The sequence below is a fragment of the Papaver somniferum genome, chromosome 5, assembly GCF_003573695.1.
Source record: "Papaver somniferum cultivar HN1 chromosome 5, ASM357369v1, whole genome shotgun sequence".
NCBI classification, from domain to species: Eukaryota; Viridiplantae; Streptophyta; class Magnoliopsida; order Ranunculales; family Papaveraceae; genus Papaver; species Papaver somniferum.
Window position 1 is genome coordinate 185,901,064 of NC_039362.1, and position 144,179 is coordinate 186,045,242.

Consider the following 144,179-nt stretch of genomic DNA (forward strand, 5'->3'; position numbering starts at 1 on the left):
TAGAGTTGTTTTCACCTACACCTAATGGTTAACGATTTTTGATGAACTGAACATGCAGATCAAAAATCGTTAAGAAATTTTTTTTTCGTGGTTAACGATTCTAAACAAGAAAAAAACTAATGCTAGGGTCGTTTTCTCCGCCACACTAATGATTAACGATTTCTCACAATTTCAACACGCAGATCAAAAATCGTTAAGCAAAAAACCTTGTGATTAACGACCCTAAGACTGTAACGACGATGAATCGGTTGAAGAAAAAAAAATTCTCCACAGTCGTTAATGGAGAAAATGGGGACGACAGAGAGATGGAAGAGAGGAGAAGAAGAAGAGTTTTGGGTTGAAAAGAAAATGAGGGCAGGTTAATATGATTTTTAGGTTAGTTATTAGAGAAGGATAAAAGGGATTTTCACCATCATTTTAGAAGTCCCATGTCTTTTATGGTGTGGGTATAAATTTGTAGGGGCCCTTAATTATTTTCCAAGGGCCCCAATTAAGCGGTGTTTTGGATCCGTGCCTGTTTCTAATTATGTTGTTTTTGCGGAACAACGTGCTCTCGGCCCTGTTTCTAGTTAAAACTATCCGATTAGTTGAACAAGTCCATTTCAGAATGGATCCTTTTTTCGGTTTAGAGGTTTAGTCGAGAAAGAACCATCACTGAGAATCATTGTAAAATTGGTGTCAAGGTTTGAGAATTTGTATCTGGACGCAACAAGCAAGGATGATCCCTCAGATGACATACTATGGTTGTTCTAGTTTCAATGGCTTGAGAAGATTAAGCATTGGTTTCTGACCTAGTGTCATGAGCATGGTAATGATGGGACTGGCAGGTTGTCCAGGTCTAAGAAGCCAATGCAATCCAAATTGTATGACATTCATTATTCAGCACAGTGTAACGAAAATTATTATCGTCTCGGCCGGGTTCATGACCGTATAAGTGGATAACTGGTCGGACAAATTCACGATCCAAACGGTGTGGACGCTGCTGGTGTAAATTGAGTGTAAGATAAAAAATTAAATATGGAGTCGTGTTTGTTTTTCTTTATTTCTTCTCTTCAAGGGTTTAAGTGAGTGGAATTGTGTTTGAACCCAGCTGTTTTCTCCGGAGATTTTTTTCTCTAGAGAAAATTGAAATCTTGGGCGATTCTTTACTCTAGAGATTTTTTTCTCTGTTTCCTCTTTGGTAAGTGATAATAAAATCATCCCTCTGCTTATTTTCAAAATCCTAGACTCAAAGTGGAAAAAAACTTCAAAATCAGGTAATAATGTTTCCTTCATTTAGTTTTTTATTATTTTTTTGTTGATTTAATTTTTCTTTTGGCAACTTGAATTGGGTTTTTTTCTATCAATATTTATGTTGGGTTTGGGAAGATTATATAAATTTCATCTGTTCTGAGTGTTTTTGTGAAAGTGCCCATCTGGTGTTTGTGAAATTGCCTAACCGTGTCATTTAGTGAAGCCAATGAATATACAGAACTATTCTTATTATTAACTTTTTCTTCCAGTTTGGGGTTTATGAGAATGACCTGAGTTGGTGAAACTGCTCAAAGGACCGGTAGCAATGGAAAAGGAGTTGTGTGAGCTTTGATTGCCCAAATGCTTGGTGGTTTTCTTTTGGGTCTGCTCCATTCTGGGTGGCACATTGTTTTACACTATCTTGGTCAAATTGTTGTTTCAATTTGTCGAAACATTGCTTAGTAGGTGTAATTTTGGATCAAGAATTCGAATAGGAAGTTTTCTGTGACTTCACTTTTCTATGCTTGTTTAACCATATAGTACGCACACTTACACTGATCATAGTGATAGAGTCTCACGAGGCATTGTGATGTGAAGTTGTCTATTTATTTTCTTGTAGGATGCTTGCAACAGGGTCCTTCTCGCTGTTCGAGTTTTTTTATATGCCAGCAATAACTATTAAAAGCTCATCTTGCAGGTATTACTGCTCCTGCTGTTCATTTCAAGATATGTTTTTGTTATTTCAAACACTCCGAACAAACTTTTGTTATGTTTTGAACTTTCACTTCATGTGTCTTAGTACTTCTTGAACTGGTACGTTGCTAATAATGAGTTGTTGCATTGCAACTTCTCATGATTATCTTTCATGGATCAAGAAGGCCATTGTTGATAGTAAACATGTACTCACTCCGTTTCAAAAAGATAGGCTTGTTTCTTGTACAAATTACACCGGAAACGAGCCTATCTTTTTGAAAAAGAGGGAATACATGCTTGGCTTATATGGGTAATGCTATCTGACTTGGAAGGTGAAGGAAAGTAATTAATCATGCCCACTTGGCTAATGAACTCTCTCCGTCTTACTCTTTACTCTCTATAATTTTTCATTGAAGCATAGGAAACGGATTATGCTTCTGTTAATAATATATTCCCTACTCTCTCAGTCTTACTCAGATCTCTCTCTATCAATCTTCAAGTTAATTGATCATAAGCAGGAAGGTCAATGATGGTGTTGCAAAAGTTATTGGACAAGAAGGTTATAATGATGGTGTTGCAGATGTTATTGGACAAGCCAATTACGCTGGTGGAACTGCTAGATGTTGATGAAGTGGGGCAGTTATTAGAGTTGCTGATGCTGATGACGTTTCTGCTGGCACTGCTTCTATTTCTACAGATTCTGTTGCCACTGGAGCTCTGGCATAGTGGTAAAGAATCCTTCTTCTTCTACTGGTCTCGTTGCTGCTGCTGCTCTAGCATAGTGGTGCTAGTTATGTTAGTGGTGGTTGTCTGGCGCTGGTAAAGGAAAGTAATTATTCTTAGGACTTACAGACAGCTGACATGATTAACAATTGAATACGTAAAGTTTGAGGATTCGAATGGGCCAAAACTAGTTGCTGTCCATGACTTCTACTATTATTATAGAATAGGAGAGTGCACAGTTTTGCAAACTCTAGTTTTTCACTTTTCTCTCCAAGTTTGTTGAACTTTTGGGGAAAAAAATGTATGTATATACGTAAATCAAAGAGTAAGAAATATGTTGAAAAGTAAAGATTTGGTACTTTTGTTTGTGCTCGCGTAGTTTGAAATATATAAGGTTTACCAAAATCGAACATATAGTTTGAAAGATATATGAATTTTCGTAAACTTTAGTTGCCATGTTTTAATGATTCTTTTTCAATCCGAATTCAGAAGGTGCTTCAAATCAGAAGTATATTTGACATTTTAGCCGTCTCCATGACTCTCATATGTGTGTTTCCGGGTACCTCAATATTCAAAATGACATGGCCAGACATGGCAAAGAAACATGGAAATAATGGGAATTCTAGCTCATAATATAATATCTCTTCATTTTCATAGATTAATTAAAGATAGGTGGCTAGCAGGATGACAATAACATGACCATGATCTGATATCCATTCTGATTACATGATATGCTAAACTCCACAGGAACCACTTCTACGCTACTAAAAGCAATAACAACATAGTAGGGGATGCTAGCTAATAAAGCTCGGCATAAAGACCTCCTTATGACTACTACTTCATTATCCAAACATACATCTTATTCTTCCTTCTCGCGATCCTACATTCATATTGATCCTCCAATGGTATTTCTTACTTTACCCTACAGCAACACACAATATATGGAAAAAGATTAGACCAAAATTAATGAATACTGGGGGTTGAAACAAATATAACTGCAAGTCTGCAAAAGGAAACTACAGAAAACAATACGTACGTGGCACAATCAGTGGCAGGGCTGATCTTGTAAGGGATGGTAACATCACATTTACCGGGGAGTGCGACAACATTAGCCATTTTGATACCAGTCACAGACTGAACGGCATACTTCAAGCAACGGCAAACAGCTTGACGGTCATCCTTGGTTTTAGCCATGGCAAGAAGACCCTTGACTCCTGGACAACAATCAGGATTAAGATCACCCCCCTTCAAGTAGCCAAGGCATGATCCTACCTTACCAGCCACCTGACCATATGTAAGTGTACCTTCAGCTGCATAAGGTGCAGCTACAACCATAAAAGCAAGAACCACATACGCCAACTTGATCACTGCTGCCATTTTCTTAGTTTGCACTCTCTGAAGAACCTCAAAGCAAGTTTCACTAAAGAAAGTACTGATCAAGTGATGAATAGAAAAGCTGATGAGTTTGAGTTTTGGTACAAGGCACAAGGGGGGTTTATATAGATGCATGAATGGATTAAAAATCATAAACAATAGTAGAATGCTAAATAAATTAATTATTACATGAGATCCACAATACTAATAAGATACATTCTCATTTGTTAATAATAATGCAAATTCAAATTCCCAGAGCACAGTACTGTAAGCGAATATATCGATTAAAGATTCAAATGGGATCCAATCAAATCAACCAAAATCGATATAAAATGGTAAATACCACATGGTCGAACTACGTGTGGTGTCGTTTCAATGGTACTTCATTTCCTCTTCCCAGGTGTTCTTTGGAGGCAATGAAGAAGTTTCCTTGGACCAGCCCCTAGAGAATCTTGGGCTGATTGCTCGGTCTAGATCTTGCATCAAAACTATCTTTTTTTTCATGAACAACTTAATTAATGCTAGTTGTTTTCTGATCATATTGAGGCTATGTCTTATGGTGATTGAAGTTCAAGCAAAAACTTGAATGATCCACGTCAATACGCGTCACCTTGAAATTGCTCCTAAATCTGAAACTAAAAGAAGTAGACAGTACCATAAGTATATCAGGTTAACAAATGTAATCCAAAACTTGTTATGTAAACTATCTAATGAGGACAAAGAGTTTTTTGCATGCGCTTGTTTCTTGCCCCTTCAAATTTGAGTGACACGAGATTAGGTGATTTAGTCCGTTATTCCACTATACTTCGTTTTCAATATCATATCTTGAGTGCCTTCTCCAATTTGAGTTGCTGAGTAAGCACACAATAAGTAATACAGTATATATGATTTTATCTATAAATAGACAACTTATATACTTGATGCTCATATACACCTAATTCACGATTATTTAGGAGTAGGCACACTCAGTGAGAGATTAATAATTGTTATGGGTTGGTTTTTGAAGAATGATGTTAGTGTTTTCGGTTTGATGTTTATTGCGATTATGATGTTGTTAGTCGGAAACATACAAGGACAAAATGCTGATGGTACAACAGTTGGAGTATCAGGAAGTGCCGGCACAGGTGATGTCCCCAATTTAAACGTTAGCACTGATGCTAGTGCATGTTGCAAGTTCTATTGCAAGTTCTATTGCTGCTACTGTAAATCCTATTGGTCAACCTGGTAACGGTGCAGGTACTGCTGCTCTTACTGGAGCTTTTTTTTAATTTAGGGGCTGGTTCTTCTGCTTCTGCTTATGCTAGTGCTATTGCTTCTGCTGTTCCTCCTGGTAGAGGAAAGTAATGATCACTTCGGATTTGTAGACACATGTGATGATTTCTATAGATAATGATCCGAAACTGCTCGCTGTCTAGTAATAGTTATTATCACCATGGAGAAGTTCTTGGTGAAAACTTTCCAATGTTCCACCCCTGTTGGTGCTTGTATCTCTTTTCTTGAAGTTTGTTTTTGGGTCTATCTGTTGTCTAAATATTTCTCCTACTTCTGGTAGGCTATCTATATATAAATATATTATCTTCGCCGATCCGAAGAAAAAAGAAAAAAACTCTGCAATGTTTAAATTTTATTGACGACTAGTATTAGTATTTGAGGAGCTTAGTGAGTATGTCTTAGTGAAACGCAAGCACAGTATGCAAGTAGAACTTAGTGTATCAAGACTCGCACAAACTCTATCTAGAAAATTAACTTGCTATATATAACTTCGTTTAACTGTTTTAAGATTCTACACATTAATCTCAACAATGAGATAATCAATAGAAAAATAACAAAGATTAGAGGATCTTTAGTAAGAAGTTGAAGCCTCTTTTTTCATCTTCCTAATGACAAATTCACAAATTTTAGGTCCCTTGTCACCGTACTCTTCTCGTGTGTACTTCCACTGTATATAAAATAAAACTTCATTAGTATTGGATAAGCCCAAGTATTTTAGATATTTATAAACAAGAAATTAAAATTTGACTCTACAAAGGAAAATACATCAAAATGGTGAAGCGATAGGGGCAAATGAATCTTAAGCCCAGATGAATCCCAGAACCTCAAGTCCTGAACGTCTAGGAAACAACGGTGTAATTAGGGTGTAAGATTAGAATACATCATTGGTGGTACATGACCCTTTTGGCCAGTTATTTGTGTGGATTAACTTGTCAGCTCACACAGTGGAGTAACACCGGAAACTTCACGGAATTGTGTTTGTTTTAGGAAATTGAAAGGAAGTAGATCTCTTGCTAACAGTTGATCATAAACATAAACCTAAACCGCCTGTGAGTATGTGACAGTATATATTGCCTAGGAACCTCCTTTTTATTTTATGTCAACCTCTTTTTGAAGTTTTGAACGGAGGTTCCTAGGCAATATATATTGTCACATGATTGAGACAAAGATCATTTTAAATATTTCAAATCACCAACAGTAAAAACAACTGAACTTTTTACCCTGGTTAGAGTTTTGACACACAAATATAAGTAGGTTGTTGAGCCATGAGTCGTTATACATCAATTAAGAGAAGTATTTTCTGACTTTAGTTTTGTTCTTTCATTAAAGTCTTTAATATCAGATTTTCTACATCTGGTATCAGAGCACTGGTATCAGATTCTTGGGCTGTGGGTATGAGTTGTTGAGTTGAAGATGACGAGTTTAAGTTCAATTAAGGTACCTGTGTTTGAAGGTAAAAACTTCGAGCACTGGAGGTTGCAGATGGTGAATATTTTCACATACCAAGAGGTATGGGATATTGTGAAAGATGGTTATGTAGAACCAGCAGAAGGAGTTGTAGTTGAAGGAGCTGCGCAAAGCCTATTAACTGAAAACCAAAAGAAGAATTCTAAAGCCACATATATTCTTCATCAAGGTGTTCATGAATCTCTCATGGATAGAGTGATTTATATTAAGCAAGCTAAAGCAGCATGGGATGGCTTGGTAAGCTACTACACAGGATCTGACAAAGTCAAGAAGGTTAGATTACAAACTCTGAAGAGAAAGTATGAATTGATTCAGATGGAAAGTACTGAAACAATATCAGATTTTTGCTTAAAGACTTTGAATCTTGTCAATGAGATGAAGGATAATGGTGATACTGTAGAAGATTCAACAGTTGTTGAGAAGATATTAAGAAGTTTGCCTGAGAAATAATCAAAGGTGACTGCTATAGAGGAATGCAACACAGATGCAACTATGACTCTTAATGAGTTATTGGGCTCATTACAAGCTTATGAACAAAGATTGCTAGAGAAAACAGAAGTTGCAAAACAAGTTGAAGAAGCACTTCAGAGTCAAGTTAGTTGGAGAAACAATCAAGGAAAATCTAATGCTGGAAATTCTCAAGGAGGATACAATAATGGAGGAAGATCAAACAATGGGAGTTATAGGAATCCATTTGATAGATCAAAGATACAATGTTATAATTGTGGAGATTTTGGACACATTGCTATTGAATGTCCGAAACCTAGAAAGACAGTTGCTAATAACTATAAAGCAAATTTCAAAGCTAATATTGCTGAAAGTCAAGAAGAAGAAGAAAACAGAAGAGCAGAAGACTGAAAACATGTTACTAGCATGTCATACAGCAGACGAGCAACCTCAACTTAAGTGGTACTTGGATACAGGTTGCATCAATCATATGTGTGGCAGAAAAGATTTGTTTGAAAGCTTGGATGAATCTGTAAGATCCACAGTGAAGTTTAGAAATAGATCAACTATTCTAGTTATGAGGAAATGAAGAATAGGAATTGTTCTCAAGAATGGTTCTAAAGCATATATCATGGATGTATTTTATGTTCCGGGTTTACATCAAAACTTGCTAAGTATGGGCCAATTGTCTGAAAGAGGATATTCTATGAATATTTATAATGGTTTAGGCTTCATGAGAGATAGAAGAAGAAGACTGATAGCAAGGGTGGAGATAACCTAAAACAAACTATTTCCTTTGAACAGTCAACATCAAGAGAAAAGATGTCACAGTAGCAGTGTTCATAATGATACTTGGTTATGGCACAAGAGAATGGGACATGTGAACTTTAACAGTTTGCAAACGTTAGCAAAGAAGGAGATGGTGTCGGGATTATCTTTCATTCAAATTCTAGAGTCAAGATGTGCGAATTGTATCTTTGGCAAACAACATATAGATCCATTTCCAGTTAACAAAGCAAGAAGAGATGAACAACATTTGGAGATCATTCATAGTGATTTGTGTGGTCCTATAAAAGTTACATCACATGGAGGTAATAACTATTTCATAACTTTCATTGATGACTTTAGAAGGAAAGCATGGGTATATTTACTTAAACAAAAGAGTGATGCTTTTCATGATTTTAGAAGTTTCAAAGCATATGCTGAGACACAAATTGGTAAAAACATCAAGATATTAAGAACTGATAGAGGGACAGAATATACTGTTGTTGATAGTTTCATGGAAGAACATGGTATTCTACATCAGCTAACAGCAAGATATACACCTCAACAAAATGGTGTATCTGAAATAAAGAATAGAACCATAATGGAGATGGCAAGAACTATAAGAAGAACAAAAGATTTACCAAAGAATTTCTGGGGTTATGCAGTTGATACATCAGTGTATCTATTTAACAGATATCCTGCAAATAGTTTGAATAACAAGACACCAGAAGAAGCACGGAGAGGAGTAAGACCAAGTGTAAGACATTTGAGAATTTTTCGGTGCATTGCATATGCACATGTGCCAAAATAATTGAGAAAGAAGCTGTATGATAAGAGTGAAAAATGTATTCTTGTTGGTTACAGTTCAGTAACAAAAGGATACAAGTTGTATAACCCAGAAACTGGAAAGATAATCATAAGTAGAGATGTGATATTTGATGAAGATTCACAATGGAATTTGAATAATGGATCAACAATGATTCATATAACAATGGGTCAACAAGGGATGTTGATCCATCGACTGCTGTCAGAACAATTCCAATTGTAGCTGAAGAGGAAGTGCAGATTCAAGACAATACTGAAGAACACCATGAAGAAGTAAGAACAAAAGCAATACCACAACAAGAAACTACAAGACCAAGAAGGAAATATATTATACCTGTTAGGTTGAATGACTATGTTCTATCAAGAGATGATGAAGACACTGATGAAGATATGGTGAATTTTGCACTATTTAGAGATTGTGATCTTGTAGATTATGAAGAATCTTCTAAAGAACAAGGTTGTATTCAATCCATGAATGGAGAATTGGAGTCAATTGAAAAGAATAATACTTGAGAACTGACATCACTCCCACCAAGAAAGAAACCTATTGGTGTTAAGTGGGTTTACAAAAAAAAAATATAAGTCAAATGGTGAAAAAGAAAGACTGAAAGCAAGATTAGTTGCCAAGGGATATAGACAGAGACAAGCAATTGATTATTCAGAAGTGTTTGTACTAGTTGCAAGACTTGATACAATAAGAGTGATTATTTCTTTAGATGCACAAAAGAATTGAAAGATTTTTCAGATGGATGTGAAGTCAGCATTCTTGAATAAAGTATTGGGAGAAGAAGTTTATGTTGAAAAACCAGCAGGTTACATTGTGGAGGGGAAGGATAATGAAGTGTACAAGCTAAAAAAAGCCTTGTATGGTTTGAAACAAGCACCAAGAGCTTGGTATAAAAGAATAGACTCTTATTTCATTAAGAAATGGTTTAAAAGATGTCCACATGAGCATACTCTATACTTGAAAGATGATGGTCTTGGCAATCATATTATAGTGTGTTTGTATGTAGATGATCTTATATTTACTTGAAATAGTTCGGAGATGATCAAGGAATTCAGGGAGGATATGGTGAAGGAATTTGAGATGACAGATCTTGGTTTGATGCCATATTTTCTTGGCATTGAAGTACAACAAACTGAAAGAGGAATTTTTATTAATCAACAAAGGTATGCTGAAGGAATTTTGAAGCGTTTCAAGATGGATTATTGTAATCCAATTCTAACACCAGTAGAGGAGAGATTAAAACTGACAAAAGAAGGATCAAGAGAACTTGTGAATTCAACAGACTTTAAAGGTCTTGTTGGATATCTGAGATATTTGACTGGTACAAGACCTGATATCATGTATGCAGTTGGATTGGTTAGTAGATTTATGAAAGAACCTAGACAATCACATATATAATCTGCAAAGCGTATTCTGAGATATGTTAGAGGAATAACTAGCTTGGGAATTCTCTATAATATTTCAGAAGATCCAAAGTTGGTTGGTTTTATTGATAGTGATTGGGCTGGAGATACAGAAGCAAGAAGAAGTACATCAGGTTATGGATTTCAGTTGGGAACTGGATTTTTCTCTTGGTCATCTAAGAAGCAACAAGTTGTTGCATTATCTACAACAGAAGATGAATATATAGCTGCCAGAAATTATGCTACACAAGCTGTATGGTTAAGAATGATGCTGAAGTCACAGTTTCAAAAACAAACAACACCAACAACAATAGTTTGTGATAATAAGTCAACAATTTCAATAACAAGAATCCAGTACTTCATGAAAGAAGTAAGCATATTGATATCAAATATCATTACAGCAGAGAACTTGTAAGCAATAAGGAGATAGCTATTGATTTTGTTGAGAGTGAAGATCAAGTGGCAGATATTTTCACCAAGTCTTTGAAGTCTAATACTTTCATTTACTTGCGTGGAAAGTTGGAAATGATTAGCAAAGAGTATCTTGGTTTAAGGGAGGATGTTGAAGAATAAACCAAGATACTATAAAGAAGGCAGAAGGGATCAACAAGAGTTGTTGATACAGTAGTATGTGTGTCAACATTGAGAGTTGACAGAGTATGGTCGGGTCAACTGGTACAGTTGATATGAACTGAATGGATCAACAAGAGTTGTTGACGCGTGGTACGGTATTTATAAGTTTACTTGGGTTGCAAGTATTACTGGTTTTAAGAGTTTGTTTACGTAAGAATTGTCTAGAAGTTTCTTGTTAGAGTTTGATTATGATTAGGAAAGTCTTTTTGCTTGAGAGTCAAGATTGTTAGTCATATAAATAGGCTGTTGAGCCGTTAGTCGTCATACATCAATTAAGAGAAGTATTTTATGAGTTTAGTTTTGTTCTTTCATTAAAGTCTTTGATATCATATTTTTTACAGCTTCACGTTGCTTTGCAAGTTCCGGATCAGAAACATTTGAGCTGAAAAATCTGGCCGACCTCCCCAATCTCTGACTCATCAATGTTGTCCATGTTGTTGCACCAGTTGTAGGCAGAGATCTGGTAGCTAACTCAGTAGATTTTAGAGGAGATCGAACTGATCTTAGAAGAATCCAATTCCCCATTAACAAATATATATGTAGATTTGAAAGAATTAATAGAATGTGAATAAGGTTTCTTTCAGGGCCGTCTCTGAAATTTCGAGGACCTTGTGCAAAAGAGATCAGAACGCCTTTTCATCCAATATTTTTTCACGCATAAATAAAATAAACTTTATAGCATTGAAACGAAGTAATTTATGCTGCACAACATAAAAAGAACGTACGGTAAAAAGTATTAGGAAGTTGGGAACCTTCCATCGGAAGTGGAGATAAAACTTGAGGACTAAACTACGTCGATTAACAGATTGAAACATAAATAAAATGGGCTTCTAAGATTTTCGTTAATTTTAAGAGAAGTTTATTCATCCAAAATGGTCTTTTTTTATTCAATTCTAACCAAAAAAAAGAAAGAAAATCAGTTGGCCCTCTACTGCATATAAATTCCAAGCGTAACTCAACCAAACTGCACGCCTTAACCAACTGCTACACCTTGTGCGGGAGCACACCTTTCCACCCTTCAGAACCGTCCCTGGTTTCTTTCACGAAAGAAAAGTGCGAGAGACTCTAGAGTTGGTGCATCAGTTTAGGAAATCATCTAGAGTCCACACGGTGGGGTGACCCAAATACTCACACGGTGGAGTGACCCAAAACCAGCACCGGAACCTTCACGGAATTGTGTTTGTTTTAGGAAGTTGAAAGGAAGTAAGTCTCTTGCTAACAATTCATTATAAACATAAACCTAAACCGCGTGTGAATATGTGACACTGACAATATATATTCTCTAGGAACCTCCTTTTTATTCATAAAACTCACTCTTTTGAATCTCAATCTTCGAGTTGTTTGAAGTTTTCAATCTGAAGGAAGTAAGGAAGGTCAATCATGGTGTTGCAACAGATGTTTTTGTCGAAGACGGTTTTGCTGGTGGAACTGCTAGGTGCTGATGAAGTGGTAGAGTTACTACAGTTGTTGTTTGTTGGTTAAACTTCAACATAGAAGTCACTAACAAGCTGGTTAGGACAAGATTAGGAAATTGATGTAATCCTAAGGGAATTAGAAGTCATCTAGTTCTAAGAAAAGGAAAGACATGTAATAAGGTAATATGACTAGGAAAAGGAATTCATAGTTCTATATATATATGATCACCAAAGTTGTGGTTGATCATATGAGCAAGATTAGAGCTTGTGTTTAGTATTGAGAGATTTTCTAGACATCAATAAAGAGAGTTGTCTTTATATAAGCTAAGTTTCATCTTGAAGTTGCCATTAATTGGTATCAGATCTTGTTTCCGAGCCATGAAAACGAAACCACCATTGTGGGTGCAAAACAGTTCACACCACCATCAATACAAGTTCCAATCCTCAACGCCACAAACTACACAGTATGGTCCATGAGAATGAAGGTACTGATGAAAATCTACAAAGTTTGGGAAACAATTGATCCTGGTACATTGGACCCAAACAAAAACAATGTTGCCATTGGATTACTCTTTCAAGAAATACCAGAATGTCTTGTTCTACAAGTTGGTGAACAGGAAACTTCAAAGAAAATTTGGGATGCAATAAAGTCACGTAATCTCGGAGCTGATCGAGTTAAAGAAGCCCGTATGCAAACCTTAATGTATGAATTTGAAAGAGTGAATATGAAAGACATTGATACTATTGATAGCTTTGCAGGAAAGCTATCAGAGATAGCCTCAAAATATGTGTCACTTGGACAATCTATTGATGAAGATAAACTGGTAAAGAAGTTTCTCAATAGTTTACCAAGATCCAAGTATATTCATATCATAGCTTCTCTGGAACAAGTCTTAGATTTAAAGAAGACTAGCTATGAAGATATAATTGGAAGATTAAAAGCATATGAAGAAAGAATCCTTGATGAAGAAAACAACGGAGAAACTCAAGGAAAAATCTTGTACACAAACTCTTACGAACAAAACTCTGCGACAAGAGGAAGAGGTCGTGGAAGAGGAAACAGAGGCCGAGGAAGGGGAGGAAGGTTTAACTCACAAGATAGAACAACAAGTCAGAATGATCAAAACCAAGGGAAAGAAAAGAAGGATAGATCAAACATTATTTGTTACAGATGTGATAAACCAGGACACTTCTCCTCTGTATGCCCTGAAAGAATACAAAAGATGGAAGAAACAAACAAGAATGAAACAAGGGAAGCAGATACAACTCTTTTCATGCACGAAGTTGTATTCTTAAACGAAGGGAAACTAATACCAAAGAACTACGAATCAAAGGATGGAGAAGAAGGAATCTGCTATTTAGATAATGGAGCCAACAATCACATGACTGGTAAGAGACACTCCTTTTCTGAACTCAATGAGAAAATCAAAGGAAAAGTGAAGTTTGGGGATGGATCTTCTGTAAAAATTGAAGGGAAACGATCAATTATATTTCAGAGCAAGACCGGAGAACAGAAGCTTGTCACAAACATCTACTTCATCCCAAACTTACAAAGCAACATTCTAAGTTTAGGACAAGCTACAGAAGTTGAATGTGATGTTAGAATGCGACAAGATTATCTAACAGTTCATGACCCAAGTGGAAGACTTTTAGTTAGAGTCTCACGCTCACAGAATAGACTCTACAAGATAAGTCTCATGATTGGAAGGCCATTGTGTCTGAATATGAGACTGGAAGATCAGACATGGAAGTGGCATGCAAGGTTAGGACACATAAGTTTCAGAACCTTAAAGGCAATGTCTCAGAACAAGATGGTTCGAGGACTACCACAGATAAATGATGAAGCAAAAATCTGTGAATCATGTTTAGTTGGGAAACAAACTCGTCAAGGTTTCCCAAAAGCAACAACATTCAGAGCCTCAAAGCCATTAGAGCTTCTTCATGCTTATTTATGTGGTCCTATTACACCACAAACCCTTGCAAATAACAAATACATATTTGTTATTATAGATGACTTCTCAAGATATATGTGGTCTATTCTTATGAAAGAAAAGAGTGAAGCATTTGACAGATTCAAAGCTTTCAGAAATCTGATAGAAAAAGAGTTAAAAGAGGAGGTCAAAATGCTTAGAACTGATACAGGAGGAGAGTTCACTTCCTTAGAGTTCAACAAGTTCGGTGAGTCAAATGGAATCAAAAGGAAACTCACAACACCATATACACCACAACAAAACGGAGTGGTGGAGAGGAGAAACAGGACTCTAATGGAGATGACAAGAAGTTCTTTAAAGGCTATACAGGTACCTAATTATCTATGGGGAGAAGCTGTACGACACTCCATATACCTAATAAACAGGATACCTACGAAAGCTCTGAAACACATGACTCCATATGAAAGCTTGCGAAAGAGAAAACCAAACATAGATCATTTAAGAGTGTTTGGTTGCAAAGCATACACAAAAGTTGATTCTGCAACTCTTAAGAAACTGGATGATCGATCTCAGAATCTTGTGAATCTAGGAATTGAGCCTGGATCCAGAGCTTACAGATTATTCAATCCAACAACGAAAAGAGTGATAGTGAGTCGAGATGTGGTATTCGATGAAAAAGCAAACTGGAACTGGAAAGAAACTAATGATGGACCAAGTAGGGATCCAGGAATGTTTCACATGAGATGGTGTCAAGTAATTGATGAAGGCGAAGGACCCATAATCATCAATACCAATGGAAACAATGATGTTAATCAAGAAGAAGAAGAGAATAATGAAACCACTGAGAATAACGAAGAAGCAGAAGAAGAAGAGATCGATGAAATAACTCAACCCATTTCACTGCGAAAATCAACAAGACAGATACAAAAGCCACAGTATCTGGAGGATTATGTTCTTCAAGCTGCAGAAGAATGTGAGATTATGCTACTTTCTGTTAATGATGAACCAAGGAATTTTCAGGAAGCAAAGGTCTCGACTAAATGGACACAAGCATGTAGAGAAGAAATTATTTCAATCAACAGAAACAAGACTTGGTTTCTAGTTGATAAGCCAGGTGGGGTAAAAGTGATTGGTCTTAAGTGGATTTTCAAAATAAAACGGAATGCTGATGGTACTGTCAACAAATATAAGGCAAGACTTGTAGCTAAGGGATACGTTCAAGAATCAGGCATAGACTTTGATGAAGTTTTCGCATCAGTTGCTAGACTAGAGACAATTCGTCTCTTAATAGCAGAAGCAGCATCAAACTCATGGGAAATTCACCACTTAGACGTTAAGACAGCATTCTTACATGGTGAATTGCGAGAAGATGTGTATGTTGAACAACCAGAAGGTTTTGAAGTAAAAGGACAAGAGCATAAGTTTTACAAGTTATCAAAATCTCTACATGGTCTAAGACAAGCTCCTCGAGCCTGGAATACAAAGTTAGATCAAATCTTAAGAGAAATCAGATTTGTTAAGTGCTCTAAAGAAACATCAGTATACAGAAGAGAAGAAAAGAGAACGCTTCTTGTGATTGCAGTCTATGTAGATGATCTATTTTTGACTGGAAACTCCCTTAAGGTGATCAATGAGTTCAAGAGAGAAATGTCATCAAAGTTTGAGATGTCAGACCTCGGAAAACTCACTTATTACCTTGGCATAGAAGTCCATCAAGGAGTAGATGAGATTCAGATTAAACAAGAAGCTTATGCAAGGAGAATTCTGAAAGAAGCAGGACTTGAAACTTGTAATCCAACTAAGATACCAATGGAGTTTGGACTTAAAGTTTCAAAGGCACAAGAAGAAGTTGAGATTGATCCAACGAGTTATAAAAGAAATGTTGGATGCCTTAGATACTTGTTACACACAAGACCAGACTTTGCTTTCTCTGTGGGAGTAGCAAGCCGTTATATGCAGAGTCCACGCAAGTCTCATGGTGATGTAATAAAGCAGATATTGAGATATCTAAGAGGAACAATCAGCTGTGGATTGAAGTATGGTCGAGGAGGAACAAAAGGAATTGTTGGGTATAGTGACAGCGGTCATAATATTGACCAAGATGATGGAAAAAGTACAACTGGTCATATATTTTATCTAGGAGAAGCACCTATTACATGGTGTTCACAGAAGCAAGACACTGTAGCCCTCTCATCCTGTGAAGCTGAGTTTATGGCTTCAACAGAAGCAGCTAAACAATCAATATGGCTTCAAGAACTGTTGGGTGAAATCAAAGGAAGAGAACCTGAAAAAGTTCTCATCAAGATTGATAATAAGTCTACAATTGAACTCACTAAAAATCCAGTGTTTCATGGGAAGACGAAACACATTCACAAAAGGTATCATTTCATACGAGAATGCATCGAGAAGGAGGTCATTAACGTAGAACACATACCTGGAACTGAGCAGAAAGCAGATATATTGACAAAGGCATTAGCTCGGATCAAGTTTGAAGAAATGAGACAACTGATTGGAGTACAAGATATGTCACGGGTAAGGTTGAAGCTTAACGGGGAGAATGTTGGTTAAACTTCAACATAGAAGTCACTAACAAGCTGGTTAGGACAAGATTAGGAAATTGATGTAATCCTAAGGGAATTAGAAGTCATCTAGTTCTAAGAAAAGGAAAGACATGTAATAAGGTAATAGGACTAGGAAAAGGAATTCATAGTTCTATATATATATGATCACCAAAGTTGTGGTTGATCATATGAGCAAGATTAGAGCTTGTGTTTAGTTTTGAGAGATTTTCTAAACATCAATAAGGAGAGTTGTCTTTATATAAGCTAAGTTTCATCTTGCAGTTGCCGTTACTGTTGATTATCCTGTTTGGTGCTGGCGGAGATTCTATCCATACAGCTTGTTGCCACTGCATCTCTTGTATATTAACAGGGGTAAAGAATCCTTGTTTTTCTACTGGTCTCGTTGCTGTTGCTTCTCTAGCATAGTGTTGGCGGTAACGGCTCTCTGCTGCTGGCGGTGCTGTGGTGGTAGTGAAGGAAAGTGATTAATAATTTTATGCAATTTAAGGATTTAAAAGTACCAAAATTTGTTGCTAGTTTTTATTTTTTTAATTATATTATAAAAAAGGAGAGTGCATCATGTATTGCATGTTGTTTTTTTTGACTTTAAAAAGTTGATGTATTAAGAAAATGGTAAAAAGCCCAGTAAACTGAGCCCCCAAAATATTTACACAGATGCAAATTATCTACTGTCCAAAACCACTTTCCAATGAGTGATTAAGTCCCAGAAAGTAAAAAATTTGAATATCTTTTGTTTATCTCCCCAAACATATATATGAGCTGTTTAATCTCTAAGATTATTTCTGATTCATTCTTGTGCCTTTGCCTTGTCATAACCCTGCTATTCCTTTCATTCCAAAGTGCCCAAGAGATTGCAAAAATGAACAAAGGCCATACCTTCCTTCATCCGTTTCTTCCTCTTCTATTTTTCCAAGCTTGTAGCTGCATTTTCAGAGTCCGAGATTGAACCCATTTGATGTTATAGCCTCCTAAGAAATAAATCCAGACTTTGTGTGAATACTCACAATGTAGTAGCAGGTGGTTTAATGTTTCAGAATGTGCATTACAGAGAGAGCACATTACATTCTGAATCTGGCATCCCCTCCTCATTAGATTATCTGTTATTGCAATGGAGTTTTGAGCAGCAGTTCACATAAAAAATTGCACTTTAGGTGGCACATACTGAATCCAAATGCAAGAGAAAGGAACGTCATTTGGTGTAGCAGGAAGTTGTTGTATGAGCCATGTATAACAAGTTTTGGTGCTGAAACCTCCGGATGCAGTGCATATCAGTTCATCTTCATCTTCTAGAATTGGTGGAGCCCCTAGAACCTCAAACATCTGGAGCATCTGAGACATTTCTGGTTGATGAAGATTTCTCCTAAGCTTTATATCCCATGTATTATTTTTGATCATATCCCTGACAAAAGCATTTTTTGCTGAAGCTAGTTTATATATGAGAGGGAATCTTGTTTTTAAATTTGAAATTCCAGCCCAAATATCTTCCCAAAAAGATATTGCATTTCCTTTATTGATTTTGATTATCGATAATTGCTCAATTACTTCTCTTTGTTTCTGAATATTCTTCCACATTCCTCTTCCTTGGTTTACTATTATGTTTAGCCCATATAGCTTCAGATTCAGTGTGCATTTTTTCCTGTATTATTCTTCTCCAAAGTTGTTTCTTCTCTTTTGAGAACCTCCAAGACCATTTAGCAAGCAGAGCTTTGTTGGTGAGTCTTAGATTTCTGATGCCCAGTCCTCCAGTTTCTTTAGGTATGCATGCTCTTTCCCAAGCAACCCAAATAATTTTCCTTTTATCTGAAGTTGCACCCCATAGAAAGTTCCTCATTATTTGGTTGAGCTTCTTTTCCACCTTCACGGGCAAATGAAATATGGACATATAATATAATGGCAGACTTGACAATGTAGCTTTAATGAGTACAATTCTTCCTGCTTTTGAAAAGAAGTTCCTTTTCCAAAGAGCTAACTTTTTTTTGGAACTTCTCAATGACAGCATCCCAAATGTCTGAGTTTCTAGACTTAGCTCCCACTGGCATTCCTAAGTATTTTAGAGGAAGAGTCTCCACTTTACACTTTAAGATTTCAGCCATTGCTTCTACCATGTTGTCTGCACCAATACTTATGACTGAACTTTTTTGAAAATTCACCTTAAGGCCAGTGATTGCTTCAAAAATTTGTAAAATGATCACTAGGTTGTCAGCTTCTTCTTCCGAGGCATTCAAGAAGATCAAAGTGTCATCAGCATATTGGAGATGTGAAATCTGAATTGAGTTTATTGAAAATTCAGAAATCATATTTAGTTGTACTGCATTCTTCATGATGTATTGCATGTTCGCAAACCCTAGTTTTTATTTTTCCCTTTAAATTTCACATTATTATTTATGCTCATTGTGTAGATAATTCTACCCACTTTTCGATTACATAAAGTTCACCAAAAACCCGAAATATAGTTTGCAAGATACGAATTCTTAAATTTTCATCCCAATGACAGAATTCTATTATTTTATAAACAAGGGTTTTATTTTATCTCTTTACTATTTAATTACATGTATATATATATATAGGAAAACTATTACAATACTAGCTGGCCTAATGTGATCGTCTGGAAAGGCGACGGGAAGTTCGGTCTACTACGAGCTGATGATAGCTCTGTGGATATTTCTTGCATAGTCGGCCGAGTTTGTGGATCCTTATGTACACACAAAAACGCAAACTTCACAATGTGCATAATTTCGTTCGCGATAACATCATCCTCTGGTGCTTCAAGACGTGGATCAAGTACATCTTTCAACAACATACTCTGGTCAATGAAAATTTCGGAAGGCGAAGATAATGATGATGCAGATGAAAGAGTAAATGATGATGAGATGAATTCGGTTGGATGTGCTCCAAATAGTACTTCCAATGTTACCACTCCAAAACTGTATACGTCACACTTCTCTGTTACCTTCATTGTATAGGCTAGCTCTGAACAGAAAATCATTAAAAAGTTAACAAACAAGCGAGAAAAATACGAAAGACGTCAAACATGAAAATGGAGAAATGAGATACTGCAACCAATTGTACCTGGAGCAACGTAACCATAAGTTCCTGCAAGTGAAGTCCAGTTAGATGAATCAGGTTTCAAAGTCCTAGCAATACCAAAGTCGGAGACACAAGCTTCGTAATCAGAATCCAAGAGGATGTTATTGCTTGATATATCTCTATGAACTATCGGGGGTGTGCAGTCATGGTGCATGTATGATAATGCGTTAGCCATACCCTTGATAAATTTCACCCTCTTGATCCAGTCAAAGCTCGCTACTTGTTCGCTGTCTCTTAAAATATTTGCCAAACTCCCCCTCTCTAAATACTCATATACAAGAAATGAAAGTTGTTTTTCTGTGTAAAAGCAATACCCGTAAAGCTTCACTATATTCCGGTGTCGAATTTTTGTTAATGCACGAATCTCACTTTCGAAAGACTTGACATCAGCTATTTCAGAATCAGCATCAGATGAATGAAGCTTCTTCACAGCAACAACCTGACCTGTTGACAACTCTGCTTTGTAAACACTCCCAGAACCGCCCGTCCCAACGCAATATTTAGCATCGAAATCCTTTGTTGCTTCAATGATGTCTTCGAACACTATTCTTCCATTGAAACTGCATATAGAGAATAAGTTTCTCCTTTCACTTTTCCCTTCTCTGTCAGTCACGCTATCTACATTTCTCACTACCTTTTTGCGAAAGTAGAAAACGATCCCAAGCAAGGCTAATAAAAGAAATAATGTGAGAAAAAAGCAAAGTACGATGATTACGGTCACACGTTTGTCAGACGATTTCCTTCTCTTGTTCACCACAGAACTGCATGGTTCTAAGGTTTTAAAGTTCTCACCGCATAGAGCTTTGTTGTTTTTCAGTGCATCAATAGGAGCTGCCTCAAAAGCTGCAATGTTTGGCACATAACCACTTAACTCATTGGACGAAACATCAACGGACGTCAAGCTAAGCATACTGTCGAATGACAATGGAATGGAACCCGAAAGCTTGTTGTGAGATAGATTTAACGATTCCAACTTGGTTAGCTTTCCGAGTTCTGGTGGTATCTCTCCGGTAATCTCATTTCCGCTCAGATCCAGTGCAACTGATAATGAATCTAAGTTTCCAATTTGAAAAGGAATGCTTCCACTCAAATTGTTACTGCTTAAATTCAAGTAGAGTAAACTTGTACATTCTCCAAATCGTTCCGGTATCGGTCCGACTAACTTATTGTTTGACAGGTCGAGAAACTGTAAGCTGAATAACTCTCCAACTGTCAGCGGCAGTTTCCCCGAAAGCTGGTTGTTACTCAAGTTTACGTTGATCAACGAAGACAATTGGAACAAACTGCTTGGAATTTCCCCTGATAAATGATTCGAGTCCAGATAAAGTAGATTCAACTTCTCCAGCTTGCCAAGTTCCGCAGGTATTCTACCCGTAATCTTGTTACCAGATAGATACAACCATTGCAAATTTTGACACTCACCCCAGTCTTTCGAAATTTCGCCATACAGCATATTGTTACCCACTCCAAACCTGAATAGTTCCGGATACACATGAAAAGCTTCCGATATGTTGTCGACTAATTTGTTGTTGTCCAGACGGAGTCTTCTTAAGCTGGTACAGTTCCTCAAGCTTCTCGGTATAGGACCAGTAAATTTGTTGCTAACTGCTGCAAATTCTTCTAGTTTACCACTTTGACATATATCTTGAGGTAAATAACCGGAAAGATTGTTAATGCAGAAATCAAGTTTCCGCAACCGGGTTAGATTGTTTATTTCAAGCGGTACCGAACCGGACAGTTGGTTTCTGAATAGGATCAAGGTAACTAAATTGCTCAAATTGCCCAAAGAAGCAGGGATGGAACCGGTGAGATTATTGGTGGATATATCTAAATCTGTAAGATTTGTTAACGCTCCTATATCTTGCGGAACGCTGCCAGAGAGGTGGTTTCTGTTGAGTGCTAAGCTAGTTAAGGTGGTCAAATTGGATATAGAAGTAGGGATTGAGCCAGAGAGGCTATTGTTGTTTAAGTGCAAGGTAGTAAGAGAATTTAGTTTTCCTATTTCTTGCGGAATGTATCCGTAAAACTGGTTGATGGAAAGATCAAGGTGAATAAGTTTTGAAAGATGACCAATTTGAGATGGAATGAATCCATAGAGTTCATTCTCTTTTAAGTCAAGACTAACAACGTTTGAGAAAGGTGTGAAGTTGAAATCATTGAGTGTACCTTGTAAACCATAACCGGATATATTTAACTTCGTTACGCTTCCTTTGCCGTTGCAAGTTATTCCATCCCACTTGCATGGGTTCATTCCAGTCTTCCAAGAAGGGAGGAGACATTGAGTTCCGTTAACGAGAGTTGTTTTCCATTTCAGCAAAGCTTCTACTTCTTCATTTAGTTGTTTTGCATCAGTGGAAGTATTCGAAAAACCAGAAGCGAAAAGAACGAAATTCGAAGAAAAAAAAAACAATATAGACAACACTAACACTGTATCAATGGCAACTTGTGGTGAAGACACCATTGTTGGTACTTTTTTGAGCAGGAAGAAGAGAAAAGAAGAATGAGTTGTTTAGTGTACCAGAAAGTAGGAGTTTTATATACACTTTAAGATTAGCATTACTTTCTTCCAACTTCCTCCACTTTTGAATAGTTTAGAATTTTGAAGAATAAAAAGTCTAAAAATCAACTATGTAGTCAACAAAAATCTCTTCAAAAGTCCTGACGAGGAATACTTTTTTTCACCTTTGAACTTAACACATACTATGTGGCTCTAGTTCATGAAATATCGTCCAAAAATTACCTACTTATTGTTGGAAGAGAATAGTCCCATTGCGTGGGCAAAAAAATGGTCTATGTTATCAATTTTTCAACAGGAGAGAAAAAACTGTCAGGAAAGTGAAAAGAATGGAAAGACAGAAGAAACAATTTTCATAGCCGCAGCTGGTTCATTCCAGAAGACTGGGTTTTGGTGACAAGATTTGAATTCACATTTTCTGGTCCGTACATATTCAACTATATATCTCTATTATTCATCAACATAAAAGCACCAAGCAGCAGCCACGGCCAGCCACCACCAAAACTAAGACCCCAATTTAGTTGGGAAAAATAAATGCATCACCTTAAGACTCAACCAACTTAAATTTTAGACCAAACAGTATCATGATTTTAAGTTGCGTTGCAATGGCAACAAGTGCAGCATTTATTAGGCATGGCCACCAAGGATTTCCAGATGAAGTTGGAAAGATAACAAGGAAACCATATCATGTGCATAGCACAGGGTTTCGATCTGTTTTATTTAATTTTCAAGTACATAGGTAAAAGAGCAAGAAAAAGAAAAGAACACACAGCAGTTACATGTCTCTGGCTAATACATTGTTTGCATACTTAACAAAGGCTATATGGTCTTTATCCGAAGAACCGATAAATTTAGTAAGGGTATTGAGTTGGTTGGTCAGCAAACACTTCGATGTATCCTTTCTGTAAAAGACAGCGGCACACTTGCAATCCATGCTGCATTTCTTCTTACAATCATCGATTTTCATTGGCCCTTCTCCTTCATTTGACATACTCAAGAAGTGATCAACACCCTCGATCTGATAGTAACTAGCATTTACAGTACTAGTTTTGCAGGAAGGTAAAGTTGGCGGCTTGCAATCTTCGCTCCAAATCGATAAGCCATTAGGGGTAGGGCAAGCAACACACTGGTTCTTTGAACAAATTCCAAATGACCCACACTTCTCAGGCAACCTACATTGATCACTCGCAAAATAGGTGAAGGTTTCATCCCATGCGTCATTCCAGTACCCTTTATCGTAATAAGTATGGACATGGAGGTTGCCATCAGAACCTAATTGAACGAGTGACAATGTACTATTGTACTTAGGCTGTGTGAACACATAAATCACGAAGCCATCCACGTGTTCACAAACAATACTCGCATACATCCTAATTCTAGAATTGTACGTCGTATGCGTAAAGGGGATGATTATATCGATTCATCGACTCGAAGCCTTCGGGCTTGTCATTGTCTAGTCGAATATTATCATAAATAATGTTCGTATAAATGAATAAACCAAGAATCAAGTATAAATGTAAAGCATATGAAGTTTAACGCTGAATGTAAGGTGTTGAAATGTAAATAAGACAGATTTACGTGGTTCGGCACTAAGGCCTACATCCACGGGGCTGGTGTTTCACTATGTATTGAATGGTTACAAAGATAGTCGAATGACTTTAGAGTATACATAGGTCTGCGGAAGTAGGGGGATTACTTACTCTTCCTATTTCTCTCTCCTATATTCTCCTATAATTGCTCTCAATTGGTCGACCCCTTCTCTCTGAGTGGAGAGGGGTATTTATAGGGTTGGAACGTGGGTCCCATTTCTGAGGCGCCGTTGTAATCTTATCTTCTTGTGCTTTGTGCCTATTACGCAGAGGTCTTCGGCATATGCTGCGGCCTGAGCTTGAATACGAAGGAGTATCCTCGCCTCCTCCGCGAGCCGATTGACACGTGTATATATCTTTGGTATTTAATGCGGGTAGATGGGTGTCTGCTCGTGTCAGACAAGTGTCTCTTTGTCTCGTCACATCTGTGTCAGCCAAACTTCCTCTCGGCCGTTGATCTGGGATCTTCCTCGGGATTGGGTGTGATAACACCCAAGGGGTATTATCTGGTGCTCCTCTGAGCCATCATACCTCTGTGATCCTCTGTCCCTGACCGTCAGATATGCTGACCGGTGGCATCTTCTGATTAGATGCTTGCTATCATGTTTTGATATCTTGTTTTGCATGCCTTCCACGTGTCTCTTTCTGTACACGTGGTGGATGATGAAAGGTGTACATACAATTTTCCCCTCTTCTTATGACTTGGGCGTATTTTGCAATTTTGAAGAAGAAAGGTCGGCCTACACGTTTCCCACTTTGCATTAACTTTCCCCGTAACCGCTCCTTGGTACGAGGAGCAGTTATTGTCTTCTCTAGCTTCATAAATAGGAAAGAGAATGTGAAAAAAAAAATTTTATCCTCTTCTTGTCAGTGTTCATCCTCTTCTTGTTTTCTATTCTTGTTCTTTAGTCATTTATTATCATCATTCTTGTGAGGAAGATAACAACATTCAATTTTCTGTTTCTTTTGCTCTCGATTGTTGTTGCCCCTGTATCTTTTGATATCTCCGATCCTCCTTTCTTCGACTGTGGTTGGTGCTCGTCGTCCTCTTCTATACAGGTATGGGGTTTTTCATTAGCTGTTCATCATTGATTTATCTATGTATCTACCCGTTTGTCTCCTGCTGCTGTATTCTTGGTTTTGTGATGAAGAACATACATGTCGAAGCATATATGCTTGCCCCTGTTCTTTGTTACAATGTCTGTGAGTCCGTATCTAAGTATTATCCCTGGAGTTGGATGGAGTATTTTTTAGTTCTTAGGGTTTTTAATGTCTATCTGGATGAACCATCAATTATGGGTTTTTCGATCTTTAGTGATCTCCTCCTATTATTCTCTAAACTGTTTTTGTGTTTCCTTGTAGATATGTCTGATCGTCCGCGGGCTCCTTACCAAACCCCGCCGTCTAGTCAGCCAAGATCCCCTCCGCGTCGAGATTCTGACAGATCTCCACTTGGGGAAGGTCCTTACAAGTCTTCGCAATCGGATCCTCGGGGTCATAGGGTTTCATCTTCCTCCGGTGCAAGGTTGTGCCTACTAAGAAAGGGGATGTGCCGAAGGGTCCTTCTGGATCTAGGTATGCTATTAACCGCGCCCCTTCTCGTTCTCGTGAAGATTCTAGGAGTACGCAGGCTCCTCTTAGTGATGACTCTAGGAGTACGCGGGCTTCTCCTCCTCGTACAGAAATAGTGGATGTTCCGCCCCTTCGTTCAATGGCTCCTCCTTCAATGTCTCCGCAAAAATCTTTGCCTCCTCCTCCCGCGGTTTCTTTCAAAGGGAAGTACTCCAAGGGTACTATGTCGAGAGATGATCCGTCTAAAAATCTCCCTTCTAAAAGGAAAACTTCGGAATTGAGTCCTACTTCTGATTCCGCAGACGAAGAAGAAAATGTCCCCGTGATACGCATCATTTCGGTTGGTAAGAAGAAGGTCACTTTCAAGCATATTGATCTTGAGATGTTCAAGGAAATACATGAACTTCAAGCTTTTGAGGTTCTCTTCTATGCCCCTGCCGATGATATCACTTACGAGCTCCTTGCTAAGTATCAGTTTGACAAGTTTCATATGTTGACTACGGTTGGAGCCTTCGAGGCGAGTCTCATGTTTCCCCTATATAAGTGGGGTGACTCCTTTTATTATGACGTGTTGGCTAGTCGCGAAGGATCTTCCACGAACACTCATAATCATTCCGTGTCACAACTATCTGGGAATTATCTTCGTTCACTGAAGGAATGTTACCTGCGAAGCAAGGGAGAGACTATAATGACCTGCTATGTTCCAAATCCTGCTGAGAGAGAGTGGTACACTCCTCAGAATTTTAACAGTTCTTTTGGGGATTATGTCAACAACAGAAACCGTAAGCCGTGGAGTGTTAGTCTTCGTAATATTGCTGCTCCCCGTGGTGAAATTCGTCTTTTGGGTGAGGTGAGTGATGCCAAGCTGAAGTATGTTCCTGGTACTGAGGGATCTGCTAAACGGAAACTCTTTCCTGCTCGTGAAAGGATTAAGCGTGACCATGATTATGAATGGCATGCTACTGTTATTGAGGTAGTTGGTCCTTGGGCTTATGGATGGATTCCGGGTCCACGCGGTTAGCGTCCTTCTGAAAATAGCAAGCCTCGTGAAACTCCTCCTGCTCGTTATGGAGATTTCTGTCCTTGGCGTCCGAATTTCGCGGGCATGAATTTTCCTTATGCTCTTGATTTCGTTGATGGAGATGAGGAGGAGGGTTCTGGTGCTACCCATCCAACGAAGGGTGCTGCTGCTGCCAAGGTATAGTTTCTTCTTATATTCTCTATTCTATTTGCCCCTTTTTCCTTGCTTGAAATAATTTTCATTTTTGAAGTGAGGGAAAAAATGAGCCTTTGTGGGATGTATACTGGTTTGTAGGTGTCGAAGAAGAAGAAACTTGGACCTAAACAATCTTCTACTACGGTTACCGGTGAGGCTGAGGTTTATGAGGAGGTTACGAGTCCCGTAAACGAAGGGTGTGGTGAGGATGAAGAAATGTCCGATGGAGAAGAGCGTACCGACGCTTCTCACCCTGATGACGAAGGTGGTAATGGTTAAGAAGAGGTTTCCGCGGGTGGTGATGGTGAGTCTGAGGGTAATATTACCGTTGGTGGTACTGGCGGGGGTGGATCTGCCCCTGTTGGCGATGATATTGTTGGTGTGGGTATTCTGCCCGTTATTTCCCCTGAATTTTCTTTCGGTAGGATATATTCCGCGGGGGAATCCTTTGATGTGAATGATGCCATGGGTCTTGCCGAAGACTTCTCATTGCTTTCCCCAAATGATGATTGGGATGTGCTTGGGAATCTTGGTAAAGAAAGTACCACTGACCAGCAAGCTGAGAACGCAGGTGGTCATGCTGAGGGTGGTAATGTCGAGACTTGTGCGGGTGAGGAGATAACCGCCAAGGGGAAGTCTGCGGTTGAGTCTCCTTCAGAGGATTTCCCTTACTCGCTAATGCCTGAAGGTGAAGATGCCATTTTAGCTTGGCTTAAGAAGAAGAACCTGATGTTCGTCCCTAACCCTTCTCTAGTGGTCGCTGGTGAGAAGAATTTCGATGCTTATACTCGTCGGATGATGCAATTGTCTTCTGAAGCCCGCGTTGCTGAGATGTGGGAGAAGAATCTGAGAGCTTCGGAAGCTAACCTAGTGGTTGACCCTCCCTCCTCTGTTGCTGATATGATGGCCATAGATGATGGGTACCAATACGGTTTTCCCCAACAGCGTGTCTTAGAGGTGAATCCTTGTACCTTTTTTTTTTCTTCATAATATCCGAACATTGTATTCTTCGTGATATCTGATCCCTTTGGTATAATAATGTTTGTTGTTTGTGACATAGATGATGAGGAGCGAACATTGTAACCATGTTCTATACCAATTCTTCAAATCAAAGTCTTTAAAGTTGGAGGCCAAGCTTCGTCATAGAGAAGAGGAACTGTCTGCGGCTGAATTGGAAATAAATGAACTGAGGGGCCGTCTGAAGGAAAAAGAACAGCTGAGTAACGCTGAGGAGAGTCTTCGTTCAGAACTTGCTATAGTCCGCAACGAATTGGAGCAGACTCGTAGAAATGTCTCGTCCTTCACAGGTTCGTATTTTACGGATCTTTCACTCCTCGTGATTCCCTATCTGTATTTTGGTGTTCTGTCTGAGTCTCCCCACCCTATCTTCAGTGGGTGGAGTCCCCGAGTTGATATGGCTTCGGAAATAAAGGGAACGACAGAAATCCCGTGTTGTAGAGTTGGTGGGTAAGTTGAAAAGCGAAGACGTAAAGTGGAATGCTCGTGCTGATGAGCACAACTCCTTAACAGCTGAGTGGCGTGAAAAGCGAACACTGATGGTTGATATGCAAAATAAGTACAATCATGACCGTTGTCTGTTTAATGGTACGCTGCTATGGACGCGTGACAACCTGCGTGATGCTCGAGAACATGCTTCGGACTTAGAGGCTAGAATGCGCTTTTTGGAAGGAGAGTTACAACAGGCTCTTTCTTTCTTAGGCCCCGGGGTTAGGGATAGTATGTTGCGTCTTTCCGAGGAAAGAGATAATGCTAGGGCCGAGGTTGGTGCTCTTAGTAAAGCCATTGTAGCGTCTCGAGCTGATGTTGCTCGCCAAGTGGAGTCTGAAAGAGATCTTGAAGTGAATGTGTATCGAATCCATAAAAGGATGGGGGAGATGAATGACGAAGTCAACCACCTTCGTCACTTGGATTCAATGAAGCAGGTATACTTAGACGTGAGTCAATTTTCCCTTACGAACCTTCAAACGGATTATAAGAAACTATCCAACGAATATGACTTTCTTGATGAGGCTCGGGACGCAGTTGTCAATGAGTATGAAGAGGCTTCGGCTAATGTCGAAGGTATAACCTCGTTTTATCAAGTGTGATTCTGTTATTTCTTCGTTTTAACCCCTTGGTATTTCTTGTTTTCAGCACTCGAGGGACAACTTCATGCAGCAAATGATGAGCTTAAAAAGACTCAATCTGCCTTAGTGCAACAGGAAGGACAAGCCAACTATTTCAAAGGGTTGACCGCGTCTCGTGAGGAAGCAGCGGAGATTTCCTCCAAAGAGGCGGAACGTCTATCTGCATTGCTGTCTCAGGCCAACCAGCGGACCGATGTTATCACTTATAAATCTCGATGTCAGTTGGCTGAAGAGACCAACAAAGTCCTAGATAAGATTGAACTTGATCTTAAAGTCGAACATGGTCTTGCCAAGAATTATCCGCGTCGTCCCCTTCCCGCGCCCTTGCCTGGTTCTTCTGGGCCCTCTTCAGGTGGTAGCGTACCTTCATCTCGCAGAGACAACCCTGTTGATGGAGTTGTATCGTCCAAGTAGATTTCTTTTATTAGTCATAGAAAGTTGATCCTTGTTGATTATATAATTTCGGATCATTTTTTGATGTGTTTCCTGCTTTATCTTATTTGCTGAATCTTGTAATCAACTCTTTATGAAATGGATCATCCTTTTGGCATACCTGCGTTATCAATTCATCTTTTTATTTTAAGTATTGTGAAGTGTTAAACTAGAAATAACTTGCTTTTTAACAAGTTGAGAGTGTTTGGGTGCGACACCGAAGGTAAATATCTTCGTGATCGTCTTGAGACCTGTCACCCCGCTGGCGAATCCTGGGCCAGAGGATTCCCAAACGGTGGGGGCCGAGGCAGCGTTCTAAGATTGGAATGTTTATTTCAAAATATTTACATGCACCCATTCCGTCGACCCGCTGCATTAAAATTGGTTGGGTATCTATTTCTGTTGGGTGCCTTCCCCCTGGTCTTACACTCATAGACACTGATACGGGAGCCCTGAGAGATTGTAGATTAACTACTTTCCCCAATATTGTTAATTTATCATGTAATGTACATGCATTCATCCAGCGGGACTTTTGACCATTTAGTTTGCTTGAAGATTTCCCAAAAAGTTTGTTTGATTGATAGGTTGAGGTCTGCTACTCCTCGCCCAGAGATAGAAACATGTAAAGCGGTTACGCTGCCTTCTTCTTCTGGTATTCTTCACGCAGATGCAAAGCTGCGCTGCTCCTATGGGTAGTACGATTTGAGCCATTTAGCATTCCAAGGGTGCCGGAGGACCTTTCCTTTCAGATTGCGAAGATAGTAGGAACCGTTTCCCATAATGTCGTGTATTATAAAAGGTCCTCCCCATGTAGGTGCTAGCTTTCCCCATTTCTTCTCTCGTTGATACCGCGCGATTGTTATTAGCACATACTGCCCTTCTACAAAATTTCGAAGCTTAACCTTTTTTTGTACTCTCTCGCTAGTCTCCGTTGATAATTTTCCATCTTTTGCAATGCTGCTTCCCTCCTTCCTTCCAGGTCGTCCAGTCTCTCTAACATTATGTCTGTTGTGAGATTTTTCTCCCATGCTTCGGTCTTTGTGGTTGGCATGAGGATCTCCGTTGGGATGACTGCTTCAGCTCCATAAGTGAGGAGAAATGGGGACTCCCCAGTGGAATATCTTTGTGTTGTCCTGTATTCCCATAATACATTGTGTAGTTGTTCACACCATCGCCCCTTGTGCTCGTCTAATTGCTTTTTGAGGATAAGGGTGAGGGTCTTGTTAGTATCTTCCGCTTGTCCGTTTCTTTGAGGGTATATGGGGGTGGACTTGTTTTTCCTTATTTTGAAAGTGTCGAAGAGCATGTCTATGTTTTTCCCCTGTAATTGTTTACCATTATCGGACACAATTTCCGCTGGTATGCCGAACCTGCAAATAATGTTTTGGAATATGAAAGTAAACACGTCCACGTCTCTGATCCTGGCTAAGGCTTTGGATTCCACCCATTTACTGAAGTAGTCCGTGGATATTATAAAAAATCGTCTTTTCCATGATCCTTCGATGAAAGGCCCAACGATATCTATGCCCCATTTTGCAAATGGCCACGGACTATCCACATAATTCAACGTTGTTGCTGGTGCGTGTATCTTTTTGGCGAAACGCTGACATTCTTCACATTGTCGGGACATTCTTGCAGCATCTTGTATTATTGTGGGTTAGTAATATCCTTGCATTTTTGCTTTGTCGGCTAAGGATCTCATGCCGCTATGATTCCCTGCGTCACCATAGTGGATGTCGTTTAAAATTGGATAAGCAACGTAGTAACGGTCCGAGGAAAGATTTCTTGTACAGGATCCCATCCCGAAGATCATATCTTCCTACTTTGGAGAGTATTTTCCTGGTTTGTTTGTGATCCGCAGGTAAGGTTCCATCCTTGAGAAACGCATGGATCATCATTCTCCAATCATCTTCGTTGTTGAAATCTTCGTCTTAATTTTCTCTTGACAGGATATCTTCTTCGTCAAAATCGTCACGGATGTCTTCTCCCACCTGATGTTCGATATTTTCTTCCACTACATCTTGATTTATAGCAAAGGAAAATTGTGATGCAATCGAAGGCTCGTATACCCTTGTTATTTTGATAGCTTCGATACTCTTGTCCTTCAGCATGGATGATATATATGCTAGGGCATCCACGTGCCTGAGATCCCTTCTGCATAAGTGCCGGAACTTGATGTTCAGAATTTGTGATGCCAATGGTTGGACCGAGGCCATGTAAGCTGAGAGGGTGTCGTCGTACACATTGTATTCGAGACTTATTTGCCGTATGAAAAGATGCGAATCACTTGTCAGTCTTACATCAGTTACCCCCATCTATATTATTAAGCGGAGGGCATGTACGACTGCCTCGTATTCGACGATGTTGTTAGTATGCACTTTGAATTCTAACCTGAGTGCCTGTACGATCCTTTCTCCAGTTGGGGTGGTGATGACAATGCCTATTCCTTCCCCTTCCTTATTTTTGGAACCATCAACGAAGATTTCCCATTGTCTTTGACTCGCGGGTTCGAGGACATCAATTGGATCCTTGCTTTCCTCGTCGGCTTCTGGCATTCCCCTAATCTCTTCATCGTTATCCAGGGGGAGGTCTGCTAAGAAATCCTCCAAAACTTGGGATTTTTGGGAATGTTGAATTTCATGAATGATGTTGAATTGGTCCAGGTGGGTGTTCCACTTGGCTATTCTACCTACTTTTCCTGCGCTTTTGAGGACTGCTTCCAGTGGTGCTTTGCATGGGACGCGGATGAAGTGAGTTAGGAAATAGGTTCTCAGCTTTTGAGTAGCCCATACCAATGCCAGGATGAGTTTTTCGATCTTCGTGTAATTCCTTTCCGCAGAATTGAGGGTCTTACTGACATAATAGATAGGCTGTTCTATCTTCGTATTGGTTTTGACCAACACTGCGCTAACTGCGTCTTCTGTCGCTGCTATGTACAATGCCAAAACCTTATCAGGATCAGGCTTCTGCAGGATCGGAATTGAATCCAGGTGTTCCTTGATTCTTTGGAAGGCTTATTCGCATTCTGCGGTCCATTCAAACTTACTCCCTTTTTTGAGAATATTGAAAAAATGTTTTCATTTGTCCGAGGATCGTGCAATAAATCTGCCCAAGGCTGCTAAGGACCCATTGAGCTTTTGCACTTCTTTTAAATTCTTCGGAGAAGGGATTTCCACTATGGCTTGAATCTTCGCGGGGTCTACCTCAATACCCCTTTTTGTTACCAGATATCCTAGGAATTTCCCTGAGGTGACACCGAAAGTGCATTTTTCTGGATTTACTTTCATGTGATGTTTCCTCATTGCTTCGAAAATATCTCTCAGGTCCTGGTGGTGATCTTTGCGCAGCCTACTTTTGACGAGCATGTCATCAACGTAGACTTCTAGGGTACTACCAATCCATGGCCTGAAGATAGCATCGACCATTCTTTGGTACGTTGCCCCTGCGTTTCGAAGTCCAAAGGGCATTCTAGTGTAGCAATAAAGGCCATGCGGGGCGTAGAATGTTGTGTGTAGTTGATCTTCTTCTGCCAGGGCTACTTGGTTGTAACCAGAATATCCGTCCATGAATGACATCTCTTCGTATCCTTCCACTGCTTCAACCATTTGATCTACGCTCGGCAGGGGATAGATGTCCTTTGGACATGCCTTGTTGAGGTTAGTAAAGTCGATGCATATCCTAACCCCTCCATTTTTATTAGGAACGACGACCATGTTGGAGATCCATGTAAGGTATTTGACTTCCTTGATGAAGCCTGCTTCTAGTAGTTTCCTAAGTTCTTTTTCTACCGCCTTATGATACTCTGGTGCAACTTTTCTTATTTTCTGCCTGAAAGGTGGCGTGCCTGGTTTGATGCGCAGCTCGTGTTGGATTATTTTCGGATCAATACCCGACATGTCTCCTAACTTCCAAGCGAATACATCTGCGTATTCTTTAAGTAATTTGTTTAAGGAATCTTCTCTTTTTTCGTCCATTATGATCCCTACTTTGATCATCTTCGGGTTTTCTTCCGTTCCTATGTTGATTTCTTTTACGGGCTCCACTGGTGTAAACACCGGCTTCGGGTCCCCAAGGGTTGGGACGTTCTTTAATTGCTATTTGGTATGTTTCTGTCCTTCGTTGGCTGCTGAAGTACTTGCCTCTGTGTTAAGGACATTATCATCCTTTGTCAAGCCCTTCCTTGTGGTTTCCTTGAGGAACAGGTCTATGGCCTTTTCTTTCGCAGCTTCTTTATTTTTGATCCTTTGGGTTTTTTGCTGCTCTTCTTGTTCGTTGTTGATACGATCCTGAGTGGTCTGGCACTCTTTTGCAGAGACCCGATCTCCCTTGATTTCCATCACTCCCTCGGGTGTAGGGAACCTGAGATATTGGTAGTAAGTTGCTTTCACTCCCTTGAGTTTATGTACCCACTTTCGTCCAATAATGGCGTTATAGGGGGATGGGGCGTCAACCACGTTGAATCGTGTTTCTACTTTCATGGGACCGGCGTTCACCTGCAACACAATGTCTCCCAATGGCTTTGTGGGCGCTCCGTTGAACCCGTAGATGGTGTAATAAGAGGTCATTAGATGTTCATCATGGAGCTTCATCCGTTTGAAGGCGTCGTAGAATAGAAAGTTCACTGAGCTTCCCCGTCGATGAGGATCTTTTTGAGGTTACATCCGGCCACTGGTAGTGTGAGGACCAAGGGATCGTTATGGTCTTCCATATCTTCTTCGATATCTTCAGTATCGAAGATGATAGGTGCGTCCATCCACTCTTCGTGCTCTTCCACCTCTACGCCATCAATCTTATATAATTCGCAGTGGTCTTCGAATTGCTTCCGTAGCCTCTTTCCTATCTACGCTGTAAGTGAGGGCCCTGCGGCTTCGGAACACGAGATGGTGTTGATTGTGCGGTTTCCCTCTGGAAGTTGGACTTGCTTGGTTCGTTTGGATCTGTCCTCGGTGACCTCCTTTCGTATGTATTGCTTGAGTTCGCCAGCATCAATCAATTTTTGGATCATTATTTTGAGGTTTTTGCATTTCTCGATCTGGTGTCCATTGAAGCAATGATACTCGCAGTAATCTTTAGACTTCTCGGTTCTTGGGGGCTGTTTTCCCTTAGACCACGGCCACTCCAAATTTTCCCTTCCTTTGATCTCTCGCAAGATCCGAGCGTAGCTAGCATTGAGCTTCGTGTAAACATGATCTTCGAATTTTCGATCGTCTTTTCGTCGTTCATCTCTTCGTTCCTTCCTATATTCGTGAGGCCGTTCCACTGAGCTATTTCTTTTGGCCCCGCTGGTTTGTGGTGGACCCGGGAAAGCGTATAAAATTGAAGCGAAATGAAAACGGGCCTACAGTAATACCGCAAGTGCACGGTCGTCGGTTGTAGCTCGTGCAAGTACGGGTCGATCCACAGAGACTGGGTGTGTTTTGGAGTTTTCTAGCTATTTTGGGCTCTAATTGGCTATTGGGCTTTAGGTTACCTTTGGGTTATAAGCTTGTTTGATAATGAAGTGAATTGAGCTTGGGCTCAGTTGGTCTTGAAGTGCACTAGGCTTGACCTTTGAAGTGCAATGGAATGGACTCAATTGATTTGGTCTTGGGATTTTGAGTTTAGGCTTTTGGATTAAGCCCACAGTTGACTGAATTGGGCTTCTAGATTAATCCAAGACTGAACTGGGCTTTGAGCCTTAACCTAAACTGTGGCTGGGCCTTGGGCAGCAGGACAGTGGCCAAGGAAAGAGCTGGAGAAACAGCAGACAGCAGGAGTGGAAGCAGACAGCTGCAGTAGCAAAGCTGGTTGAGGTAGCAGCAGCAGCAGCAGTGGAAGGGAAGCAATGCAGCTGTCAGACCAAGATAAGGCTCTAGGCCATGACACTGGCCAAGGCAGACTAGCACAAAGGCTAAGTCAAGATAGCTAGCTCTAGGACCAAGCTGAGACAGGGCAAAACAGGGTCAAGGTAGTGCAACAATGCAGTGAGTTAACATGGGAGAATAAGGCACCAAGCCAATACAATGACATAAACAAACCATGAAGCATAGGGCAAGGCTGCAGTGCTTATGTACAAAGTAAGGTTACAGTGACAGTGGCAATGGTGTTGCATATTTACAATGTGGTAATGGAAATGACAGTAGAGAAGTGACAATGCAGCTGGAGTATTTACAAAGGCCAAAAACAATTATGAAACTAAGGTGGCATTTACAATGAATGGTGACATAGTGCTAATGTGATAGTGCAAACCAAGTAATAACAAAACAGAGATAGTTGCAAACCAAGGCTACAAGCCAAGGGCAGTGGGAGAACAAGGCACAAAGGCAGCTAGCCTAAGGCAAAGAGTGAAGAAAGAACAAGATACAAAAAAATGAAAGGCAAAGTTGGGAGCCTAGGCATACAACTAGAGTGGGAAGAGAACTATTTTGCTCACAGTCACTAGTGAGCACTACTTTCTCCCCACTGCTCAATCAATCCAATGCTTCAAAGGCTTTAGCCTAACATTCACACAAAACAGTAAACATCACAACTAGGTTATGAATCCACCTTGTGACCTAGCCAGACAATGTAATTCTAGGTTGAATTCCTAATGGAACTAAGTGACAGCTAAGGTCAACTTATGATCCTAAGCATACAAATGGAATGGAAAGAGAATTAGCTTGCTATGAGCACTAATTTCTCCCATTGCTCAATCAAAACAATGTACATGAATTATAACCTAGCATTCCACCACTAACAGTGACTTAAGGCATCTTCTCATCCTAGCTATACACATACACATGAGAACTCACATAACAGCAACAACAACAAAACAATTACTAAACAGAGCATTGAACTGAACATAAACAAACACAGAAGACATAAAACAAAAATATGAACTGAATTGAAACACAAAAACAGCAACTGAATTGAAACTGAATAAGAGTAATGGAATAAACATAAAAATAGTTGAAAATTAAACACTAACCCTTGAGACACTGGCTATTCCAGTGCTCTTGGGTGACACACTGGCTAACCCAGGCATACCCTTCTCTCTACATATCAGTTGCCTTTAATAGTTTTACAAAATATCCCCAAATTTCGAAACCCTAACTTGCAAACCCTAATTTTTGAATTGAAAAGTCCACTCACCTAATCCCTGAATTGATGTCGACCCATGCCTATTCTCTCTTCTCTGCTCCTCTCCATGTCTTCAATTGCGTCTTATAGCCTCACCTAATTTATTGATTTATCACCTAGGGTTTCAGTGGTGAAAAATAAATGAGTTAGATGGCTATAGAGGTAGGGGAGGTAGCTACGGCGTTTAGGTGGTGTTTGGTGACAGTGGAGGAAGTGGCGATGGCAGGGTGGCAGTGGACATGGAAGAGAGGCAGGAGCAGAGCTCGAATGCAACTGTCGGGGGAAGAAGAGAGTTTTTGGGGAAAAAAGATTTGGGGAAGAAGAACTTGTTTGGGTGAAGTCGATGGTTTTGGATGCTAGGGTGTGAAGCGGGTGTAGCGAACTTTGATGAACAGCAAGTAAAGAGCGTTGGATGATCCCATATAGATTGAATCGAACGGCTACGATGGAGAGGTATGTAGCGACCGTTGGATTATGAGATACAACAAAACTGACGGCTTCAGATGGAGTTAGGTACTATGGTGTTTGACAGGAGCTTCGGATTTTGATGCACAATGATGAGGCGACCGTTGGATGACAAGATGGATCCAATCTGACGGCTCTCATGGAAATGGGTATGGATAATGGAAATGGATTTGGGTAAGGGTTTTGGGCCTTGGGTATGCCAAGCCCATATCTTCTTTAAGAACAATTCTTCCTCTTCAAGCCCACTTCTCGTTGATCCGGCTCTTGCAAACATCATTCTTCGCTTCCTCCTAGCGGGAGTCTTTGCCGTTCCTTTGCTCTTTTCGCTCCGTGAGATAACCATGCTTTATTTAGTACCTAAAAATGCAAAATTAATTAATAAAAAGATTTATTCTTGAAAACAATGAAAATACAGAATATGGGTTAAAAATGGAGAATTAGAGCACAAAAGATGAGTTAAATGCCAAGAAAAATATATATAAATATGCACTTTTTAGCACTCATCAAATACCCCCAAACCTGAATTTTACTTGTCCTCAAGTAAAACAAAACTAAGGAAATCCTACCTATACCACTGTCGCTGGTCTCTCGAATGCATTTAGCGTATGCACTAAGCCTTTTAAACCACTAAGTGTCCCTAGTGGACGAGTTGAAGTCTCGTGAAGGTTTGCTTAGAACGTACCTACAAAGTTCTAGGTCAAAATATAAGCTCAGATTCCATCAAATGTGACATGTGCAAGATAGTTTAAGCTCACAGCAAAATGGAGATGTCAATCTAGCTATCAAGGCACAATCCTAGCACTGATAACAAAAAAAAGACATGTGATAAGAGTGTAAAGTGTATCTACACATGTGTAAAGAAAGATCTGAAGTTATGACTACTAATCACCAAGAGATAGTTTCTCAGGCTAAGAACCAAGGTCGAAATCTAGCTAGCTGTCCGGACTTTACGAGAATTGTGAATGAGTAGGAGGAATTTCACAATTACTCGCGTTGTACATCAATGGCATACACCCTCCTTGCTTATTACAATGAAACAACAAAATGACTCTTTACATTGACTACTCTCTTTTATTTTTGGAACAAGAGAGGATGGAATTGATAAATACTTGGTTTTTTTTTTTTTTTTTGGAGCTAAAATTGAAATTGATTTTTACATATGGTAGCTCTTTTGATACATAACAAAAAGAAACAAAAAAATTACATGACACTTTGCAAGAGGTAGCCCTTTTTGATGCACCCAGTTAAATTCGATGGTTGTCTTTCTTAATGTAACCTCCACCTTCTATCCCAACCAACCAAAGAACAAGCTAGTCAAGTTTCGTTCAGTATTCTAAAGTGATTGGAAATCGTGACTTCCTATCAAACACCTTGAAGATCGAGGCTATACATGTATTGGTAGATCGTGCGCGTGCAAATTTCTTATCACTATGTGAATTGTGCTAGAATCAGAGTGCCTAAATATCTAGACTAAGACTCCTAAAAATTACATATTTGCACAAGAGTCAACATTTCAAGGTAAATGAGCTCCATTTTTTTTTTTTTAATTTTTTTTTTTTTAATTTTGATTTTTCAATTTTTTTGGAATTTTTCAATTTTTTTCAAAAAGATGGAGTTTGATTTCAATTATAGCATATTATCGTGGTATCTACTCTATACCCCCAAACCTAAACTAAACATTGTCCTCAATGTTTAAAAATATGGAAAGAATTAGAATGCAACATATGGAAAGGGACATGCTGAGTAGAGTAAAAGGAGAGAATACCCGATTTCGGCGAAAGCAGAATTAAAACTCCGTTATCCAAGGCAAAACTCCAACATATTCGGAGTCACAATGGATGAGCACAAAATATATACAAAAGGAATTTTAACTAACACATTATCTACAAGAAAATTTGGTTTTTAATGGGATTTGACTTTTTGGGAAAAATATTTGGTTTTAATGGGTTTGGATTTTTTGGGAAAAATTTGGTTTTGTTGGGAGACATTTGGCTTTGATGGGAAAAAGAAAAAATTTGGTTTTTTAGGGAAACATTTGGAAAACTTTGGTTTTTAAGGGAGAAATTTTTGGTTTTTGAAATTGGGAGCAAGCCCACTGTTGGTCATCTAATGGAATGGGAGGAAGGCTGCGGCCCACGAAACACTAAGTTTTAATTTTTGAAAGTTTAATTTGGCCCAGTTGGTTAAGGCCCGACGTTTGTTTTAAAACTTTGGTTTCGAGGTCCACTCTTGAGTGGAAACAAGCCCACAATCGGTTACAAGCTCACCTGGGTTTAAACCCAGAGTCCAAAATACAAGTCCAATGAAAGAATTTAAACAAGCCCACAAATTAAACAAACAAGCCCACAAAAATTAATTACAAACCCAACAGAAAATAAAAAGCCCAAAAATTGGCTTTAATATTACAAGCCCACAATTTGGGTTCTCTTAAATGGGTTTACCTTTTTAGCACAGCCCAGCTGCTCTGATATTGTTGCAAAAACCCAGTTGGGCTTTGGTTCTTTTCCTTGGTGGCGTCCCAGCAGAGGAAAAACAGGTTCAGAATAGCAGGTCCAACAGCAAATGAAGTGAAGCAGATGCAGATGCAAATGCTATGCAGTGAAATGCAAAATAGCTAATGAAACTACAAGAAAAACACAGCACCAATCCCCGGCAGCGGCGCCAAAAACTTGGTGGACCCGGGAAAGCGTATAAAATTGAAGCGAAATGAAAACGGGCCTACAGTAATACCGCAAGTGCACGGTCGTCGGTTGTAGCTCGTGCAAGTACGGGTCGATCCACAGAGACTGGGTGTGTTTTGGAGTTTTCTAGCTATTTTGGGCTCTAGTTGGCTATTGGGCTTTAGGTTACCTTTGGGTTATAAGCTTGTTTGATAATGAAGTGAACTGAGCTTGGTCTCAGTTGGTCTTGAAGTGCACTAGGCTTGACCTTTGAAGTGCAATGGAATGGACTCAATTGATTTGGTCTTGGGCTTTTGAGTTTAGGCTTTTGGATTAAGCCCACAGTTGACTGAATTGGGCTTCTAGATTAATCCAAGACTGAACTGGGCTTTGAGACTTAACCTAAACTGTGGATGGGCCTTGGGCAGCAGGACAGTGGCCAAGGCAAGAGCTGGAGAAACAGCAGACAGCAGGAGTGGAAGCAGACAGCTGCAGTAGCAAAGCTGGTTGAGGTAGCAGCAGCAGCAGCAGTGGAAGGGAAGCAATGCAGCTGTCAGACCAAGATAAGGCTCTAGGCCATGACACTGTCCAAGGCAGACTAGCACAAAAGCTAAGTCAAGATAGCTAGCTCTAGGACCAAGCTGAGACAGGCAAAACAGGGTCAAGGTAGTGCAACAATGCAGTGAGTTAACATGGGAGAATAAGGCACCAAGCCAAGACAATGACATAAAGAAACCATGAAGCATAGGGCAAGGCTGCAGTGCTTATGTACAAAGTAAGGTTACAGTGACAGTGGCAATGGTGTTGCATATTTACAATGTGGTAATGGCAATGACAGTAGAGAAGTGACAATGCAGCTGGAGTATTTACAAAGGCCAAAAACAATTATGAAACTAAGGTGGCATTTACAATGAATGGTGACATAGTGCTAATGTGATAGTGCAAACCAAGTAATAACAAAACAGAGATAGTTGCAAACCAAGGCTACAAGCCAAGGGCAGTGGGAGAACAAGGCACAAAGGCAGCTAGCCTAAGGCAAAGAGTGAAGAAAGAACAAGATACAAAAAAATGAAAGGCAAAGTTGGGAGCCTAGGCATACAACTAGAGTGGGAATAGAACTAGTTTGCTCACAGTCACTAGTGAGCACTAGTTTCTCCCCACTGCTCAATCAATCCAATGCTTCAAAGGCTTTAGCCTAACATTCACACAAAACAGTAAACATCACAACTAGGTTATGAATCCACCTTGTGACCTAGCCAGACAATGTAATTCTAGGTTGAATTCCTAATGGAACTAAGTGACAGCTAAGGTCAACTTATGATCCTAAGCATACAAATGGAATGGAAAGAGAATTAGCTTGCTATGAGCACTAATTTCTCCCATTGCTCAATCAAAACAATGTACATGAATTATAACCTAGCATTCCACCACTAACAGTGACTTAAGGCATCATCTCATCCTAGCTATACACATACACATGAGAACTCACATAACAGCAACAACAAAAAAACAATTACTAAACAGAGCATTGAACTGAACATAAACAAACACAGAAGACATAAAACAAAAACATGAACTGAATTGAAACACAAAAACAGCAACTGAATTGAAACTGAATAAGAGTAATGGAATAAACATAAAAATAGTTGAAAATTAAACACTAACCCTTGAGACACTGGCTATTCCAGTGCTCTTGGGTGACACACTGGCTAACCCAGGCATACCCTTCTCTCTACACATCAGTTGCCTTTTATAGTTTTACAAAATATCCCCAAATTTCGAAACCCTAACTTGCAAACCCTAATTTTTGAATTGAAAAGTCCACTCACCTAATCCCTGAATTGATGTCGACCCATGCCTATTCTCTCTTCTCTGCTCCTCTCCATGTCTTCAATTGCGTCTTATAGCCTCACCTAATTTATTGATTTATTACCTAGGGTTTCAGTGGTGAAAAATCAATGAGTTAGATGGCTATAGAGGTAGGGGAGGTAGCTACGGCGTTTAGGTGGTGTTTGGTGACAGTGGAGGAAGTGGCGATGGCAGGGTGGCAGTGGACATGGAAGAGAGGCAGGAGCAGAGCTCGACTGCAACTGTCGGGGGAAGAAGAGAGTTTTTGGGGAAAAAAGATTTTGGGAAGAAGAACTTGTTTGGGTGAAGTCGATGGTTTTGGATGCTAGGGTGTGAAGCGGGTGTAGCGAACTTTGATGAACAGCAAGTAAAGAGCGTTGGATGATCCCATATAGATTGAATCGAACGGCTACGATGGAGAGGTATGTAGAGACCGTTGGATTATGAGATACAACAAAACTGACGGCTTCAGATGGAGTTAGGTACTATGGTGTTTGACAGGAGCTTCGGATTTTGATGCACAATGATGAGGCGACCGTTGGATGACAAGATGGATCCAATCTGACGGCTCTCATGGAAATGGGTATGGATAATGGAAATGGATTTGGGTAAGGGTTTTGGGCCTTGGGTATGCCAAGCCCATATCTTCTTTAAGAACAATTCTTCCTCTTCAAGCCCACTTCTCGTTGATCCGGCTCTTGCAAACATCATTCTTCGCTTCCTCCTAGCGGGAGTCTTTGCCGTTCCTTTGCTCTTTTCGCTCCGTGAGATAACCATGCTTTATTTAGTACCTAAAAATGCAAAATTAATTAATAAAAAGATTTATTCTTGAAAACAATGAAAATACAGAATATGGGTTAAAAATGGAGAATTAGAGCACAAAAGATGAGTTAAATGCCAAGAAAAATATATATAAATATGCACTTTTTAGCACTCATCAGTTTGTTCTGCGGAATTGGTACGGTGAGACCTCTGCGTTTGTGCCCTCGGGTTCTCACGCTGGATTTCTTCAAGACGAGCGTACTTCTCAATAATTATTCGAAGATCTCCTTCTGTCTTAGGTACGCTTCCGTGGATCTCAACAAATAGTGGACTCATTCGGTCTAATCCCCACTTGTAGAAGTTGATACTTACTACGGGATCCACACTCCCTATGGCTTGGAAGATCTTGTGCCATCTGTTGGTGTATTCCCTCGTGTTCTCCTTGTAACCAAATGCCAGATACGATTATAATACCGGATATGTGCCGCGGGATCACTGGATCCGTCATAACATTCAAAAGTTGGGACATAGCACTTTAACGGAATGGGGTATTTGCCAGGCGATGAGTTAGGGGCGTGGATTTAGCTTCTTTCATCACCTCTTCAAGCCTTCCTCCGCCTTGTCTGGCTTTTAACTGCCTGATCTCAGCCATCATCTCATCACGCAGCTCCTCCATTGCGCGGTAATATCCCACGTTCTCATGCTCAGTTGAGCGTTTCTTTCTTCGAACTTCACTGTCATAATAGTCTAAGTCTTCGACGGCATATTCCGGATCGGATTTACTGCTTCCCCTGGCGGTGTTTGCTAGGATGATTCTTCGGTCTCGATTAGGCTCTGGTGCTTTAGAATTTGCTTCGTCCATTTGTTGGCTAGTCTTCGTGCTTTGGGCAATCCTATCTTTCAAGTCTTGGTTCTCCCTAGCCAGAAGAGCTACGGCATCTGCGTAGACCTGCTGGCTTTTTTTCAATTCTTCGAGATCTAACATCAGTCGGTGGGACTGGTTTGATCCCTGATTGGGAGTTCCGGCTTGTACCCCTACGGTCATAGTTCCCCCTTCGTCTACTGTGTGTATTAAGGGTGGCCGAGGATCAGCTTCAATTGTTGTTATCTCCAAGTTTGGTCCCCTCGGTTGAGCTTCCACCCGCGGTACTAAAACCACTGGTATGGTTTGATTCTGACCGTTGGTTGATGGCATTCCGAAGACTGGTGGATGTGCGGGCTGATGTGCCATAGATTCTACCACCCCTTCTTTTTGTTGATGGATTTGGTTTGAAACCAAAGTCTTGTTAGCTTCTGTAGCCTGGAGGGCCGCAACAGTTGCGTTGTTCTTTGTGGATGCTGCTTTGAGAGCCGCGGCTGCAATGGAGTTAGTGTTCATAGGTGAGGTGATTTTCGCAATATCCTGCCTCTGAGTAGATGTTTTAGCTTTGTCTCCTTTCTGATTGCTTCGGGTCATGACCGGGGTACTCCTCGGTGTCTCCTTTGATGAGGCTTTGGTTTTTCCTGCCTCTAGTATCTTTTCCATTTTTAATCTTTTTCTGTATAGGGAATAAATAAAGAGAACCAAAGATATCCACGAGGATCGGGTTAGTGTCATTCGTATCCGCAAGATTATTGGAATAAAAGGAAATGAGCTGCCCAAGGGCCTTAATAAAATAAAAATGTAAAGACTCCATCGGTCTAGTTTTTGCAATACAAATCCTCTAATAAACAATCATGGACCTTGTTTTCAGACTACTTTTGAAAAATAAAACTCTTGAAAAGGCAGATCCGTCGTGAGAACTCATGAATCTGGATTATTAAGTCTTAGTTTTAAAAGAAAAACGCCTTACGTGCAAATCTGTGATAGATAGCCGTGGATTTGTCTGCTTTGAAATGGTGTTTGTGAAAATGAAGACCATGAACCAAGAATAAAAAAGGTTTTGAAAGACGCTGAACCCAGAATAAAAAAGGTTTTGAAAGCACGCTGAACCCAGAATAAAAAAGGTTTTGAAAGCACGCTGAACCCAGAATAGGGCACAACCATAACGCGCGTTTAAGGTGAAATCACAGGATAAGATAAATCTTTTACCGGGACAAAGTCCCTGTTTCTAGCGCCCGATTGTGAACACATAAATCACGAAGCCATCCACGTGTTCACAAACAATACTCTCATACATCCTAATTCTAGAATTGTACGTCGTATGCGTAAAGGGGATGATTATATCGATTCATCGACTCGAAGCCTTCGGGCTTGTCATTGTCTAGTCGAATATTATCATAAATAATGTTCGTATAAAGGAATAAACCAAGAATCAAGTATAAATGTAAAGCATATCAAGTTTAACGCTGAATGTAAGGTGCTGAAATGTAAATAAGACAGATTTACGTGGTTCGGCACTAAGGCCTACATCCACGGGGCTGGTGTTTCACTATGTATTGAATGGTTACAAAGATAGTCGAATGACTTTAGAGTATACATAGGTCTGCGGAAGTAGGGGGATTACTTACTCTTCCTATTTCTCTCTCCTATATTCTCCTATAATTGCTCTCAATTGGTCGACCCCTTCTCTCTGAGTGGAGAGGGGTATTTATAGGGTTGGAAAGTGGGTCCCATTTCTGAGGCGCCGTTGTAATCTTATCTTCTTGTGCTTTGTGCCTATTACGCAGAGGTCTTCGGCATATGATGCGGCCTGAGCTTGAATACGAAGGATTATCCTCGCCTCCTCCGCGAGCCGATTGACACGTGTATATATCTTTGGTATTTAATGCGGGTAGATGGGTGTCTGCTCGTGTCAGACAAGTGTCTCTTTGTCTCGTCACATCTGCGTCAGCCAAACTTCCTCTCGGCCGTTGATCTGGGATCTTCCTCGGGATTGGGTGTGATAACACCCAAGGGGTATTATCTGGTGCTCCTCTGAGCCATCATACCTCAGTGATCCTCTGTCCTTGACCGTCAGATATGCTGACCGGTGGCATCTTCTGATGAGATGCTTGCTATCATGTTTTGATATCTTGTTTTGCATGCCTTCCACGTGTCTCTTTCTGTACACGTGGTGGATGATGAAAGGTGTACATACAATTTTCCCCTCTTCTTATGACTTGGGCGTATTTTGCAATTTTGAAGAAGAAAGGTCGTCCTACACGTTTCCCACTTTGCATTAACTTTCCCCGTAACTGCTCCTTGGTACGAGGAGCAGTTATTGTCTTCTCTAGCTTCATAAATAGGAAAGAGAATGTGAAAAAAAAAATTTATCCTCTTCTTGTCAGTGTTCATCCTCTTCTTGTTTTCTATTCTTGTTCTTTAGTCATTTATTATCATCATTCTTGTGAGGAAGATAACAACATTCAATTTTCTGTTTCTTTTGCTCTCGATTGTTGTTGCCCCTGTATCTTTTGATATCTCCGATCCTCCTTTCTTCGACTGCGGTTGGTGCTCGTCGTCCTCTTCTATACAGGTATGGGGTTTTTCATTAGCTGTTCATCATTGATTTATCTATGTATCTACCCGTTTGTCTCCTGCTGCTGTATTCTTGGTTTTGTGATGAAGAACATACATGTCGAAGCATATATGCTTGCCCCTGTTCTTTGTTACAACGTCTGTGAGTCCGTATCTAAGTATTATCCCTGGAGTTGGATGGAGTATTTTTTTAGTTCTTAGGGTTTTTAATGTCTATCCGGATGAACCATCAATTATGGGTTTTTTGATCTTTAGTGATCTCCTCCTATTCTTCTCTAAACTGTTTTTGTGTTTCCTTGTAGATATGTCTGATCGTCCGCGGGATCCTTACCAAACCCCGCCGTCTAGTCAGCCAAGATCCCCTCCGCGTCGAGATTCTGACAGATCTCCACTTGGGGAAGGTCCTTACAAGTCTTCGCAATCGGATCCTCGGGGTCATAGGGTTTCATCTTCCTCCGGTGCAAGGTTGTGCCTACTAAGAAAGGGGATGTGCCGAAGGGTCCTTCTGGATCTAGGTATGCTGTTAACCGCGCCCCTTCTCGTCCTCGTGAAGATTCTAGGAGTACGCAGGCTCCTTTTCGTGATGACTCTAGGAGTACGCGGGCTCCTCCTCCTCGTACAGAAATAGTTGATGTTCCGCCCCTTCGTTCAATGGATCCTCCTTCAATGCCTCCGCAGAAATCTTTGCCTCCTCCTCCCGCGGTTTCTTTCAAAAGGAAGTACTCCAAGGGTACTATGTCGAGAGATGATCCGTCTAAAAATCTCCCTTCTAAAAGGAAAACTTCGGAATTGAGTCCTACTTCTGATTCCGCAGACGAAGAAGAAAATGTCCCCGTGATACGCAGCATTTCGATTGGTAAGAAGAAGGTCACTTTCAAGCATATTGATCTTGAGATGTTCAAGGAAAAACATGAACTTCAAGCTTTTGAGGTTCTCTTCTATGCCCCTGCCGATGATATCACTTACGAGCTCCTTGCTAAGTATCAGTTTGACGATTTTCATATGTTGACTACGGTTGGAGTCTTCGAGGCGGGTCTCATGTTTCCCCTATATAAGTTGGGTGACTCCTTGTAATGAGGACCACTTTCAATGATTAATTCTTTTAATTTCCTTAAATTTCGCTAAAAACAAAAATGACCTAAAAAAGAACCGGGGGAGTAGTAACGTGCAAAACTTCTCCTTATTTTGCTAGTTTTAATATGATACATATCCCCATGTTAATTCTACAATAAATCTTAAAGACTAAAATGAACAAAATTAACTATTTGCACATCTGTATGATATACCCATAACAAGCAACTCAGACGTTGTCGGATCCAAGCATACGATCTTTCCAACCCATGAGCAGAAAATACGTGTCTTGTGCCTACCACACATGTCATGATTCTAACATGCATTTCATGACAGGATATGAAAGATTTAAGTTCGCTGTGGGAGCGTGCTGGTGGGGTTTACACTTGGTTTGTTTTGCCAAATATGTATAGTATTGGTGCTTGTACTTCTTGGTTAAACTTGTGAATAGGTTTCATGTCAACAGCTTCATCAAGTGTACCTACCTTGTTCAATTGAACAAGAAATTGTCAACAACTAGTCTGAACCAAAGGGATAGCTTTATTTCACCTGCATCAGTTTGCTTTACCAAATCTTTCAGTTCGCAACTTCATAAAGGTTGAATGCAGTTTCACATCTCGGACGATGAAGAGTAGATAATCCACTACATTAACAAGGAATAAAAATTCAATGATCTAAAAGGAGGGGTTATATTAACCCTTCTAATTCTATGAATTGGTGTCTCATCGTCATCATCACCATCATCAGGATTCTTCTCATTATACTCAATGCACAAAAGATCTTTACCCCTCGTCAGGATTCTTCCCATTGTGATCATTAGCCAGATTCTATTCTCTAACCACCTAGAAGTAGCGCACTCTAAGTGTAATTTTGTCGAATGCTTTATATTTTGTGAATTTAGGTCAATCCTAGTAGTTGAACTCTTAGCGCAAGGTTCATTTTCTAGTGTTGTTTTTACTTACGATTGCTCCACAGAATCCCTTTGCAAGGTTTCACAGTTTCTACTCGTGTAGAGAATTATTCAACAATTACGGATATCCTAATTATCTACTAGCATTAGGTTAAATAATAAACTAGTTCAGTTGGCTACCTAAACAATTTATCAATCAATCATAATATTAGTTATAGTAAAAACAATCAATAACCATGTGAAGAATTAAAATAGATGTATATGCTGAATCAAATCATGTATTAGAACTTAGAATTCATCCCCAATCACTAAGAAGTTTAGCTACTCATGGTACTAACAAAACCCATGAGATTCATATGATAAAATAGAAAAGAGATAGTTACGGTGATGAAAACACTCCAAAACCCTAACTTTTCTTCTCTCCAGTTCTTCCCTCCAAAGGCTTGATAAAAAATTAAAAAATATCCCGCAAAAATATTAGAAGAGTCTATTTTATAATAATCAAAATTGTAGATGCGCCCCTGCCAAATCCCTTGTCAAACAATTGCTAAATATTAACCAAAACATTGCCAAAATCGTGTAACATAGCAAAACCAACGTCAAAAATATTTCATGGGCTTCTCATGTATCAGAAAAGCCCAACCCAGTCCAACTCCCAACTTCTTTTTGCTTGTCAATTCTACGGGATTGACATCCTATCTCTTCTTCTCTTATTACGGCTAGGACATTATGTCCGGAACTTCTCCTGAATACTTTCTCAGATTTCTTCTTTTCAATCACGACTAGATTTCCCATACGTAACTTCTCCTGGATGTTTTCCTACTTTTCTAAACAGTTTTATGGCTAAACTTTCCAGCCGAAAACTCTCCTGAATTTCACTTCCAAAACTGTAACGAGCAGACTCCTCCTTTTCCCACGGAAAACTCCATCTTTTTCAGTCACTAACAGACCAGCAGCTCGACTTCCATCATATATTACCATTGCCAAGTGCCAACTCCATCTCAAACACCGGCAAGAACCACAAAAAACAACTCCGTTCTGAATCTCGACGTCACTTCCATTGGCTATCAATAGACTTCTCCATGAATCTCTCCATTCTTAGCAGAACTTCCTGCACCAGTATCACAGTCTCATCACCAATAATCCGCAACTCTATATGTAGCTGCAGGAAATCCTACAACCACATCCTTAATGAAATCTATAGAACAACTCAAGCAATCATCATAAAATTCATAAGAACATTCATTGAGTCTTTAATTTGGATACAAAATAACAAGAAAACTCTAGCTTGGAGAACAAACAATCTTTCTCTCTCCAAAATTCCTTGTCTAAACTCTCAAAAAGATCTCTCTCAATACAAGGTCGCTCGGTCCCTTATATAGGGATTTACATAGTGGATGACAGCTAATAAAGCCCTTATTTTTGGATCTGGCATGCGTCATTAACGCATGCTTACATTGACTCTTTTCGCACGTTCTCTATAACATCGCATGGCTTTCACACTTTTCTCGTGATTAAGCTGACGTCATCCGATGCGTCATTCTGAATAAGCTGTACACGATTGTCTTCGCTTGGTCTTGATCATCAGTACCTCGCATGCGTTATTAATGTGCGGTATTCTGTGTCTACATTTTGCCTCTTCTAATGTCGTTCTTCTGACAAAGGGAGCAATATGAGAAACTCCAATCTACTCTGCCGCACCCGTTAACCTTTTCATATTCTTATCTACCGACATATCTCCGAGATTTCAGTGTAACCGTCTACACGTGCTAATTTTCTCTTCTTTTTATCGGCACGTTCGAATTTAATCGATCATCTTTTTCATCTATTTATTAACCAAGTTTGAAGAGAGATAATTTTTTCTTTTTTATTTCTTCTTCCCTACTAATTTCTGTGAATCCTCTGCAAATCTTCATCTTCTTCAAATTTCTTCATTTTCATCTTTTGAGATCTAAAATTTGATTTTGATTTTGAGGTTGTTTCTACTGTTTCTATGGATTCTCATCAAAGGTTTGATTTTGATTTTGCTGATCTTATCTCTCTTTCTGATTCTGCTGAAACTGATCTTATCTTTCTTTCTGATTCTGCTGAAACTGATCTTATCTTTCTTTAAAATCATAGTGTTAATCTGTTGTTATATTAATTCCCATATTGGTTCTGTTTTAGCAAAAGTTCTTCCTCTGGCCATACCAAATTTACAATTCCAAATCCTAATTCTTCTTCAAGTTTGAAAGATAAAGAATCTCTCAAGAGGAAACCATCGCATAACAAAGGAGTAAGAAACACCTTTTCCTTTATGAAACAATATTGTTGCCTCTGTTTCTTATCTGCGTTATTATTCGCAGGATTCCGAGTGCGAGATGGTTGGAGGTAAGAAGTTGAAGACTAAAAGAGTTCTCAAAGGACCCACACTCAACAAGAGTCTCATCATTCCTGAGTTTGACCATAAGGAAGTCGAGGTCCCTTCTCGCTTTAATGTTGATACTTATACACAAAGCTTGATTACTTATGCTTCTTTAGATATAACTGCTTCTCCAAACGAAGTTTTTTCTGCTAAGGAAGATGTGTCAATTGATCATGCGGTGAAGGAAATTTCTTCTCCTTCAACTGTGATCGTACCTTCAGTGAATCAGACTGTCCCTACCTTTGTGAATGTTCCATTGTTTGTGAACATTCCTGCTTCTATAGAGAACATCGTACCTGTGAAAAATGTTACTCCTGTAAAAAATATTACTGCCTCTACATCTATGAGTATAGCTTCTTCTACTTCTGTTCCTTCTTCTTCTAAATTTGCCTCCCTTTCGTTGGAGTCCTTCTCTGTTGATAAGGGAGTCTTGGAGGGAGTGGATCCCTCTTCTCAAGCTTTATCTTATATTAATGCCGCTCAGTCGTCCATTACTGACCCCTTTAGACTTCGCATCTGTGATGCTCTGAGTAAGTTATTGTGCGGGTTTCCACCAAACAAGGAGCGAGATCTTCTCGCGTATTGAACCAAGCGTCCATTTAGCTCTTGATCTCTTGGTGAATATTCTTGTTCATGTAACTTTTTTATTTAAATCATTTTATTACATATTCACGTTTATCTTGTTTCCCTTTCAGGAATCTCACCGCCGGATGATCTTGGCTGAGGGACATTTTGAATCCAAAAATTCTGCGCTACAACTCGCTTTAGATAAAGAAGTTAATAAGCTAAAAGGGGAACTCCAAACTGTAACTCAGGAATGCGAAAGTCTTCGCATCAAGAATCAAGAACTTAGAGGTGCAATTCTCCTCACTCTTACAACCCCTTTAGAAGTAATTTATCGTCTTTGTCCATGTTTTTTGAATTTCCTCGTTCGCATATTATGGTTTAAATCAGAAGTGCGTTATGGAGAGATATGATTTTCAATTTGCCGTTGAAGATGCTCGTGCTGACAATGAGAAGTTGCTGGACCAAATAAATCAGTTAAATAACGAGCATTCGTATTCGCTTGACCATATTGAAAATTTAACAAATGAGAATGTCTATTTAACTCAACAGTGTGAGACATTGGGTTCCCAAATTTCTCATCTATCTAAATTATTAAATAGTGCTGATTTAAGACATCAAACTTTGTCATATGAGAATCAGGGTCTATTCATGGAGAAGCGGTCTTTCTTAAAGAAAGAAGCGATGTTTTCGCATCAATATCTTGTTCTCCAGAAAATTTGTGATAACCAAGAGAAATCTCTTCGCATGTTAAGGAATCATCTTGATGAATCAACAAAGGCATTAACCGCTCAAAATGAAAATATTATTCAAAGTAAGATAAATTTGACTGTGAAGATGAACCAACTTCAAGAACAACATGCCCAATTAAAAGAGTCTCATGATTCCCTTATGAAAAAGAAGGCTTCTCTCTCTTTGGATGAGAAGAAAATTCAGTCTCACCTTAAAGGTTTGGCACGCAATGATTTTGATAGGGCTATGGGAAATATGAAGAGTAGTGGTTTTGCGTTAGCCCAATATCTCGTTTCGCAGAGGGAAGGTAGTCACATGGAGCTGACTGCCTCAATTTACTTGACTTTTTTGATTATTATTTAAATCTTTGCTTTAGAAAACTTAGCTATGGTTATAATTTTGTATTTCTCTTGCAGAATCTGAGAAGCCGCATCAATCTACCATTTCTCAATTGAGATCCGATCTGGCTAAGGTTCGTAAAGAGCGTGCGAAATTCTCCACTGCACTTACTTCTTCTCGTGATCGATCAGAGAGGAGATGTTCGTTCCTTAAAAACTTCATGCAGGTTAGCACAAGAAATGCTGAGAAGGTTGTCGCTCGTGATGCTCATATTAAGGCTCAAACTCTTGTGAACGAAATCCTCCTTGAGAGATCACTTCCTTTGGTGACTGTTCCACCTATTGATATAAGCGATGACGAGCAACTTCCTGAACCTGACAGTGATTATGAGTATGTGAGCTATGAGGAGGAAGATCTTGAAGTTTCCTTTCAAGAAAATCAACTTGAAAAGGATGGATCTGATGACGGTTTAACCAAAGATCCTAATAGCGAGATCAATGGTGAAGCTTATGTGATTGATCAAGATGTTCCTTCCAATGATGCTTAACTTTTCTTTTATGTCTGTACAAATGTATTTTGGTGTACTCGAAACATATTCCCGTTCTTATCATTCATTTCTTGATAAGGAAGATAATATATAATTTATATTAATTCGCATACTTGCCTCTTACTATATTCCTTATAAGAAATGTGTGAGTAATTATGTGCGTCTTTTTTCTTTTTCAATTTGTCCTGCAAAACAATGTTAGTGCGAAATTTAATTTTCTCATGAGGTCTTATTTTTCCTTCCTAACTAAAGGTCTTATTTTGCCTAGTATATTGTTTCTGTGCGACGAGATTGCAGGAGGTCGTTACACTTTCGTGCAATGACCCATTGATCTCGCCTTATCAACTTCTTATATTATTACCTCTACGGGTTTTATTTTCGCGCAAATACGACAAGCCTTAATACTCCCGTGAGTAAAAATACTCATGATATTTACGTCTTTTGACACAACTCAGCTCCCTAATGGAGGGTGTCGTCCTTATATTCCCCCTGACTGATCCTTCAAGGAGGCTTACCCCTACCGGGTTAGGGTGGGATCCTCCCATCCAGTGATGAAACAACCAGTTATTTTCGCGGCCTCTTATCCCTCTGCCGGTATGGCTTATGGTTACAAGACCGCACTCTAAGTGGTGTTTCTTCGGACCGAGTGCATCATAGTCAAGACTTGTCAAGAGCATCCAAGTACGCTCCAGACGCCCCAGACACTCTTGACTCAACCGTGTACCTCGACGCCTTGATCGAGTTTCTGCACTTCTTAGGAGAGACCTTATCACCTTAATCTTTCGATTTTAGGCGCCTCTCCTGGATGGGCTTTTGTTTGAGCCCAAATCTCCATGACTCAAGCTCCAGGGTTGATGTAGCTTTCGCTTGAGCCATACTAACTAGGTTTTCCCAATTGTGACGCGCGTTAGGTCTTATTATTGCCTCTTTTTGTATGCGAACTAGGGTGCACGCCACAATTGGATACGTAGCCTCCCTAATTGGAGTCTTTACTTCTGATGCCTTCTATTAAGGTTTTATTATAAGGTCTTATTTTTGCCTTTTTGAGAATTATGTTTAAAAGAGCGAAATCTTCAAATTTATTCATATGTTTGAATAATATATCTTTGTTGAATCTTTAATTCGCATCTTCCGCTTCGTGCACTTTACTCTCAGTTACATCGGATTGCTTTCTGCATGTGTGCGACCATTACCGCATGATTTATGGATAGTACTTTTTTAAATATAATCGTTCCATGGATGTTCAAGCTTGCGACCAGTATTCCTCCCTTCAGGGTCCATTAACTCATACGCTCCATTTCCAACTATTCTCTTTATTATGTATGGTCCATCCCATCTTTTTTCCAGCTTTCCATCCCCTCCTTTCTGATATGGTGGTATTTCTCGCAACACTAGCTCTCCTGGCTGAAATTTTCTTTCTTTAACGCGCTTATTGTATTATCGACCTATCCTTTGTTGGTAATTTTCCATATGTTGCAAAGCAATTTCTCTATTCTCTTCTAAATCATCAAGTTTTGTCAAGATCAAATCCGCGCTTAAATTCTTTTCCCATGCTTCTTTCTTAGTTGTAGGAATGATAACCTCAGTTGGTAACACCGCCTCAACTCCATATGTCAGGCAAAATGGAGACATTCCTATAACTTATCTCCTGGTTGTTCTGTATGCCCATACTGCATTATGCACTTGTTCGCACCACCCTTTGTTGTGTCCTTCCAACTTCTTCTTCAGTGTATCTGCGATTGTCTTGTTAGTTGCCTCTGCTTGTCCATTACTCTGTGGATATAAAGGAGTGTATTTTCCGCTTTGTATTTTGAATGCATTAAGTAACATTTCTATGTTTTCTCCTTCAAACTGTTTTCCATTATCGGAAACTAGTTGTGCGGGGAATCGAATCTACAAATGATATTCTCAAATATGAATGTGAATATATCTTTATCTCGAATATGCTGCACCGCTTTCACCTCTGCCAACTTTGTAAAATAATATGTTGCTACTATTAAATATCTCCTCTGCCCTGTTCCTGGTATAAATGGACCTACAATGTCTAAGCCCTATTTTCCAAATGGCCACACACTTGTTGATGAGCTCAGCGCCGCTCCTGGTGCATGTATTTTCTTTCCATGACGTTGACATTCTTCGCACCGCCTCGATACTTCTTTTGCGTCTTCATGCATGTAGGGCCAATAATATCCTTGTATCTTTGTTTTGTATGCCAAAGATATGCCTCCACTATGGTTCCCAGCATCCCCGTAGTGTAATGCCTTCAAAATTTCCATCCACTCTTTTCGCGTTAAACATCTAAGCGATGGTCCATGAAATGATCTTCGATATAATACACCATCTCTTAGTTCGTAGTTTGTCGCTCGACTCTTTAACTTGTGTGCCTCCAATATATTTATTGGAATTTCTCCCTTTTCCAAATATAAATGAAGTTGGGTTCTCCAGTCTGCGGATTTGTTCTCTTGTTCTTCTTCTGCATTTTCTATTATCATTACATCTGCATCTTCTTCTTCTTCCTTTTTGATAGAGGGTGAAAAGAGAGTATGTATCTTCATACACCTTGCGGTTGGATCTACCATCATAGATAGAATAAAAGAGAATTCATCTTCTAACCTATTGTCTTTCCTTGATATGTGTCTCCAACTTATTTTTGGAATTTGTGTTGATAGCCATGCAACAAGTTTCTTGTACTTCTGTAGGGATGGTTCATTGGTGCTATATGTCCCTTCTATTTGGCGAATAACCAATTGTGAATCACTAGTTATCCGCGCATCTTGTAACTTCATTTCAATTGCCAACTGCAATGCGTGCACCACCGCTTCGTATTCGTTTTCATTATTGGTTGATGCGAACTCCAACCTGAATGAGTACGCCATTCTCGCTCCCGCTGGTGAGATAAAAACTATTCCAATTCCATTGCCTTCTCCATTCGATGATCCATCTACCAATATCTCCCATCTACTATGATCTGTCAACATGTCTTTAGGGTTCCCATGCTCTTCATCTATATCCATCAGTTCTTCCACACCTTAGTCTTCTTCTAATGGGAATTCTGCCAAGAAATCTGCGATAACTTGCGACTTTGGTGAAGATAATATTTCATACTTGATCTCAAAGTGCCCTACTTGTGCATTTCATCTTTCGATTCTTCCTGATCTTTTTGAATTTTTCATTACTGACTCAATTGGTACTCTCGTTAATACCTTGTGGGCTTGAAAATAGATACAAAGCTTTTGTGTTTCATATACCAGTGTGAGGATTAACTTTTCAATCTTTGAATAGTTTTTCTCTGCGGCATTTAACGTTTTATTTATGTAGTAAATCGGCTTTTCCACTCCTTGGTCCAAACGTAGCAGTACAACACTTAATGCGTGTAGTGTTGATGCCAAATATATCAGCAATTCTTCTCCTAGCTCCGCTTTCTGCAGAATAGATAAATTCATTAAGTGGTTCTTTATATTTTGCAGCGCTTTGTCACATTCGTCTGTCCATTTGAACTTGGTCCCCTTCTTTAGGATGTCGAATAAGTATTTGCACTTATCTGATGAACGCGAAATAAACCGCCCCAATGAAGCTAGAAGTCTATTAAATTTTTGTACATCTTTCATAGTCGCAGTTGTTGGCATGTCACGAACCACTTGTACCTTTTACGGATCGACTTTTATTCCTTCTTTTGATACAATATATCCTAAAATTTTTCTTGATGCTACTCCGAAAATGCACTTCTCTGGATTTATCTTGATGTTAAATTGCTGCATATGCTCAAAGATTTCTCTCAGGTTGTCAACATGATATTCAACTTTTTTACTTTTCACCAACATGTCATCCACGTATACTTCTAATGTTGTATGTATCCATTTCGCAAATACTTTTTCTACCATTCTTTGATATGTCGCACCTGCATTTCTCAAACCAGAATGCATTTTTGTATAACAATATAATCCTCTGGGTGTGAAAAAAGCAGTATGTTCTTGATCTTATTCAGCCATAGGAACTTGATTGTAACCTTTATATTTGTCCATCAGTGATAACCTGTCATTTTCTGACGCCACTTCAACCATCTGTGGTATATCTGGTAATGGAAAACTGTCCTTTGGACATGCCTTGTTTAAGTCACTGAAGTCGGTGCAAATCCTTATTCCATTATTCTTCTTCGGCACCACCACCATATTCGCTATCTACTCTGGGTATTTTACTGGTCTTATAATTCTTGCCTCAAGCATCTTCTGGAGCTATGCTTCTATCTGAGGATGATATGTTGTTGCTATCTTTCTGATCCTCTGTTTAAATGGCCGTGCATTCTTGTTGATATCCAACTTATGACACGCAATAGAAGGATCTATTCCTGGCATTTCTTTCATGCTCCATGCGAAAATGTCTTTATATTCACTTAAAATGTTGATAGTTCTTTCTTCTTCTTCCTTCCCCATCTTGGTCCCAATTTTTAATATCTTTGGTTCGTCTGGTGTTCCTACATTTATTTCTTTTGTCGGTTCTGCTGCGGTAAAATTCACTTTTGATTCTCCTAACAGTGTTGGCTCTTTTATTTCATGCATAGGTTCTCCTTCTTTGTCTGGAATTTCGCTTGGTATTCCTTTTCCTTCTTGTGCTTTTATCATGTATATTTTGAATTCTTCTTCCTTCTTTAATTCTTTTATTCTTCTCCAGCGATCTTTTCGCTTCCATGCGCGTCTTTTATAGTTTCTTACATCTATCTGGTTACAGATCTTCACACTATTAGTATCTCCTTTGATTTCACCTATTTCGCTTGGTATTGAGAACCTTATACATTGGCGAAGAATCGATGCTACGGCTTTTATCGCATGTATCCATGGTCGTCCCAAGAGCATATTATACGGTGATTCCACATCAACCACGCACAATGTCACATGTGTTTCAATTTCTCCCAACAATATTCGCACGGTTATCTCTCCTTTGGGATTTGTTGTTGTTTTGTTAAAACCATGGATGTTATAAGTTGAGCAGGTCATATCAGCATCTTTGTATCCCATTCCTTTGAACGCGCGGTAGAATAATATATCTACTGAACTTCCCGTGTCTACCAAGGTTCTATCACCCATTCATCTGAAAATTTTGCTTCCGTAATTCTTTTTTTTCGCGCTGCAGTTACTGTAACTACCAAAGGATCTTTGCGCCTTAAGTTTTCTTCCGGTATCTCCTCTGCTGTGAATATTATCTTCTGCTTTTCCCAATCCTCCAAGGGGGATAACTTTTCTACCGTCATAATTTTCTTTCCTTCAAAATCACGCTTGTGTATTTTCCCTGTGATTCCTTCATGGAAATCATTGACAATTGTTTTGGTTATTACGTTACACTGTAATCTCCTGCTACCTTCTCTTACTTTGATGATTTTAATCGTTTCTGCTTGTTCGTCTCTTGTTTTAGCACCTTTTTGGTTTTTGTAATTGTTCTTTTGTTGGATCTGTTCTCGGATTTGCTGTAGGTTGCTTTTCGATTCGTCCATTCCTGCTGATTTAACAATTTTACGTTTCTTTATTCTTAAGATAAGATCTTCTCTTGGTAACAAATTTATTTTTAACGAAGAATCACCAACAACTTCAGATTTTCTTTTCAATTAGTTTCACCAACAGGGTATGTCATTCCGAGCTGTTTTCTAGCACCAAAATGTAGTTGCAGGAAATCATACAACCACATCCTTAATGAAATCTATAGAACAACTCAAGCAATCATCATAAAATTCATAAGAACATTCATTGAATCTTTAATTTGGATACAAAATAACAAGAACACTCTAACTTGGAGAACAAACAATCTTTCTCTCTCTTAAATTCCTTGTCTAAACTCTCAAAAAGATCTCTCTCAATACAAGGTCGCTCGGTCCCTTATATAGGGATTTACATAGTGGATGACAGCTAATAAAGCCCTTATTTTCGGATCTGGCGTGCATCATTAACGCATGCTTACATTGACTCTTTTCGCAGTGCTCTATAACATCGCATGGCTCTTCACACTTTTCTCGTGATTAAGCTGACGTCATCCGACGCGTCATTCTGAATAAGTTGTACGGGATTGTCTTCGCTTGGTCTTGATAATCAGTACTTCACATGCGTTATTAATGTGAGGTATTCTTTTTCTACACTATCGTCCTTGGCTTCACTTGTCAATGGCAATCGTCATTATTTCCCATCTTTCCTGACTTTATTCCCTTGATACAACAGTCAACGTCTCGATCTCAACTCCATAGTTCATCGTTATCATGATCATCACAGACTTAAAACAACTGCAACTACCATTAACCCATTATCGTCTGAGTTTTGTCGAACTCATCTTTACTATCAATATCTCGATCACCAGTCTTCATTCTCACCTGCCATAACCATCTGGAGCTCAATACTTCCGTCACCGAGAACCATTGCCTCGAGCTCTTCCATTGCCATCTCCAACAGTAACCAAGCTCTACTGCTCTCTGTTTATATCCATATCCTCTATGTATTTTCTTTCCGGAACAACTTCGAACATCAACCACGGAAGCAACATATCTTCACATCTTGCTTCATCATCACTGCCATTAATGGTTATCGGACATGGAAACAACTACATTTATCGCAAATGACCCTAGTCTTCATGTCACAAACTACAGCTCCAATCTGTTGAGGATACGGTTGCACTTAGCATTTACAACAGGCCTTTAAACCCCTAGGTGCCCCTAGTGGACAATTTATAGTCTCGTGGGGGTTTAGGAGAGGTATACCCACAAAACCTACTCCAACTTCAAAGCGTTCCAGCGTTCCAGCGTCCCAAGCATCGAAAGAGCTATGAGGACATAGAGTTTCTGCATGCTAGTAATAAGAAGTTAGAAATACCAAAGAACATATTCTCATACTTAAATGTTAAGTTAGAAATAACCACACCATAATGAGATAATGCGTGTTTGAGAACGATCAATAAGCATTTCGCATCGACTTCTGCCACACTTAAAAGGCTTTTATGACAATTTCACTCAATAAGACGGCTTTTCGATGGGTCTCACATGTGTGCAGCAGGTAGGAATGAAGACAGAAATCCTACACACGTTTAATGGTGGGAAGGAAACCTTCCGAAATAATCTCTGGAGACTCCACAAAATCGTGAAAAATAAAGATATTTTTTGGATGATCTCTAAGAAAGTAAATCAACCACTACAGCAAGGATGTGAGTACTCATCACCTTCACATCCGATCGGAAGTGACGAAAGCAGAACTCTGACAGCATCCAATAGAAACGTCTTCCTTCGGTTCATATTCTTCATCTCCTCGGTCTTCGTCTTCGGTATTCAAGTGTTAATGATAAACTCTTGAACTTGTAGAACTTCGAAAATTTGTACTCTTTTCGTCAATTTCCTTGTTGCTTGAAACTTCTTTATATATTTTTCTTCCCCATGGTCTTGTTGATAAAATAACAACCTAAATGCAAATCTTTTTTTTTGTTTTTTTTTGTGCTAAAAAGATTCGCTTCCATCAAATGAAGTTAACCAGGAGGCCAAAGATTGTCTGAGATTTTTATTGAAGCCGTTGTTTCAGTTTTTATTGTCTAATTTTATATCTTGTAATCAATGAAGCAATATATTCCTTCAATTTTTCAATAATTTGATTCAATCCATGCACGTGAATTACCAAAGACTACATAATAACGAATCTATTTGTAACTGTCATTTGGATTAGAGCAAACTACATATAACTAAAATTTTAACATTGGATTGAAACTAATACATTATTCAATTAAAACTAAATTATAAAACTCGTTTATTAACGTCCTCATTTACTGGCCTAGTGGTGGAGCATTTAGGAAGCTGAAGGGGTTGTACCTGTAAAGCTGTTTAAGAATGTTGAAACAAGCTCCATGAGAGAAAGGTTTTCCATTAGTTGACTTCCATGTCACTAAAAGTTCTTTGTATCAGTTTAGCTTCAGTTTCACTGTTCTTTATTGAGGTTAAGCTTCACTACCATTCCTTGGAATTGATTGACATCGTGATTTATTACTCCAAAGGGATTGGATAACCCATTAACATCAGGATCTGTTGTGTTTCCCGTTTCTTCCGTGAAAGTTGCAAAAATATTTTGCCAAAAACTAACATGCGACATATTTTTATGACCATAGATACTCTCTCTTCTAAAAACATAATCTCTACAAATAGTGGAAATTCTCTTCTTGAGTATACTTAGTACCACGAACTCTGAGAGGCATTGGTGTTCATTAGAGTGAGATTAACTAGAAATTAGAATAAATAATAGGAGATTTTTACTAGTAGAAAAAGCCGTTTTAAGATAGTTGAAAAGTGTCGTATTAATGAGAAATAAGATATTTTGGAGTTTCCGCTGAAAGTGTCGTAGATTCAGTGTCTTTTTCTGGAACGATACTTTCAAGTTGACTAATAATTACGATATTTTCTAGGTGTCGTTAGGTACGATACCTCGTTTACATCGTTGATTTAATTTATTTTAATAAAAAAATTCAGATCTGGCTGATTGGTTTCAGCAATGCTGACTGGGCTGCAACTAAATTTGATTCAGACTCGAATTACAAATCAAATTACATTGAAATTCAAATTCAGCTCAATTACAAACAATAATTCTTTTCATATAGAATGAAAATTCAGTCATTTTAAAGTTGTAAATTTAGTTCAAAATCATAAAAGAAAGGATTCATGTCGTAAAGAGAAGTGCTACAACTAAAGAAAAAAATAAATTAATTTAAAAGGATTCTTAGTGTTTATGACCTGGGAACGCTTCCTTGGTCATAAAACATAGAACTTTAAACTCTCATGGTCAAGAACAAGGTATCCACTTCTACTAATCGTTATTACAGGTATAAGCAGTAGCCATGGTACCTGTCTAAATGAAGCAACTTCCAAGCGTCTGGTATATTGTAACACCAATGCGGCAGAAACCATAAGAAATAATTTTGCACCCTTCAACGATCTTGCAGTCATAGGCAGCAACACCTTTCTGAATAGCTTCAGTTACTTTTTTATTATGCACAACACTACAAAAAAATCATCAGTGGAAGAATCATTATAATGGCGGAGCGCGAATCTTTGTGTCACGAGTTACTTCATAGGTTTAAGATTTGCAATCTCGCACATCAAGACAGTGAATAGATTCACTCTTAACTGGCAAAAGCATAATTGTTAGAGCATAGCTCGATTTAACCCACCAAGCGTTGGTATGTCAAGTTTGGTTTTCATATTTTAGTGAAACAAAACTCATCTAAGAGTCGCTTGATTATGTACTAGAGTTAATTTCGGATAGGTTAGACTAAAATTTCTAGGAATATGAAATATACAAGTATTACTCGAAGACATGAAGAACGTGAAGAAGTAACAAGATAAAACGACGACATCATCCTTCCTCTTGAGGTTAGTAATATTGAATTGAATTGTTTTATTCCTAACGTATCTTTCAAGTCGTGATATATTGAAAACATAACTACGAAGATGTGAATGAATATTTTAATCTAGTAGTGAGACATGATCATATGATCATAGTATTAAGGAATTAGACTACGAAGTATAACGCTTATCTTTTGAACTTCGTAGATATGACATAGACATAATCTTTTGAATGCTATTGTGATTATGTGTATGGGTAAATTAGAAGATTTCATCCTAGGAAAAAACGTTTACATTTGTTTAAAGGAAGTATGTTCATGAACTTGTTTTATGAATCGAAAGGGAAATCGCTAAGCTTATTGGTATTTTTATTCATTGCATAACTTTGGATTGCCAATATGTGTGAGTTAGTAGAACCGATCATAACTTGTTATGCATCTTGGTAGAACTAATCACAATGCCTAACTTATGATTTGGTATGACTAGTTTTGAGTAATTAGTGTAACCGATCCTAAGTAATCACCTGAGATGGTATGATCGATATTTGTAATTGGTGTGACCGATCCTAGTAATTGGTGTGACCAATCACAAAAGAGTTGTGTAATATATCCTTGTAATTGGTGTAACCGGTCCTGGTAATTGGTGTAACCGAACCTAGTGACTGGTGTGACCGATCACAAGCAATACCAAGAGTATATGATAACTGGTTCAGGTAATTGACGTAACTGATCCTGGTAACTGATGTAACCGGTCCTGGTAACTTGTGTGGCCGATCACAAGTGTTTCATATTGAAGGTATAACCGATCTTGTGATTGGTAGAACCGGTTAAACCCATAATTGTGATTTGATAATTGATCAATTCTAAACTTGTTTGGAAGTGTGGTATAATCGATTACAAGATTGTAAATATGAAAGAGGATTTACAAAGAAAAGATGTCAACATACTTTTGAACACAATCAGTAACTCTTGTCTTTTATTGTTCAAAGATACTCCTTAACTACTCAAGGAAATCCCGGTCTGAAATAAATTAAGAATCTTTTAATTAAGGTTATTAGTTTATATGCTTTAATTATCAGCAATTAAATGCACATCTCTAGAGAATAAAAATTAGTAATGTGCATTTACTAATTGGAGATTTTCTATTGAGAGATTTAGGAAATATTGGATAAAGCATTTCCAGGAATTATGAAAACCGAATTTGGGCATTTAGTGCATATCTTGAGAATATTTTCGGTTTTGGAAATTCCTTAGTGTCCAAACATCCTTGGCCTGTAAATACCCAAGTTTGCATTTCTAGCAAACTATCCTAAGAGCCGGGAAAACTTCATCTTCTTGTTGTTTCTGGTGGAGCCGTCTATTCGGAGAGGAAAGTAACCTAATTAGGAAAAATCTCTTACGACCGCTTGTTTAAAGACTTCTGTGGGATCAAGAAGCTCTACGAGTACCGTTGGTGGGAAACTAGATAATTGCAGTGTTATTAGTTTTCGATTTGATTTGATTGGCTAACGGTTGTTGAATTTTGATTGCACCTACTTTGTTTATTCTTGAGAATCTTCTCTTCTGATATAAGATTCATTCAATCTAGATCGAAGTGTTTAGATCTATTTTAGATCTAAACACATCTTGTGATAATCCATTGTTAACAGACCCCGTTTTGTTTGTGATTGATCACAAGAGATTCAAGTGGTATTGTGCAGGTTTCATTGAAGATTAAATAAGATTTGAAGACGAATAAGATTTCTTATTGGTTTCTCATATCTTTGTGTAGCACAAACCTTGATCGGTTGGGATCCAACTAGAATCAGTTTATCTTTGATAAATTTGATTGTCTAGTTGCGTAGATCGGCAAGTAATCATTTGGGAGCATTCTTCAGCGTCCGAACTTGATTAATTGTGAATCTATATCTAAGTTACTGATTTAGATAAGATTTTAAACCCGACAAAGGAGTTTATTAGATTATACGGAAGAGCCTTTGTCAAACTCAAATCACCTTGATTGAAAAGAGTTTTTACCGAACAGATTTATTATTCCTTTACGGTTTGGAATACGAACCAAAGGAATTGATCCAGTGCGTGCACTTGTTGAATGTCGGAAGCGCAGGGATACTGAAGAAACTAAGTGAACTAGGGGTAGTTGCTTGGTCTAAAGTATACGAAGTTGGTTTATATTTTGTATAGCAGCTTAATTATGAGAGTATTCAATTCTGGACTAGGTCCCGGGGTTTTTCTGCATTTGCGGTTTCCTCGTTAACAAAATATTGCTGTGTCATTTACTTTTATTTTCCGCAATTATAATTGTTGTGATTATAATTTAAAGTAAATTACACAAATGTTAATTCCGTATTACTTGATAGTGATCCTATAGAGTTTGGTTAATTCCGAAACTATTATCAATTAATCACACTTTGATTGTTGTATTGTCGCGATCTCTTATCCATAGACGATCACACAAAGTGTGAATACCGATTTGTCGTATTGTCTCGACTTTGTCCATAGACAATCACTTTCGGTAAGAGGACTTATAGGTGGATATTTTAAATATTGTGGTGTATTTGGGTACCCTCATCTTTTCAATTGGTATCAGAGCAGGAAAACACGAAAAGATATAACAATCTGTGTTTGGTGCGATCCAACCTGTAAGAATTCAATCTATGTGTGATTTATTTAACGTACCACCAAGGTTTAATGGGACAAATTACCCATTATAGAAATATGCCATGAGATCTTTTCTTCAATCCCGATATTTTAATACTTGGATATTAATTGAAGAAGGATATGAACGACTGAAAGTGGAATACTCGGAAACCGAGTTTAAACGCTTGTGGTTCTATACATATGAAGAAAGAGATCTTGCAAAGTAGAATTCTGATGGTTTGAATACCATAATACATGCAGTGAGTCGTGGTCTTTTACATCATGTTCTTCATGTGAGACTTCTAAGGAAGCATGGGATACTCTTGAGACTGTATTTGAAGGGAATGATTTCGAAAAAGAAGCTCGACTTCCGTCTCTTTCTTCAGAATGGTAATTCCTTAAAATGGATGATAACGATACATTCGAGGAGTTTAACTCTAAATTTTCTGAGATCATCAATGTTTTTCTCTCTCTTGGAAAGACTATACCTGAAAAGGAAATAATATGCAAGATTCTCAGACTGTTACCATCCAGATACGGGTCTAAGAAACATGCCATAATAGAAGCCAATGATTTCTATACTTTCTCGAAGCTCTCTTGTAGGAAAGTTAAAGATCTTTGACAAAGAAACTCTGCTGAAGAACATAAATGTTGGATATAATGCCTCAATTAATACAAATCAATCTTCGAAAGAAGTAAGCATAAATCTGACTGAGGAACGTTTCCAAGAGGATAAAATGCGTGTTGAAAAAGATCTTAACTCAACAATTGTACTCCTAGCACAACGGATTAAGAATTTTTTATTAAAAAATAAATCAAGTCCTGATGTATTATCTTTTTGTCATGAAAAAGGTAGCAAAGTAATCCAATGTTTCAAGTACCCTATATTCAGACATATGGCAAAACATTGTTCTGGTAGAAAAGCTCAAAAGTGCAACAAGGCTTAAATCTCTACCCTAGATGATATTCCGGAGGAAAAACCCTATGAAGGAATATCAGGTTGTAATGCACTTCTTGCTAATTCTAATCGTGATGCATCTCGCGAGTCTGATCAACTCATAAAGAATTGTCTAGAAAAACTTGAGTTGGGAATTAAGGAAATTCGAAGATTAAGTCTAGAACTTGAAAACCTTATAAACTCCCTGTCAGATAAAACTCAAGAGGTAAAATCTGAGCAAGAAAAATTGGTTGACATACCAAAAGGGTCAGAAGCTAGCAAAGGAAAAGATAATTCTTCCGATGATATGTTAAGTCCTTTATGTGGAGAAAATAGCCACACTGCAATCTTCCATGGAAGTCTCCAACAAAACAAATTCATCAAGGAACTTCGTAAGGGGATAAATATTTTGAAGGCTGATGAGTTTATTAGAGAAGTTGAAGATTCTTGCAATAACAAGATAAAGAAAGAACACAAAGAAACATAATCTATTGTGTTCATAAATCATCCTAAGGATATCTTTGTTACCTGCGGTGAGATTAAACCTCACCTCAACACACACTGACTGTGTTGGAAAAAAAATGTATCCTCACTTGTTTCCCAAAAATTCTGTTTGTGAGGAGGGGTAAAATTGGGCTAGTTTGCAAATCTGTTCTTTAGGCAACAATAATCTCATAATCGATAGCTTTCACTTTCTGGATAAATATATTCAGTTTTCATAAACCAAATTATATCACCCCTTGATTTTCTCCTATCATATATTATATATTCTTCTTGTCCGAAAGAAGACTATCTTGCATCAATGGAGAAATCAGTGAAGGATGGGTCATCTCTTGATGATTTAACACTGTGTGCATCGGTTATGGATGAAACTCATGATGTCTCACAACACGATAATCTTCAAGATTCTTTAAGAAAACAGATTTTTGCTGTTAAAAGTTGTATTAGATACCATGAGCTAATGATAAAGGATTTAAAAGAAGTACTAGCTGATCTTCATTCTCAACTGTATGATATGAACAAATCTTCTACTGGAAAAGGATGTGCTCAAAATAATTTGAATCGAGAATTCGAAAGCAATCTTTACAAGATACGCGATTGGAGAAAAATAGACATTAATATTTGATTATTGTGTAAGGTCTATTTTGAATAAAATTATCAATTATTTATGAATAAAATTTTTATTTTATAATTTTCCTTGTGATAGTTTCGGATTACATAGCCTGTGATTCGATGTCTATGTTTTGCTATGTGCTTTTGGTTTATGATATGTCTGATTTCGGTTTTCATAACCTTAATATTCGGTCTCATATGTTGTTACCCTTATGGTTTGTGTGACTTTTTGATTTAGCGAGATTGAGTTCTAGCCCATGTTGGTAGGCTTTATCAAAGGATCATAAGGTGTTCCGATTGAAACTCATATGTAAAAAGTCACAATATGTTGAATCAATTTTTGTTTACATAAGTCGTGTTTAGCATAAAACATATGTGTTTCGGGTTTTCAACTTTTTCTATTGGCACGCATTAGTTAAAACCGATTCAACCTTTCTCTGGTAAAGGTTGCTCTTTGTTGTTGTTATTTTGTTCTTACAAGAGGATGACAACATACTGGGGGAGAGTTCTAACTTGAACTTGCGCTTAATGATATATCTTTCTTGGGAGAAGAGGATGCGGAACATGAGGTAATGATTTGTTAGTTAATCTTTTTCCTGTTTAAGAAAATCCTGTTTATATTGCATAGATTTTTCTTTTGCTTAACAAAATTTCGGTATAATTGATATATATTCCATTATGTGTGTATGGATGTGTGTGTGTGTGTGATTCAGTTGTTTCCGGTTAAGAAAAATTGTATCAATTTATTTGACTTATTATTTGGTATCAAGTGTTTTTGCTTAACGAAATTTCGGTGCAATTGCGGTACTATAATGTCTATGTTTGTTTCAGTTGCTTCCGATTAAGAAAATAATTACGCAAGTCAATTTATTTTGGTTTGTATGTATTATTTATGGCTTAACAAAATACAGGATCATTTGTTTACTCCAATTCGATTCCGTAAAAGAGAAACTAAGTTAATTCTGATCTTAGTTTGACTTATCAAATTGAAGGATTCGGTTATTCAAGTCTAATAGAATTCCTTGACAAGAAATACTAGTTTATTAACCTAGTACTTGTCTTGTCTAAAGATAAAAGTCTAAGTTATTGTTTGAATAATTAGAACCTGATGAGAGAAATAAAGTTAATTCTGATCTTTATTTTGGCCTTATCGAAATAAGAGATTGTATGTTTACAATCGGTTTAACAAGGGAACTAAGTTTCTTCGTCATTTTTTAAACTATTAAGGGAAAATTGCTTCTGGCAATTATTTCCTTGATAACGTATTAAAATTAAATTACTTGTAGTTTCGGTTTTAATATTGGTTATCTAAAGTGGTATGTGAAACCTTCGTGCTTAACTCTTATAGGTTGTACAAGTCTTTTAGATTTGTAAGATCCTTTTGGTTTGACTTGTATTTGCTCGAACCTTTGACATTTTGTGATAAAAACGGGGAGAAATATATGGAGTAAACAAGTGATTTGCAATCACTAAGGAAAGGACAATTGTGCTTAAACGTTATATCTAACGAAAGAGTAAAGCATTGACTAAGGGGGAGAATAACTATACAGCATACCTTATGTGATTTTTGTAGTTATGTGGACTACAAAAGAGGAATAACAAAGATGTTCGGATTGAATATCTGTTTATCTTACCTTTAAGGGGAGTATATGTCCTTCATTACTTTAATTATTTAATTTTTATAATAAAATGGTATGTCAGTTAACCATCATGGTCTAATAACAATACCTTGACAACGCAAAAACAATCATCATGGTTGATATTTTAGGACCATGACGATTCTTTCAATATTTCAACTAAAATGGGTTAAGTTTTTCTTACCAGTAATCATGGTGTTAAATCTCAACCAAAATAACTTTTTATCAAATTTTCTAAAAAACTTGTTGCTTAAAAAATTGTCATGACATTTGCAACTTCAGGCATGATAAACAACAATGCCATGACGATATCCGAAAAATCATCATGGTCGATATCCTAAGACCATGACGACTGTTATATTAAAAATAAAAAACTGAGTCCATCTATGTGCACCCTTGTTAACCAGGGGTGCACATTCCTCCCTTTGTTATAGGATATCCTTTAACTCATGGTTATCATTTATTTATTTATTTTAATTCTAGTAACTCGGTGATAACAATAAGTTGGGCACAAAAGTCAAACCTTGTTCCCCCGTCTTATCACTTTTCTCGGTGGTTTCTTCTTCTCATCAAAATAAAACAGTCTCTTATAGTAATCCGTCAATTTACATGACTTGTTGAATATTCATAGAATCCAAACTATTCGGTATTCTTAATTCATAAGCTGAAATCAAACTAATTTATCTCTTTTTATGTGAAAAAATGATCATGGTAGGATAATTAAATTAACATGATACTTATATGGGATAGGCACATTATGATCGATCGATTCACATTCTGTAGCTATAGCTGGAAGAACCCATAGCCAACCTTTGATCGATTCACATTCTGTAGTTATAGCTGGAAGAACCCATAGACGACCTTTCGGATCTTATAATATCAAATTTAATTTTGGTTCTAGTATGGTAAAATGGATATTTATAATAAAAAGAAAAATCTTCCTTGATATGAGATCTTAGATTTGATAATCATTTGACTCAATTTTTACTGATAAATAAAAAAAACAACGAAGGATTTGGACATTGTGCAATCATTAAAGCTGTGGTAGTACTAGCATGATGAAAAATTACAACAAAGTAGAATTGGTGATGGCTTTCAAGAACTAAAACTACAAAGATGTAAAGAATCTGATAAATTTCTAAACCATCTTTTTTTTTTCTTTTCCTTCTTTTTATAATTGATCAGGTAGAGAAAATAGAGAGATAAAAATAAATAAATAAAAAAAAATTTCTTTTTTCGCTCTGCCCTCTGTCCTCCACATCGGCTCTTTTTCTTCATCCTCAATCTCTTCCATCTTCGCTAATTTCCATCTCTAGATGTCTATAGAGTAGATACCCCATCTGGGTTTTGTCCTTAAACCAGACGGGGATTCATGAAGAAGGGAATCGATCTCTTAAACTTGCTATGTTCCGTTGATCCAAAAATCGGGAGATGATCTGTGAATAAGGAAAAAGAAAGATTTTATTTTCTCCAATTCCCTATTATTATATTTATTGCACCCATATTTAAATTAAAATTTTATGAGTAGAAAACATAATCGGGGTTAAATGAGTGGCCAATAATAAAGGAAGGAATTTGCACCCCAGATTAAGTAGAGCTGCACATAAATGGACTCCAAAAAAGGTTAGATGATTGTTAAATAAGACTAGTCCTAATTAAGTAAGATGAATCTATTTTTGTTTAAAATGAACAAAAAAAGGAGTTTTGGAATTTACTTTAAAATGAACCTATTTTGTTTTAGAAAAGTGTTTTGGAAAAAGAGTTTTGGAATTTACTTTAAAATGAACTTATTTTGCTTTATTCACCGGCCTCCGATTAATATCGCATACTTTAATAAAGAAAATAAAATAATAAAATAAAAAAAGACTATGACACTAACCGACAGCTATCCACAATCAATCTAAAGTTGGGCCATTCAACCAGCCAAGGTGTCATTTACGTAGCCTATGACATTCTTTGCATCTCTTTTCATGCATAATGTGCACAAAATCAGACTCATAACAAAAGACAAATAATTGCTAGGTTTGGTCATCCATTTTGAAATTAAAATATCCACTGATTTTTATTTAACTCAGGCACAATGCTCTCTAGATTAGGCGCTTCATTTGATTTGGTATTATTATATCTGTTTCTTTGTAGAGAATAGTTCCACTTTAGGTAGTCTCGCCTCTGGAGGACTTGTGCCAAATAGGCTTTGGACAATCTAATCCATCCACGCTGATTCTGGCCTCCTATATGTGTTGAGACCGATACGATTGCACTTGCTCAATGCCTCCCGATAAATAAAAGGAGAAATGGGTTAATTGTCCTAATATATTTAAAATATGATTTTAATGGACAAGTAAATATAGTTTATATTTTTGGAAAATTTTTTAATTATCTACGAAACAAGATTCGTTGTTAATGATAAAATCAAGAGTTCTTTTTTTGAAAAAAACCAGACAGGATGAAACTGGTCTTATCATAGTTTAAACTAAAATAAAAACAATTATTCGACAAATAGTTATGATGAAGTTCTGATTAAACTAAAATAAAAACAATTATTCGACAAATAGTTATGATGAAATTCTGATTAAACTAAAAAAAAATATTCAAAAAATAACTATGATAAATCCTACTTGAATTTGTTTTCATCCATGCTTGTTAAGATCGTGTAATAGCGGGAGGAACTGCATGCAAATTTCTGTATTAAATACCTTATGGATCATTGACCTCGACGGTTACAAGTGGAGATGAATTTTCTTTTTATATTTTCCTTTCTTTTTAAGCTGTCACGAGAACCGATCTCGATTGGTTTGTGAGCTAATTAAGTCATGCTTTCACATTGTAGTCTCGTAACACAACAGTAGTACACTATAAACGTCACGACAAAATAAAGTATACTTTAGTGTAGCCTAGTTATATCTATATACTCGTTGATCTAGTGGAAGTGTTTCACTAAGGACGACGGCATTTCGAAAAAGTAAAACACATAGATACAATCAGAGAAAGATAAAAATGTTAAACTAGTTAGAGCAACTGTAGTGGTGCGATCAAAACCAAAGATCAAAGATCAAAAAAAAAGACCAAAATTTGGGTTTAGTCCGTGGTGTGACGCAACGGTACATGATTAAAATTTCGTCAGGCGGACTTTAAAAGTCCGCCCCATTAAAATTCCATCAGGCGGACTTTAAAAGTCCGCCCCATCCTTTGTAAATTTTAACAGGCGGACTTTAAAAGTCCGCCTCATTAAAATTCCATCGGGCGGACTTTAAAAGTCCGCCCCATTCTTTGCAAATTTTAACAGGCGGACTTTAAAAGTCCGCCTCATTCCTTTTTTTTTTTATTTAATTAAAATTTCATCGGGCGTAATTTAAATCTCCGCCCGTTAACAAGCGTACTTTAAATTTACGCCCAGCATCAAGCGTACTTTAAATTTACGCCCGACTATATTAGAATTTGGTATTTGGTCGCGACCATATTTGGTCTGAAATTTGATCTTTGGTCCAAATTTGATCTTTACTCCGTCCCACTGTGTTAGGATCTCATCCCATAAATTTGGTTATACTCGCCCATTGTGGATGCTCTTAGGGAATAGGGATATTTCAGTCCACTGCAGGAATCACTGTTATAAAAAAAAGAAAAAAAAAGATGGTGTTTGTCTTTGTGATCAAAAGAGTGGACAAGATTGATCCGAAAAGCCCATATCCGACGATCCCTGTCGTCCGGGTAGAGCTTTGACTTTGATGGCTAGAAAAACTTCGGTGTTGTTACGGGATTGGAATGTGGGTTAACAGGAATACGGTGGGTGCGGTCGGGGACGATTAGGGTCGTCCAGATATTCCTCTATGTTTGAGGAAGTTGGATGCGAATGGTATTATATGAAAACTAATTTTCTCATTGAGCGAGTTTTCTGTCTGCCTCTGAAAATGTTTCCTCTCTTCACACAAATCGTAGACCCTTGCTTTCCTGTTTGGTTTGATTGTTTGATTTTTGTTTGTGTTTCATCAGATTTTATTTGTGTAGTGAGAAAAAGTGGGTATTTCATCTGATTTTTGTCTCTAGGATGAAGCCAGCTCTAAAATTTCGATCCTAAGTCTTCAATTTCGTAGGTTCTCCACTTCACAACTATCAATTAAAGCTTCATTGATCTTGGATTTTATGGATAATTTCTATTTAATCGTTGCAGAAGAAAAATCATATGGTTCAATCATTTAAATGGAATCAAATTTTGTTTTTAGGTTTCTTTACAAAAGAATTATATTTTTCCGTTTAAATCTTCGTTACTTAAGCTTCCCAATCTCGATTTCAGGATTATAAAAGATTGGGTATTCAGTTGAAGAGGTTACACCAGATGAAATTTAGGAGGCGGAGTTTAATCACAAAGACGATGCAGAGGAAAGGAAGAACCCTTGAATTTAGGAGGTAGACATATGGAAACCATTGAATTTTTATATCCGTAATTTTTCTATTTTTTATTACAGGTTGATTAGAATCAGATTGGGTTGTTAGATAAAAGTTAGCTTTTGTTGACTTAGTAATGCCTTGTATTCTGTTCTTTCTACTGCTTATATTGATTTTTAATTGGTATTGATTAATTCGACGTTGACTATTATTATTGCTATATATTATTGTTATTAATCCTAATGATCTTGCTAATGATGATATGCTTATGGATTTAAAATTATGGAAGCTTGACCCAAAGTTTTTCTGGACTCACAGGGGTTCTATGGAGAACACAATATTTGACCAGCAAACCTGCTAGAATGTTCTACAATTTTGGAATGTTTCTATGGAGAACAACTGCTATGAATCTTCTATGAAGAACAACAGTCTTGTTAGGTCCATGCTTCGAGTTGCGATTGTTGTTGTCACCTTTCCCATCTTTGAACGACTTGTGTTCAGATATATGAGCCTTGTTAGCCATGTCCCTTGTAGATGACACGTTCTTATCTTTGGTGAATAATATCTCTTGCACTTGAATCTTATTTCCCAATTCAACCATGTTGATCTCGCCAGTGTCATGTCTCAGCTTTTTTTTTTGTACTCCGACCAGAAAGATGGTAATTTCTCAATCACTGCATACACTTGAAACGTCTCATCAATGACCATACCTTCAGCAAGAATCTCGTTAATGATTTGCTGAAGTTCGAGGAATTGATCAACAACAGACTTATCATTCGTCATCTTGAACTCCACAAACTTTGCTACCAGAAATTTCTTGCTTCCTGCAGTCTCAGCTTGGTACTTGCTTCTAATGAAGTTCACAACTCATAAGCAGTCAAGTTATCTTTAGCATTGTAAAAATCATACATCGCATCTTCCAAACCATTCATGATATTATTTTTAACCATATAATTACCCCTTATATAATAATCATTATCAGCATCAGTATTATCTTCTTTATTCATCAAAACATTAAGAGGATCCTGCAGTACTGCGTCCAAATCATGATTGCTCGGGAAAAACAACATCTTTGATTGCCATCTCTTGAAATCCTTTCCGTTAAACTTCTGTGGTCTTTCAACATTGATCTTTGTTTCAATTGTTGACATCGTTGCAAGGAATAATAATGTGTTAAGATTGTTGGGATCTTGCAACAATGAAACAAAACGTTTGATGTATAAAAAATAATATGTACATAACTAATCTGAAACAACTCTACCGAAATAACTTGACGATGGCAGAATCACAGGTTCAACAAGTTGTCCTTAACACATTAGTTCGCGGGTATACTCTAGTTGAGTAATGCTAAACCCCTCACGGCGAAGATGTGTCCAGGATAAGACTGTCCAACATAACTTGAGTTAGCACAATGCAAGTTACCCACTCTTGAACTCAGCAACGGGGATGGAAGTAAAACGCCGCACAAACAAAAGCAAGAAGATGAAAAAAAGAAGACATGAATATGGTTGCTTCTTGTATGTTTTCAAAACAGAATTTTGAGTTGTATTTATAGGATGACATACTTGCAAATCAAGTTAGGTTTTGGTTTTCTTTAAAAACAAGTAAAACACGTAAAAGGAATTTACCCATAAATAAAACTCTTAAGAAAATAATTTTGGAATTAATTTCCTAAAGAAAAACTCGCCAATATATGGTATACACGCATATGCATGGGTTGAAACATGTATTTTTCTCCCCACCCATTCCACCCACATTTTACAATATATCCATAAGAATATGGTTATATAGTGGAGCACCTATTTAGTTTTCCACAATGTGGGACTAAAGGTTTCATTTCATTCACCCAAAAAAATGAGTGAGTATCCTTAGACCCTTAAGTCAGTGTATCAAACCACACCAAGACCAAAATCATTTAATTAAAAAACTCATTTTTTTCCAACAATCCCCCGCATGAATGAAATTTTAGTAAAAACGAAAAAATCAGAATAAGGAAAATACCATTTAGGCAAAGGTGTCCACGAGCTCTTGAACCCTTGCTTAGTGAGAAGTTACCGGAACTAATTCCTAGACAGTGAACATTATCTTGAGATGCTAGTGTTTGGTACAATTCGCGACAATCACCACGCATGATATCCTCCCGAAGTTGCTAAGTTCGTGCCATTTTGTCCAATTTGGCCCTGGACATATCCTGTTTCTCAGAATACTCTAGAGAACCGGCTCAATTCTCATAGGAAGCGGCCCCACTTCCTCATTCAGATAGGTGAGTTCCATCAAGAGCGTTACTGCTACACCCCACTTCAATCTTAAATCGAAACTGTACAACTCATTAAGACTTATTTAAAAGTCATCATCTACATGCAGTCACACTATCACATCAACACCATAGGGAAGAGACAGAGAATGAAATTCTATGATAGTGTTTACCTTTACCCACCACAAATTAATTGCCTCATTCAAAACCTTGATCTTGGGATCTCCAGTCAGCAAGATCTAAGTTCGTGGCGACAACATTTTTGAGGAATTTACACTTGGTTTGTCATATATGTATAGTATTGGTGCTTGTACTCCTAGGTTAACTTGTGAATGGTTTTCATGTCGATGACTTCTTGAAGTGTACCTTGTTCAACTTGGTCCCACAATTTGAATAAGAAATTGTCGACAACTAGTCTGAACCAAGGGGATAGCTTTTACTTTACCTACATCAGTTTTCTCTACGGTTGAGTTATTACCATCTAGGTTTTAGACTGATCTTCAGTGTTCAATTTATGGGTTGCTTGTATAGTGATATAATGCACTGACAACTTGGGTTATGTCTGGTCTTGTATAATGCATTGACTTCCTATAACACTGGAATACTCAAGTTGAGCGTGAGTACGTCCAATAATCCTAATTTAATTTTATAGTAGGATCTAATGCATTTCGGGATGGTTTGTCATCAAAATGACCATACTTCTTGAGAAACTTGTCTATGTAATGAGGTTGGCTGAGGATCAAAGTCGACTCATCTCCCTTCCTTAGGAGTTTAATACCTCAGATCACCTCAGCCTTTCCTAGATATTTCAATTTTCCTCCGTTCCAATTTAGATGATGTTGTAGAGTTTTTCACGCAGATTAAGAAACATCAAAGAGAGTAATTTTTTTTTCCAAATTTACCCATATTAATACATTCCTAAAAATTTAAACCTCCTAGTTTTTTGTTTCTGGATCCTAGTATAAATTATGAATCCCCATGGAATTCCACTTGGGATGGCCAAATATCCCAACATGATAGAGAATAGATTTAAAATATTAAATTAGATTAATTATCTCTCACTGATAATAAAGACAATGAATGTGACATTGTGATCCCAAAGCAAGGGTAAATCAGTGAGAATTTAGAGAAAATAGGTAAATCTTTGACATTCATTTCAAAACCTATATATGTCAATAATTTTTGACATTGGTGTTTGGTAAAAAAAATCAAAGTGTTTTTTATCCAAAGCACTTCCCAAATTCCTCAATTTTCAAAAGCTGGGGAGGAGGAGCTTTTAAAGCTAGAAAAACATAAGCTTTGGTCCCACCAAAATTTAATCCTTGATTTATCCTTTTTGTCCCTATTTTATTTTGTAAATGACAAAAATACCCTTATATATATAATCAATTTTTTATTTCATATATTTTATTCTTTAAATATTATTATATTTTATTTTCAAACTATTTTATGATACCATTTCATTAATAAAAATAAAAACAGATATTAAAATTACTTAATTTTATTTTGATTTTTGGTTTGAAAATTATATTTATATATATTTTGTTTACTTCAAGGATTCTTTTAAAAAATAATTTGACCCTTCTGAATCTTATTCGCGAGTACAAACGAGTTAAAAAATTATCGATTTCAGAATATAATGAAGCCCTCTAACAACGTTATCAAATTCAAAGGTTAGTACGACCTTGATTCGACCACAAACACACTGAACATAGAATACGACGATGCTAGTAAGGAATTAAGAAAAAAGAGAAAGAACATAATATTTTCTAGTTTTTCTTTTGTTCGTTTTTTTAAATATTTAGTACCAGGTACTTATAGGAAAAAAAATATTAGACACCCATTACAAATCTTATCAGGAAAATTAGGCATATGCCCAAAAAAAATAATATTCTTATTGTCGGCCCGTAATTAATTTTAAGTATCGTGACACCCATAATTATTTCTGTGACACCCATAATTATATGAAATTATTAAAAATGTCTGCATGAAGGATTATGCATCCGCATGACGGGTTATGCATCAGGGGTATAATTGGCAACGCAACTTGGATATAACATATCTAAAAATCCGCGCCTTGGAATTTTACAAATTTTATATCGTTGGAAATATTTTTAAGAGAGCTACGCAACGAGTACAAACAACAATATCAAATTTTTGTTTTTCACGAAAAAAATCGGAGGTGATCATCATGTTAGGCAAAATTTCGAAAACTGACTACATAACCATTATGCAGCCACCAAAGAAGATGCATAACACATTCTGCAGACGCATAACGAATTATACAACCATTTTCTCGACTGCATAACAAATTATGCATCTGCATAACAAAGTTATGCATCTATAACAAGTTATGTAACAATTTTTTTGGTTGATTTTAGTGCGTACATAAAAAATTGATGCATAATGAAGTATGCATCCATATTTACAGATGCATATCAGGTTATGCATCTATTTTCTCGATGCATAAAAGATTGTGCAACAATTTTCTCGATGCATAATGCATTATGCAGTCATATTTTCGGACGCATAATAGGTTATGCATCCATTTTCACGGCTGCATAACATGTTATGTAGATATTATTGTAGGTGTATGACAAATTATGCAGCTTTATTTTTTGTTGGTTTCAATACTAAGAAAAAAATAGCTGCATAACGTGTTATGCAACCGTTTTCTGGACTGCATAACAAGTATGCAAAAAAAAAACAACTGCATAACGGAAGATTATCTAATCGTTCTTCAAAGAAATCAAGCAAAACATCATTGTATTTCAGTGGCTCAGAAGAAAATTTTCCCTCACCGTTGATAACGAGACTGTAAGGCCCTGGAGAATCATCCGTCTCGGACAAGCGGCTGACTAACTTATTGTTGGCACCACCTGGACGGAGACCCTGACCATTCAAGAGCGTATCACTGGGATAATCAAAACTTTGCCAAACAAATCCACCAAGGAGAACCAAGTTACCATTTGGCAATAACTTGATATCTACGACCCCTTTGTTAGCAGTTCTTGTCTGCCAAGCCACACGACCATCAGCATCGACCAGAACTAGATTCCCATTGCGACCGAAGCTGAGTACGGCATTCTCGCCAACCGGTCTTCCCCGGTTAGCTGCCCAAACCCAGATCAAACGCGAATTCGAGACGCCTATGCCCATTCCAAGAGCAAGAGTGTATTTATTAGCGGCGTTGTTGTAAAACTGAAGAGAGAAAGGATGATTTGAGATGGCATCAAGCTTACGATTAGCTTCTTCGTTTACAAACTTGAAAGTTTTGGATATAAGAACTGATACAGCATCGACAACCGATGAAAGATAGAAAATGATCATGAAAATCAAGATGAACATCGCACTGGGGTTATTTCTCTTCATATCTTTCAAATCTAGTTAGAAAAAAAACGAATCCATTATTCTTAGAACAGCTTTATATAGCCTCAGTCTGTACTGATGGACTTTATGGTGATGGGCATACTAGAGATTTGTCGATAGATAAGATTTTTTAACACTATTTAACTGTTGTAACACGTTTTCAATTCCATTATTCTTCTTAGAACAGTTATATAACAATATTATATAGCCGAGCGCGACGGTTTTCAATTCTGGGAAATTTAGCCGTTCAAAAAATGTTCTGACACGGTGCTTATTTTAGTATTATCTCTTATCTTTTACCGACACAAAAACTAATAAAAATGCCAAAGGCGTGATGGATCTTTTATGAGTGCTCTAGTATTTAAGCTTATCTACCGTTTGGGGGTGGGGAAATGGAAAATGATCAACCCACATACATTAATGTCATGGATAAAATCCGACCTCCCCTGGTACTTTCGTAAGCAAACGACCTCCTTAAAAATTCACATTACATTCACAACTAACGCTTCCAAAAAAAAAAAATGAGTTCCCACCCGGAGGCCTCCCCAAAGGAGCCTCAGAGCAACTGCAGTGGTGTGAGTATAACCAAAGATGAAAGAGGAAAAAAAAAACCAGACGTGCACTATACGTCCGCCTGGTGTGGACGTGGACTATACGTCCGCCTGGTGGTGGGGCGTGGATTATATAAACGCCCAACTATATCTGGGTTTAGTCTTGGTCGTCAACCAAATTTAGTCTGGGTTTTAGTCTTTGATCAAATTTTGATCGATGTTCCGTCCCACTAGGCCTATCCAATGGACCAAATATTTGGGTTTAGTCGTCCATTGTGGACGCTCTCAACCGACAGAAATTCTACTTATTTCCAGTCCCAAAAAAAAAGAAGAATAGGAACGTGCAGAATCTCTGCTTATTTTACTAGTTTTAATATGATACATATCACCATGTTCTACAATTTCAAACCTTATTAAAAGATTGAAATGAACAAATAACTTTTACCTTTTTGCACATTTTACCTGATGATATACCAGAACAAGCAACATTATCACTTATCAGACCCACAGATACAATCTCCCGAAACCATAAGCACAAATATGTGTCTTCTGCCTACCTACATATATCATGATTTATCGTGCATTGCATGACACAGGATATGAAAGATCTAAGTTCGTGGCGCGAGCGTTCTTGTGCGATTTACACTTGGTTTGCCATGTATGTATAATATTGGTGCTTGTACTCCTAGGTTAACTTGTGAATGGTTTTCATGTCGACAGCTTCTTGAAGTGTACCTTGTTCAACTTGGTCCCACCATTTGAATAAGAAATTGTCGACAACTAGTCTGAACCAAGGGGATAGCTTTACTTCACCTGCATCAGCCTTCTTTACTAGATCTTTCAGTTCTTCACGATTTACATACTTAACATCAGCAACTTCGTCAGGGTTTGGGTGCATTTTCACATCTCTGACAATGAAGAGTAGATAATCCACTGCATCAACAAGAAATCAGAGAGTCAGAATGAAGCTGCAACGCGGACCACAAACACACTAGTATACTGTTAACCAAGGTCATTGAAAACATCCCGAGTCAGTAAACTTCTTGCTCTTGTTTATGCTGACCCTTGGCCACAAGTTAGTCACCATGGATAGGTGCTTTGGGTGTCTACATTTGATTCAGACCAATTTAGAGAACAGACATAATTCTCACTTCTGTGCAGTGACACAGATCTAAATATATGGGTTCTCTGATTTGAAATGCACATATCTAAAAAACAGCATAGAGAAAAGCCAAGTCATTTATCTAAGTTAGTAATTCTTACATTCATGCTCCCCCCACTTGCCATCTGATGGAGCCTTGTACAGAATTCGACCTAGAGGTGTGAACTCATCGACAGGCACGTCTTCTGCAGGAATACCCAATTCATCTAACAGCTTCCTTTGTGCAGCGTTCCTAACCCCTGTAAAAGAAACACGAACCAAAATTAATCAGAAATCAGCCTAAGGATATTACTTTAACACAAGATACATACCTAAGTAGTTCTCTTCTATAAGCTCAGATTCTCGATAAAGGGGGTGGCTGCAGCACGCATTTGTCCAAACCAAGGGGAAGGTTACCTTCGTAGCAGATCGTTGCTGGCCAAGGAATAGAGAGACTTATGTCATCATAAGCATTCAAAATCACTTCCCAATAACAAAAATAACATAACTTAGCTCCACACACATTTAAGTTAAATACTAAATTTACAACCATCAGGGAGCTGTCTGAGACCACTTATTTTATGTTATAGTGTCGTGTCTGTTTTTCACCTAGGGTAGTGACGTACTGGTTACCTTCTTTTGTGAAACTAAACTACAGTATTCTGTAATTTTCTGCTTGTGGCATTCCCTGGCACAATAAGTTTAGGTTTTGGACTGACCTTTGCTTTAGGCCGAAGCTATGATACTATAACTTCATTTGTTAATGCTGATATGAATAAAAGAGGGTGAGTTTTCTTCAACTCAATGAATGAAAGAGGGTGAGTTTTCTTAAACCCATCTTACTTGGTCTTTTATTCTTATTACTTGACACCATTGTTTATGGGAGGTGGCTCTTTACCCACATTCTGGTACAGAACAAAGTCCAGATAAGTCTAGTCCCACTTCATTAAGACGGTACTAGATGATTTAAGAGAGTCAAATGACCCAGGTGCTGACTCGGGCTCTTTGGTTGTCTTTGCTTAAGTATATAACAGGCCCTCTTTCAATATATCTGTCTTTTCTCAGTAATAATTCCACTGTGAACTTACTAAGACCAGAAGGAAAATATAATCTTATTAAAATAGTTTAAAGGTTAAGTTGATCCTGCCAATAAATTTGACATACCTGAAGTAGCAACTCATATTTGGGGTTGAATAGGAAAACACTGAAAGCTCTATGCAGCAGATTTTCGGATTCTATCTTTTCCATTAAATGGCCTGCACAATATGGAAACAGTTAGGCACTGATCTGTAGTCTGCTAAACAGAAAGATATATAATGTGAGACTTTATATTTATGACGTTGACAGAAGTTACAGGGAGTTTGAGAAGAAATTTATATTGGAAAAATGAATAACTGGTTGTATGCCTTGAACAAATGGGAAACGAAGGGTGCAAAATTAATTCCAAATTCATGGTATGCCCTTGTTCCACATTCTAAGCTGTAAGGATTTATTTCTAGACTATGTATTAATCTTAAACAACATTTCACAGGTCACCTGAGTGCACGTGCACACCAATTTAGCATGTAAGCTGTAACTTTAAAGAAATTTTAAAGCTGTGATATATAAAAGTAATACTATCACTTACAGTTGTATTTAGAATCATGGCCAACAACATTGTCATTCTCATCCACTAAAATACATCTGCCAAGAAGACGATAAATGGTAAGACTAAAAAATGTTTGCAACCATACCAGTTCTTAAGCAGAAAAAATGTAGAAAAATAATTAGTAAGAAGGGATCCGTAGATACCACAAGAACTACAAAAATGACAACAAGTACTGAGAACTATACCAAAGTACCAAAACCAACTATCCTTATAGTTTGCCAAATCTGTTTTTATCCTAAAAACTTGAGCGAACAATGAAAGAGATTCCATTGTCTTTTTCTGCAAAAAATCTTTTTCATTGCCCAATGGAATCTGATCTTTGTTTGCAGCAAGAGCTTGTTGAGAAGCTTCTCCCGCAGGACCTTTAATGTTCTTGGAACATCTTAAGTTTTCTCTCCAACAGGATCCACACAAAGAAACCATGTTCCCTTAACTCCCTGAAATACACTTATGAATTTTATAGGTGGTAAGAACATTTATTGCGCTTCACCTACAAAAATCAGAAAACTAAATTCACATCCTCCATGAAAATTACAGGGTTTGAAAACAATTATACATTAATCAGTAACAAGATCATACATAATTATTACATGTAACTTGATTGCATCAACATCTACCTTGCTAATGGAAATCAATTAAGATGGTCAGCAAACAAGGTAGATGGCAAGATAGATGTTAATGCAACCAAGGTATGTGTAATAGTTATGCATGATCCTGTTATTGATTAGTGTATAATTGTTTCTAACTTTTATAATTATCATCGAAAATCTAAACTTAGTTTTCTAATTTAAACTTAGTTTTCTAATTTTTGTAGGTGAAGCGCAAAAACTATTTTTAACACCTATCAAATTTCATGTCAGCTAAAACTATATTTCAGGGAGTTAATGGATCGTGATTCCTTTATGTGGATGTTGTTTGGGAAAAACTGAAGATGTTTCAAAGAAACATTAAGATCATGTGGGACGAGCTTCTCAACAAGTTCTTGTTGCAAACAAAGTCAGAGTCAATTGGAGAAGATTTTTGTAGAAAAATGGAGAGCATGGGTGGTAACCAAGTCAGAGTCTCGCACTAAAAACATCAACATCAAAATTCTATTAACCTACCTAGACCCTCATCCTCCTCCATCATTTCCAATCACTCTATACCACACCTACTGCACACACAAGGCATCAAAATTCATTCAGAAGCATCAACCCCCTAACAATTTGATCATCTTACACAAGAAAACAACAATCTTAGATTTATTAATCTGCCATATGAATTATGCACAACAAGCAGCACAAATCGAAGATCCCGAATAATCGAATTCATATCACACTGCCAATATGAATAATACGAACAAGTAACAATCGATTATCAACTAATTTCATCTCAGCTAAACCTAATTCATTAATTTTGGGACAGATTCTGGAAAAAAAATACAGAAATAAAAACTTACTCATCCTCGAACATAAGACGTCGCTGAACAGCATCCATAGAAGAATCGGAGACATCAGCCATGGTATTATTAACAGCAGACGATGATGATGAGAAGGCACGGAAAATACTCCGATTCAGACCGATTCCAGAGTTGTAACACGGAATGGTAGTTGCAGAGATCGGAAACGAAGTGGTTTTAATGAGAGAAGAAGAAGGAGAATTGAAGAGAAACCGATTACACGGTTTTAAGGGTGCCGTTGATTTTGCAATTAATTTGGTGGTGGTGGCGAAGATTACTGTATTGATTGCTGCGGACATTTATAAACAACTTAAATCAGGGTTTCCCAAATTCGTCTATTTTCGGGATTTTCTAAAGTTGGAGCTGGATTTAATCTCAACGATTGATCAATAGAAGATTCTGGGGTTTAGAGTTGGGACTTGGGAGTTTTTATTGTGTATTTGGTGTGGCACTCGTGTTTTTGGACCAAATACATTTTGGGGGGATTTTATTGATCCGAGCAAAATCTTCTTTTATTTTTTTTTTATCTTTTTTTGGTGGTATAGAAAAATTAGAAAATTCCCATAAAAAATCTAGTTAATTTTCTCGATAAATCTTTAATTCATACTTGTTAATCAAGATATATTGATGTACCATCTACAGATTAATCTGGATGAATGAATGTTTGATCAATGAGTAATTTTGACGTGCAATTAGAACAAAAACCTTGCTAATTGTGAAAATTGAGTTCTTAAAACCTATGCAAAGACAAATCTATATTATAAGGGACAATGGTATTTTCCCATTTGGACGGATATCTACATTTTGATTATATAAAGAAGGTCAGGATTTATCTAAGAAATTGGCCAAGTTTGTAGTTTTTTCTCTGCATGACAACTGAGAAAACATATAACTAGGTGCGGCAAGCTCTAAAACGAAAACCGTCATGGTAACATACTTCCCCAAATTTAGATGTCATTAATGCGCAGCATACCTGTTACGTTTTCTAGGCATGAGTTGTGATGGCATCAGCTACAACTGGATCTAAAATTGATATATCACCGCGGTTGTGTCTGGGAATTGATGGAGTTGAAGTTATCTTTTCTTCTTCTTCTTTATTTTCTTTGTTCCATGTTGTAATTGAAGATGTCATTTCTTCTTCTTCTGATTGAATCCCAGGTACGAAACTCTCGCTCATTTTGATTTTATGAAATTTAAGCTCAGTTTTTTTCCCCTCCTAATTATGGTTTTACTAATTTGGATTATCTGCGATTAAGATTTTAATTTATTTCTCTCAAATTTGGTTTTACCCATTTAGGCCATCTGAAATTAGGGTTTCTATTTCTTTCTCCCAATTAGTTAAACTCCCTTTTCTCTCAAACAGGTTCGACATTATTTCACTGTTAGATGTCTGGATTGTGGTGTGGTTCATTATGTTCGATATTTCTTTGGTTTAGTTATACTCTGTTAATTTTGTGAGTGGTAGTCCCTAAATCTTCATCTTTAGGTGCGCATTAGAACCGTCCAGTTCACAATGCTAGAGCAGGCGAGATGGCTATTGCATCAAAATATTTCCACGGAAGACTTCAGGTATGCAATGTTTAATACTTAGATATGCTTTTTCTTAACGGTTTATGTGTTGCTAAGATCTGAGCAACCTGATTGAGGGAATAATTTTAATTTTTAATCTTCTTATTGTCAGGTTGACATTTTTCAATACTAAATTTCTTTGGTGGCCCATAATCTGCCATATAACCAGAATCTGTCCTTTCCGTTTCTGTACCCAAAGGCATAATGTGTAGAATTTGTGCACTTCCTTTACCCTTTATCATGGACTAACAGATGATGTTGGTCGGCAAGATTTCTGTTATTGCATGAACCATAGGGGAATCTACAATCTTGCTACTGAACAAAGATACTAGCGAATTCCTATGGGTGTTAACTGAACTTGACACCAGACGGAACGAAAATTTGTTGTAATGAGAAGCAAGTGCTGCACAGAGGTGCAACTTTTCCCGCCAGAATTAACAAACGCTTTCTTATTTTTGTTATTGAGATCTTAGCCTCTGTAATGATTCAATTACAAAGACTTTACTCAGTCTTTACGCCATATATTGAGTTGTGGGTGGTCGCTACGAAGTTATGACGCTTACATTAGACTCTACGTATGCTGCACTACGTTAATCATACCCGGACATTTGCGAAGAAGTTATTCAGCTTTTACAAACACATCATTAACGGCTTCCAGGTATACAATGCAACTTCCCAAAAAAATTGTGCATATGAACATAACATGATCTTTATTTCCCAAATATATAATGAATTTTGTAATTTATCTCATGCAACCCTCCCGTCGTTTTGGTTCATTGTGTAACTGCTTGAATTTTGTTTACCCCAAATTTCTATGAGAATAGCTTCTTCCACAAATTTTTGGATTGACAAGTGTTTGTAGTCATTTCTGTTATCTAAACTTAGATTTCCTCATTTCAGCGTTTGTAAACCCTCAATCATCACCTATAATTGCCAACATGTATGTTTCTAGGTTGTCGTTAAGAAATTATTAGGTTGTAACCATGTATGTTTGTAGGCTGTAAAATCTCTCACGTTGGGCATGAGACACATGACTCTTACCAGCCAACATATATGTTTTTAGGATGTAATATGATAGTTGGCATCTGCATCATGTTGTTGTCTAACCAGGAAAAGAGTTTTTTTTTTTTTTTTTGAGACACTGAACTAATCAGTAGTGTTTTTTTTCTTCTTTTGTCATTGTTTTAAAAGACTGCAAGATTATTCAATATGTAATGCAGAAACAAATCAATGCTTCAAGATTTATACTGCAATATCTTCATAGTAATTTGGTCAAATCAAATTTTATTTTTTTGTCCTGCTTCTTAAGTGTTTATATGCATCGTTGTTGTCTAACCACAAAGCAGCTACAGACCCATGAGTGGGGTAATTATCTTGGATCTATCCCTGCCACAAAGAGAGTTTTTTTTCTTGAGCCACTGAACTAATTGGTGGTTTTTTTTTTTTGAAGTCATTTGGTACACAGACAACAAAATGTACTGGGAATTTGACGATCGTGAAAGGGATAGAAAAAGAGGCTGCGGAGGTGGGAGCAACTTTTACAGGCATCGAATCACCCAGCTGCACTGAGTGATGCTAGAGAACTTGGCCAATTTCTTAAATAAATCCTGACCTTCTTTATATAACCAAAATGTAGATATCCGTCCAAATGGGAAAACACCATTATCCCTTATAATATAGATTTGGTCTTTGCATAGGTTTTAAGAACTCAATTTTCACAATTAGCAAGATTTTTGTAATATTGACTCAGTGCAGCTGGGTGATTCGATGCCTGTAAAAGTTGTTCCCACCTCCGCAGCCTCTTTTTTCTATCCCTTTCACGATCGTCAAATTCTCAGTACATTTTGCCATCTGTGTACCAAATGACTTCAAAAAAAAAAAACCACCAATTAGTTCAGTGGCTCAAGAAAAAAAAAACTCTTTTTGTGGCAGGGATAGATCCAAGATAATTACCCCCACTCATGGGTCTGTAGCTTCTTTTTGGTTAGACAACAACGATGCATATAAACACTTAAGAAGCAGGACAAAAAAAGAAAATTTGATTTGACCAAATTACTATGAAGATATTGGAGTATAAATCTTGAAGCATTGATTTGTTTCTGCATTACATATTGAATAATCTTGCAGTCTTTCAAAGAAATGACAAAAGAAGAAAAAAAAACACTACTGATTAGTTCAGTGTCTCAAAAAAAAAAAAAAATCTTTTTCTGGTTAGACAACAACAAGATGCAGATGCCAACTCTCATATTACATCCTAAAAACATATATGTTGGCTGGTAAGAGTAATGCGTCTCATGCCCAACGTGAGAGATTTTACAGCCTACAAACATACATGGTTACAACCTAATAATTTCTTAACGACAACCTAGAAACATACATGTTGGCAACTATAGGTGATGATTGAGGGTTTACAGACGCTGAAATGAGGAAATCTAAGTTTAGATAACAGAAATGACTACAAACACTTATCAATCCAAAAATTTGTGGAAGAAGCTATTCTCATAGAAATTTAGGGTAAACAAAATTCAAGCAGTTACACAATGAACCAAAACGACGGGAGGGTTGCATGAGACAAATTACAAAATTCATTATATATTTGGGAAATAAAGATCATGTTATGTTCATACGCACAAATTTTTTGGGAAGTTGCATTGTATACCTGGAAGCCGTCGATGATGTGTTTGTAAAAGCTGAATAACTTCTTCGCAAATGTCCGGCTACGATTAACATAGTGCAGCATCCGTAGAGTCTAATGTAAGCGTCATAACTTCGTAGCGACCACCCACAGCTCAATATATGGCGTAAAGACTGAGTAAAGTCTTTGTAATTGAATCATTACAGAGGCTAAGATCTCAATAAAAAAAATAAGAAAGCGTTTGTTAATTCTGGCAGGAAAAGTTGCACCTCTGTGCAGCACTTGCTTCTCATTACAACAAATTTTCGTTCCGTCTGGTGTCAAGTCTAGTGAACACCCATGGGAATTCGCTAGTGTCTTTGTTCAGTAGCAAGATTATATATTCCCCTATGGGTCATGCAATAACACAAATGTTGCCGACCAACATCATTTGTTAGTCCATGATAAAGGGTAAAGGAAGTGCACAAATTCTACACATTATGCCTTTGGGTACAGAAACGGAAAGGACAGATTCTGGTTATATGGCAGATTATGGGCCACCAAAGAAATTTAGTATTGAAAAATGTCAACCTGACAATAAGAAGATTAAAAATTAAAATTATTCCCTCAATCAGGTTGCTCAGATCTTAGCAACACATAAACCGTTAAGAAAAAGCATATCTAAGTATTAAACATTGCATACCTGAAGTCTTCCGTGGAAATATTTTGATGCAATAGCCATCTCGCCTGCTCTAGCATTGTGAACTGGACGGTTCTAATGCGCACCTAAAGATGAAGATTTAGGGACTACCACTCACAAAATTAACAGAGTATAACTAAACCAAAGAAATATCGAACATAATGAACCACACCACAATCCAGACATCTAACAGTGAAATAATGTCGAACCTGTTTCAGAGAAAAGGGAGTTTAACTAATTGGGAGAAAGAAATAGAAACCCTAATTTCAGATGGCCTAAATGGGTAAAACCAAATTTGAGAGAAATAAATTAAAATCTTAATCGCAGATAATCCAAATTAGTAAAACCATAATTAGGAGGGGAAAAAACTGAGATACACGATTTAAATAACGGAAAATCCAATATTTTAAAAGTGTATCTAGAATGACTGGGAAAGTGGAAACAAGACCAGATATAATTTGATCATTATGATAAAATCTTTCTGTTAAAATCCTTCAATTTTTAGTCTAATAACCTATGGGAATTCCTTTTTGCACCTGCTCACTAATATTGATTGGATTCTCTTATATTGGATTCATGGAGTACCCTATCTTGCATGAGTTGGCGGAGACTAGACGAGAGAGTCGGAATAGATCGACACATCGCCAACGGTACTGAGCCGCCTAAACTGAAGGTCATAAGAGTCGCTGCTTTGTGGTCCCCTGCGCCTACAAAGTCATTTCCGAGCTTAAATTTCATAAAATCAAAATGAGCGAGAGATTCATACCTGGGATTCAATCAGAAGAAGAAGAAATGACATCTTCAATTACAACGTGGAACAAAGAAAATAAAGAAGAAGAAGAAGAAAAGATAACTTCAACTCCATCAATTCCCAGACACAACCGCGGTGATATATCAATAAGAAACCTTTGAAATTCGAAGTTACAATGAGTTTCAGATCGAAAATAAGAGAATACAAAGTAACAAGAACATACCGTAAAAGTAAAATACCGAGAAATCCGACAAGAGAAAGAACATGATTACTGGAGGAAGAAAAATGTAAGTGTGAATAAGATCCGATCAAATCGGAGGAAAGATGGGTTTTCTCGGAATTAAATTCCAACAATTTAGTTTGTTTTTCTTCTTCAGAAAGATATGCTCCCAAAATAGGAGTGATTTGCTCAAATATCTTATAACTAGTAATGAGGCTTCCGTCCTCAAAGAAATCAACGATGAAGCAGATTTCGTGGCCGCATAAGTTGATGATGAAGATGTCGTCGTCGGAGACTACAAAGATGAATATTTCTTCGTCGGAGAGCATCATTGTTGATCTTAAAACCAAACCCAATAATCAAGAATTACCATTAAAGCGAAGATAAACCTCAAAAGAGTAGATAAAACATCATAATAATGTAGATCAAGGTTGTGAAATCGTGAATTGCGGAGCGAATCGTTTTTCCATTTTAAGAATCGAACTTATGTTAAATCGTGAATCGAACATTCATGATTGATTGTTGAACCGTTATATGTATGCTATAAATTTCACCGAACTAAATGAAACAGTCTTATAAGTCTTGATTTTTGATGTGTAAGTCTTGTTATATATATACGTCGAATAATAACAGCAACAACGAGTCGGTACGATGGTAAAGGGTGCACTATCATGAGCTTGAGGGCTCAAGTTCAAAACACCATAATTCAATTTGAAATCGCAAACTTTTTCAATAATATTAAATTATATTTTCTGTAGGAATTTCAGCCTGATAATTCAATTTGAAATCGCAAACTTTTTCTATAATATTAAATTATATTTTCTGTAGGAGTTTCAGGCTGACATGGCCAAGATCACAAGTCAAAATTGGTTAAAGTATGAGGGCTCAAGTTCGAATCTATACAACACAAACTTTTCCGTAGCATTAAATCACATTTTCTGTAGGAGTTTCAGTGACTTGGTCAAAATCGTAAGTCAAAATTGGTCAAAACATGATTAGAGTCTAAAGGAGGTGGATGTTTATTAAATTTGGATGAAATTTTGACGACCAACCTTTTTTTATATAATTTTTTTAGAATTATTTTAACTTTTTAAAATATATTGCTTGGGACCCTACCAGTTCTGCATGATAGAGATGATAACATTACTTTCTCCATGGACTCTGGATACACCACCAAGAGAGATTTAATTGGTAAATGCAACACCTTTATGCAGCTACCACTATTCCTCTTTATCTGGAGAAAGCTTGAACCTCCTAAAGCCCAAATTTTATTTGCTTTGCAATGCACAATGCAAGTCCCTAGGTTGACAACCTGATAAAAGTGGTGGCCAAATCTCAATCACTATGCAGTTTCTGTCATGGTGAAGTAGAGACTGAGAACCATATTCCCATATACTATGCTTTCTCGAAGAACATATATAACTACTTTATTTCAAGAATGGATGCTTGATAAATTCACATAAATAGTGTCAAACAACAGTTTGAGGATTATGAGGCTAATCAAAGGAAGAAGGTTGCGAAAACGTCTTAGCTAATATTACCTTTGGAGATTTCTTAGAAAATCTGGATGGATAAGAAGGCATGTGATAGTCTAAAAAAAGGGATGGACCAGAGACATGATCATTCTAGAGATCAAAAGGTTTATTTTTCAATGGGGTACGATTCATCGATGGTTCAGATGTGTCAATTTCGGCAATCTTATTTCAAACTATAGGAGGAGGTTGTTAACAGAAGTAACTACAGTAAAACATCTATAAATAATATAGGCTTGGGACCACCCAAATCCTATTATTTTAAGGAGATATTACTTAACCGATAAAATAATAATTTTTATACATTAATTTTTATTTAAATAGATAAAGAACATTACATTAACTAGTTGGAAGCCTAAAAAAAGCTCCAACAACGTACTACTACATTAATGGAACATGTTGCCGTATTAGCCTACCACCGAGCTTCATGGTTAATCTACATTAATTTTTATTTTTATACATATATTCATAATATATAAATTTAAAGAATAATTCTTAGTTAAAAAATTTCTTTGGAAAAGACGAGAATTTCCATATTAAAAAAATAAAAATAAAGTATCTTAGGATAAATACTGAAATAGATTTTTAAAAGTGGAAAATATAGAAAAAGATAAAAAAAATTAACGGAAATATTTTTAGATCGGCGTGCATTTGTTTTTAAAGTAATAAATATTATTAATTTCCATGAAAAAGAATTTATACATGAATTTTTGTATTTGATATACAATTTACAATTCAATTTGGTCACAAACAATACAAGCTTCTAAATCACCGGGGTGTCTTATTATTTCTTTGATTTGAACTTCAGAGAAAAATAAACCAACACTGAATCATATTTTGAGAAAATTTAATGTGTGAAAATTATTTTTTATTTTCTCATGGAATTATTATTTTATATAATATTTGGGACCTATTAATGTTTAAGGGGAAATGTATTATATTACAATTTTATCGAATTTATTGTTTTAGCATTAAGGGCCCGAGTCTTGGCTGGAAAATTTTATTATTTTAACGAGACTATTATATTATCGAGTATTATTTTAAAATTTTTTTACTGTAATTGCGTTTTCTTTCAGTGATTGGGGATTAGCTATTCGTGGTCTTATTTTTCTTTCTTTTTCTTTTTCCATTTTCTCTTCTAACCAAATTTTAACCCTTTTTTTAAAATAAAAGAAAAACACTAAAAAAAGAACATTTTAACGTAATCACCAATCTTAATGGTTGTGGGTTTTTCTGACTTGTTAGGAATGTTTAATGTTTTTTTCTTTCTTTCTTATGTTGTTTATTGATTGACGTGCACAAAAAAGCCTTGGTGTTATGTGGAATTTCTAGCTTATCAGTTTAATCGCAGTCGTTATTGTACAATAATGATAAAGTCAATGAGTGATGATACCGATGACCCGAGTACGAAACTCGTCGGAATTAAACAGTTATCAGGAGGCTTGTTGTGACATATCGGAAAATTACGCATAGTGCGCCAGGGAGCGCATGCTATAACTCCCCGATGCGCCACTATGATGTTGCTACCCGATCCTTAAAACCCCTCTTTTCGCTAGGAAAATGCACGTTCAGTTTCCTTTGCAAGCTTGCTTAGAAAACATGTTGCCTTGAACTTAGGTTCCACACCGTTCCAACTTATCCTTGTTATGCGAAGGGTTTTAAATTCATAGACGCTAATGCCGATGCATTATTTCATGCATCATTGGCTTTCAAATCCTCCCCAGGCATAATACATGCCTTAGAACTTGCACATAAGTCATTCTAAGCTTATTTTAAGCTTCCGTACTTAGCTTGGAAATTGCGGAAAGCATGCACTGATCTTGATCGTGTCAAGGGTGCATCAATCAGGCTCATGTTGTACTTGGCTTAGGCTTATGCGAGCTCCGCTAACTTGCACACTGATATTGCTTACTTTCATGACCATGCCCAATGTGCAATTGATACATGCATACATCGAACGACTTGATATGAAGTATGAGCATCCAAGTAATGGAATGCGACTCGCCGCATCAAGTATGGACACAATCATATCTTGCATCACATCACCGAGTCAGATGATATTTCGTCGAAATGCATCAAGGTGATGCAATTTAGTTTGCGGCAGGGTATAGTGATGCATACGCATCATATACCCCATTGGTAAGGCTAAGTAGCTATAAATGAGGCTTAAGCATCATTTATGCTCTTCCGTCTAAGCTATGAAGCTTACTTGTGCATACTCCGCATATGCACCTTCAACCAACTACCCTCCCTACATATGTCTTAAAGACATTTCTACAACTTAAAGTTGGGGACCACTTTACTTTCTTGCTTCACTATTCATGGTCGTTTCCATGTACCTCTGAATAACCGAATATGATGGTTGTGTTTCCATATTGCCCATATGCCAATTCTAATATTTAGAGCCATGATGGATGTATGTTATCTCGGCCAGCCTTCTCTGTCTTGATGCATAACTGTGTTGCGATATTTATCATAGACTAAAGACATGCTTAATGCGCTATGGTAGCGTTATTTTTCTCAAGTTCATCCTCCTAACTAGACAGATGCACCATTTGGTGCGAATTTGCGTGTTGCGCCATAGTGGCGCGTTATTGTCTTTAGCCAATGTAACCCACGTAATGCACCATGATGGTGCAATATTGGCTCTTGGACAATATGCCCAACATAGCGCGCCATTTTGGCGCGATATTGGTCTTTGGACAATATTTCTTCGCAATGCATCATACTTATCGCTATATTAGCTCTAGGCTAATATTCCTCTTAACATGCAACATAAACTTTAGATGAAACTTCATCTCAGGCCATGACATCTTTGGGCATGTACCATGCAAAAAAATACGGGATGTCACATTTGTGATAAGAGATGAGGTTCTACGAATTTTATATGGAAGGTCATCGTGATCATTCTTTTCCCATTTTACATGTAATGTACTCGAATTAATGTATTTCACCCGACCCTTGTTTATACCTACGACTGGGTGAAAAACTCAGTGACAAAGCTATTAAGAACTAGGTTCCCCCTTAGAACTGTTTTCCCCCACCATAATATTTTTTTATTTCTCTTGTAGAATCATTGTTAGAGCACTGCTCGGTGGAACCCACCAAGCATTGATATGTCAAGTTTGGTTATCATATTTAGTTCCAAAACTCGAGTCGCTTAATAAGTAAATTAGAGTCAACTTTGTTAGGTTAGGATAGAAATGATAGAAATATTGTGCTCCAGTTATTCACGAAGATTTGAAGATGGATTGAAGACAACAAAGACATTATCCTTCACCTCGAGGTTAGTAACTACAGACTTGACTTGCTCCATTTCTATGTTGTTTCTTTCAAGTCGTGCTATACTGAAAACATAACATGCGAAGATGTATATTGTGCATATTTTATATAATACTATAGTGGATAGACATGACCATAATAGTATGGTCATAGTCTTAAGGAGTGATATTACGAAGTATAACGCTTATCTTTTGAACTTCGTAGTTATGACATCCACATAATCTTGTATATAGTTTTATGGTTATGTGAATGGGTGTATTGTGAAGATTCCATCCTAGGAAATAATGTTTTACATTTGTTTAAATAAAGTGCATTCATGAACTTGCTTCGTGAATCGAAAAGGAAATTAATAGGCTTATTGGTCTGGCTATTCATTGCATATCTTTGGATGACCAATATGTGTGAGTTGTACTACTACTTGTCAAACCCATGATCAGGTAGATCAAGAACATGTTATTACTACTAAAACAGGGAGTAGTTCTTCTGCTTGTTCACATGATCATGATTCAAACCCAGAGAAGAAGAAAGAATCTGCTTATTCAGAGAGAAGAGAGTTAATCTTGAACCAGAACTAGAATCGTTAAGGGATTGTAAATATGAAGATCTGAGGAAAGATATAGAAGCTACGCAACAATGTTATGAAATGGGTGGTGATGAAAATTCTCTGATTCTACATCACTCCTCCTATTTTCAAAAGGTAAGGGGCGATCTTGGAGGGGTGTGTTTTAATGGTAATGCTAGAGGTAATAATCATGTTTCTCATGACATTCCTGCTGATGAAACTCCTGATGGCAGTGAAGATATTTTTTGTAAATTTGATCTTGATGGGTTATCTAAGTATCTTCATTCAAAGGGGGATTATAGTGGTCATGTGGATCCAAATACTGATTACGTTAGGTGTTGGACAATATTCTAAATAATTACATTAAGTGCAGTATTTCATATTCAGATATGTTGGAAATGACTAAGAAGGAGGATAAGAAGAGGAAGACTTCGCGAATAATTAGTAACTTGCAACATGATCATGATTCAAACCTAAAGAAGAAGAAAGGGTCCGCTTATTCCAGAGATATAAGAGCTCATCTTGAACCAAAATTAAAATTGTTAAGGGATTGTAAAGATGAAGTTGAAGGTTTGGAAGAATACATAGAAGCTCAGCAACAATGTCATGAAATGGGTGATGATGAAAATTCTATGATTCAACATCAGTCTCCTTCATTTATAAAGGTGAATGCTGAACTTGATGGATGTAGCCCACACATTTATTAACCATAACCCATTTAAAATAAGTGCTTAAGCTAGCTAAACAGACCTTTATAATCATTCGACATAGCCCAAGAAATTATGTATAATTATAATATATTGCTCATAATATTATGATAATCATTAAAACACTAAATCAACATAAACCAAAAAAAATAAAAAAAAATAAAAAAGTTAATTATCTAAACAAATTTATGTAAGTATTTAATGTTTTTTAAGAATAATCAACACCCTCAATCAATTTTATTATAATCATGATTGAGAAGAAAAAAAAACATCATCTTATAGCTTTTATCTTTTTATATATTATGTTTATGGATTTTTAGGAGAATGGTCCTGGGAAAAGAATCAAAACCTTAAAAGATTCCATATTACATTGTTGTGGAAATTTTTTAAGAGTACAATTAGAACATACCCCACGATAAACTTTTTTAGGAAGAAGATTTAGGTTTAATTGTTATCAAAAAACCAAAACTTATTTAGTTTTTCATTTTAATTTTTGGCTTTTCATTTTCACTTAAATTTTTTGGGCTATGGTTAATAAAAATGTGGGCTACATTTAGTAGAGGTAAAAAATAATAGAGTCATGTGTTTTTTTGATATTACTAATTTCAATGTCGGAAGAAGCTATATAAGCTTTTAGATATCAGAAAAAGAAGAAACTAGCTCCATCTTAGAATTTAGCCTTCATCTTTGTATTTCTCCATTGTTATATGTAAACGTAGCTTGAATCCACTGTGAGTGCCAGATACGTTCATTATAAAGATTTAAGAAGATCACATTAAGTTTCAAAGTGGTAAATAATGTATTATTAATGTTTAGGTTGGCCAAAATGACTTAGACTTTGTGTTATTATCATTAGGAGGGTGTAACTGTGAGATTTTCCGCAACTACATCAAATATATAGAACGGATCCAGCTGGTTTCCGAACAAACTGAGTAGGGCTACTCAATACCCTGTATCTGTCACGAAAATCACCGTTCAACGTACCCCTACTTGTCGTATGTACTCCTCCAGTCTAGTAATGCTCCTGTTAATTTGTCCTGAGAACCTTTTAACAAGCACTTTTTAAGATATATGGCTCACTATTATGATGCTATTTTTGCCCAGCCTCATGTATTCATGTTGCAGCATTGGCATCGAACCCAGTCAAGGGAGACTATCAGAACTATGATATACCGAAAATATTTTTTACGCCAAGTTTTACCTGCTTTTGCTCTGCAACTTGAGACCATTTCACCATTTGCTTGAATTAGTTACTGCATCATGAGTAAATGCCATTTAGACCTTAGTTCAGATAAAATATGAGTTTTCAAGATAATATCTAGATTTGTAAACTTAGTTTGAACCACCATATCAAAAAACTCATGGTTACCCCATAAAAACTACTTTAGTTAACAACAAAGTTCTGCCCGTCAGAATTTTTCAGGAATATTTCTCTGTTTTGTAAAATATCAAAAAAATACTTTTACAACTCCAAAAATTCTGAAATTTTATGTGGGTAACTATCAGGATGTCTACTATGTTGTGTCAAAAGGGTTCATCGAAATTTCTTCTAGGTTAAGAGATAAACTCGAAACTCTACAGCTGACCAAAAATTCGTTTTTGTTTTTCACTCCACAATTAACATCCATGAATCACAAAGCAACTAACCATTTTTGATTATTACAAATTTTAATGTCTTAAGATTGTTGGGTGCAATAATAAAAAACAAGGAAAAATCAAATAAGCAAAAGTTATTGATACTTAGCTCTTTTATAATGGAAGTGATCGATTTGATGAAACGGACGAGCTCCCCATATCTCCGCAACAACAACAAGGCAAAACTTTGGAAAAACAGAGTGAGTCACGTGTTCAAAACGTTTCCCTTAATACATTAGCGCCTGGATACACTCAAGAGTGATGTTATTATAGCCCTCACAGAAAGGATATCTCCAGGATAAAACACCCTACTACACCTACTACTAGCATATGTAGTAGATGCTCAACTTGAGCTTGGCAACTCCGAAAAAACCATAAAGGAAAATCTGGAACACTTGAGAAAACAATATAAAAAAAAATTTACCTTAGGGGTCCCTCTAAATATAGAGCAACCCTTTTCCCATAGATTTTACAAAAGTAGTGAATTGTTTACATAATTGACAAATACAACTTAAGAAGAAAAACTCCCCTATGTGGGACTAAAAGGTTTATATAGTTTCTTAAAACTACTAAAAATTGGAAACTCCACAATGTAGGACTAATAAGTTTCATTCACAAAAGAAAACAATAAATTATAATTTTTATTAAAACTTTAAAAATTTATTTTTTATTAATCGTTTTCCAACAATCCCCCACATGAATGAAAACTCAATAAAACATGAAAACACAGATAGATCTTGGTAAATCAACATCCCAATATCACGATCCAAACAGACTGATCGTGCAAGTGTTGAAATCATACTAGTCATTTCTACGTCCTCTCCCTCACACAAAAGTATGTTGACCCCAGGGTGATACTATGGATTGCACAAATCATAATAGTATTGAGAGCGTTCATCTTTAGTTCTCACATGGTGAGACTATAGGTATCTTTCACCAAAGTGAAAAAGCATGAACTAGTTAACACTTAGTGACCTTTAGGTCCTAAGTTCCAGTAATACCAAAACCATCAAAACGAAAATCACATAAAAAGTGCAGGAAATACCATTTTAGGCAGAGGTGTCCATGAAGTCTTGAACCTTTGCTTAGTGAGATATTAGCGGAATTACTTGCTAGAGACAGTGAACTATGTCTTGAACTGCTAGCATTTGATGTAATTCGCGATAACAACCACGGGTGATATCTCCAAGGTTGCTGCCAAGCTCGTGTCGTTTTGTCCAATTTGGCCCTGGACATATCCTGTTTCTCAAAATGCTCTAGAGAATCAAAGCTCATACTCTCATAGGAAGCGGCCCACTTCCTCATTCATATAGGTGAGTTTTCATAAAGAGTGTTACTGCTACACCCCACTTCAATCTTAAATTGAAACTATAGAACTCATTAAGACTTCTTAAAAGTCATCCTTCACATGCAGTCACACTATCACGTCTACACTATAGGGAAAGGACACATAATAAAATTCTCTGATAGTGTTTACCTTTACCCACCACAAATTAGTTGTCTCATTCGAAACCTTGATCTTGGGATCTCCAGTCAGCAAGGTTGAGTATCCTTCATGGAAAGTTTAATTTATGAGCATAAGCCCCTTCCGCTCGATGCATTTCTAACTATCTCTTAGGATAAACCTTTCGTCAAAGGTTGCGCGATATTCTTCTTGGACTTTATCCAATCAATGTAAATAACGCCGATTGAGATTAGTTATTTTCAGCTTTATCTATTATAGCTTGGCTAACACAATATATAGATATAGCTGGCACATGCCTGTGCCAGTGAGGAATGTCTTCTAAAAAGCATCTTAGGCACTCGGCCCCCTCTCGTTCTTTATCTAACTCAATACTCTCAAATTCCATAATGAATTGAGCAATATATGTTTGTTTGGAAATCTTCCAAAAACAAAACCTCATGCTAGAGTGAAAACATATCCACTCGTAGACTTAGACTCCTCTGAGTCAATTATCCAGTTTGCATCACAAAGTCCCTCAAGGACAACAAGATACATTTCACAAATCAAATAAAAGGTAATAGAGTATTTTAGGTACCATAATACTCTACTCAATGCATCTGAATGTTATTGCTCTGGACTACAATTATATCTACTTAACTTACTCATAATATAGGCAATGGCTGGACTCTTACAGTTCATTAAATTCATCAGACATCCTATAACTCTTGAGTATTCAAGTTAAGATACTCCATTACCCTTATTTTTCTCGAGTATACAAGAAGAATCGTATGCAGTACATGCAGGCTTACAATCAGACTGATTGTATCTCATAAGTACAAATTCAACATAATGAGAATGACTAAGACTATAAATGTTTTATTATCTTCTAATCCTCATCCCTAAGATTACATCAAAATGGCCTAAGTCTTTCAAGTCAACGTTCTCATTCAGTACATGTTTTTAGTAGAATTAATCACATCTATGTTTGTATCAAGTATAATCATATCATCAACATACAAGCATGCAATCACACATGCATCCTTAACAAGTTACTTGTAAATATACTTGTCAGATTTATTAACTTAAATCCACTACACATTGCCACATGATCAACTTTTCCGTGTCACTGTTTACATGCTTATTTTATAAACCATACAAAGATTTGTTCAACTTACAAACTTTTTCTTCATAACCTTTCACTACAAAGTCCTCAGTTTGGTCTACGTAAATTTCTTTATCTAATTCACGGTTTTAGAAAAGCTGTCTTAACATCCATCTGATGTATCTCTAATTTGTTGATAGCAATAACAATTAGCATCTCAACGGAAGTAAATCTCGTCACAGGTGAATAAGAATCAAGGAAATATACACCTTCTTTTAGTTTATAGCCTTTAGCTACCAAATTAGCCTAATATTTTTTTCCACAGTCTAAATTTTTTTTTTTTAACTCTAAAATTCTGATTTTGGTTTTGATTTTGAGTTAATATAAATGAAATTAATCATTAACATTAAACTTAATTATCATCACTAAACTAGGTTATCAATTATGAGGGTTAATTTGTCATTTCCAGTTGTTTTTTTTTTTTATAAGGGACACTTAAGTTATTATATAATGACCCTTTTGATCCTATTACAATGTCATCCCTCTAATAAACCATGCCGCCTCTAATAAATCATGACGCCCCTATAACATGCTTGATGTTTTTTATTCATAAGAGATTAATCAATTGAGCTACACACTTCCACGTACTTCTACTCCTTTTTGAACCAAATCGGTTTCTAAAGAGCACTTGGGAACCCAGGAGAAGAATCTGGATTTTAGTGATAATTGGCGGGAATAATGTTAAAAAAATCAAGTTGGTGGCAATAATGTTAAAAAATGTCAAACAGTAAAGAAAGGCGTGGTCATCAGATCCTTTGGAGAAGAGATGATTTAAGCTCCAAATGATCAAGCCAATCCCCTCAAAAAAAAAAACACAAAAAAAAAAAATCCAAAAAATCGACTATTAGAAACCATTTTCCGAACATTTCCTCTACACCAGCAACACTAATGTTGACCGATCATTGACCATTGACTTGCTCCAAAAGCAAAATACGGGCATATGCATCAAATAAATGTAACCGCATGTATGATTTACCCTGTAACTTATGAACATGTATTAGTATGCGTTTCACTTAAAAGGATATTAAAATGAGAGTCTAATGAAAAAAAAACGTCGCTTCTAGTTTCTTTTTCAAAATAGAAAAAGGAACACTAATGAAATTTGAGAGAATTTAAAAAACATATATAGTATATACAAGAAGAAGAAGTATATAAAGAGAGGAAAAAAAAAAGAGTTCCAAGAAGATTGTATCTCAATTGAAAATGGAATGCGAGAAGTTAACGTGAGGTGAGAGCATCCACAGTCGGCGAGTATAACCAAAAATTTGGGATGAGATCGTAACACAGTGGGACGGAGTAAAGATCAAATCCCAACCAAAGATCAAATTCCAGACTAAATATGGTCGCGACCAAATATGGTCGCGACCAAATCCCAAATTCTAATATAGTCGGGGTAAATTTAAAGTACGCTTGTTGCTGGGCGTAAATTTAAAGTACGCTTGTTAACGGGTACGCCCGATGAAAATTCAAATTAAATAAAAAAGAAAAAGAATGAGGCGGACTTTTAAAGTCCGCCTGATGAAAGTTACAAAGAATGCGGACTTTTAAAGTCCGCCTGATGAAATTTTACGAAAAAAAAATGGGGCGGACTTTTAAAGTCCGCCTGACGAAATTTTAATCATGTACCGTTGCGTCACAACACGGACTAAACCCAAAATTTGGTCTTTTTTTTGATCTTTGATCTTTGGTTTTGATCGCACCACTGCAGTTGCTCTGAGGCGAGTTAATAATTGATATTTTTCAGAAACATTACAAGAAGAAGAAAGGGCAAAGAACTATCATGATGACCGTCCGAGCAACATCAGTACTATAACTTCATCTTTTGGCACAGACATCCTCGATGACTGTCTAGGTCTTATATTTAAGTGCCTAAAGACTAAAGATGATCACAACTCTTTCGGATTAACGTGTCATCGATGGCTTCATATTCAGAATAACAATATATAATCCTTATGGATTATGGTATAGTAATCCAGCGGGTAAATATCCAAAAATTAGTCCCGAAATAGTTATTTGTTGGTTGTTGATTCGGTTCCAACGCCTCAAAATTTTGTGTCTAGGAAGGTTGCCTAAGATAACGGCTGTTGATACATTAAAGTCACAATCCTTTGGCTCCAATGTGCAAACTCTATGCTTAAATCCCTGCTCTTGTAATTTCCCTTACTATTCAGATATGCAATTGTCTTTAATATTTTCTTGGTTCCCTCGTTTGACATATTTAAGTTTGGGTTCTTCTGGTATTACTGATAAAGGTTTAGAGGCCCTGGAAAAACCTGGTGTGGTGTATCTACATCCGTCGTTTGCTTTCGAATTGTGCAAAACTTAGAAGTTTGCTATACTCACATACTGCGATATTTAAAATTTTTTGTTCATCAGTTTAAAATCATCTGCAACAACTATTAGTTTGCTATTGCTGAGAAACGTTGGATGACTAGATCAGTTTTCTGTTTCAATGAATTCTCAAAGCTTGTCTACTTGTGAAATTCACATTTAACGAACATACCTGTATATCAGGTAGATTCAACGTTCATGTTTCATGGCTGCAGCCGACAATGCTGAGTGTCACCGGCTCACCCAGATCAAATCCTTGAGGGATACGTTGTTGGAAAACGATTAATAAAAAATAATTTGTTAAAGTTTTAATAAAAATTATAATTTATTGTTTTCTTTTGTGAATGAAACTTATTAGTCCCACATTGCGGAGTTTCCAATTTTTAATAGTTTTAAGAAACTATATAAACCTTTTAGTCCCACATAGGGAAGTTTTTCTTCTTAAGTTGTATTTGTCAATTATATAAACAAATTCACTACTTTTGTAAAATCTATGGGAAAGGGTTGATCTATATTTAGAGGGACCCCTAAGGGAAAAAAAAATTTATATTGTTTTCTCAAGTGTTCGAGATTTTCCTTTATGGTTTTTTCGGAGTTGCCAAGCTCAAGTTAAGCATCTACTACATATGCAAGTAGTAGGTGTAGTAGGGTGTTTTATCCTGGAGATATCCTTTCTGTGAGGGCTATAATAACATCACTCTTGAGTGTAGCCGGACGCTAATGTCTTAAGGGCAACGTGTTGAACACGTGACTCACTCTGTTTTTCCAAAGTTTTGCCTTGTTGCTGTTGCGGAGATATGGGGAGCTCGTTTGTTTCATCAAATCGATCACTTTCATTATAAAAGAGCTAAGTATCTATAACTTTTGCTTATTTGATTTTTCCTTGTTTTTTATTATTGCACCCAACAATCTTAAGACATTAAAATTTGTAATAATCGAAAATGGTTGGTTTGTGAATCATGGATGTTAATTGCGGAGTGAAAAACAAAAACGAATTTTTGGTCATCTGTAGAGTTTCGAGTTTATCTCTTAACCTAGAAGGAATTTCGGTGAACCCTTTTGACACAACGTAGTAGACATCCTGATAGTTACCCACATAAAATTTCAGAATTTTTGGAGTTGTAATTTTTTGATATTTTACAAAACATAAAAACGTTCCTGAAAAATTCTGACGGGCAGAATTTTGTTGTTAACTAAAGTAGTTTTTATGGGGTAACCATGAGTTTTTTGATATGGTGGTTCAAACGAAGTTTACAAATCTAGATATTATCTTCAAAACTCGTATTTTATCTGAACTAAGGTTTGTGAGATGTGGTGTATTAGGTGATTGGGAAATTACCGTGTCCGTGGTCAGAGTATAAACGAAGTTTGTGACATGAAATTGAAAAGGAACATGGCTACTAGGCGCATGTGGATGAACACAAGTATTCCAAAGCTTATAAAGGCGAGAACATCAAACACAACTCTAAGCGTAGTCTTCATAAGAAAGATATGTTTCGTAAAACTGAATCCGGCATTACTTTAATTAAGGATGATTGTTATGTTTGTAAAATTACTGGCCATACGGCAGTAAAGTGTAGACAACATAAAACCTTAATAAGTAGAAAGTTAATACTAATTTAGTTGAAACAAATTAGAACGAGTTCATTGACATGATGTCGGAAGTTATTTTAATAACCAATGTGAGAGACTAGTGGGTGGACTCTGGAGCCACTAAATATGTTTGTTGAAACAGAGACTTGTTCACCTCTTATCAGAGGATAAGGGATGTCGATAAACTCTATATGAGTAACTCATCTGCGACAGAGGTTGCATAAAAGGGAAAGGTAGAGCATAAACTCATATCTGTAATATTCTCACACTGAATGAAGTTTTCATGTTCCGAGCATATGCAAGAATATTGTATCTTGTTCTCTTGAAGATGGTAAAAGATTGAAGATCTTAATTAAATGTGGAAAAATTGTTATAACTAAGGGCAGTTATTTTTTAGGCAAAAGTTATATGACTTACGGTCTATATAAGCTTAAAGGAAAGTCTGACGAAGTGAACATAGTTGATTCTTGTGCTTTCTTTTGTGTGTCTTTGAATGTTTTGCATGGTAGACTTGGAACCGTAAAATTATAAGTCAATGCATAAACTGCCCAGCATAGGCTGCGTACTCAAATTTAGTTTGGATTTTGAACACAAAAGTGAAATCAATATGCTATAAAATCTTTCAGCACATATGTTCAGAGAAATTCTAAGCCCTTAGAATTAATTCAGTTAGGCCTAGTTGACATGAGTTCAACCCAAAACCATTGTGGTAAAAGATGGTTTATAACTTCCGTAGATGATTGTACGAGGTACTATCTTGTATACTTGCTTAGGGATAAGGATGATACCTTGGAATCCTTAAGATGTATAAACTTGAAGTTGAAAACCAATTAGAAGCCTTGAACATAATAATTGTATCCTTAAGGAGATAATAATTGCCATGTCGATTAGTTCAGGATTACCTGCAGTCTTGTGGGAGGATGCAGTCTTCTTAACTAGTATATTCTGAATAGAGTAAACTTTTAAGGATCAGATGAAACTCCATATATATGATTTATGGAAAGGTAGATGACCTTCTTATGAATGCGTCAAAGTGTGGGGGTGTTTAACTAAGATTGTCATTCCTCTTCCTAAAAGAACTAGATATAAACCAAAAATGTTAATTATGTCTTCATATAGGGTATGCTGAGTATACTTCTACATATAGATTTTTGGTTGTGTGTCCTGATTTTTCATACTTTGGTGTGACTTTTATGACTTTGTTGTGAATACTATTACATAATCTAGGGATGCTGAGTTCTTTGAACATGTTTATTGTTAAACATGTACCTCATTAGAGATGTGTTGTTGATCCCCAAGATTTATTTTCAAATAGTCAGAATTTATCTTAAAGGAAGATGAAGTTAAGGTTGAGCCTAAGAGAAGTAAAACAATTAGACTTGATACTTCTGATGAAGCCGACTTCATAACATGCCTAGCTTAGTCTAAGCCCCGTACTTGTAAAGAAGCCTTGATATCTACTGAAACCTCATTCTGGTAAGAAGCTTCATTTAGTGAAATGGACTCAGTCCGTCGGAACCTGACTTGAGAGCTTGCTAGTTTACCTCCAGGGAGTAATACCATGAGATGTAAATGAGTCTTTAAGAGGAAACGTTAGGTATATGGAGGTCAATCTTAATCAGTTGAAGAAATTAACCAACAAAATGAAGAACCAGGACCTGAAAATGACCGGGTATACTTCTAAATTAGTCCCAACTAGGGTTTTTTGCTGAAAGTTATCTAAAGTACGTAAAAAAATCAATTTTTTTACATTTTCAGAGCTAATTACGGTTGGAATTTTGCTCATAACGAACCGTAAATCGAAGTTACGGTTCGTAAAAGATGAACTACCAACCATAACTGGTTAAATTTGAAGAAAACCCAATCGTAAAACCAGTTACGGTTGGTAACTAAATGCTCGATACCAACCGTAACTGGAGAAAATTCTCAGATATAAGAACATACGTTTGGTAATTAAACTATTACCAGCCGTAACAACATCAAAATCTCCAGTTACGGTTCGTAATTGAGTTAAAATCAACCCGTAACTTACATAAACCCAGAAATTTCAATTTCAATTTTCATTTAAAACCCTAATTTTTGATAGAAATTAAACTTAAATCGGACAAAATAAACCAAATCGTAATTGGGTTTTCAAAACATACCTCATATAAGTCATTACACTACACTTGATTAATTTTTGAATCGTCGATTAATCGAAGACGATGAAATTTTGAGTTTTAATGGAGGTTACGGTTGATGGGAGGAGGAGAAGAGAAGAAGAAAGAAAATAAATTTTCAATTTAGCTTTGATTTAAGTTAAAAAATGGGAGGGTAATCTAATCAATTTACACCCCCTATAGGACATCCCCTAACCAACTAGAGAAACATTACTATCACACCGCCGTCCCTTTAATAAACCATGCCACCCCTATAACAGGCTTGAAAAACATAGAGTTCTCATTTTTTGGTGTAATCTATGTGACATGACCTTAAGCGGACAAACTATACAAGATAGCAAGTTTGCAAGGAAAACAATCATGATGACCTTTTATAACATGAAACTTTAGTGAGAAAAGTCATATTAGCTTCATGGTATTTGTTTCATTTACGTGACATATTAGCTTCATGGTATGGATATGAGTACTTGTATATATATTCAGTTGCGGGATGTGTTATTCCATACTCCACGCAAAATGGTAAGAACTCGGTGTTGTAAGAGAGAATTGGTAAAGAAACAAAATGAAATAGCCGAAAGTCTTGAGGTGTTGGAGGAAACTATACAAAATAAAATTGGTAAGGAAAACAATCATGATGACCTTTTATAACATGAAACTTTAGTGAGAAAAATCATGTCCTTCAGGTAACATATTAGCTTCATGGCATGGATCTGAATACTTGTACATTCAGTTGCGGGTATTCCACACAAAATCGTAGGAACTCAGTGTTGCAAAAGGGAATTGATAAAGAAACAAAATGAAATAGCCGAAATTCTTGACATGGTGGAGAAAACTAACCTGATAATATGACGATAATCACGGAACAGAGTTATTCAAAACTTTAGTACTCATTCAGTTACTTTAAAAATCTTTGAACGGTTGTTTAAATTCAGGACTCAATATGAAGTTCATTCTTTTGGTTTACTTATTTTAAGAATGTGCTACATAATATGTGAGACCTCTTTACCCATCAGACTGCAAAGTAATATGTCCCCAAAAGGGTGGGCCTTTTAGGGATCGCTAGTACAAAGTGAAAACTACAGGGAGATCCATTTTTCCTGATGTTTCTACTGTGAAACCCACACTCCCAAAACTACAGGCGCGCACCCAAATTCTGGAAGAAAATTATTCTCAAACCCAAAATATGTAAAATTCTGTTTCTGTTTCTGTCTTTTTTTTTTCTTCTTCTTCTTCTTCGTCTTTTTTTCTTCTTTTTCTTCTCCACTATACCTAGATCTCAGAAAAGGGGAGAGATTCGATTGATTTCGAGAACAAATTATGCCTAAATTCGATTGATCTCAACAGCAGCACCAAATCGTCTTCTTCTTCGAATTAACGACGAACACTCTTACTACCGATTCTCTTCATTACAATTTAAATTCACTACTGTTATTAATGGTAGCAGCAAAATTCCCTAAATGGGTTTGTAGAACACGGTTTGGTCATCATAGATTTATGATCAAAACTTGTTTTCAATGAAGATTTTGAAATGAATTTCAGATTTTTATGAAACTCTCAGCCGTGAATTGAGTTGGAGTAAGCAATACTGGATGAGTTGTGAAGAAGGTTTAATTTCATATGATGGTGTAAATAAATGAAAGAAGGTGATGGTGTAAATACATGATTTTGACCAAGATCCCCCGAATAACTGAAAGATAATGGTGTGTGTGGGAGTTAATGAAACATGAAAGAAGATGATGATGTGGTTATGACTGCATAACATGTCATTCAGTCGAGAAACTATCTGCATAACATGTTATGCATTCGTGAAAATGGACGCATAACCTGTTATGCATCTACAAAATTTGTTGCATAACTTGTTATGCAGTCCAGAAAACCTGCATAACCTGTTATGCGTCCGAAAATATGGCTACATAATGCATTATGCATCGATAAAATAGATGCATAACCTGATATGCATCCGTAAATATGGATGCATACTGCATTATGCATCAATTTTTTTATATGTACGGCTAAAATCAACCAAAATAATGGTTACATAACTTGTTATAGATGCATAACTTTGTTATGCAGATACATAACTTGTTATGCAGTCGAAAAAATGGTTGCATAATTCGTTATGCGTCTGCAGAATGTGTTATGCATCGTTTTTGGTGACTGCATAATGGTTAAGTATCAAGTTTTCAAAAAATTTCCCTAAAATGAGGATCACCTCCGATTTTTTCGTTAAAAACAAAAAATTGATATTCTTGTTTGTACTCGTTGCGTAGCTCTTTTAAAAATATTCCAACGATATAAAATTTGTAAAATTCCAAGGCGCGGATTTTTAGATATGTTATGTCTAAGTTGCGCTGCCAATTATACCCCTGAAAAATTAGGTTGCGTAACGAGTTATGCCTGAAAAGATAGTATGCATAATCAGTTATGTATTGATTCATATAATAATTTCATATAATTATGGGTGTCACGGTATAAAATTAATTGTGGGCCTGAGAACGAGAATATTTTTTTTTGGGTCTCCCCCTAATTTCCCCATTAGTGAAAACTACAGGGAGACCCATTCTTCCTGATGTTTCTACTACCAATTATACCCCTGAAAAATTAGGCTGCGTAACGAGTTATGCCTGAAAAGATAGTATGCATAACCAGTTATGTATTGATTCATATAATAATGTCATATAATTATGGGTGTCATGATATACAAAATTAATTGTGGGCCTGAGAACGAGAATATTATTTTTTTTGGATCTCCCCCTAATTTCCCCTAGTACAAATGTATCCCATATCAGACGGGCCCAAAATCCTTAGGTCAAAATGTTGGATTGTGAGGCCCAATAATTATCTAACACTTTTAGAAAAAGACATTCTCTTTTACATTCTGAACTCAAAACTAGTCATAAAAATCCAAGGTGACCAAACTTGTGGTAGAAAAACTCCGCTCAAATATTGGGATTCATTAAAATTCCATCTTAAACTAAATTGATACAAAAATCCGAAATTTTAAAAAATTAATATAAAAACCCGAAATTTCAAAATTGATTTCATCAAATTTTATGATGAAACCGAAAATTGGTTTCGTCAAATTCTATGAGATTTCATCAAATTTTGGGATTTTTTTGTTACTTTTGTTTTTACGGATTTTTTTGTGGATGGATAGTGACACCTTTCAGGTTATAATTCACGGACCGTTCTAAACTAGTTAAGAATATAAATTGATCCTAAAACTCAGATTATGTAGCTGTTGTTCCCTTTAATGATAAAATTTACAAAACGCTTTGACGGTTGAGATGAATTCCTGGTGTGCCAATGGTATCAAAGTGTTCGAGTTCTTAACGAATATAACGACTACGACTGATTTCTAATGTACCGGTTTAAACACTACATAGAAATCCCGGAATTGAAAGACGGCCATCGTAGCACGTGAAAATTATACACTGACACAATTACCATTTATATGAAAACAAATTACAATAGCACCCCATCTCCCGTCGGTACAAAAAGGCAGCAGCAATCCAAATTTCCTTAACAACAGGACTCTTCTTATTCTTAGCCACAGAGAAGATGTCAGAAAAACCCACCAAGAATTTGAAAATGAAACACACTGCTCTGCCGTCTCCAAATATCCTTACCGAGAAGCTCAGTAATTCACAACACAACTCGGAATAAAAAACAGAACCAAAAGAGGACTCAGTCAAGTTATTAGTTAAATAGAGAATTTTGAACTACGTTAGGAAGGAATTCGGTGCGAATATGAATTCCCTGATTATAAATATCCATAAAATATGAACTCTAGCACTGCCACCTACCTGCAGAGAATGTTAATCTTTTCGGTGCTTCTTCTCATTTACCAATGCAGGTTGAGCGATCAAAGCAGAACAACACGGAGTTCTTGATATCGAACTAAATCACCAGGGTCCAAGGCCTGAAGGATGATACTTGAAAAGACTTTTTATCCGGAATTATAAAGAAATGAGGAAAAATTACATTAGCAAACAGTATATGGAGTACAGAAAACAAGATGCAATGCATCAGTAAGTAGATGACAAATTCAAAATATTTGTGAGAAACAAACACAATGGAAAGATCCTGATGCCTAATTAAAAGGTTCATTTTATGAGTGGATCTACAGAAACAAGCTTTCAGTATTCTAAGAAAATTCGTCAGAGTATAGCCTCCAGTGCGCCATTTTAGCATAGAGACAATGGCAACACTCCAGTGGGTGGACATTTGAGATTAAATCCAAGTGAGGCAGTCAGTTGAGTTCTTCAGGTATTCAAACCGGCAATACGATATATTAATCTGCCGAAAATAAGATGACGCCTTCAACGGTATTGCTTTAGTAAGCTCATTACGCAAAAGAACCAAACATTGCAACTGAACTAGATCAACAATTCTGACTGAAATTGACCCTGTAAAACTATGGTTTCCAAGGTCAAAGTCGTCAATGAGACACAATCAGCAAGCTCAGACTAATGTAATAAAATTACTACAAGTATATGAAGTATACAATTCAGGAATCAGATGTTGAAGGCAGACATTAACATTACTTGTTCATTTTTTTCAAGTATATAAAAAATGTCAGTGGATGAGAGAATGGAAATCAGAATCAAACGCATCATAACTAAGGACTGTACACCCATTCATTTTCTGAGGGTTGTCGATCACTTTTACTATTTTTTGACTGATGCTACGAAAGTTTTACACCAACTATAAATCTATTATACCCGATTCCAATATCAGTTGAAATTCGTACTACAACCACAAAATAAAATTTCTCCAAGTTACTTACAGTCCATAAGATTGCAATCAATTTTGAAGGATAAGTTTTGATATGCTATTGCTCCCTGATCCTATTAGTCCTTGGTTTGCCTGCAACGTCTTTAATCAAAAAAGTCAAAATCCAGGGTCCTATCCTATGTGAAACGGAAACAAGAATCATCGCCTGAATCCTTCCCCTGGTCTCACTTGTTATGGTCTCCATAAACTGCCTCCATTGTCAAGAAAGGTGTAATACTTCGACTTACTCAGCTAGAATATGATTACTAGTTAAAGCTAATCAAACTCATTGGCCATATGGGGAGTGTGAGTTACGTGCCTGGATGTTCTCTCAGCCAACATGAGAGTAAATAGCAAATAGGAAATTCAATACCCAGATTTAAACCGTAATCTAGTCAGAATGGCTTACAGTTTGTGATTCGTTATCCTCGAGCATACTGGAGCGAATCCCTCTGTGTGGGTCATCTAGCACAGCTGAACTTGTGAAGGAGGGTTGTCTAATAAACTTACGGTTACTCTCCATCAGGTATTCGGGATCATTCATTCATTTGTATGGTACCATATCCACATTCTCTTTGACTGCAGTCTTCATTTTCCAGATCTTCCTAACTTAAATTCCCATATCTGCAAGCAAGGAAAAAAGTTAGTTATTCCATTCAAATCACATATTCGCTGATGTCTCCAGAAGATGGCAAAAGCACCATGCCAGAATGAAAAACTGATAAACTCAGCTAAACTTCCAACAAAAATAACCTTCACATTGGAGCATGCCACAAAATACAGAAACACAACAAGCTGAGAACAACAGTAAAATTCAGAACTCTTGCACCGATCCATAAATTTCCGTAGTGTCTATCTCTATTACGATAAATTCACAGCTCTAATGCACTTGTGAAATGCAAGTCCCTAATATAACACTGTCAATCTCAAGTTATATATCCCGTACACCACTAAATTTACTTCCTAGTTTAGCTCTATAACTGAAACATCGACTTCCTTCAAATTTTTCCACCACGAACTTAAATTCTAATCAACTAAATGAAACCCGCTACTCATCTCCAAAATATGGTCAAAACTCAGTACTTCACAACACAGCTCAGAATCCAAAACAGAACCCAGTACTCAAAAAACTCTTGTGGACAAAAGAGGACCCAGTGAAGTTATTGCTTAAAAGAGACTTTTAGGAAAGAATTCAGAGCGAATATGAATTCCCTGATTATAAATATCAGTGTGAATATGACTTTCCTGACTACAATTTGAAATATATAACATCCGTCAACAGGGAAAAATAGATAGGCAAAGCTAAATGACATTACAGACCAATCAACCAACTAGAAAGACCCTGACCAATTACAATAGAATATACCGTACGACTCGAAAGTAATTTTGGTCAGGCGATTCCAAGTCGGGCAGAAAAGGAGGAATGAAATCAAACGTAAGAAATTGTTGGGACATACCAAGGTAATTTACTTGCCATAAAAGCATGAACAGCTGCACTTGAGTCTGACGAAATCAAGAACAGCTTCAACTCCAGGCTACAGGCCCAAAAAAAGAGGAATGCAATCATAAGAAATTGATGTAACATACCAAGATTATTAACTTGCCGTAAAAGCATGAATAGCTGCACTTGAGTCTGGCGAAATAAAAACCAGCTTCAACTCCCAACTATAGGCCTACCCCAAAGTAAACACCAGATGAATTTCAGCTATGAAGTTAGTAGCACAGCCAAAACCCAGCTACAGCTCTTAACACAAGACCAAAGTGATTTCTGGCAAAATAAAGCCATCGCAACAAACGACAATAAAGCCTTTAACTGGAAGATCCAAAGTACACTGAATTTCTCTCACAAGTTTAATTATCCTGCTCGTTATCCCAAAGAATTGCAGAATTTGACCCATAAAGCTCAAACCACCTGTCAATACCAGACTCCTCAAAAACAACTCTATCTCCACCATTGTACAAAAGGCAGCAGCAACCCAAATTTCCTTCACAACCCACAGAGAAGATGCCAGAAAAACCACCAAGAGTTTGAAAGTGGCCATTTCCAAATATCCTTACCAAAACTTAAGACATCAGTACCACAAAATCTCAAAGATTTTCCATATTACCCATTTTTGTTGGATTAAACTCATCACTTGATCCCAAGCTGTTGTTGAGAGTAAGACCAGAACAATCCATTTCCTCAACACCTTATTCATTAACCAAGCATCGTGCCATAATGCAATCTCCTACTACCCATCTTAGTCTTCTTTAAGATCACTCCAGACCCACTTTTATCCAGACCAAATTCACACCTCTATGAGCACATGCATTAAACAAATGCTTTCTCTAAAAACTCACATTTGAAATACATTTTCAAGTTCATAAGCATAATTCATCAGAAACCCCAATACCCATTAACCAATCAAAGTAGTATATCCAAGTACATAATGAAGTCTCAGCTTTCCTACAAATGGAGAAAATCGAATACGAGTAACTCCAACCAGCCAAGACCAATAAAACCCACCAACAAAAAAGTCACCAAAATTTATTTGCATGATTCCATTTCATCAAACACAAACTTGAACCCAGAAAAGTTTCTAAACTCACACAAGTACCGTCAGTTTTGAAGATGCAATAAATCTCAAAAAAGAAATGAAACCCTTTACCAATCCAACCAAAATTATAGAAACTAAAGATTTAAAATCCCTAAAACCATTCAAAAGCCCTAATTACATGCTTCAAAACCCCCATTGGATGATATAGTACTACTTGCAGTGGATCCATTGGATCCAAGAGCTGCTCATCTGCAACGTTTTGCTCTCCCGAAATCTGTCCACGATCCAGTGTTCCGTTTCTTTGACAGAATCCATGAAGTGGGAGGAACAAACCTAGTACGGCTAGGTATAAAGGTGCTGACGATTACCGATGTATCACCCCAGCAATCTAGACTGAATTTGATTACATATCCAGCATTGATCGAATATCTGAGAGTCGATGAGGCTGACGACATCTTAGAGGGAAACAATATTGATCTTCCGGTACTTGACAAGACAGGCGTTGTATCCTTTATGAGGTTCGCGGTAGTGGGTGCTGGACAGTTGGTTTTAAGAGGCCGTGGTTGGAATAGATTTGTAGAGAAGTTCCATCTTCAACCGCAAAGAGTTCTAATGTTCTGGTGTTTTAGAGTACCAGCCCAAGATCAAGAGGACAGGCTATGCTTCGCAATTAATGAGAATGCCACTGAAGATTAAGATGAGTGCACATGTTTTTTTCACATTAAAAGCTGTAAGGGTAAAACAAGAACTTGGCATTTATTTCTAGACCATGTCTAAGATGGTTGTACTTACTTTTTGAAGGGAATCTGTAAATGCCGCAGAGTTTGACGATTCATATTATATCGTAGCCTTATAATATAAACTTTGTTCTCCGTCTGCGGGAGTCGAACCCACGACCATGAGGCGAAACGCCACACGCTCTACCACTGAGCTAAGACGGTAAATAGTACCATTAACAGAACACTCCAGAACGATATGCCTATAGATTGTCTAAAATCATGTAATCATGCGATGTGAACCACTATCTGAGAAATAATGTTGTAAAACTAACACTGGAGCAATTATGTAAGCAAAAAAAGAAAAGAAAAACAGTATCCAGCCTAATTTAGGCTAAAAATATAACCAGCAATATGTTTGAAAATGTAAATTGCATCAACCAGGATAATGAGATAGCCACTAACCGTTCTGTAAATACAATTCCGTAGACTAGCTGAGACCAAGAACCATCTGTTCGACCCTGAAGCAAAAACCATCATTCCCATTATGCACAGTTACTTATCATTAACACTAACAGATAGAATGGACTTACAGATAGGCTCTTGTTTAGTGTGTTCTGCAGTTATGCCCAATGGAATTTCCATCAAGCGGAGAATGTTAATCTTTTTCCGCAGCTTCTTCTCATTTTGTACCAGTGCAGGTTGAGCGCTCAAAGCAGCCTTGTGAACAACACAGAGTTCTTGATATCAAACTAAATCACCAGAGTTCAAGGCCTGAAGGATATAGTATAGCTTTTCCACCTTAGTCCTCAAAAGACTGTTTATCTGGAATTATAGAGAAATGACGAAGAGTTCAATTAGCAAACAGTACATGGAGAACAGACAATAAGATGCAAATTCGAATAAGTAGTTTACAATTTCTTAACTTTGAAAAACAAACTCGATGGAAAGGTCCTGATGCCTAATGCTGAAACAAGCTTTATGTACTCTGAGCAAATTCTTCAAAATATAGCCATAAACAACTAAGATATGAAACCGCTAAATATTCTCCACAAAGTTCAGTTCTGTTTGTCACTTTAAGAAAACTGTAACTTAGTTAGGTTCACAAAACAAGTCCAAGTGTCCAATAGACTGATTGCAACTCACTGAAGAAAGAAAAATCAAAAATGACCCCAAAGCTACTTCAATATGTAATCAATACATCCTTAAGACCTACCTCACTAATGAACTTCCTATCTTCTGAGATCATACACGCATGCAACTTATACACTCCCCTGGATCCCATGTTCTTATTAAATAACACAACCGGGCAGCAATCTCATGCTCAATCATATTCGTCAGTGGCATAAGACTCGAATTGCATGTAGACAGGCACACAGAGTTACTGGCAACATGAGTGTCAACAACATTAATCTAAGTGGCCAACAAAATTCACAGAAATAATAAACCCTTCACCAGAGTATTCCAATTCATTGTTAAAACATAGTTAAACGAGAAAGAAACAGAATGATTAACACAGTATTTTCCCCAAGCTACAGTGGTTAAAATAGTTACACACTCTGGCGTAGTTGAACTTACTATAGGGTGTGCAAGGGATAAGTCGAATGCTAGGTCCTAGAAAAACAAAAAAACACTTGAGAGATTCAAAGAAACTAGTTTGTAGTTTCTAGAAAATCAAACATGAAGGAACAGCCTAAATTCAATTCTGCAACCAATAATACATATATTTACACCCAAAACTATTTAGCAAGCCCTGAAAGGCATTAAAGCCCATTCACAACAAGCTCAGGAAGCTGAACAAATGTAACCATCCAAGGCCTTAAATAATTACCTCTACTACATATCAACTTTCTCCTCCAGCAAATACTTTACTCTTATTTTCATGTTCAGAAAACATAACATAAGAAAGATATGAGAACGAAACTAAAAGATGTCTAGTAAATACCAATCTGATTCAGCATCCAAAATGACAAATCATATTCCAAACTTTCTTTCTAACTTCAGCTATTTAACTAGCATCTACCAAAGTGCCATCTAAGAATATGATGAGTTCAGCTATATTAAGGGGAATCCTGGGTGGTCCATACTTTTACGTAAAGACTGATCAAAACAAGTGTATTGCTTATGAAAAAAAATTACTGGCATACCATCTTCAATGTTTCAAAGAGGGACTCCAATGGAGTATAATTGTTAAAAGACCACTGTTATAATACTGAGCAAATTCCTGACCTGACTTACGATACTGAGACGAAAGCCAGTAGTTGCTTGCATAAAGAAACAGATCTATATCTGTCATGCTGTCAAGTATGGTCTTCCTGTCATCGAAAAGATTCTTGCACTCTATTTGCTCTCCCATCTCGAGTCTGAAGGCAGCAATCTGCATCTTTATATAGAGAACGGGTTCCTCCATGCGTGTATCTCTGGTTGCACGCAGCTTCTCAATAATTCCCTCAAGATAACAAATGGTAGCTTCTTTTTCTGCATACTGCCGAGACACTATAACAGCAAAATGGGCAAGCTTGAGAATATTGATCTTAGTCTCGAACTCAGTGATGAAATTGTGATACAACTGTACTAAAGTATCACCCACCTGGAAAAGGGAAAGAGATAATAAAGCAATAGAATTCAAGCCACGATTGTTGACTAAGAAAACATCCATATAATGCTGAAAACGAGGTTTTAACTTTTAAGTGAGCACTGGGTGTAACTGAGGGCATAAATAAAGTAACAAGTATATGGCACAGAGGAAAGTCTCATACATCGAAGAAGAAAAAAATCATCAACACCAATTGTAAAACTTTCATTTAGCGAACAGTACATGGAGTACACACTACAAGATCCAAATGATCAGTAAGTAATATTTACAATTTCAGAATTTTTTTGAAAAACAAACCTGATGGAAAAATCATGACACCTAATTATAAGTTTAATTTTATGACAGGCTTTACAGAAACAAGCATTAGCATTCTGAGCCAATTCGTCAAATTATAGCTGTATAGAAATGATATAAAATGAAACACCGAAATCTGTAAGTTTGTCCACAAAAATTCACTTGCTTTTGTCATTTTAAAAACCAACATCAGTAAAGGATTATGAATATAGCTTATGCTCATAAGCCTTGTATAGACTGGTTGCAACCCACCAAGGAGAGAAAATGAAACATGCACCCTAAAGGTACAAGAATAGGTAGGCAACACATGCTTAAGACCTACTTCACTTATGAACTTTATATACTCGAGATCAGACAAAAACACAACTTATATAGTCCCCTAGAGCCCTTGTTTTTTACTAAAACCAGAATTGCACGTTAAGACACGCACAGATTTAATGGAAACAAGAGTGCAACGACATTAACAAGTGGTCAACAAAATTCAAACAAATAAGAATATGCTTCACCAAAATATGCCAATTCACTGATATACACAGTGACACGAGACAGCAACAGCACAAGTTGCAGTTAACACTGTATTTTCTCAAAGCTACACGGGTTTAAATAGTTAAATTAAATACTCTGGTATCGATGGAGTTACTATTGGGTGTGCAAGCAGCTCCCCGAAATTATATATGTTATCACCAAGCAAGAGCAAGGATAGATTGTTCACGCTCTTAACATGTAACATAAAAAAATACTTACAGACCTAGAGAAACTAGTATGTAACATAAACTAGTAGAGGATCAAATATGGGGAAACAGCTTATATAGCCTAGACTTGATTCAGCCAACCAATCGTAAGCACATATTTACTTATATAAGTATGCTCCTCTTAAATCAATAATGATCTAATATTGCATTTTGCTATTGCTACATTAGAAAAGTAACAAGCCCTCAAATACAACGAAAGGATGTGCATTCACAGATAGCTCAGGAAAGTGAACAAGTGTAACCATCCAAGGCAGTTGATAATTACCTCTACTGCATCAAGTTTCTCCTCCAACAATTACTATACTATTGTTTTCATGTTCAAAGAACTATAGAAATACGGAAGATATGAAAACGGAAGTAAAAGATGTCTAGCTAATACAAACCTAATTGTCTCTAGTACAACATCATGAGTTCAGCTAGACAGAACGATAGAATATAAGGAAGATATGAAAACGAAACTAAAAGATGCAGGACCAAAAAATAATCAAATTCAGCATACAAAATGATAAATCAAATTCCAGAATTCTTTGTAACCTCAGCTATTACAGTAAAATCTACCAAAGTGTCTCTAACAACATCATAAGTTCAGCTACATTGTAGGAATTCAGGGTCCATGCTTTAATGTAAACACTAATCAAAACAAGTTTAAAACTCATTAAATAGTTTTATTACATACCAACTTGAATGTTTCAGACAAGAACTCCACGGGAGTGTATGCTGAATAAAGAGGATTACTGACGTCACTTATGATACTGAGATGAAACCAAGTAGTTGCTTGCATAAACAGAGGGATCCATATCAGTCATGCTATCGAGTGTAGTATTGAAGGCAGCTATCTGCATCTTTATATAGAGAACGGGTTCCTCTGTATGTGTTTCTCTGGTTGCACGCAGCTTCTCAATATTTCCCTCAAGATAACCAATGGTAGCTTCTTTTTCTGAATATTACCGAGACACTATAACAGAGAAACAGGCAAGCTTGAGAAGATTGATCTTAATCTCGAACTCGGTGATAAAATTGTGATACAAATGTATTAAAGTATCACCCGCCTGGAAAAGGGTGAAGCGATAAGAAAGCGATGGAATTCAAGCCATGATTGTGGACTACAGAAATTTTAATGCAATATACTGAAAGTGAGGCTTCAAGTGTGCACAAGGTGTAACGAGGGAACACATAAAAGTTACGACTATCTAATCCATTCCTCAAATTTTGGCACAGGAAAAGTCTAATACATTGAAGAAAAACAAAATCAATAAAATAAATACAAATGATTATATATAGGTTTCAGTTATGATAGTTCTTGGTGCAAGCATGCGGGTGGGGTTCACACTTGGTTTGCCATATATGTATTTGGTGCTCGTACTTATAGGTTAACTTGTGGAATGTTTTCATGTCAACAGCTTCTTGAAGTGAACCTTGTTCAACATGGTCCTACCATTCGAATAAGAAACTGTCAACAACTAGTCTGAACAAAGGGGTATCTTTACTTCACCTGCATCAGCTTTCTTTACTAGATCTTTCAGTTCTTCACGATTTACATACTTAACATCCGCAACGGCGCAACTAATCAAGGTTTGGATGTATTTTTCACATGTCGGACGATGATGAGTAGCTAATCCACTACATTAACAAGGAGCCAGAAGTCAGAATTAAGCTGCTGCTGTGTGAACCACAAACAGACTAGCGTACTCTCACATGGTCATTAAAACAAACAGGAGTTAGTAATCTTCTTGCTCTTGTTTATGGCCAAGTGTTTTGGGTTCAGACCAATTTAGAGAGGCTTATTTTCTCTCTTTTATGCAGCGACAGTGTGACACGGATCTTTTTTTTTGAGTTCTCTAATTTGTAATGCACGTCTCTAAATAACAGCACAGAGAAAAACATCAAGGTCAGTAATTCTTACATTCTTGCTCCCCCCACTTGCCATCTGATGTTGCCTTACACAGAATTCGAACTAGAGACATGCAATCTTCTGAAGGGATACCCAATTCTTTATCCAGCATTACTAACCCCTGCAACAGAAACACAAACCAAAATTATGGAAATGAGCCCTTAAATTGAAAGTAGGAAATTACTGTAACACAAGAAACATACCCAAGTAGTTTTCCTCCTCATTTTCATGACAATGGCTGCAACAGGTATTCGTCGAAACAAGAGGAAGGTTACCTTGGTAGCAGACCGTTACTGGCCAAGTAATAAGAGACTTGTGTCATTTATAAGCATTCAAATTCACTAAAGAACAATCAATTAACAACTGAATTCATCAGATAAACCTGATCTATTCATTTTATGTCAGATTCTCCAAAAAAAGAATTAAATTTTTTTTTTGAAAACTTACACCATGTTTGTTTACTCCTGACTCATCTGAGTCGTCTGGATCTGAATCATCTGGATCTGAGTGAAATCACCTGACTCATCTGTATCTGAGTCGATATGTTTGTTTTGAGTCAGATCTGACTCACCTGACTCGGGAATAAGTGAGTCAGTGGTTTGGTCCCATGAGTCAGGGGTATTTTGTTACCTGACTCAAATGAGTCCGAGTCAGGGATTATGTCTGAGTCAGAGGTCGAGTCAGATCTGACTCAAAATGGAAAAAACAGTCTGACTGCTGACTCGGTCCGAGTCAGGGGTTGACTCAGATTCAGACGCCGAGTCAGCTGCAAACAAACAAGTTCTTACTCATCTTCGAACATTAAGACGTCTCTGAACAGCATCCATAGAAGAATCGCAGACATGAGCCATGGTACTATTAACAGCAGATGATGATGATGAGAAGTCACAGAAAATACTACGATTTAGACCGATTCCAGAAGAAGATGTGAAGGGAAACCGATTACAAAGTGATAACCAAATGCCTAAAAGCCCATTTGGGCAACCCTAAAAGGAGTATCTAAGAGCGTCCACAGTGGTGCGAGTATAACCAAAGACCAAAGACTAAAAAAAAGACCAAATTTGGGTTTAGTCCGTCATGTGGCGTAGTGGGAAAATAGTATATTTGGTGGCGCGTTGATAAACATTACGCCTGGGATCAGGCGTTGGTAAAGATAACGCCCGAGTGGGGCGTTGGTAAAGATAACGCCCGAGTGGGGCGTTGGTATAGTCTACGCTTCAGAAACAAAAAAAAAAAAACGGGGCGGAGGTATAAAGCCCGCCCCATGCAAGTTTCATAAATTGTGAAGTAGAAATTGGAGTGGGGCGTTAAGTATATGAACGCCCCATTGCGCGCGTTAACTTTATAAACGCCCCATCGGGCGTACATTTAATCAACGCCCTGTTTCAGGCGTACATTATATCAACGCCCCTTGTGTATCGGATATTATATCAACGCCCGATGAATGGCGGAGATTATATCAACGCCCGATGTGTAGCGGAGATTATATCAACGCCCGACTATATTTGGATTTGGTCGTGATCGCAGACCAAATTTGGTCTGGATTTTACTCTTTGATCAAATTTTGATCGATGGTCCGTCCCACTAAGCCAGCCCACTCGACTGAAAATTTGGGTTTACTCGTCCATTGCAGTTGCTCTAAGGCTTTGTAAGTTGATAAGGGGTGTCTAGTTAAGATACTTTTGATTAATTTATTTATTGTTTTTTACTTATTTATTTTTTTCTTAATTTTGTTTTTCCTTTTTCACTTCTTTACTCCAACAGATGCCAGCCCGACCACAAGTTTCATCGTCTTTGAATAATTTTAGAGGCTTCAATCGTTTTTCTAATTTGCAATTAGTAAAAAAGAAGAGGAAAAAGTTGAAGTAGAAATTGAATTGAGTAATGTTGGAGAGTAAGAACCAGATCCTCGTTGCAAGGAAATGTACAATAAAAAGTACCCATAAACCGATGTCTTAATCTCTTGTGTTTGATTGATAGATTAGGTTTAAATCGAAAAAAATAGGGTTTTATGGCAGTTGCAGAGTGAAATTCGGCTTACAATTGAAACAAATTATAAGTTGAACTACTCATGTTCTTTATTTTGATGTGCTGATGAACAGTTCGGCTGATAATTAAACACGAAAATATTAGTCGAACTTCACTTTATGAAGAACACTGCTAAATTCGGTTGTCCTACTTTTTGCTCGAGCTAGCCGAACCAGTTAAAGAGTGAAGTGCCGCCAAACCTAGATCTAGGTTTTGTAAATACATAAAAAATAAAAATAAAAATAAATCATATATCTAAAATAATTTTTAAAAAAATAAATAAATAAAACAGAAATTTTTAAATGATAAGGGCATTAGTGTCATTTTCTAATACAGTTGTGGATGGGGAACAACGATTCGCTGGTTTTTTAGGGAAGTGAAGAGACGAGCGTGTTTTCGAGACTCCTCAACCGAGCAAACTACTTAACCTCACACAGATGCACTGCAAAGGGAGTGCTTAGATTCGAGAGATCAATCTGTAGGTCCGGCCTAAACCAAGTCAATAGTCGTTCCAGGGTCAATTCGGTCGCAAAGAGGGAGATGGGTTGATCTGTAGGAGGGAAGATGAGAATTGTGTGGGATCTGTGATGATCAAGGATTGTGGATGTGTTGAAGGTTTCTGCAAATTTTGGTGAACTGAGGAGTTCGAATAAGTTATGGTAGATTGATGAATTCTTGAGAGTAGTTACTCGAGAAATTCTATGTAGACAATTGATGATTGTTGATAATCATGTCCTTCAATCATGGATTCAGAGACTTATTTATATTGCCAGAATAGTAAAGACCTTGATCCCTGTAAGTGTGACGGTTTCTTGAGTGAAAGAGTGGGGAAGCAGGAAATCGTGGTGAAACCAATTCCACGTCGTGCGGAGACTAGGTTAATCATCCACCCACTACTTTGCTAACTCCTTCAACCGTTTGCACGACTTACTCACATTTCTCATTATGGATGAATCCACGTGGTGTAAGCCGCTAGAACAAAACCATAATTGATATCCCCCAATGTGACGTGATTGATGTCTCAAGAATCGTGGAGTCTTCATGACAGACGTGTATTAATTAGTCAATTATTGACTGATTAGACAGTGAGTCTAGATTTTGTTGAATTGAGCATGAGTGACGAATACTCAGTGATTCATGGATTGAACATGCATTGTTCTTTGAATGATGTTGACATTGCGTGTTAGCAAAAAATTGTAAATTCGATGATGAATTACTGATAATATTGATAGCTGATCAATGTTTGAGCAACTGAGCAAGTATTGCTCATTTTAGTAAATTACTGATAATTTACTGAATTTGATAGTTGGATCAATATTTGAGCAACTAAGAAAGTGTTGCTCAATTCACAAATTATTGATTGGTGACGTGACCCAATAAAATATTAATTAAAATATTGGTAGACTACCAAATATTATATGATTAATCCAGATGATGATTGTTGAATCAACATAAATTCATTAGTGTTTGAATCTTGCTCTGAATGATGATTCGTGAAGCATTTATTCGAAACCCTAATTTTAAATCAATTATTTGTCAATCGATGAATCACTGAAAATAGGTCATGAGTGATAGAGAGACCGACTACATGGGATGATGTACTTCCATGTGGCGCCCAAATGCTCGAGTGAGCATGCACCAGAGTCCTCAGTTGGCTGGTTGGTGAAAGAATGATGATTAAATGACGGTTTCATCATTTATTGAAATATTGCTCGATTCAGCATTAGGTGGTAAAACCTAATTATGAAAAAGTGTGGGACCGACCAAGAGGGCATGGAACCGGCTCTTGGTGGTCGTGGGACCAGCTGGTGGTCGTTTGATCAAACTCCAGGTTGGTTGAAAAGAGTTTGGGCTCAATATGAGCAATTGAGCAAATTAGGTCAAAATTGTGAACATGTGTGGACCGGCTTTGTACAAGCCTTAGGGATTATCCTAGTCGGTCAAGGAAGCATGCTTGTGTCACCATAATGTCCGTGTCTCAGTCCTGAGAGTTTCAGTATTTTCTGACGCGCGTTTGAGCAACATGTTGAATTTTCAGAAGAGTTTGATCTTGACTGAAATTCTTGATTTATGCTCGAATGAGCATGTATGCTCATTTGATCAATATTTTGTAAATCTTAAAATAAAAATATTTTCACATTTAACATTGCCGTGAGAAGCTAGCCGGTCGTGTGACCATGTTGCCTTTTGGCTTTTTTCATGATTTGAGCAATATTTAAGAAAATATGAAGAAATCATGATTTTCGCTCAAACTAAGGAACTTCATGAGATGAGGAAAATAATAATTATGAAAGACTAGGGATTGCAAGGTGTGGGACCGGCCACGGCTTGGGCATGGCCGTCCGACTAGGTTGCCCGGTCCCGCAACACCTTTCCCTATTTTATATTATTATTTTTCATGAAACCGTGAAACTATGGAGAAACCATGAGTTTTGTTGAAACGGAGGAGTTTCATGAGATTAGGGAAATAATAATTATGAAAGACTAGGGATTGCAAGGTGTGGGACCGGCCACAGATTGGGCATGGCCGGGCGGCTAGGTTGCCCGGTCCCACAATACCTTTCCCTATTTTATAGTATTATTTCTCATGAAACCATGAAAATATGGAGAAACCGTGAGTTTTGCTCAAACAAGGAAAGTTGCTAGAATCAAGGAGTTTTCATGAGTTCATGAAAATAACAAAATAAAGAAAAATAATGTGAGAGGCATGGGACCGGCCACGGCTAGCGCACGGCCGGCTAGCCGGTGGGCCCGGCCCATGAGCGCCTCTTATTATTTTATTAATATTGTTTTTCTCCTGTTTTGTGTAGGATTCTTCATTTATCCATATTTTCGAATGCTCGTTTGTGCATTCGGGTGCTCGGTCGTGCATCATTGTCGAGTACACTTGCACCATTTTATGGGGCTTACTCAGTAATGGTCCTGATGCCCGGTTGTTGAGTATTTATTACTAATATATGAAATTTAGTGGAGAATAATTCATGAAACTGAGTAATAAAGATGAGTATTTATTTATTATCAATTCATAGGATCAGCCGTGGATTCGACCATGAATTCGGAATAACAAAATAAGCATGACCATTCCATGGGATCATGGATTTGACCATGGAATCAGAATAATAAGATTATATATTACCATTCCATGAGATCAGCCATGGATTCGATCATGAAATCGAAGTAATGAGATAAGATAGTTGTCTATTGTCATTTCATGAGATCAAGCCGTGGATTCGATCATGAAACCGGAGCAATGAGATAAAATAGATTATCTTCTAATAATTCAGTGACGAATGTCATGGTAGAATTAATCTATTGCAGAAAGGGTATTAGCCAGTTAAAGCGTCATACACATTTTGAAAAGTGCATAGTCAAAGAGAAACGAGCGTTTCCGACAACCTGAAGGCGTTAATGCTCTCAATCTTACGGAGAACCACCTGAGTCTATACATAGTCTCTCTACATAGTCAGGGAACAGTGAGTGTCACCGACGTCCTGAAGGCGTTGAATTCCCAATCATACGGAGAACCGCCCAATTATGTTATTCTACATAGATGGCATGATGAAATTCGAGGAATCGAACGCTCAACTAGTGGAGGTTTTTCGATAAACATATTCATCATGGTTCATAAAATATGAATCGTCACATGCCTGAAAGCCGTGTCAGAAACATGCAGTATCATGTTTTTACGGTTTTGACCTTTGTTGAAAATCCACCATCTACATTAAGTCCCTTCTTAGTAGGGGACAATCATGTTCCGCAATAAGCATTGAATGGTGATTTTCATTCGACGAGATCAGTGGTTGAACTTAGTTGTACAAAGGTATTTTCAGAATCCACGATTTGCTCCAATAGTATCATGTACGAGCAAATGTTCAAGTGTGGACCCTGATAGCATGATAGAGCGTCATTCTGTGAACACGGATAGATGATGTGATGCTGATTTGGTCAGTCAAAAGCCCAATTTTGGTCGGTTTAGCGTTCGCGGGCCCAAACCCAAAAAAGGAAACCATGTTTATTAGGTTTTGGAAATAAAAAATTGATATAAAAGGTAATTAACCCTAAAAATTTTGTTTTTGATTGACCGAGCACCGCCCTCTCTTCATTGTCTTCACACGAGAAGCAGCAGGAGGAAAAGTTTCCGCCGGATTCCAGTCGTATCTCCCGTTGCTGATCACTGTCCGGCCGGCGCCGACCAGGTAAGCCAGTTTTTTTTGTTGTTGTGTGTTTATGATTTCATGAGTTTTTCACAAAAAAAAAATCCCATAGTTGCATGCATGCATAGTATTTATGAAGAATTTGTTTTAGAAAACGTATATATGCCCGTTTGTTCGTTAGTTTAAGGAATGAGCAAAAATCCGTAACATGGAAGAGATACATAAATTCTTGAATGGACATGGTCTAGTTGCAGTAGAGAAAGTTTTGTTTATGAGGTTTCATGGAAACCCAAATTTGTTTTCAAAACATGAATCTTCACGAATACTTTTAGAAAAGTAGGTTCGTTCGTAGTAAAAGTAATAAATGAATAATGATCCTTAGAGTTAAAGGAATTTTGAAAAGAGCTGTAGTTCATGATAAAATTTATTTATGAACTTTCAAAATTTTATTTGGAATATGTGGACCTTTACAAAAATATAAAAGACCCTCGTTTCATAGACGAATGCTCGAATGAGTAAAAAATATAAAAAAAAAAAAGAATTTTTTTTACACACGTGAGTTTTTTTTTTGATAAAAAATAAAACGACTTTTTTAAGTAATTGTTGGAGATAAACAATTGTATTTCATGATTTTATGATGTGTGTTTGCGGTATAAAATCTTGAAACGTTCACATGAGGAGTTTATGTGAATTGTTCATAGTTTCGTGAAAAGTCGGTGTTGACTCTTGAATAATAAGTTTGTTGCTCACTTTTGCAGGTTTGATGGAGTAAGCAAGTTTTCGGAGTTTTACGTTGTTATCACTAAGTTCGTGAAACTGTAAATAGGTAAGACTTAAGGATTACCATTTTTGTAGACACTGATGTGAGCATCATAATTATCTAGCTGTTTTAATTCTACTGTGTTGACGAAATTCGTGTTTGGATGTCACAACAACTTTGGAAAATGACTCAATCCCATGGTAACACTTCTGAAGATGATGTTTCTAGAGAGGATACTTCCATAGAGGATGATCTACAGACCCGTCTTCCAGAGATGATGATTACTCCAGAAACGGTGGTTTTGGGACTTCTCAGGAGAAAGTGATAGACACATTTTTGTGTATGAATTGTCCTCAGTGTCTCTATTGCTAGTGCTTGATTTTGTACTTATTATGGTGTTTTTATGTTTCTGTAGGTGTTTTTGGAGAAATACACTTGTGTGGAAAAAGTTGCTCAAAAAGTGTTATTTGGACCCCCGGAGGACACATGTTATTCAGACTCTCAGTTTTGGAAAAGGGGCACCTAACTGATAAGGGGAACTCCAGGGAACCAACTTCTAATCGCACCCCATTACTGGTTAAGGGGGGATCCATCTTCTTCCTTGATTTGAAAAGAAAAAATTGGCGAGAAATTTGGTTTCAACGATAAAGGATTTATTATCTTTAAGATAAAAATATCTTCTTGCCTTACAAACATGAAGTTTTAACGAAAAAGGAAGTTATCTTGTATTAAACAAGAAAGATATCCTTAGAAGATTTTATCTTGGATTTTATTCTGCGAATTAAAGAAGATATGGGTTTAGTAAAGAAATATATAGAATAAAGAGAAGGAAAAATTCTGAAGATATTTTTAATTAAAAAGAAGAAGATTTTGGAGTTATGGAAGAATATATTTGAGTGATGTGTATTTGTGTGTATAAATAGAGAGCTAGAGAGCACATTTGGGGGGAGTTTTTGGGAGAGAAAAGAAAATCATTGTTTTATCATTGTTTCTCCCATTTCATCTTTGTAAACACCCTTTGAGCAATAAAAATGAATTTTGAGCGTGTTTCCATGATGAGGAACTAATTCTCGCGCAACCAAGGCAATGGATAAAGCTATCTATGCATGAATGATTGGTAACAATTTTATTTTCTCTAATTTACAATTTATAATTCATTCAATCACCGCTTTTGCGGAGTTCTAAATGTTCACATAATTTTCTTAATTACTTGTGATTCAATTTGATAGATTATACTTTTTTAATTGATTGATAGTCTATTCTTAGGGAATACAATTAATATTTGGGAATATGTTTGATTATGTGTGAATTAAGAAATAAAGGACTTAAAGGATAGTTAGAGTTTTGAAACATATTTGGTATCGTTCATTCATGTGTAATAGTGGAATTAGTGTCTTGGTTACTTTTAATATCTTAAAATCAATTTTGCAATAAGTTTTCTATTTTTAAGTTTTATAAGTCTGAAATCTTTTGCTTTCAAAAGCCTGAACGAACTTATTACTACAACATCATTGAAAAATATCATCAATTTTTGGCGCCGCCGACGCGGACTTGTCTTTAAGCTAGAGGTTTTAGAAAAAAAAAATTAGGTTTTTATTTGTTTTTCATTTTTATTTTATTTGTTCTTCTTTACGTTTCTGTATTTTTGTCTTTTCCTTACAGATTTTGGAATTTGGAGCGAAATGTTTTTTTGCCAAAGCTTTTGGTGAATACTTAAAGATTTGGAGTAAAAGCAAAGCGAAAGGAGCGAAAGAAAAGGAGAATAAAAATTAATTAAAAAAAAGAGAGAGAGAGGGAGACAATTTTTTTTTATTTTTTTTATTTTTTTTTAGAATTTCTTTTAGATTATATTTTTCTTTTGGACTTTATTTTCGGACTTTGGACTGTGGACTTTGGGACTTTATTTTTTTAAACCCTACGGAAGGGTAGTTTAAATATAAACTGTTTGCAGAGAAGGACGGCAATTATGATATCGCCTCGGCCCCTCGGGTTCGTACATGACATAGGAGTCGTGACCCGAGTCGACTTCAACCGTTCATCCCCCGTCTGGTACGAGAGGTAAGTTTGTCGAAACACTCGCGAATCTCCTATCAGCGAGTTACTTTATTCCTTCGTTTGCATATATGCCGAGGATTTGAAAACGGATGCTTTAATTTCCTAGTAAAGGAAAGGACTGGCCATACAAGATAAGGGTTCGGATTTCATCACCGTTCCCTTCTTTCCCGCCTTAGGAGAACGAAACCAAACGCGAACCTAAGCCTAAAATTTGACTAGAACGAGACTTATAGGATAATGAGCTTAATAGGAAAGTCATTCGAAAAATATTGGTTACTCTTTTAAGAATGCTTCAAAGTTCATGATGGTTTCTGCGAGTTGAATACGCCTCCTGGTAATGCCGGTGAGGCCTTGGGTATCAAAGCTCCATTGAGCTTCCCTCGTCTCGATTCAACTTACTTAAACTCGGATTGATTCCAGAGGGGTTTATGGATGATTTTTCAGTGTTTGGTTCGTCTTTCTATGAGTTCTTGCATCATTTGTCATTAGTTTTGACTAGATGTAAGGAAAAGAATTTAGTGCTTAATTGGGAGAAATGTCACTTTATGGTTCGTTCAGGAATTGTTCTAGGGCATATCGTATCTTCGAAGGGTATAAAGGTAGATAAAGCCAAAGTTAACATTATTAAAACTTTAGAGGTCCCAAAAACCGTAAGAGATATTAGGTCATTCTTAGGGCATGCAGGTTTTTATCGTCGATTCATTAAGGATTTTAGCTTAATTTCTAGACCTCTTTGCAATTTTCTAACAAAAGATGTTAAGTTTTTCTTTGATGATGCTTGTTTAGAGGCTTTTGAGAAGTTTAAGAATTTACTCACTACCGACCCCATAGTCCAGGCACCCAACTAGAACCTACCCTTTGAGATCATGTGTGATGCTTCAGATTATGCTATTGGTGTTGTGCTAGGTCAGCGAGAAAATAAGTTACTTCATGTGATTTACTATGCTAGCAAAACTCTGAATGATGCCCAATTGAACTATACCACTACGGAGAAGGAACTATTAGCTTTGTGTTTGACTTAGACAAGTTTAGATCATACCTCTTAGGTTCTAAGGTCATAATCTTTACTGATCATGCTGCTTTGAAGTATCTTCTTTCCAAGAAGGATACTAAACCTATATTGATTAGATGGATCCTATTGTTGCAGTAATTTTCCTTAGACATTAGAGATAAAAAAAAGGTGCAGAAAATGTAGTAGCAGACCACTTGTCTAGGCTTGTTGTAGATACCCTTAATGATTCTCCTCCTGTTAGGGATAGTTTTCCTGATGAACAACTGTTCTTTGTTACCCAAGCACCTTGGTATGTGAATATAAACAAGATCGTTCTAGGTTTTTAGCCGAGGTGAAGCACTTCTTTTGGGATGATCATTATTTTTTTAAGTATTGTCCAGACCAGATTATTAAAAGATGTATACCTGAGAGTGACCAGTCCAGTATTATTTCCTTTTGTCATGATCATGCTTGTGGGGTCACTTTAGTGCTAAGAAGACTGCTGCTAAAATATTGCAGTGTGGATTCTATTGTCCTTCGTTGTTTAAAGAGTCCCATAGTCACTGTGTTACTTGTGAGCGTTGTCAGAAATTAGGAAGAATTTCCCGTAGGAACATGATGCCCTTGAACCCTATTTTAGTTGTTGAGGTCTTTGATGTGTGGGGTATTGACTTTATGGGTCCGTTTCCTAATTATTTTGGTAACTTATACATCCTTGTCGTTGTAGACTATGTCTCTAAGTGGATTAAGGCGATTGCGTGTAAGCCTAATGACCATAGGTTTGTGATTGAGTTCTTGAAAAATAATATACTTACACATTTTGGTACACCGCGAGATATAATCAGTGATGGAGGGTCGCAATTTTGTAATGGACATTTTAGGCTTTTGATGAAGAAATATGGTATTACATATAAGATAGCTACCCCGTATCATCCACAGACTAGTGGTCAAGTAGAGGTTTCCAATAGGGAGATAAAGCGTATATTAGAGAAAACAGTTAATCCTAATCGGAAAGACTGGTCGTCTAGGCTAACTGATGCCTTATCGGTTTACCGTACTGCGTTTAAGACCCCCATTGGAATGTCGCCTTATCGTCTTGTGTATGGAAAGGCATGTCATTTACATGTTGAGTTAAAACATAGAGCTTATTGGGCTGTTAAGCAGCTAAAATTTTCACTTGACAAGGCAGGAGCCCATAGGAAACTCCAGCTCAATGATTTGGAAGAGATTCGTATAGATGCTTACGATAGTGCGAAGGAGTATAAGAACAAAATGAAACTTGTGCATGATAAGAATATTTTAAGAAAGTCATGTTCTCCAGGTCAAAAAGTTCTTCTGTATGATACCCGCTTGCATCTTTTCCCTGGGAAGTTACGTTCTCGATGGACGGGTCCTTTTATTGTTCGCACTGTCTTTCCTCATGGAGCTGTTGAGATCAAGTCACCAGATGGTAGTAGTTCTTCGAAGGTTAACCTCAGAGATTGAAACCCTTTTTAGAGCCATTTCCTACATGTGATGTTGAGGAGGTCCCTCTGGAGGACCATGTTTACCCTTGATTGACCATCGAGGCGATTGTATGTTGTATATTAGTTTTTGATTTCTCTCTTCACCCAGGTACTATCTTTCCGACTTCTCTCTTTACTGATTCCTCGTGTTACCTTACTTTTTGGTATTGCTCTTTCATTAGAAACATAGAGGACAATGTTAGATTTAAGTTTGGGGTGGGGAAGAAACTTTTTGTTAGCTTTTAGTTGCAATAAATAAACTCCAGAGCCTAGAAATTTATGCTTATTAAGGTTGGCACTAACCAATCTAAGTGGATGGGAACATCTTGGTTGGGGGTATTTGATAGACACATTTTTGTGTCTGAATTGTCCTCAGTGTCTCTATTGCTAGTGCTCCATTTTGTACTTATTATGGTGTTTTTATGTTTGTGTAGGTGTTTTTGGAGAAAAACACTTGTGTGGAAAAAGTTGCTCAAAAAGTGCTATTTGGACCACCAGAGGACACATGTTATTCGGACTCTCAGTTTTGGACAAGGGGCACCTAACTGATAAGGGGCACCCCAGGGAACCAACTGTTAATCGTACCCCATTACTGGTTAAGGGGGGCCCATTTTCTTCCTTGATTTGAAAAGAAAAAATTGGCGGGAAATATGGTTTCAACGGTATATTATCTTTAAGATAAGAATATCTTCTTTCCTTACAAACATGAAGTTTTGAAGAAAAAGGAAGTTATCTTGTATTAAACAAGAAAGATATCCTTAGAAGATTTTATCTTGGATTTTATTCTGCGAATTAAAGAAGACATGGGTTTAGTAAAGAAATATATAGAATAAAGAGAAGGAAAAATTCTGAAGATATTTTTAATTAAAAAGAAGAAGATTTTGGAGTTATGGAAGAATATATTTGAGTGATGTGTATTTCTGTGTATAAATAGAGAGCTAGAGAGCACATTTGGGAGGAGTTTTTGGGAGAGAAAAGAAAATCATTGTTTTATCATTGTTTCTCCCATTTCATCTTTGTAAACACCCTTTGAGCAAAAAAAATGAATTTTGAGCATGTTTCCATGATGATGAACTAATTCTCGCGCAACCAAGGCAATGGATGAAGCTATCTATGCATGAATGATTGGTAACAATTTTATTTTCTCTAATTTATAATTTATAATTCATTCAATCACCGCTTTTGCGGAGTTCTAAATGTTCACATAATTTTCTTAATTACTTGTGATTAAATTTGATATATTATACTTTTTTTAATTGATTGATAGTCTATTCTTAGGGAATACAATTAATATTTGGGAGTGTATTTGATTATGTGTGAATTAAGAAATAAAGGACTTAAAGGATAGTTAGAGTTTTGAAACATATTTGGTATCGTTCATTCATGTGTAATAGTGGAATCTAGTGTCTTGGTTACTTTTAATATCTTGAAATAAATTTTGCAATAAGTTTTCTATTGTTAAGTTTTATAAGTCTAAAATCTTTTGCTTTCACAAGTCTCAACGAACTTATTACCAGAACATCATTGAAAAATATCATCAATTTTTGGCGCCGCCGATGCGGACTTGTCTTTAGGCTAGAGTTTTTAGATTTATTTTTTTTTAGGTTTTTATTTGTTTTTCATTTTTATTTTATTTGTTATTCTTTACGTTTCTGGGGTTTTTGTCTTTTCCTTATAAATTTTGGAATTTGGAGCGAAATTTTTTTTGCCAAAGCTTTTGGTGAATACTTAAAGATTTGGAGTAAAAGAAAAGCGAAAGAAGCGAAAGAAAAGGAGAATAAAAATTAATTAAAAAAAAGGGAGACAATTTTTTATTTTTTTTAGAATTTTTTTTAGATTATCTTTTTCTTTTGGACTTTATTTTCGGACTTTGGGACTTTATTTTTTTAAACCTTACGTAAGGGTAGTTTAAATATAAACTGTTTGCAGAAAAGGACGGCGATTACGGTATCGCCTCGGTCCCTCGGGTTCGTACATGACATAGGAGTCGTGGCTCGAGTGGACTTCAGCGGTTCATCCCCCGTCTGGTACGGGAGGTAAGTATGTCGAAACACTCGCGAATCTCCTTTCAGCGAGTTACTGTATTCCTTCGTTTGCATATATGTTGAGGATTTGAAAACGGCTGCTTTAATTTCCTAGGAATGGGCAAGGACTGGCCATACAAGATAAAGGTTTGGATTTCATCACCGTTCCCTTCTTGCCCGCCTTAGGAAATCGAAACCGAACGCGAACCTAAGCCTAAAATTTGACTAGAACGAGACCTATACGGTAACGAGCTTAATAGGAAAGTCATTCGAAAAATATTGGTTACTCTATTAAGCATGTTTCAAAGTTCATGATGGTTTCTGCGAGTTGAATACGCCGCCTGGTAATGCCGGTAAGGCCTTGGGTATCAAAGATCCATTGAGCTTCCCTCGTCTCGATTCAACTTACTTAAACTCGGATTGATTCCAGAGGGGTTTTCTTAAATTGTAACGAATTCCCTTGCGAAGGATTAAAAGCTGGTCTAGAAAAAATCTAAGTGGAGCCATCATGCTTTTTGTTTGCTAGAAATCTTTAGGTTTGCTTTGGTGGAGTCAGCCTGCTTTGTGTTTGCATAGAACTTCCCTTCCTTTTAGGATTTCTTTCCTTTTCTTTTGTTTTGCTAGTGTATTCCCAAGGTTATTAAAGAGCGGGCTTGGAAAAGAAACACTCTAGGTCGTTTGATTAGTGATAAACCTAGTAGTTCTTCTTGTGAAGGCGGGGAGCTCGAAGACTCTTCTTTTGAGAGCCCCGTTTTTGGAAACTTCAGTTTTGATAATCTGTCTCTTCGTGAGGAAAATACCCCTAGTACTTCAGTTGTGCCAGCAATGGCAACTTCGAAAGATTACATGTTCTCAACTAGGTCCACCCGAGCTTCGTGCATTAAATTGCCAGCCACTATGGATAATTTCGAGATAAAACCTAGTATTCTTCAGATGATACCTATATTCTTAGGAAATATGATGAGAATCCTTATTTTCATATTAGGGACTTTGAGGAAATTTGTGGGACAATTAGAATAAAAGACCCTACTGATGAAGTCTTGAAACTTAAGATGTTTCCCTTTTCGTTGAAAGATAAAGCCAAGACCTGGCTGAACAACCTACCATCTGAATCCATTGAAACATGGCAGGAACTTATTGCTGTTTTCTATATGAAATTATACCCTAAGCATAAAACTGCGTCTGTTAGGCAGAAAATTAGTGCTAGTGTGCAACAAGAGGGAGAGTCTCTTTATACGTATTTAGAGAGATTCAATGATCTCCTATCCCAGTGTCCTGACCATGGATTTAATAAGATGAAACTCGTAGAGATTATTTATGATGGTTTAGAATATTCAACCAAAGCCATGGTTGAGTCTATGTGCGCTGGTGAGTTCACTAGTAAAAGTGTTGATGATGCTTTCACGTTCTTAGGAGCTGTCGCTGAAAAATCCCAACAGTGGGAGGTTTGTGTTGATCCCCCCAAAAGACTCTTGTTCAATAGAAGTAGCACCAATTTGGTAGATACAAGCTCCGGGTCTGATGCTAAGTTTGCTGCTTTGTCTAGAAGGTTAGAAGCTTTGGAATTGAATCACCTTAAACACAGTTTTCTTGTTGAACCTGATGATTGATGAGTGCTAAAAAGTGCATATTTCTATATATTTTTCTTGGCATTTAACTCATCTTTTGTGCATTCATTCTACATTTTATCCCATATTCTGTGTTTTCGTTGTTTTCAAGAATAAATACTTTTCTTAATTAATTTTGCATTTTTAGGTACTAAATAAAGCCTGGTTAACTCACGGAGCAAAAAGAGCAAAGAAACGGCGAAGACTCTCGCTAGGAGGAAGCGAAGAATGATGTTTGCAAGAGCCGGATCAATTAGAAGTGGGCTTGAAGAGGAAGAATTGTTCTTAAAGAAGATATGGGCTTGGCATACCCAAGGCCCAAAACCCTCACCCAAATCCATTTCCTATATCCATACTCGTTTCCCTTTCTAGCCGTCAGATTGGATCATCTCAGCATCCTACGGTCGCAGCATCGCCGTACATCAAAGTCTGAATCTCCTGTCTAACACTACAGCACCTAACTCCATCTGGAGCCGTCAGCTTCGTTGTATCACTTAATCCAACGGTCGCTCAGAGCTTGTTTACATCGTGCCGTTCGATTCAATTAGTAAGTGATTATCCAACGGATCTCCTCGCCGCGCATCAACTTCAGATGATTCCGCTCAACACCTTAGCCATCGAACCCATCGACCTAAACCAAACACACCCTTCTTCCCAAACATCGATTTCTTCTCCTCCACTCCGTCTGCAGAGAAAAATCTGCCATCTCCATCACCACCATCTCTTCCATCACCACCTCGAGCTTCACCATCTCCATTTTCTCGACCAAATCAGAGCCATCACCATCATCCATCTCCCTAGTATTTCCCTTTCTTGTTCTTAGCATCAACCCTAGGTGCTACAGATAAGAAAGAGAAAAGCTAGGGCATCAGTAGACGCACTTGGGAGCAGTTCGAGTTGAGGAGGAGCAGAGGGAACAACAACAGGGCATGGGTCGAGCAGAATTCACACATGGGTGAGAGAATTTGATTTTCCCCAAATCAATTTAGGGTTTTCAAAATTAGGGTTTTTAGAAATTAGGAATTTGATGTAAGCTATAAATAGAAACTGATGTAGGATGTTAAAACTGTTCTTGGGTCATCCGAGATACCCCCTAATTGGGTTAATTTCATGTTTAATTTCAATTTCAATTCCATAATACTATCAGTACATGTTCTTCACTGTTAAATTTTGTTCTTGTGTTCTAAACTTTGTTCTGATGTTATGTTCATGTTCTTGTGTATGTTAATGTTCATGTAATTCCCCTGTTTGACTCACATGTTCTTGTTTTGAGTCTTAATGCTTGACAAACATGAAAACTCCTAACTTCAGCATGTTCTAAATCCACCACTAGGGTGAGAAGACCCTTAAGCCTTGTTGGTTAGCCTTTAGGTTGATTCTTGTAGAACTCAAAATAGTCTAGGCTAGCTAAATTCCTAAAAGCCTCACTGACTTGTGATTAGTGGTGCTGTAAAAAGACCACTAATGCTAGGGGTTAGTGGTAGTTCTAAGGGATTAACCAGACATATTAGTTAGAGACCTAGAAACCTAAATGACCTGTGATTGTTTATGCTTTAATCAGATAGGCAATGCTAGGGGTTAATCTAAGGATTTTAGGTTAGATAACTTGCCACATGAATTTCCCTGGCCAAGAGACTAGCTTGAACTAGACCCTCTTGTCCATTAGGGACAAGGATTTATCCCAGGCTAACTAGCTAGGTGAAAGATAATTATCATCCATCTCCATACACTTCCATTCCCACTGTTTTCATTTTCTTCACTACTTTTCCACTTTGTTTCCCTGTCACTGCCTTTGGCCCTTGGACATTGTCTTTGTTTTGTCACATTGTTACTATATCACTACCTCACTGTAAATATATCACCTTCACTGTCATTGTAGATATGCATCCTGGATTTCTTGTTGCCTTGTACATACCTTTGCTACCTTTGTATATACCATTGCCACTGTCGTTGTACATATGCATTGTAGCCTTGTTTCCCTGCCTTGGACTATCCCTCATTGTCACTGCCTTGCATATAGAATTAGCTTAGCTAGGAAAACTTCATAACACCCCAAGTCCCTGTGGATTCGACCCGTACTTGTGCACTCACTGCAACAACACCGTGCACTTGCGGTATCACTGTAGGCATCCATTTATTCATCTTATTTTACACATCTATATTCGCCTACCAAGTTTTTGGCGCCGCTGCCGGGGACTTGGCATTGTGTGGTTGCTGTTTTTCCTTGCTTTCTTTTGCTGCTATTCACTTGCATATCTTGCATTTAGTATAATCATTTAGTGTAAGCATTTATCTCATCATAACTTGCATTTTCATCTTTGCATAATTTTTCATCTTTGCATCATTTTCCCTTGCTGTTCTTGCTGTTCTTGACAGCTTCTGTTGAGCTTTCCAGGTGCTCCTGTTGCTGTGCTGTTGTGACTCTGTTTTGCTTGGATGAGCCCTTGCTGTTGCTGCTGATTGAGTTGCAGCTGGGCCTGCCACTTGCTGCTACTTTCTTCCTCTTCCCTGTGCTGCTGGCCTGTGCAGCTTGCTTCTGTGCTGAACCTGTAGAGATGCTGCTGCCAAGCCTGCAACATTGCGCCTGTTCAGCTACTGCTTGTGGTGCTGCTGAACTTGTGGTGCTGCTGAGCTGCTTCTCCTGCTGCTACCTCCTGCTGGTCCTGCTGCTGCTGCCAAAGCCCAACTGGGCTGCTGGAGCTGCTGGAGCTGCTGTTGCTGTGATCCAAAGCCCAACTGGGCTTTTGCAACCAAACTGAGCAGCTGGGTTGTGCTTAAGCAAGTAAGCCTAAACCCATTAACAGAACCCAACCTGTGGGCTTCCATTTTTAATTTGTGGTCTTGTAATAATTTTTTCCATTTTTTTGTTGGGCTTGTAATTTAAGTTAACTTTTGGGTTTGTATTTGAGCTTAACTGTGGGATTGTCCCTATCAAAATTTTGGTTTCAAAAACCCAACAAACAACCTAAACAAGTTTAACTGAACCTACCAACTCAGCTGGGCTTCGTTAGTTTCTGGGCTCGCTGAAGTCGTTGGTGGGCCGTGTACCCAAACTCTAGGCCGAAAGTTGGGCTCTATTTCACAACAATTTTTCCAAAACCCAATAGTGGGGGCTTGGCCTTTTATCCCATAAAACCAAAGTTTTCAAAACCCAATAAACCAAAGTGTTTTCTTTTCCCATTAGGTCCAAATTTTCTAAAACCCATTAAAAACCAAATTTCTTTTCAAACCCGACAAAACCAAATGTTACCCATAAAAACCAAATTTTTCCCAAAAATCCAAACCCATTAAAAACCAAATTTTGGGCTTTGTAACATAGTTACTTAACTTTTGAGCCAAATCATGTCTAGATCTTGGTCTACAGTTGGGGAACACAACAAATCCCTTAGAGAACTTGCGTATGGACATACTCCACGTTATGAACCTCCCATAGACCATGATGTCAATAGTTATAGGAATTATTATGGACATTTTCAAAGTCCCGAGCCTCAATACATGAACCCTAATAACTATTCACACATGCATCATTCACCACAACGTGAAAATGAACATTTTGCTAGTGCCTCACTCACACAATCATCACTGATCGATCAATTAGAAGCTCGAATCACAGCTTTAGAAATGCAATCACATGAGGAATCTGTTACATCTAATTTTCTTAGGCAACCTGAAATCTATGCATGTCCCGCATGTGGTAGTTTAGACCACCCTGTTGAGAATTGTCATATTTTGCATATTTTAGGCAATCTAGAGAAAATCCAAGGTATAAAATGCCCATAAATTGTGAGAATGGTAGTCATTGGGACCATAATCAATCCTTTGAGGGTTGCGATCAATATTTTGTAAACCCTAATGACCATGCACACATGTACCATTCACCACAATTTGAACATGAAGCATTTTGTACTCCCATGAATTTAGACTCCACCACAGAAGCTTTCAGACTCAGTAAGCAAAACTTTGATAGATCTACATCACGAATTCAGGCATATTTAGATCAGATTTTGCTTCACCTACAAAAGGAGGAAATTCATGAGGAAATGTATGTTGTCCCTAATGAAGTGTCTAGTCTCATTCATGTAAATGATGTTGAATATGAACCTAATTTAGAGGAACATGAATCGACTAATGACACCACCACTGTTAATGAGGACCAATATGCATGCTACCATGATGATGATTATGATGATTATGATGATATGTTAGAAGAACATGAAAATATTGTGGAACCTGTTGGTTCAATAACATATGGCTTCTCGCCCTCGACCTTCATGAATGTTGTTTTTTCTAATACTCATTGTAATTCATATGATTTTGATATTTACATGGGATTCGTACAATTATTCTGCGAAGATGAGCATGACATAGGAATAGTTGAATCTTCTGTAGACACTAATGCTAATATGCATGAAAATATATTTGATGTGTCTGATTCTCTACCTAGGTCACATTGTGATATTTCTCCTGATTTTCCGATGCATGAGAATAAATTTGTTGATGATGTTGATGACTCTGATTATGATCTTGCCAATTTGTTTGATGATTGTGAGCATGTTGTGACACGTGTAGAAGACTTAGGAGATGTTTATGTGATTAGTAATGATGTGCCTATCGTCCTACATAAGTCACAATCTGATGGCCTTCCACCCAACCTAGATTCGGTTTGTACCCATATTGTCAAACCGACTTTTCTGAGAGTCCCTAATCTAGGTTTGGAACTGTGTGCTTCCCAAGTCCTTTTGGACTATTTTGCATCTAAGTATAATATCTTTGAGGAGCCACAGTTGGAATTAGCATGTTTGCCCGTCCCTATCACAGTTCATTTCGAGCTAGACCTTGTGCATGATGAACCCCCAAAACTGCGAGATTTTGTTTCCAAAATTTTATCCGTTGAAAAATCCAGGTTTGGGGGTAGATCATTTTGTTTCACAGTTTCACTTGCGTTTATTTCCTGTTATATTTGTGTGAAGCTGTTGAAACCTCTACACTTTGTCTTTTGGGTTGATCCTCAACTCTTTAGATTGTTAGTGTATGGTGAATTTTTTGTATATAATCCAATAGATAAAAATTTTAAAAATCCTTTTGTTCCTTTTGTATATATTTTGCTAATCCAATATGATCTCGGATGACATATGTTGGATTCTTGCCTTGAATAACGGAGTTCTAATATTGCTTTCGCCGAAATCGGGTATTCTCTTTCCTTTTTCTCTACTCAACATGATCCTCTTCATATGTTGTATTATAATTTTGTTCATATTTTGAAACATTGAGGACAATGTTTAGTTTAGGTTTGGGGGTGAAAAGTAGATACTTTGATAGTATGCCATAATTGAAAACAAGAACTCCTTCTTTTTGAAAAAAATGAAGAAAAAATCAAAATAAAAAATTAAAAAATTGAAAAAAAACATAAAAATGGAGCTCATTTACCTTGAAATGTTGACTCTTGTGCAAATATGTAATTTTTAGGAGTCTTAGTCTAGATATTTAGGCACCCTGATTCTAGCACAATTCACATAGTGATAAGAAACTTGCACGCGCACGATCTACCAATACATGTATAGCCTCGATCTTCAAGGTGTTCTATCGGAAGTTTTAGTTGCCAATCACTTTAGAATACTGAACGAAACTTGACTAGCTTGTTCTTTGGTTGGTTGGGATAGAAGGTGGAGGTTACATTAAGAAAGACAACCATCGAATTTAACTGGGTGCATCAAAAAGGGCTACCTCTTGCTAAGAGTCATGTAATTTTTTTTGTTTCCTTTTATATATGTATCAAAAGTGTTACCATGTTAAAAAAAAAAAAATCAAGTATTTATTAATTCCATCCTCTCTTGTTCCAAAAATAAAAAGAGAGTAGTCAATGTAAATAAGAGTCGTGTAAAAAGTCATCTTTTGTGTTTTATTGTAATAAGCAAGGAAGGGTGTATGCCATTGATGTACAACGCGAGTAATTGTGAAATACCTCCAACTCATTCACAATTCTCGTAAAGTCCGGACAGCTAGCTAGATTTCGACATTGGTTCTTAGCCTGAGAAACTATCTCTTGGTGATTAGTAGTCATAACATCCGATCTTTCTTTACACATGTGTAGATACACTTTACACTCTTATCACATGTCTTTATTTGTTATCAGTGCTAGGATTGTGCCTTTGATAGCTAGATTGACATCTCCATTTTGCTGTGAGCTTAAACTGACTTGCACATGTCACATTTGATGGAATCTGAGCTTATATTTTGACCTAGAACTTTGTAGGTACGTTCTAAGCAAACCTTCACGAGACTTCAACTCGTCCACTAGGGACACTTAGTGGTTTAAAAGGCTTAGTGCATACGCTAAATGCATTCGAGAGACCAGCGACAGTGGTATAGGTAGGATTTCCTTAGTTTTGTTTTATTTGAGGACAAGTAAAATTCAGGTTTGGGGGTATTTGATGAGTGCTAAAAAGTGCATATTTCTATATATTTTTCTTGGCATTTAACTCTTCTTTTGTGCATTAATTCTACATTTTATCCCATATTCTGTGTTTTCGTTGTTTTCAAGAATAAATACTTTTCTTAATTAATTTTGCATTTTTAGGTACTAAATAAAGCCTGGTTAACTCACGGAGCAAAAAGAGCAAAGAAACGGCAAAGACTCTCGCTAGGAGGAAGCGAAGAATGATGTTTGCAAGAGCCGGATCAATTAGAAGTGGGCTTGAATAGGAAGAATTGTTCTTAAAGAAGATATGGGTTTGGCATACCCAAGGCCCAAAACCCTCACCCAAATCCATTTCCTATATCCATACCCGTTTCCCTTTCTAGCCGTCAGATTGGATCATCTCAGCATCCTACGGTCGCAGCATCGCCGTACATCAAAGTCTGAAGCTCCTGTCTAACACTACAGCACCTAACTCCATCTGGAGCCGTCAGCTTCGTTGTATCACTTAATCCAACGGTCGCTCAGAGCTTGTTTACGTCGTGCCGTTCGATTCAATTAGTAAGTGATTATCCAACGGATCTCCTCGCTGTGCATCAACTTTAGATTATTCCGCTCAACACCTTAGCCATCGAACCCATCGACCTAAACCAAACACACCCTTCTTCCCAAACATCGAGTTCTTCTCCTCCACTCCGTCTGCAGAGAAAACTCTGCCATCTCCATCACCACCATCTCTTCCATCACCACCTCGAGCTTCACCATCTCCATTTTCTCGACCAAATCAGAGCCATCACCATCATCCAGCTCCCTAGTATTTCCCTTTCTTGTTCTTAGCATCAACCCTAGGTGCTACAGATAAGAAAGAGAAAAGCTAGGGCATCAGTAGACGCAATTGGGAGCAGTTCGAGTTGAGGAGGAGCAGAGGGAACAACAACAGGGCATGGGTCGAGCAGAATTCACATATGGGTGAGAGAATTTGATTTTCCCCAAATCAATTTAGGGTTTTCAAAATTAGGGTTTTTAGAAATTAGGAATTTGATGTAAGCTATAAATAGAAACTGATGTAGGATGTTAAAACTGTTCTTGGGTCATCCGAGATACCCCCTAATTGGGTTCATTTCATGTTTAATTTCAATTTCAATTCCATAATACTATCAGTACATGTTCTTCACTGTTAAATTTTGTTCTTGTGTTCTAAACTTTGTTCTGATGTTATGTTCATGTTCTTGTGTACGTTAATGTTCATGTAATTCCCCTGTTTGACTCACATGTTCTTGTTTTGAGTCTTAATGCTTGACAAACATGAAAACTCCTAACTTCAGCATGTTCTAAATCCACCACTAGGGTGAGAAGACCCTTAAGCCTTGTTGGTTAGCCTTTAGGTTGATTCTTGTAGAACTCAAAATAGTCTAGGATAGCTAAATTCCTAAAAGCCTCACTGACTTGTGATTAGTGGTGTTGTAAAAATACCATTAATGCTAGGGGTTAGTGGTAGTTCTAAGGGATTAACCATCCATATTAGTTAGAGATCTAGAAACCTAAATGACCTGTGATTGTTTATGCTTTAATCAGATAGGCAATGCTAGGGGTTAATCTAAGGATTTTAGGTTAGATAACTTGCCACATGAATTGCCCTGGCCAAGAGACTAGCTTGAACTAGACCCTCTTGTCCATTAGGGACAAGGATTTATCCCAGGCTAACTAGCTAGGTGAAAGAGAATTCTCATCCATCTCCATACACTTCCATTCCCACTGTTTTCATTTTCTTCACTACTTTTCCACTTTGTTTCCCTGTCACTGCCTTTGGCCATTGTCTTTGTTTTGTCACATTGTTACTATATCACTACCTCACTATAAATATATCACCTTCACTGTCATTGTAGATATTCATCCTGGATTTCTTGTTGCCTTGTACATACCTTTGCTACCTTTGTATATACCATTGCCACTGTCGTTGTACATATGCATTGTAGCATTGTTTCCCTGCCTTGGCCTATCCCTCATTGTCACTGCCTTGCATATAGAATTATCTTAGTTAGGAAAACTTCATAACACCCCAAGTCCCTGTGGATTCGACCCGTACTTGTGCACTCACTGCAACAACACCGTGCACTTGCGGTATCACTGTAGGCATCCATTTATTCATCTTATTTACACATCTATATTCGCCTACCAATGATAGGTTTAGAGCCTCTAGTTGTGGAGTAGAACCCAAATAAGGATATTTTAACATTTAATATTCCATGAGAAGCTAGCCGGTCGTGTGACCATGTTGGCTTTTGGTTTTTTTTCATGATTTGAGCAATATTTGAGAAAATATGAAGAAATCATGATTTTTGCTCAAACTGAGGAACTTCATGAGATGAGGAAAATAATAATTATGAAAGACTAGGGATTGCAAGGTATGGGACTGGCCACGGCTTGGGCATGGCCGGCCTGCTAGGTTGCCCGGTCCCACATCACCTTTCCATATTTTATATTATTATTTTTCATGAAACCGTGAAACTACGGAGAAACCATGAGTTTTGTTGAAACGGATGAGTTTCATGAGATTAGGGAAATAATAATTATGGAAGACTAGGGATTGCAAGGTGTGGGACCGGCCACGACTTGGGCATGGCCGGCCGGCTAGGTTTCCCGGTCCCACATCACCTTTCCATATTTTATATTATTATTTTTCATGAAACCATGAAAATCGGAGAAACCATGAGTTTTGCTCAAACAAGGAAAGTTGCTAGAATGAAGGAGTTTTCATGAGTTCATGAAAATAACAAAATAAGGAAAAATAATGGAAGAGGTATGGGAACGGCCACGGCTAGGTGGTGGGCCCGGGAAAGCGTATAAAATTGAAGCGAAATGAAAACGGGCCTACAGTAATACCGCAAGTGCACGGTCGTCAGTTGTAGCTCGTGCAAGTACGGGTCGATCCACAAAGACTGGGGGTGTTTGGAGTTTCTAGCTATTTGGGCTCTAAATTGCTATTGGGCTTCTAATTGTGCTTTGGGCTTAGTGGGTTTTTGGATTGACTGGGCTTGGTAACAGTGAACTGGGCCTTTGATTTTGAATTTGGGCTTGGGCTCAGTGTAGTGAACTGAACCCTGGATCTCTAAACTTGATTCTGTACCTTTGCAAGTGCGTTGGGCTTTGAGTTCACAGTGGACTGGACTTAACCTTTTTGGGTTTCTGAGTGATTTGAACTTTTTGGTGTAAACTTGAGCTGAGCCTGTTTGAGCTAACAGTTTGGGCCTTAGCTTGAGCTAGGCTTTTGAGCTTTAAACAGATTACAATGGGCTTTTGTAAAACAAGGTAATGAATGCAGTAACAAGAACAGGAGAAACAAATGAGAAGAAAGAGCAAATAGTGGCAGTGAAGCTGTGATATTTACAAAGCAATGAAGATGGTAGTGAAATAAAGCAAAGAGAAAGAACCAAGGCCTAAGCCAAGGGCAATGGCAGGCAGTGCACTGATTTCAGTGCACAGCAAGATGTGAAGTGCAAAAGCTAAATAAAACAGCAAGGAAAACTCAACTGAGCAATAAGAATAACAGAATTAGAGTTGCAAGTGACTGTAAAAACAGATTGTGGGCTAAGCTAAGGCTTTGAATCCACCCTTGTGTCCTAGCCAAGCAATGTGATCCTAGGTTGAATTGAACATCCTATGCATACATCTAGAATGGGAGGAAAATCAGCTTGCTCATTGATATGCCCCTAGTATTGACTGTCTTTTGACAGCACAGTCAATCACAGGCATACCAGAGCACTAATTTCTTCCCATTGCACAAGCAAAACACTGCACTAAGGCTCTAACCTAGCATTCCACTACCTAACAGTCCACTAAAGCTTCATCTGAGCCTCAGCTAATGAGAACATGAGAGAACAGATGGAACAACACAAAAATTGGAGAGACTGGCTAATCCAGTTCTCCCAAAACATCACATTAACAACAACATCAACAGGATATTAAAACAGGGAAAAGAATTAAACACATGAACAGCATATGCAGAACATCATGAACATTACACAAAACCAAACATAGAACATATGCAGAACATCAAAGTTCTGGACACTGGCTATTCCAGCATAAGCCTTTACATCACACCAGTCCCTTCTATTTATACCCACAGACCCAATTTGGGTTTTCCCCCAAATTACAAAATTAGGGTTCTTCCCAAAAAAATCCCTAAAATCAAAC

General features: G+C 37.3%; 7 protein-coding genes, 3 long non-coding RNA genes and 2 pseudogenes across 11 annotated transcripts; 3 read left to right on the top strand and 9 right to left on the bottom strand.

The window, feature by feature from the left end:
- Window positions 1-1,098: 1,098 nt before the first annotated feature.
- Window positions 1,099-3,009, top strand: LOC113278330. Its single transcript, XR_003325444.1, has 3 exons — window positions 1,099-1,256; window positions 1,503-1,930; window positions 2,394-3,009. It is a non-coding gene; the product is annotated as an uncharacterized LOC113278330 (long non-coding RNA).
- Window positions 3,010-3,561: 552 nt separating this feature from the next.
- LOC113280304 (non-specific lipid-transfer protein 1-like) lies at window positions 3,562-4,026 on the bottom strand. The gene is made up of 2 exons (XM_026528948.1): window positions 3,686-4,026; window positions 3,562-3,571 (listed from the first exon to the last, which is right to left on the bottom strand). The coding sequence occupies exons 1-2, from the start codon at window positions 4,024-4,026 to the stop codon at window positions 3,562-3,564; spliced, it is 351 nt and encodes a 116-aa protein (XP_026384733.1).
- A 13,872-nt stretch (window positions 4,027-17,898) lies between these two features.
- LOC113280306 lies at window positions 17,899-19,091 on the bottom strand. The gene is made up of 3 exons (XM_026528949.1): window positions 18,741-19,091; window positions 18,313-18,625; window positions 17,899-18,194 (listed from the first exon to the last, which is right to left on the bottom strand). The coding sequence occupies exons 1-3, from the start codon at window positions 19,089-19,091 to the stop codon at window positions 17,899-17,901; spliced, it is 960 nt and encodes a 319-aa protein (XP_026384734.1).
- Window positions 19,092-19,276: 185 nt separating this feature from the next.
- Window positions 19,277-22,318, bottom strand: LOC113280307 (probable leucine-rich repeat receptor-like protein kinase At1g35710). Its single transcript, XM_026528950.1, has 2 exons — window positions 19,840-22,318; window positions 19,277-19,740 (listed from the first exon to the last, which is right to left on the bottom strand). The coding sequence occupies exons 1-2, from the start codon at window positions 22,316-22,318 to the stop codon at window positions 19,346-19,348; spliced, it is 2,874 nt and encodes a 957-aa protein (XP_026384735.1). The 3' UTR covers window positions 19,277-19,345.
- Window positions 22,319-23,147: 829 nt separating this feature from the next.
- LOC113280308 (EP1-like glycoprotein 1) lies at window positions 23,148-47,479 on the bottom strand. Its single transcript, XM_026528951.1, has 2 exons — window positions 47,369-47,479; window positions 23,148-23,681 (listed from the first exon to the last, which is right to left on the bottom strand). Exons 1-2 carry the CDS (start codon window positions 47,477-47,479, stop codon window positions 23,148-23,150), a joined length of 645 nt encoding a protein of 214 aa, XP_026384736.1.
- Window positions 47,480-50,948: 3,469 nt separating this feature from the next.
- On the top strand, window positions 50,949-52,167 carry LOC113280309 (M protein, serotype 6-like). Its single transcript, XM_026528953.1, has 2 exons — window positions 50,949-51,588; window positions 51,698-52,167. The coding sequence occupies exons 1-2, from the start codon at window positions 50,949-50,951 to the stop codon at window positions 52,165-52,167; spliced, it is 1,110 nt and encodes a 369-aa protein (XP_026384738.1).
- Window positions 52,168-71,747: 19,580 nt separating this feature from the next.
- Window positions 71,748-72,778, top strand: LOC113283947. The gene is made up of 3 exons (XR_003327845.1): window positions 71,748-71,926; window positions 72,131-72,243; window positions 72,541-72,778. It is a non-coding gene; the product is annotated as an uncharacterized LOC113283947 (long non-coding RNA).
- On the bottom strand, window positions 72,486-77,870 carry LOC113283945 (EP1-like glycoprotein 2). The gene is made up of 2 exons (XM_026533323.1): window positions 77,278-77,870; window positions 72,486-73,411 (listed from the first exon to the last, which is right to left on the bottom strand). Exons 1-2 carry the CDS (start codon window positions 77,846-77,848, stop codon window positions 73,083-73,085), a joined length of 900 nt encoding a protein of 299 aa, XP_026389108.1. The 5' UTR covers window positions 77,849-77,870; the 3' UTR covers window positions 72,486-73,082.
- An 857-nt stretch (window positions 77,871-78,727) lies between these two features.
- On the bottom strand, window positions 78,728-83,091 carry LOC113283948 (isopentenyl-diphosphate Delta-isomerase I-like). The gene is made up of 6 exons (XM_026533324.1): window positions 82,624-83,091; window positions 81,165-81,220; window positions 80,702-80,793; window positions 79,870-79,972; window positions 79,660-79,797; window positions 78,728-79,329 (listed from the first exon to the last, which is right to left on the bottom strand). Exons 1-6 carry the CDS (start codon window positions 82,920-82,922, stop codon window positions 79,082-79,084), a joined length of 936 nt encoding a protein of 311 aa, XP_026389109.1. The 5' UTR covers window positions 82,923-83,091; the 3' UTR covers window positions 78,728-79,081.
- A 25,916-nt stretch (window positions 83,092-109,007) lies between these two features.
- Window positions 109,008-112,127, bottom strand: LOC113278331. 2 transcript variants are annotated; one of them, XR_003325445.1, is made up of 3 exons: window positions 111,248-112,127; window positions 111,118-111,163; window positions 109,008-110,284 (listed from the first exon to the last, which is right to left on the bottom strand). It is a non-coding gene; the product is annotated as an uncharacterized LOC113278331 (long non-coding RNA). The 2 variants fall into 2 exon arrangements; XR_003325446.1 differs by having other exon boundaries at window positions 109,008-109,183; window positions 110,070-110,284; window positions 111,118-112,127.
- A 1,066-nt stretch (window positions 112,128-113,193) lies between these two features.
- Window positions 113,194-115,572, bottom strand: LOC113280310 (annotated as a pseudogene).
- Window positions 115,573-117,295: 1,723 nt separating this feature from the next.
- Window positions 117,296-118,778, bottom strand: LOC113280311 (annotated as a pseudogene).
- Between the last annotated feature and the right edge of the window lie 25,401 nt (window positions 118,779-144,179).

Bases quoted from the DNA above. Each gene is read 5' to 3' on its own strand.
- LOC113283948 (XM_026533324.1), bottom strand. From the start codon at position 82,922: ATGTCCGCAGCAATCAATACAGTAATCTTCGCCACCACCACCAAATTA. The intron at 81,221-82,623 runs GTAAGTTTTTAT...TCTTCTTGGCAG, and splicing joins CGTCTTATGTTCGAGGATGA to ATGTATTTTAGTGGATGAGA. The intron at 79,973-80,701 runs GTATGTCAAATT...TTCCTTGGCCAG, and splicing joins AATATGAGTTGCTACTTCAG to CAACGATCTGCTACGAAGGT.
- LOC113280308 (XM_026528951.1), bottom strand. From the start codon at position 47,479: ATGGGAAGAATCCTGACGAGGGGTAAAGATCTTTTGTGCATTGAGTAT. The intron at 23,682-47,368 runs GTTAATATAACC...GTGTTCACACAG, and splicing joins CAATTCATAGAATTAGAAGG to CCTAAGTACAATAGTACATT.
- LOC113283945 (XM_026533323.1), bottom strand. From the start codon at position 77,848: ATGAAGAGAAATAACCCCAGTGCGATGTTCATCTTGATTTTCATGATC. The intron at 73,412-77,277 runs GTGAGGGAAAAT...CATTGTTGCAAG, and splicing joins TTACAGTCTCGTTATCAACG to ATCCCAACAATCTTAACACA.
- LOC113280306 (XM_026528949.1), bottom strand. From the start codon at position 19,091: ATGAAGAATGCAGTACAACTAAATATGATTTCTGAATTTTCAATAAAC. The intron at 18,626-18,740 runs GTTAGCTCTTTG...TTGCCCGTGAAG, and splicing joins TTGAGAAGTTCCAAAAAAAA to GTGGAAAAGAAGCTCAACCA. The intron at 18,195-18,312 runs GTAATTGAGCAA...TATATAAACTAG, and splicing joins ATATTCAGAAACAAAGAGAA to CTTCAGCAAAAAATGCTTTT.
- LOC113280309 (XM_026528953.1), top strand. From the start codon at position 50,949: ATGGAGAGATATGATTTTCAATTTGCCGTTGAAGATGCTCGTGCTGAC. The intron at 51,589-51,697 runs GTAGTCACATGG...TTTCTCTTGCAG, and splicing joins TCTCGTTTCGCAGAGGGAAG to AATCTGAGAAGCCGCATCAA.
- LOC113280304 (XM_026528948.1), bottom strand. From the start codon at position 4,026: ATGGCAGCAGTGATCAAGTTGGCGTATGTGGTTCTTGCTTTTATGGTT.
- LOC113280307 (XM_026528950.1), bottom strand. From the start codon at position 22,318: ATGGTGTCTTCACCACAAGTTGCCATTGATACAGTGTTAGTGTTGTCT. The intron at 19,741-19,839 runs GTACAATTGGTT...TTTTCTGTTCAG, and splicing joins TTATGGTTACGTTGCTCCAG to AGCTAGCCTATACAATGAAG.